Source organism: Phascolarctos cinereus, unplaced genomic scaffold (assembly GCF_003287225.1).
Source record: "Phascolarctos cinereus isolate Bilbo 61053 unplaced genomic scaffold, phaCin_HiC Scaffold_4;HRSCAF=312, whole genome shotgun sequence".
NCBI lineage: Eukaryota > Metazoa > Chordata > Mammalia > Diprotodontia > Phascolarctidae > Phascolarctos > Phascolarctos cinereus.
Window position 1 is genome coordinate 603,116,972 of NW_027555847.1, and position 144,179 is coordinate 603,261,150.

Sequence of the window (144,179 nt, forward strand, 5' to 3'; positions counted from 1 at the left end):
TCATTAAATCTACTACTTCACAAGGACAAAGAGTTTTGATAAACATTCATTTCCCTATTTCATGCCTTGTCTTGTTATTTCTGGGACAGCTAGGTGATGAAGTGGATAGAACACCAAGCCTGGAATCAGGAACACCCGAGTCCAAATCTGGCCTTAGACATTTACTAACTGTGTGACTCTGGGCAAGTCACTTAGCCCTGTTTGCCTCAGTTTCCTCTGTAAAATGAGGAGGAGGAAATGGTAAACCTCTCCAGCATCTTTGCCAAGAAAACCCCAAAAGGGGGTCACAAAGAGTCAGACATGGCTGAAAACAACTGAACAGCAACAATGTTATTTCTATTATTATATATTTTAATGAATCTCAAATGATTTTGATGTGTGAATGAAAGTCACTTTATTGGAAGAAGTACTTTAAGGTTATGTTTTGCTCTACTAAATCAAATGCTTTTTCATAATCAATAAACAATAAGCACAGAAGCATTTTGTTTTCTTTATAAATTTCAGTCAGCTGCACAATAGTGTTGAATATTGCTTGTGAAAGTCTGCCAGCTTCTTCCTTCAGTGAAGATGCTTTTAATTTGTGTGTAGATAAGTCATAAAAATTTTGTATAGTGTCAATATGTATATAGGTTGACAGGAGTTAATGTTCTCTTGTTTCCTTTTTTATTTTTTAAGAATGAATAAGCTCTGGGAAATAAAAAAAAAAGATCTGGGAGTTTTTCATTCCTTTGCTATCTTCCCCTTCTACGGAAACTTTGTGAATCAACCCTTCACTGAATGAATGGATCAATGAATGAAGAAAAAAAGTTAAGATTTTACTACATTCCAGGGACTATGCTGAGCACTGGGGCTACAAATAGTTTTTTTTTTTTAAAAAAGGCAGTTCCTGCCCCAGGGAGCTTACATTCTAATAGGGTAGTCAGGGAAGGAAGTTTTCTTCTAGGGAGTCACAAAGATAACAGGTGGATGTATAAGGTAGCCAGCTGGCATGGCCATTTCCAGAAGTAATGGTACTATTGATTTAATTACTGTGAGGCAGAGCAAGAAGTATAAGGGGGAAGTGAGAAATGGGATGTAGCGCTGCAAAAAAGGTTATGGGCTCCAGCAGAAAGATGAGGAGATGGCCTGAATGGACAGTGTTATAGTTAGAGGGAATGTAAAGGTAAAGGGTGGCCTGGAGTCTAGCATCTAGGGCCATTAATACACATAATGTGCAAAGATACCTCCAAAGATGAGTATATCAATTTCCTCTGGAGTTAGGAGCATGAATTCTGGAGGTTCAGGGTGTGAAGGTCAAAGCACAGTCCAGGTCTAGTGAGGAATGTGCTGACCAACATGGAGAGGCAGGCAGAGAATAAAATGACCTGAGTGGGTGGTTGTATAATTAGACAGGATCTAAAGGCAAAACATGCTATCATGTCAGAAATAGATATAGCAGACAAAATGGGTTAGTATGCACTCACTTAGTCACCAATAAGTGCCTTGCAATTATGTCACATCTAGTGCAGATATCCAATATGTAAATTTGGCCCAATCCATCTGCTTTTCCTGTTTTTAGTACCATGTCTACTTCCATATACAGTCTAAGTGTAGTGGTTCTTTATTGGCACTTTATTGGAAGAAGTACTTTGAGGTTATATTTTGCTCTACTAAATCAAATGCTTTTTCGTAATCAACAAACGATAAGCACAGAAGGATCTTGTTTTCTTTATAAATTTCAGTCAGTTGTAGGATGGTGTTGAATATTGCTTGTGAAAGCCTACTAGCTTCTTCCCTTAGTGAAGATGACCATGATTTTACAAGCCACATAAAAATCACTGTAAATCTTTTCTATTTTTCTTTTGTCTATTGTTCCTCCATTTTTTAAAAATGTCCTCTGGATTGACTTTGCCTAGTTCAATCTCTGGCCAAGCTTTTTAAAACTTGTTTTACCTTCTACTACTTCTCTTTGCTTTATGAGATGATACTATTCATCTCCATAAAATTTTTAACACAAATTTATATTCTATTTATCAACCAGTCATTAGCAGAAGCTATTGTCTCCATTTACTAAGGAAACTATCACGTTACCAACAAATAGGGTTAGTTTTGTCTCCCTTTTGCCTCTCAGTACCTCTAATTTTTTTTTCTTTCACCATTGATATTGCTACTGTATAGCTATGGTTCCAATCGCCCCACCCCATAGAGCTCCACATGTGGAAATACATCTTGATTGTTTTTACTATGTGTGAATAAGGCAAGGATACCTTCCTGGGTATCTGTTCCAATTGAGTAGAAGACTTGATAACACTTTGTGGGAACTCTATAAAATCAGGAAGCTAGTTTATAATCCAAAAGAGATTCAAATGCTTGGTAGTGAGGAGGCAAGAGTATCCTTTCCTCCTGAGTATCCTCCTGAGAAGGAATTCATTTGGGAGGAGGAAGGGGGAAAAGGAGAGGGTACAACAGATCCTGGTTGGGCAGCTAGGTGGCACAGTGGTTAGAGCACTAGCCCTGGAGTCAGGAGGACCTGAGTTCAAATCCGACCTCAGACACATGACACTTACTAGCTGTGTGACACTGGGCAAGTCGCTTAACCCTAATGTCTAGCAAAAAACAAACAAACAAACAAAAACAACCAGATCCTGGTCCTCAGTTTCAATCTCCCCACTTCCTGTCTTGGCCAGAGGTGCCTTATGAACTTCAAAGTGTCTACAGAGCATTTGGACTTTTTTCTCAATGTCCTAGCAGTGCGCCCAGAATGGCTGATGGTTGCATCTGCATTAGGAACCAAGGATGAAATGGTTGCAGTGAGGAAAGCATATTCAAGTTTTTACAAAGGTTAGAGTAAAAAAGATACACTACACATGAAAACATCTTGTGGATTCTAGCAACAGTACTTAGTTCTTCGCCACACACGTTCTCTAAGCTTGAGCTCACTTTCTATTGGACTTTGCATATACTGGTGAGATTTCTGGGGCAACTAGGAACTATTCAGCTTTAATAATTATTCCTTTCTAAAAACGAATTAAGTCTGGATGACTAAATTATATAAATAAGAATTGTGGTGGCAAGCAAAACTGGGCCTCATGAGCTAGATACAGCATTATAAATAGATGCCCCTATTGTTTCCTTGGGGCTAAGTATGTGTACATACATACATATATAGATAGATAGATAGATAGATAGATAGATAGATAATAGATAGATAGATAGATATAGATATAGACATAGATAGAGATATAGATACATACACACACACATATATATACATACATACTCGCATGTATATATTCACACATATCTGTGTATACACATGCATACATACACACACATACACACACATATATATATATTTATTCCTTTCTATTTATATTCAGTAATTCCCAGAGACCTATCACATCCAACTAAAATTCTATTTAGGTTATAATTAAAGATTTTTGTTCATACTCCAGTTTGATGGCCCTATACACAGAGGGAGTGATGGAAAAATTTCCACCTAAGAAGTTTGATTTCTCACTTCAGGGTTGATGGGGTGACTTCCATTGGACCCTAAGTCTCTAATCCTTGTGGAAAGAGACTAATTTCCATAAGGACTAGGTTTTCCTTTTGAGATTGAAAGCTTAGTTAAGTTAGTCAATAATCAGACCATGTCTTTGGAGGGGTGGTGGTGAGTTGAAAGATCCCCTCAATAAGAAAAGAAGAGGGTAAAATACCTTAGTGCCTCTTGGATCTAGTGCCAGTTTTGTTACAGCACTTGTTATCTGACTGAGTCTTCAGTAGAGAAGCTTCTCCACCAGAGAAGTCAAGGGTGAGGACCTCAGTTTCCTAGATCCGTTGAACAAATGTTGCTTCAGAAGTACTAAGCCATATCAGCTTGGTTTCTTGCTTGAAGGGTGAGAGAGTGAATTTTAGTGAATCCCAGGTCCCTCATCCTTGGGAGGAGAGCTCAACGTGCTCAAGCAATGAGGTAAGGGACCCTGCTTACTCTCTGTGAAGGGAGGCTTGATTTCCTTTTCCTTTTCTTTTCTTTATTATTTTTCATTTGAGGAAGGCCTTTTGCAAGTCTCAAGGGAGGTATAAACTACTAGAACTTTGTAAAATGGCGACTAGAAGAATGTTCTGATTGGGTGAAGGCTTTGGTAATGTCTTGTTAGTCTTTTATAAAACCTTAAAGCTAAATCAGAATCTCAGAGTTTTCGAGGGTCTGCTGTAAAGAGAAAGGAGAGGGATCATCTTCAGCTGAGTCATAAATAATGGATAACAGAGACGCAACTGGCAAAAATAGAAAGAGAAAGTAGAGGATTGAGGGAAGTTTGAAGAACAGGTTTGCTCCTTCCCCAACTCTGTTTCCCGATACCTATTAACAGATATTTTAATATACTTTATGGCTTCTTTACCCAAATGTTTCCACTAACTTGAATTTTTCTTCAACCAAAAAGATGCTAGAGATGTAAGAGATAAATATAAATGTAAATTAAGTCACAGAGCCAAATTCTGCCTAAATTTCAGGAATTTTCCTAACTGGTGACTCAAGAATGATTGTGATAATGTGACAGGACTAATATCTACCAGTGTTTCTCTTTTCTTTGCCTCTCCCCTAATATGGCTTAGGTTAGAATTTCCCTAAAAGGTGACAAAACCAGGACTTGGTAGGCCTTAGGGGTGGGACATGGCTCAAGCTGGTGATTCTCCATGAAGTTTCTCAGTGGTCTTTGATTGTGTTGCTATGGTTTTCTGGTTATCTATGGTCATTAAAAGGTCCCACACCCTTGGGAGTGGTGCTCTTCTCACTTATTGGATATCTGAAAACCATTCGAATTGCCACACTTTTCCCTGCACAACAGGTGTGTTTCTATATGGCAATGGGAGGAGGCAGGGAAATGGTTCTATTTACCAATGCTAACTGCCACTTCATCTTTGTTATTTGTTGTTATTGAGGCAGCTAGCTAGCACAGTGGATACAGCACTGGGCCTGAAGTCAGACAGACTTCAAATCTGACCTCAGAAACTTACTAGCTATGTGACCCTGGGTAAGTCACTTGACCCCAGCCTGCATAAAACTGGGTAAGGAAATGGCAAACTACTCTAGTATCTTAGCCAAGAAAAACCAATGGAGAGTTGGTCCAGGGGCCATAAATAGTAGAATAGGACTCAACAACAACAAGCTAAAATGCCATTTTATCTTTGTTATATATCTTTACTTTGTTTTAGAGCTAAGTAAACCTCTCTTTTTGTTTTAACTATTAAAAAAAAACTATAAGTACCTCATTTCATTCCAATGTTGAACCTGAATTAACAGGATATCAAGAATAGGCCTGCCTCTAAACAGATAACATTCCTAATTTTTCTTGTAATATAAACTCCCTAAAGTAACAATATGGAACCATGAGGATCTGAGAGGATGTTATATTTCCTCTAGGATTAAAATGAGCTAATTAATGTAATAGTGTTACACACTAGAATTTCTAGAACTACATATCACACAATAACAGGGAAATTGGGCATCCTTTCTTTACTTCTGTATTTACCGGGAAAATTCCTAGCATAGTCCCATTTCATATAATGCTTGCTTTTTGTGTTTGATAGATATTTATATGAGTTTATATTCTTAACTGGTATTTACTTTGTCCATCACCTTTCTCTAATTGGCAAGTTAAGAAAAGTGTTTCATGACTGAGGAGCTCTTTGGGCTATTTTATTTTCCTTGCTCTGATGATTGATTTATTATAAAATTGTTATAATTAGTGTTGTTATTTCTGCTGTTCATTACTCATTTTACATCATCAGTTGCCTGTACCACATCAGGATTGAGTTGTTTCAATTGTATGGCACAATTATTATCATTATATTTTTTTCCTAGATTTTTACGTATTCTGACTTTTTCTCAGATAAGTCAGTGGTTGACCATAAGCAGACAGCTGATGCAAGGATGATTTTCATATTAATAGAAAGTGTTTTCTTCTCTGTTAAAATATAATCAATTTCTTTTTATGTGATGTTATTTGGTGCTCACCATGTTGTGCATCTACCAATTTTTTTCTTGATGAACTAATTCATGAAGCAAAGGTTCAAGACTTCTTTCTCCAACTGAGTCTTTGGTCTCTCTCATTTTTTGTTTCTCATTCATGATTCCAGATACATTTCTTTCCACCATTGCTGCTTTTGCATTGAAGTCAACAAGTACCCAAATCCAAACATATTTTATTTGATCTGGAGGTTTTATTGAGTTCTCCATAGAATTTATTTACTTTCATGGACATCACCTGCAACCAATGTTGTTACAATACCTGGAATTGTTTTCATGATGGTCTTTTTGCAGATATTTATTTGTACTATATTAGGAGCTAACCAAGTGACCCATGAAATAATATTTTGAGTTGCCTTTGGGAATAAGATAAAAACCTACCCCACCAATTCTCTTATTTGCCTCTCCAAAGAGAGGCAAACTATGCCAGTAAGCTCAGTCAGCTCCTGCTGCACTGGAAAAGCTTCTGCATAGCCCCTGCAATAGAATGAGTCTATTTTCCAATGACTAGCCTAGCCAAATATCCAAAGATCACTTGGAGATATATTCTTTGGCTATAGCATCACGAGAAAGTCAGTCAATAAATGTTTATGAAGTAGCTACTACAGCAGCAGCTAGGTGGCACAGTGGATAAGAGGGCCAGGCCTGGAGTCAGGAATATCTGAGTTCAAATCTCATTGTAGACACTAGCTGTGTGACCCTGGGCAAGTCACTTAATCCTCTTTGCCTGAGTTTCCTCATCTCTAAAATGAGCTGGAGAAGGAAATGGCAAACCACTATCTTTGCCAAGAAAACCCCAAATGGGGTCACGAAGAGGCAGAAAAACCATTGAACAATAATAAGTACTTGTCAGGAGCTGTGCTAAAAGCTAGGGATACAGTAAAAGGCAGAAGATAGTCCCTGCCCTCAAGAAGCTCATTCATTATCTTATGAAGGTGACAATGAGCAAACAAATGTGTACAAACAAGCCATATACAATATAAATAGGAAATATTGGGAGAAAGGTGCTGGAATTTGAAGAGGTTGGGAAAGTCTTCCTGTAGAAGATGGAATTCTAACTGAGAGTCGAAGAAAGCCAGTAATGGATGAGGAGGGAGAGCATACCAGGTACGTGGGACAACCAAAGAAAATCCCCAGAGCCCAGAGGTGGAGTGTCTTGTTCATGGAACAGCAAAGAAGCCAGGGTCACTGGATCAGCAAGTATGCAGCAGAGAGTAAGTTATAGAAAGATTGTAAAGGGAGGAGGGGACTGGGTTATGCAGAAACAAATAAAAAACAAAATAGGACACAGTCATCTCCAGTCTTCTTCTGCTTTAGTAGTGACAGTGGCAAAGAAGTGGAAAAGGATTCAGTTTGCTGGGAATCAGACACTTTGTAGATTATCTATAAACTCTAACTCAGCTGTTGGTACTACAAGTATGAGAGCCTTATCATTCAGTTAACAACAAGTAAACATATAGTGGAAGGAGCTGAATCATATTAATTTTGATATTCTTGCTAAAAACAAAACAGGAAAGAAGAAAGGTGTTGCAATTAAATGAAAGGATGGTTCACAGGAACACATGCCTAGCTATACCCTTTCTTAGAGGGCATGGGAATCTGACATCTTGGTTTCTCTTGGGAGTTAGAGAAAACTCACTTGGCAGAATCTTCTGTAAAAATAAGAATGGATGGAGTGGAGTATCTGTCCTGGCCAGAGAGCTTTCAGAACTAGAGTTAGGGTCAGAAAAGTAGATTTTTATGAGGGATGAAATCCACTAGCTTGTGGAGAAATGAGATAACATCTAGTAGGCTGACTCCAAAATAAAATTTAAGTGCAACAAAAGCATCTGTCAGATAAAAGGAGAGGGTCTAAAACCCATCTAGCTCTGATTTCATATTCAAGGCAGACAAAGAACAAGAAATTTAGTCCTTTTTTCAAGCTACATTGAGGGCAAGAAGATAAAGGACCATTACATTCTTCAAGTAAACAGGATGACAATAACATGTTAGAAAGAAGGCATATCTACTCAACTCATATTTTGTCTATTTTCTCTGCAAGATGAGGCAAATAAAATTTAGGCAGTGACATACAAAATAAAAAGAGTTAACAAGGAATTGAAAGCCATGGTAAGTGAGGAGATGGAGAATGACAGATACATTTGGGCACTCATTTCATCAGATCTGGATCTATGCTGCAAAAGGATTAGTCAATGTGATTTCTGGGTTGCTATTGGTGAATTCTGGAAAATCACAGAGTATGCTAGAGGAGCCCCAGGAGTGGAGAAATAATTTGTTTCAATTGTCAAAAAAGGAAGGTACTATAAAAGGATATTTTTGAGGATTTAGAAGGGGATGTTGTAGTCACTAACAGCCAGTTTGGCTTCATGAAGAATCAGCCACAACAAATTAATCTTATTTCCTTTTTCATGGTACAAGTCAACCAAAGGGAGGTGGAACAGGCTGCAAAATATTAAGTCTTTGATTCCTCTTGTTTCTTACTCTTGAGTCACGTTTTCAATGTCTTCACCTATACCTACCATTTATGCTGACTGAATTTGGAAGATCTTATTATTGTTTTATTGCGGTAGAATATCTGCAACTGAAATCTATGCATAAGCTATAATTATCTTGTGGCCTTTTTGCAAATGCTTATCATAAGCATTATAACTGAGACAATAGCTTTTATCATAAAATGATGTTTCTTGTTTTCTTTGGATGCACACTAAAACTCTCTCTGCAAATATTTGCCAGAACTGAATCTTTCCCCAAAAGGCAATACAATTCAATTCACTGAGAAGGTGCTTTTGGAGTTTTTAAATGTAGATAATAAATGGTCTCTGACCTCCTGAAGTACGTATATAAGTTATAATATCACAATTATATAACACTTTAAGATTTACAAACCATTTGCCTATACCCTTTGAGGTAGATATGTTATTTTAGAATTGTTGTTTTACATGTAAAGGGCTTTGATTCACGTCTATATCACCTATAGCACCTATGAAGCAGACACCAAGGATCTGTTTCTGGAAAAGTACATTCATGTGGATGTGACCTGCCTCTTTCCATTGACCAAAAAGCTGGAATTGACTGCATCTTTAAGTCGGCCCAACAGAGGCACAGTCCCTTGATTTTTTTCTTTTCTTTTCTTTTTTGAGGCAATTGGGGTTGTGACTTGCTCAGGGTCACATATCTAATAAGTGTCTGTGGTCAGATTTGAACCCAGGTCTTCCTGATTCCAGGGCTGTTGCTCTATCCACTGCATTGCCCAGATGCCTCAGTCCCTCTATTTATGATGGCATCTAGGGATGAAGGTCTTGTTCACCTGTATCATTACAGATGGAAAAACTGAGACTTAGAGAGGTTAAGTGACTACTGTGGTCAGATAGCTATTAAATATCAGAGCTGGGATTGAAACTCACATCTTCTGATTCAATACAGGCAAGTAATAAGGTCCTGTAGCGGGACAGTGATAGTGGGAATATAGTTGAGTGAATGGTAGTAAGCTATATAGCAGGAAAAATTAACAGGATCTTTTAAGTGATGGGATATCAGCTAAGGCCTTATCAAGGAGTTATTAACAATTAATGACAGAATCAAAGAATAGGTTTAGAAGGAACTTCAGGTCATTCACTTCAAACCTGCCCTTTAAAAAGAGCCTTCTTTACAATATAGCTAACATGCACAAATTCAACATAAATTAACTACACATTTGTTAAATGTAGATAAAAACATAGATAAATATAACAGAAAAATATATGATAAATATTTTAGAGAGGTGTGATCCAAATTGTTACATGCTTGAGGGGAAAGTCATTAAGGACAAGGTGAAATTATAGAGAAGGAATATTTGAGGTATCTTTTAAAGGATGGGTAGACCATCAACAGGCAACGAGAAGAAAGAAAACACATTTTAAATATGAGGAACATTGTGAACAAACTCAGATGGAAACATCATAGCCACCCAGTGAAGTAACTCCTCTTTATCTTATCTCCATTTTATGAAGTAATTGAGCTTCACAGTGGTTAGGTGATTTTTCATAATCACATATCTAGTCATTGGCATAGGATACATTTGAATTCTGTTTTTTTTTTTCTGATTTCAAATTCACTTACATCTTGGACTTTGATGCTCATGCACTCTAGCCACTTTGCCACAAATTTTAAAAAAACACAGTAAAGGTAGGGCATAGGAGAGAAAACAGGCATGAAAATAAAAAAGGGTATTTATAATGAGAGGTGGAAGTCTGTCAGTCATTCAACAAGCATTTATTAAGTGCCACGCACTGCACTAAGTGCTGAGAACACAAAAAAACGCCAAAGACAGTTCCTGATTTCAGGGAGCTCATAGTCTAATGGGGGAGATAACATGAAAACAATCATACACAAACAAGATTATATGCAACATATAATCTTGTTTATATATACATATAAAATGTATACATTTATAAATACACACATATAGTCTTGTTTTAATTTAACAATGATTAACAATTTAATAACTGTTGATGGGAAATAAGAAAACTGAGTATGAGAGAGATTTAATGACATGTACAGGGTCACACCATATATAGCTATATCTTCATATCTATCTATCTAGCTAGCTAGCTAGCTGTCATAAATTACGATAATCAGTAACGGAAGGTACAGGTCCAAAACGAACACAATCTCCTGAGCTTGGGCCATTGCTTTCAAATACCTGTCGTTCTGGCGTTCCTCAAGGCCCTTCGCTTGGCCCCGCCCCCTGCGTGACTCCGCCTCCCCTTATTCCGAACAGCTGCCGGGCAAGTCCACGTGCACCACTATCCACCGCCCGCCTCCTTCCCAGGATCTCGGCCAATGGACTCGCGACGACGTCATCAACTACTGCCCTCGGCGCTGGTCACGTGATACCCGCACGCAGCACTCCTCTTCAGTTGTTCTGGGTTTTGGGAAGATGGCGAAGGTTTCTGAGCTCTACGATGTGACCTGGGAAGGTAACTGTTCCGAGGTTGGGGCTGGAAGGGTGCAGAAGGGTCAGCGCTCCAGTTGTTCCTAGAGATCTGAGTCATGTGGGTCCACCTGCGGGCCGCCATGCTAGGCCTCTAGCTGTCCGAGCTGAGGCAGGGTCTGAGGCGGACCCCCGGCCTAGGCCAGGGGCGGTGGCCCTAGGGGAGCCCCTCTGGGATGGCCCCTCTGGGTTTGCTCACCGACTAACCTGGCCCACTGACCCCAGGTTGTCTCTTCCGTCTAGGCGGGGTGCGGGGCAGGCAAGCTCCTGTCACTGCACCCATGGAGGCAGTGCCGGTGACCAGGACGGTCCCAGGCAGGCACTGCTGGGCTCTGGAGGGGACACCAGGCTGAGCGGGAAGGTTTGTGGAAAAGGCCCCGTACTGATGTCTTGCTATTTTACGTACGTCTTTCGAAGCTCCATTTTTCTCTTTTCGTTTCATATATCTTTACAAATTCATTGCCTTTCCTCATTAGAGGTCCTATCAGTGGGTGAGAAATTCTAGGCCAGCATTTACTTTGGAAGACTCTAGTTTTTGTCCCCCATGAGGGTCCAGCCCGGACACATTCGTGTACTTTATGCCAGGAAGCCCCCAAATCTCATTGAACTCATTGAAAGCAGCATAACATGGGTTCTGGTTCAGCCGGTAACTATTTATTAAGTCCTGCTATGTGCCAGACTTTGTGTACAGATGTTGGAGATACAGAAGGACGCAAAAGATAGTCCTTGTCCCCGAGGAGCTTACAACCCAATGGGGGAAAAACAATATGCAAACAGGCATACACAAAACAAACTATATACAGGATAAATAGGAAATAATTAACTGAGGGAAGGTTGGGGAAGGCTTCCAGTAAAAGATGGGATTTTAGTTGGAACTTTTAGTTGGAGCCTGGGAGGTCAGTAGGTGAAGTGGAGGAGGGAAAGCATTCCAGGGATTGGGAGGAAGCCAGAGCTGAGAGATGGAGTATCTTGTTAGTGGAAAAGCCAGAAGGCCTGTGTGACTGGATCAAAGAGTATGTGGTGCGGCATAAGGTATAAGAAGACTGGAAAGGTAGGAGGGGGCTAGGTTTTGAAGGGCTTTGAATGCCAATCAGCATTTTGTATTTGCTCTGCCTGCAGTAAAGAGCCACTAGAGTTTATTGAACAGAGAGCAGGAGGTGGACAACCTACACTTGAGGAAGATTTCTTTACTAGCTAAATGGAGAGGGATTGGAGTGGAAAGAGACTTGATAGAGAGATAGATAGATGAGTAGATAACATGTGATAAATTAGAGATCCACAGAGGGAAGGCCTTAGCATTAAGACAGTTCAGATAAGGCTTCTTGTGATAGGTGGGCTTTAAACTTGGACTTTAAAGAAGCCAGGGATGCTAACTTACAGAGGAAATGAATTGCAGGCTTGGGGGACCATGCACAGTCAAGTGTTCAAAGAATAATACAGAAGTCAGTTACTGGATCAAAGAGTATGTAGTGAGGAGTAAAGTGTAAGAAGACTAGAAAGGTAGGAGAGGGCCAAGTTATGGAAGGACTTTGAATGCCAAACAGAGGAATTTATATTTGATCCTGGAGGTTATAGGGAACCACTAGAATTAATTGAATAGGAGTGTTCTTAACCTGGCATCTGTGAATTTACATTAAAATATGTTTTGATAACTTCCAATAAATTGGTTCCTTTGTAATCCTATGTATTTTATGTATTTAAAAACATCATTCTGAGAAGAGGTTCATAGACTTTACCATATTATTGAAGGGGAACATGGCAAAGTTTGAGCCCCTGACCTAGATCATTTAGCAATGCATATATGACAATGGTGGATGCAGGTTGTCCATTGGTCATTGCTCTCTTTCACCACCTGAACAAAAAAAGGTTTTAAGAACCTCTGCCATATCAGGTAGTCTGAGCATTGAAAGACTTGGGGTCTCCTCTCCATCTTCACTGTATCCAAGGGTGGCACAAATTCTCTGAGCCTAGGTTTCCTCTTTGTACATTGATGCTCATAATATCTTTATCTTATATCCTTTATCTCTTGATGATCATAGTATCCTTTTTCTCCTAATCTTACAGGTTTGTGGATACCTGTCTAAATATGTGGATATTAAAACACGTTGCAAACCTTACATCTCTGCATGAGTATCTCCTTGTTCTTATTCATGTGTATAAGAGATAATTAATATTTTTGGTTACCTGCATCTGCTTCAATTCAAGTAATTTGATGGAAGACTGCCTAGAAAGTGATAGATAGTTGTACTCTGAATTAGATTTTCAGAGTTAGCTACTTAAAAACTGGAATGGAAGACCACTGGTCAGAATTCTTTCCTTGATGGTATAAACAATGCCTTGGCAAGTTGGGGACTGAGTTTTTATTGCAGCACCCTGTTTGGCTTACTGCTTGACTTTGAAAAAAAAATCTGCATTATATTACTTTATCTGAGAGAAAAACAAAAGCAAACTAATTTTTTTAGTATTTGGAAGAATAATAAACATAAGCAAGATTTTAGTGTATATCAGTAATTTCTTCAAAAAACAATTGAATGGGAAAAACACTGGACTGAAATTTGGAAGTGGATTAGGAGTCTAGCTAGGTGAATAACTATCTGTGTGGACTTGAGAAATTGTTTCTTGGTTGGTAAAATGGCTGTATGAGAATAACCAGGCTGTTAGGAGACCTGAGTGGTGGTCCTATTTCTGCCATGAAGCACCTCTGTGCCTTTGGCTCATTGCTTAACACTGTCCCCCTCATTTTTTTGTCTGTGAGATGAGAGGTTTTGATTAGAACAGGCAGGGACACTTAGGGTGTTTGAATTCCTTTTTTTTTTTTAATATTTTAGTAACTATTTAGATATAACTGATTTCCTTTAAATCATGTGTAATTTATTTTATGTATTTAAAAATATTATTCTGAGAAAGGAGCCATAAACTTTGCCAGGCTGGCAAAGAGATCTGTGGCACAAAAAAAGTTAAGAGGCCTTGGATTACCTATAATAGGTATTTCCACTTATATTTTCTCACTGTCTTGTAAACTAGCACTATCAAACTTGGACTTCAGAGTACAGGGGGAACCAGATTAAAATGTATTTGGAAAGTAGTTAACAAAATAAATGAAAATATGACAAAACACAGATCATATCACATTTTCAAAGCTAGTCATTACGTAGCCTACAGGGATGTCTACGTGTGGATTAGTGCCCTCTGTTTGTATTTGAGTTTGATACCAGTGTTCTAAACCTTCTGCATTAGGGCTTCTTACCTTCAACTGAAACTGTTCCCTCCAAAATTTAACTCACTTTAAAATGTTTGTACTTAAAGCAACTTCAGAATTATTTCTGTCTGTTGACATAGTAAAGAGAGAGAGCCAGTCTTGAAGTCATTTCTCCATCTCCTTTGCTCTCACTATCTTAAAACTCTCTACAGTCTGCTTTTGGCTTCATCATTCATCTGTAATTGCTCTCTTTAAAGTTACTAATCTCTTATTGGCCACGTCTAAAGACCTTTTTACAATCCTTCCTCTTGACCTCTCTTTGGCTTTTGACTGTCTTAATCACCCTCTTCGTGATACTCTTTTTTTCTTGATTTTTGTGACAGTTCCCTCCTGCTTCTCCTACCTATTCTTCACTCAGTATCTTGCTGATCTTCCAGGTCACAACCACTAATATTGGGTGTTTCCAATCCTCCTGTCCCTCAGGCTGTATCCTGGGGTCTCTTCTCCATCTTCACTGTGTCCTTCTGCGAACTCATAAGCTCCCTTAAATTCATTTGCCAAATATCTGAGTTGTTTTTGTCCTGCCCTAGCCTCTTTTCTGACTTTGTCTCCTATCACTATCTTTTGTCCAGTAGACATCTCAAACTCAGTTTGTCTAATACAGAACTCATTTTTCTTCCTCAACCCTCCTCTCTTCTACTTTATTACTATTAAGGGCACCACCATTCTCCCAGTTGCCCAAGCTCACAACCTTGACTCCTCATTCATACTCATTTCTCATATCCTGTATGTTGCCAAGTTGATTCTGACTTCATAACGTCTTGCTTCAAATTTCTCTGGACTCTAATCCTTCCTCCTCTCAATTGTGAAAGTGATTTTCTTAAAACACAGGGTCTGACTATGTCATTCCATTACTCGATAAACTCCAGGAGCTCCTTATCACTTGCAAAATCAAATATAAAAGCCTCTGTTTGGCTTTTATAACCTTTCGCTTTTTAATCTTCCTACACATCATTCCCCTCTACAGTTCAGCAACAGTGGCCTTCTTACTCTTCATTGAATTGGGTGCTCATCTCCCAGCTCAGTACCCAGTCACTGACTGTCTCTTATGCTTCGAGTACTGCCTTTTAGTTTTCATCATTGGCTCAGCTCGAATCCTACTTCCTGCAAGTCTTTCTAGTCCCCAGCAATGCTAGCAATTTCCCTGTGACACTACCTCCAATTTACCCTGTATATAGCTTGTATATACATACATAGTCATTTGCCAGTTGTCTCCCCCGTTAGAAAGTGAGCTCCTTTAGGGTAGGGACTATGTTTTTGCCTTTTTGTGTATGTCCCCAGATCTTAGCACAGTGCCTAGCACATAGGAAGCATTTAATAAATACGTGTTGATTTGTCTTAAAACCTAGATGGGAAGACAAGATATACATGAAACAAATAGTAACCAGCAGAAGGTGTAGAATATTATAATTAATTCACATTTATTTTACACTCTAAGATTTAGTTAGCTATAAACCCCTGAGGTAAGTTGTATGAGTATTAGTATCTGTATTTTATAGTTGACAAAACATGCAGAGGGAGACTGAAGTGATTTGCCCAGTCATGTACTGTGTGCATGGCAGCTAGGTTGTACAGTGCGTAAAGCCATGAATTCGGAGTTAGAAAAACTTGAGTTCAAATTCTGCCTCAGACACTTTCTAACTATGACTTTAGATAAGACAACTTTTTTTTAAAGCCTCAATTTCCTCATCTGTAAAATGGGTATAATTTATGAAGACCAAATGACATTTCTTTAAAGTGCTATATAAATGATAGCTATTATTATTAATGTCAGTCTGGATTGAAAACAAGGTTTCCAGATTCCTACTTCAGTTCTTTACATAGTATCATGCTACTGCAATCAAGTGCTAGATTTTATGGTAAAATATAATGAAACTTTTCCCACTAATTCCTGACTTCAAGGGCTTCTGAACCCAAATTTTTATGTATGTGGAATATGTTTATTTTGGCTTATTCTCAGAAAACCTGGATTCAGGTTCTGGTCTGATACTTGCTAGCTTGTGAATAAGTCACTTCATTATTTTTGAGCTTCAGTTTTCTCATCTGTAAGGTGAAGATAATACTTGTATTACCTACCTCAGGATTGTTTTGAAGAAAGTGGTTTAAAACACTATATAAATGCTTTCATTTATTATTGCTATCATTTATTACTGGGATTTGAAAATTTTTTTAAGCAATGATAGTTGAGAGACTTAAAATAATTTCATCTCTTCCATCCTCTCCTTTCTCTAGACAAACTTAGGTTGAACAAGTTCAGGAAAAATGCTCACCTAAAAACAGTTTGTACGATTTTATACTTTGAAAATTCATATTTGGGTAAAGTATAAGTTCCTTACTAATCCATTCTTCTTGTGTTAGGGAAGTACGAATAGGGAAAACAATTTTCTGTTAGCTTTTGGAGGTCAAAATGATGTCTAGAATTATGTATTATAAGAGCCCTTATTATAGTTGAACCTTGAATGACAAAAAAATTCATGAACTCTACACACATACTGAGGTACTGTGACTGTCCATTGATTTAGAAAGTATGACAAACTAAAATTATTTAGTAATACTTTTTAACGAATTCATTTTATTAATAACACCTACATAACTTGAAAAATAGCAATATAAAGCCTGTTCAGTCTATAGAAAATATGTTTACTTTTTTATGGATTCAGAGACCTCTTATATCTCCGGGACCTATAGTCTAGCATTATATTTTGAAATAGATGGTAATATTGGAAGTGGCTAGATACTGAGCAGCTGTATCTGTAACCTGAGAGAAGCTTGAAAGAATGACAGATCAAATTGTGCTATCACTTACTGTACCACTTGTTATATCAGAATTTTGGATTCAGAGGAGTCTTTAAAAGTCATCTAGCCAAATTGTTAACCTGATGCATGATATGATGGCCTTCTACCAACTACTCCATACTTAGGGATGTTAAAAAATTAAATATTGTACTTGTGGTTTGATTAAATAAAACTGGATGAAGAAATTAGTTTATTACTGAAAGCTTATTTCTGTAACAGTGAATTTGAAGCTTAAAGGTTTTGATTTGGAGCAGTCTGTTGTATTAGGCTAGGGATAGTGAAGGAGGAGATAGTGGGGGAAGAGATCCAAGTGATGTCAGATGTGGGGAAGAAGAAGAGAAGAGGGAGCTCTAGGTGAATGGCCTCAGGTTTTCAGTGAAGTATAAGGCAAGTTCGTACCTGAGAGGTTTGGGAAGAGGGTGCTGTGGGAGACTAGGAGGGAAGGAAAAGGTTTAAAAAGCTGTTCTTGTGAGTGTGCTGGTGAATTAATTAGGGAGGTGTAAAAGGTTTAATTTGATGTTAATCAGTTGAAATTCAGATTTGTAGTGGGCCTGTTCAGCATAGTTTTGTGATTTTTCTCCATTTCAGTTCAGCTACATGAAAATAGATGGGAAGACAGTGGATGGTGGGAGTGATTTAATATTGAGAATTGACAAGGCATGGTCAGTCTAAGAAAAAGGACTGTAGTTAGAGATGAATTTGTTGGTTCACCAAAGCATTTGAAAAGATAGGAAAGGGTGAAAAGTATAGGTATTGCAGGGCGGAACTCTTGGTTACCTCCAATGAGATAAGAATGACAAATAGAGTTGGAAGCCAGGTGTCTTAAACCAGAGGGGAAAATGGAATGATAAAATATTAGGATCATTTAAAGGATTTTGTAAGTTATGAACATAAAGCATTTGTGAGTGATGGCAAGACCAACAGTATGGCCATTTGTGTGTGTAGCTGAGGTGGAATGGAGGAATATGTTATGGAATTGATAAGACTGAAAAACTAGTAAGTTAGGGTGTTTGAGGGAGGAGCAGTATGTATGTTGAAGTCTCCTAATATAAGGGTAAAGGTTGGAGAGGAGAGAAGAGAGACTGAACCAGGCACTGAATTTATAAAGAAGGAAGGAAGATGTCTTAGGGGCAGTTGCAGTGAGAATCTTTATTGGGTGATAAATTAGGATTGACTGAACATCAAATGAGGAGAGATTACTGAATGATGGTGATGGAGGGAGAGTTTGGAAGTGGCATTGGGGAGCATCGGTATTCTGTGTCCTTCTCCCCCCTCCCCAACATCCCACTCACACACCAGGGGTTTGTGAGTCCAGGGGTAAGAGTGAAAGGGTATCCAGTTCTTAGAAGTTGCCTAAGGATGCTGAGTCATTAGGAGGGAACCAGGTCCCAGTGAGAACTGGTAGATGATAGGAAATGGGAAGAGAAGAGTTTAAGATGAAAACATGTTTGTTGATACGGAACAGGCATTCTAGAGAGAATATTGGAAGGTGGGGCTGAGGGGGATGGAGTAAGGAAGAATGCAGCAGGAGGTCTGCAATGAAGGTTTGTATAATCACTGGACTGAGTACTTCAGGGTGGGAGTCTGCTAATCATTGAGGAATGAGTTCAGCAGGTTGGAACAAGTCTGTTCAGAGAGGTATTTTGATTTCCATCCCTCTTCATGTTAGTTCTCTCTTCTCCAAAATTATTTTGTATGTGTATTTTGCATTAACTTCTTTGATGGCAGAAACTGTTTTTGCCTTGCTTTGTATTCCTAGTGCCTGGCACATAATAAATGCTTAATAAGTGTTTGTTGAATCAAGTGAGTTGCACCTAGTCAAGAAAGGATTTGAATAATGAATTTTAAAAAATTATTGAGTATTTATATATGTGAGGCCCAATACCAATCAGTGGGGATACAAAAAAGGCACCATCTCCTGTTCTCTGGGACCTTACATTCTAATGGGGGAAACAAACATAAAGGAGGTTTCATTTGCAGGTTGGATGGAAAGTTCCCGTAATCCTTAGGATGCAGAGGCAAAGGGGTAAAGCATCTTTTAAAGTCATTTCCACTGACAAAAGCATATCTGTTGCTGATGTTCTTAGGTTTGGTGTTTGACAGTGCTAAAGACTTTGGTGGTGAGAACTTAATGTTTTTTGGCAGCCATAGCTACTGAGGAGGCAGAGGCTATGGCACCTGCTGGGTAACAAGAGTTGCTTCCTTAAATGACAACTGTGGGAGCTTGGATGGAAATAGGACCCTGGTGGACTGGTAGCAGGGGAGAGGGTGCTAGTTGGCAGTTGGTCAGTGGCTAGTGTTGATGGTGGAAGGGATGGTGGGCTGCTTCTTCACGGGGGTTGCTTTCCTAGGTGATGGAGAGGGGCATAGGTTGGCAGCAGGGGCCAAGTGATGCTTTTTCCTCTTGGGTAGAAGAGGGGGGTGGTGATGCTTGAGGTGGATGGTGATTTTACTCACTTGGCAAATGCCACTTCCTCCTTTGCCAGGGTGCTAGGGTTGTCTGCCCTATAGATGGCAATTGGTTAGTGTTTGATTTGAATCCATGTCTGTCTTCCAAATTTGCAAACCCAGCACACTATCCACTACAACAGTGAGGTCAAACTCAAATAGACCTGGTGGCCACTAAGCTATACAGCTGGCTATGTATTGACTTAGAAAACCACGTATTCACATTGTGTTCTGTTGTATTTTTATTTATTTTGCGAAATATTTTTCAATTATATTTTAATCTGGTTTGGCCCTGTGTGCCTACTGGATGTTTGACCCTACTGTGCTGTACCACACTGCTTCTAATATGTTGCAGTTGCTTTTTTGGGGGGGGAGGAAAAGATGTGTCTGGTAGTGATATTTAGGATCTGGCAGCAGTATGGAAGATAGATTGTTAAGAGAGAGTATCGTGGATGAAATACAAACTCCCCTATTTGGCATATAAAATTTTTCATAAACTTTCCCACCTTAACTGTCTCTATAATTTGTTTCCTGCCACCATTGCATCCCCTCCTTCCCTCTTGTAACTCGCACAGCCTACAATATACAACTAGCTTGCCTGCTGTTCTTTGAACACAATACATCCTCTTCATCCTTCATACTTCTTCCTCCTGATTTTTGTGGCTTTCTTCAGACTTAAAAGATGCCTGTACTTTCTGCAGGAGGCCTTTCCTAGTATCTGCAGGTGTTAGTGCCTTTTCTTCAGAGATTTTTTTCCAAAAACTTGGTACATACCTTATTTGGCCTAGCTATTTATATATTGTCTCCTCCATTAGCTTGTCAGCTACCCGAGGGCAAGTACTATTTTTTTCTTTGTATCTCCAATACTTAGCATAATACCCAGTATGTTGTAAATGCTAGTTGATTGTGTAGCAATCCAGGTTTGTGGTGATAAGAGCTGATGATAATGGTAGTGGATAGCGTATATTAAATGGATCCATGATGGAGAGGAATTCTAGAAATATTAAGTATTGCTAGATGTTGTAATTGATTGGATATAAGGAAGGAGCTGAAGAAGTCACTCCAAGGTTTCAAGCCTACAGGGTAGTATATGCAGTTTATAGAAATATAATCATGACATCATCTTCTTGATGTCATGGTCCTCTTTCAGAACAAAGGACAAACAACAGCCTCTGTGAGTAGAAATAGGAGGTGCCCCACTGGGGACCCAATTGGAAGTGGCCAGTTGGGCAACATGGTCTCTGTCCTCTCCTGTTTTTTCCCTCTTCCATCTCCTGTATGTGGTTTTTTTCCCCCCTCCGCTCGTGTCCCCTCCCCTCATTGATTGGCCAACAATTGGTCCCAGGCCAACCCCTGCATGCTCATTGTTTGGGTCCTGATTGGCTCAGAGTGATTGTAAATGGCAGTTGTTTCTGATTTGACCAGAAACCCTGAGGATCTTCACCTCCCAGATTGATTTTTTTTTTTCAGGAGTAGTTAAAGAGACCATTCTCTGCCTCATTTCTTACCTAGCCTTAATCACTAAATGGGCATTGCCTCAGTCAAACTGAGACCTGTTAAAGACCTTAACTTAAAAAGGCCAAGGTCTCTCACTGCATCTAGGGCCATCATCCTGATCTATATCTTGCCGCTGGACCTAGATGGCTCCAGAGGACAAAGTGAGGCTGGTGATTTTGCACAGCCCTCCCTCACTTAAATCTAGTTCACTTGCATGTTATGGCATCACCTCCCTGATGTCATGGTTCTCTTGGAGAATGAAAGGCAAACAACAATAACAACAACAACAACAGACTTTAATTAGTTTAACCAGATTTCTGAAAAGATTATTTTTTACAGGTGTATAGAGTTTGAGTTTAAGGAATGTTGAGTGACAAAATTTTCTTTTAGAAGCTATTATTACTATATATTTTAATTTTGTATGACCTTTGATTAGTCAAGTCAATAAGCATTTATTAAGAGCCTACTATGTGTCAGGCACTATATGAAATGCTGGGGAGACAGAATGAAGCAAAAGACAGTCCCAGTACTTGAGGAGCTCACAATCTAATGGGGGAGACAACAGGCAAAGGGAAATTCCTCCTGGAAGTGAGGCAATGGGAAAGACTTCCTGTAATAGATGGGATATTAGTGGGGACTTAAAGGAAGCCAGGGGAGCCAAGTGGCAGGTAGGGGGGAAGAGAGCATGGCAGGAATGGGAGACAGCGAGCCAGAGAGAATGCTTCAGCTGAGAGGAGTATCTTGTTTGTGAAACACCAGAGAGGCCAGTCAGGGTCACTGTATCGAAGAGTATGCCGTGGGGAATAAGATATAAGAAGAGTGGAAAGGTAGGAGGGGGCTTGTGGTCTTTGAATGCCAAACAAAGCATTTTGTGTTTTCTCCTGGAAGCTATGAAGAGCCACTGGAGTTTATTAGTAAGGGGGGTGGGAAATAACCTGGTCAGACCTATGCTTTAGGAAAGTCACTTTGGTGGCTGAATGGAGGATGAATTGGAATGTGGAGAGACTTGAGGCAGGCAGACCCACCAGCAGGCTATTATTACAGTAGTCCAGGTGTGAGGTAATGAGAGCCTGTACCAGGGTGGTGGCAGTATCAGAAGAGAGAAGAGGGCATATCGAGATATTGCAAAGGTGAAATGAACAGGTCTTGGCAATAGACTGACTATAGGAGGTGAGAGATAGGAGTTGACTCTTAGGTGAACCTGAGGGACTTGGAGATTGGTGATACTTTCTATAGTAAAAGGAAGGTGGGAGCTGGTGGACAGTTTTGGGGGGGAAGATATTTAATTCTGTTTTGGATGTGTTTAGTTTAAAATGTGGACATCCAGTTTGAGATGTCTGAAAGGCAGTTGGAGATGGGAGCTTGGAGGTGAGAAGAGAGGTTAGGGCAGGATTAAGTAGATTGCATATTTATTAGCATAAAAATGGTAATAAATCCTTGGGAGCTGATGAGATCATCAAGTGAAATAGTATAGAGGAAAAAGAAAAGAGGGCTCAGGACAGACCCTTTAGAGACATCTAATGACATGACTTGGATAAGAATTCTGCAAAGGAGACTTGATAGGTAGGAGAACCAGGAGAGAGTAGTGTCTCAAAAGCCTAGGGAGAAGAGAATATAGAGATGAGGGTGATAAACAGTGTGCAGGGCTGCAGAAAGGTTGAGAAGAATAAGGATGGGGAAAAATTTGGAAGTTAAGAGAGCATTGTTAATTTCTGGACGGAGCAGTTTTGGTGGAATGATAAGGTTGGAAGCTGGATTGTAAGAGATTTAGAGAATGAGAACAAAAAAATGTGGAAGCATCTATTATCACAGCCTTCTCAAGGAGTTTAGCTACAAAGGGCATACAATATAGAGGATAATAGTTGTGGGTGTGATAGGATGGAGTGAGGGCTTTTTGAGGATGGAGATGATATGGGCAATAGGGAGAGATTGAAGTGTGGAGTGACGATGACATAGGGGCAATCTGGAAGAGATGGATGGGTGGAGTTAAAGGGTTGCCTTGGTGCTTTGAGGGCCCAGTTGAATGAAAAACATGTATTTTATACAACTTCTTATTTGCAAGTCATTATTGGTAGTATATTCATCTTTTCCCATTGCTTTTTGTATTGATGGCAGTTTTGGTTCTTTGCAGATGGTGGAGTGTGATGAACTACAGTCATATACTATGAAAATAATACTGTTTAAAAATATAGACCTTGGGCAGCTAATGCAGCGCATTTTCCAAATTGGTCAGTCAGTCAGTAGACATTTATTAAGTGCCTATTATGAGCAGGCACTGTGCTTAGCACTAGGCATACAAAAAGAGGCATTAATTAAATTTAACTTCTTTTCTGGACCCAGCCCATTGTACATCTGTATTGCCTGCCCAAGATAGGAATTAATGGATTGTTAATCTAACTAACTGCATGTCATACCTTGGGCTATATGCATCTTTTTCTACTTTTTTTTTTTGGTGGATTATTAGGCTTTGTCTTTTGAGTGGCCATTAAAAGAACTCTATAATCTGTAGTTTTATGAAGTCAACACAATATCATCTGAAAATTAGCACCTTGAGAATTAAGGAAATCTCTTTCCTTTGGATCCTGCATAAGACATTTTCTATGATAGTGGCAGATTCTTTTTAAGAAGTATACATCTTGGGGCAGCTAGGTGGCAGAGTGGATAGAGCACCAGCCCTGGAGTGAGGAGGACCTGAGTTCAAATCTAGCCTCAGACACTTGACACTTACTAGCTGTGTGATGCTGGGGAAGTCACTTAACCCCATTGCCTAGCCAAAAAACAAAACAAAACAAAAAGAAGTATACATCTCTCTGTTTTTATGTTTTTCTGGTACTGACAAAGGCTTGTTAAACTAACATAATCATGGCAGTTCCATTGCTGGAGGAGCCTTCTCGACTATAATTTACTCTATCAAGTCAAGTGGTTCCCCCCCCCATTATAATTGTTTTATTGATTTTCTTTTCTTTTTTACCTCGCTGTCATTTTCCAATTACTGCCACCTATTTCCCAGTAGAATTTGGAACAAGTGAGTACAGTCAAACAAAATAAATCAACATATTAGCAATGAATAAAATTATATGCCTTGTTCTGCACCTGTCATCTACTACTTCGCTAAGAGTTGGGAAATATGCATCATCAGCAGTCTTCTGTGAAGTCATGCTTAGCCATTGCATTGTTCCGATATCTTTCAGAATTGTTTTCCTTCATATTATTTTGGTCACTATGTTGTTCTCCTGGTCCTACATATTTTGCTTTCTGTCTTTGTCATAAAAATATTCCCAAATTTCTCTGAATTCTAAGAGGTTACATATGAATGTAATGGAATAGTTATTCTGTAATGTTCTTACATAAAAGTTTATTCAGCCATCCCTCAGTAAAGCAATACTCATTTTCAATCTAGTTCTTTAATACTTAAATTGCTGTTATAAATAATTATGTGTATATGGGATCTTTCCTTCTTTCTTTAACTTCCTTAGATTATACACCTAATAGTGACAGCCCAGCACCCGGAGCTTTAAAGCCCTGGAAATAGCAGTGCCCCAGAAACCACTTGATGTGCTTCCAGCACAGCCTCTGTGCCCATTATTGAGGAAAGAAATTATTGGGGAGAGGAGACCCACATTCCTCATCACCAGTAGCAACAACTGCTGACCAACTTTCATGAACAAGCAGATGGGTACAGGAGCCCTGGGAGTGACAGCAATTTCTAGACCATCAGTCCTTCCAGCCCAGCTTTCATCTAAGGAGGCAACTCCTATGGAGAAGGGTCTCGCCTTCTCCACTAGTTGTCAACCAACTGCCATACAAAGGGCAGGCATGCCCCCTTGCTGCAGAAGCAGGACACTTGAGGGAGAGGCAGATGGCTTCATGTGCCAGCCAGGACACAAACCACCACCACCAGTTTGGCCACCATCTTCCTTCAGACTCTCAGACCAAGAGCCTTGGGAGGAGGAGGAAAAGAGTTGCTTCCAATCCAGGGCCCTCAGCTATCAATCTGGGAAGCAGCTTCTGTGGAGATGTGGCTTGGCAGCTGCTCCTGAAGGTGCAATAGACACAGCTACTAAAGACCCAGAAAGGAAAGTTCTTGCCACCAAAATCCTGTTAAATAATTCACTGTTAGAAACTGATATCCTTTTTATCAATGGGAATGACGTTAAAGAAGGAGCATTAACATCTGCTTTGCCACTTCACCTTCCTGACCCTGAGACTTTTCTATTTGACTTGCAGTTGAAACCTTCCATATGTATTGAATCCTCCATTAGAATGTGAGCTCTTTGAGAGCAGAAATTATCTTTTCCAGTGTTTGACACTTAGTAAGTATTTAATAAATGCTTCATTCATTTATTCATTCAGAGTCACAAAGTCAGCTTGTACCTAAGATGGGACTTGAATTCATGTCTTCTGGCTTCAAATCAAGCTGTCTATTGCACATTGTCTTTTTATGCCATTAACAAGTTTTTAAAAAATATCCTAAATATTTAAAATATTCATATTTATTTTATCCTTTTACAGTTTGTATTTTTGTGCATATTTTATAATGTATACATATAGTAGTGTAGTAAGTGTATATAATTTTGTGTATTCACAACCATCTATTCAAGGTACATGATCTGAAATTTTTCACTGATAGGGGAGTATGACCAAAAAGTTGACCTTGTTTAGTTGCTTTTGGCACTGAAAGGTTGAGTGATTTGCCCGTGGTCACACCTGGTATCCATGAGAAGTAGGAATTGAATCTAGGATCTTACTGACTTACTTACTGACTCCAAAGGCCTCCCCTGGTATGCTTCCTCTTACCCTTTAATTTTGAATTGATTTTACATTTTTGAAATTGTTATTGACCAAAGAAGTCAACATTTTTGTTTTTCAGAAATGCGAGATAAAATGAGAAAATGGAGGGAAGAAAACTACAGAAATAGTGAACAGATAGTAGAAGTTGGAGAGGAGTTAATTAATGAATATGCTTCTAAGCTTGGAGATGATGGTAAGTTTTTAGTTTTTTAATTATATTAATTTATATGTTTTTCTATAATAAGCTCAATTGCTGGATGGATCTTATAGATGACTTTGTTGATGAGAAAAAAATGACCTACCCAAGAACAGAGAATCCTACAGATGTCAACCTGCTGTCCACATACTACCTGTTTCCATTGTTGACTCCAGGTCATGAATTCCCTTATATGATCCTTTAGCAGCTGAATTTTGTTCTGAGTATACCATTTGCACCCTGTGTAAAAGGTTAGTGATTCTTTTCAGTGTGGTTACATCCTCCACTGATGCAGAAAAGCAACCTAACTTTAATTTAGCAGATAGTCTTCGAGAATTACTGTGAGTAAAAATTCACCCCCCTGCAATTAACCTGGGTTAACACTTTCCAAATTTTGGTGGTCTTTGGGCAGCAGATATAGTAAGTACATTAGCAGACCAGTACTAACATTTCCAGCTTGGTAGAATTGGCAAGAACTTGTTAATATTGACTTTGATTTTGAAGAACCTAGAGTCACTTCCAAACCATAGTGAGATACTGAAGGAGGATCTTAGTAGTGGTATACTTTTGTGTACCATACTACAGCATTAAAGAAATTCTGTTGACTTAGTGATTGTAGTTAAAAAAAAAAAGGTCATGATTTTGGAGTTAAGGGAGCAGGATTTAAAATTAAAGTCTTCTGCTACTCTCTAGCTGTTTGACCTTGGGTAAATTAATTCACTTTGCTGGGCCTCAGTTTTTTTCATCTGTAAATTTAGAGTTGGACTAGGTGATCTTTAAGTTCTCTTCCAGATCTGCCTTGTGAGTGCTCTCACTACATAGTTGAAATTCCTTCCCACCATTAATATATCTTAATTTCAGCAAGGCAGTTGATCAACTCATCTTTTATACCCGTATTAGTAAATTTTGGTCTATTTGTGGCAGATTGAATAGCTATGGTCAGATTAATGGATTGATGTCAATTTGCTGGGAGAGCAGTGAGTTCTGTCCTCGGTGCTCTCCTGTTTGTCATTTTTATCTGTGTTTTGCTTGGGGACTTAGGAGCTCTGCTTGTGTCATTTCCTTATGGGATAGAGATAGCTAATCCATGTGATCCTGTTATAACATCACTAACTCATATTGATCCTAACCTTTTGGTCTTATTTTATAGTTGTTGAACCATACCTCTTCCACCTTTACTTGTGATGTTGATTTTATTAACGATAACTACAACTAGCGTTTACATAATTGTTTAAAGTTTGCAGAAAATTTTTACATATTTTATTTCATTTGCTCCTTACAACAACCCTGTGAGATAGATGCTGTTATTATCTCCATTTTATAGTTGCAGAAACTGAGACAGAGGTTCAATGACTTAACCCAGGATTACACAGTTAGTAAATATCTGAAGCCGGATTTGAACTCAGATCTTCCTGACTCCAGACCCAGTATTCTATCCTTTGTACCATCTAGCTGCCCAGGTAGCCTACTAGATAGGTTATCCTGTCACCAAAAGATTGGACCAAGCTGCTTGTACCTTGTTCCTTGAATCTATTGTGTGTGGATCTATATCTATATCTATATCTATATCTATATCTATATCTATATCTATATCTATATCTATCTGTCTGTCCATCTATCTATGCATTTTATCTTTCTTGGCTAGATTGTAAACTTCTTGAGGGTAGGAATGAATTTATTTTGTCTTTGTATTCTTAGTACCTACCATAATATGCCTAGAACATAGGCACTTAATAACTTAACACTTAATAACTTAATAACACTTGTTGATTGATTGATATCACTATAGTTCACAAGCCATTCTTTTGATTGTTAATTTCCTTCCCTTTTCAGCATTTCATAAAGTTCTTTCTAAATTTCTTTGTGTTACTTATGTTTATATGCTAACAACATTTTGGTATTTCATTATGTTAATATGCCACGATTTATTTCATGGTTCTTCTTTGGAGAACTTTAAGGATTCTTTCAGTTGTTTTTTTAGTTATATAATACTGCTATGAAAATCTTTGGAAAGATTGCTTTTCAGTTTTTTGTAATACTATCAGGGTATATTTCCAGGAATGAAGTCAGGGAGTAGGATTTTTTTCTATAATTTTTATTATATACTGCTACATTTTTCCGCCCCAAAGAGATTTACCTAATTTGTACTTATGTCAACAATGAAGAAATGTGCCTTTCCCCCCAACAATTCTGTCAGTGTTGTGTCTTTGCTTTTCAGTGTTTTTGCCAACATTATGAATGAGTTGATACTTCAAATTATTTTGACTTGATTCTCTTGGATTATTAGTGAGGTTGAACATTTTTTCTAAGTGATGATTAATAGCTTGTGTTTCCTCTTTTGACAGCTGTTTACATCCTTATAGAGTTTTAACCATTGTGAACTGGGAAGCACCCATGTGACTGTATGTAGAGAGCTTTTTATCTGCCATATTTGCTGTAAATATTTTTTAATGTTATTTTTCTTTTGTATTTTTGTTGTGCAGTTTTTTTTTAATATAGTCAAGCCCATCTACTTGTCTTTTTCCACTTGTTGAAGAAAAAAAAATTCCTTCCATTTGCTGAAGAAAAATAATTGTTTCCTTTCACTATGAACTCTGGAAATAATGGTAGAAAAAAGGCCTTATCATCTTCACACTTTCTTCACCATCTAAGTGAAGAAATTAACTCAATTCTCCTTGATGAAACTCTTCCCTTTGCTTCTGTAATACTGAACTCTTTTGGTACCCCTACTTCACTAATCATTCCTTCTCCCCCCCCCCTTTTTTTTTTTTTGGTTGCCTGCTTTTTCTTTGGACCTTTGATTATGTGTTCCATAAAATTCTGGAATATTTTCTCTTAATAGTCTCTTCAGTGGTGATCTCCATCAGTTCCGTAGTCTCAGACATCTCGTAACAAATGATAGCACAGTCTCTTTCTATTTCTGTTTTCTATTTCCAGACACAAAGGGTCATTTGTCTGTCTCACATTATCTACCTGAATTTTTTATACTTCAAATTCTATATATCTGAAATTGGACTGCCAAACCAACTCATGTTGCCTGCTATTTTTTAATAGTGTTGTCATTCACACACATCTCAAAAGTTGCATGATCTTAGAGCAGGGGTGGGGAGGCCCCCCACATGTGGCCTTCTAGGTCCTTGGATGCAGCCTTTGTGAAATTTGGATTTAAAGGATTGAACTTGAGGACCTTGAGGGCCAACGTGGCCTCGAGGCCACAGATTCCCTACCCCTGTCTTAGACTTCACCTTCCTTTTATCCCTTATATTGAGTCATTTATTGAGTTCCAGGGATTTTATCCCTGTAATAGCTTTTGAATTTGTCCTCTTTTGCTTCCACGCTGACTACTGTAGTTCAGGCTTTTATTATCTCTCATCAGTGCTGTTATAATACCCTCTGAAGTAGTTGCTGTTTCTAGTCTTCCCCTTTTCCTAACCAAACTCCTTGTTAGATTCTGTCTTATACACAAGCTTAATCTTTTTAATGAATAGCTTTGAGCATAGTACTTATGCTCAAAATCCCTTCAATGGCACCTCGTAGCTTATTGAATAAAATATAAGTTCTGTGCTTTTCATCAATTTGGTATGCTAGCTAATTTCTGAGCTGGTTTTGTGTACTTTTCTTCTTCCACCATTGAAATATTGCCTACCCTTCAAGTTCTTGTCCCAGAGTAATTTCAGTCTACTCTGGCATTCCCCTTTCCTTCTCCTTCAGAACAGATGTCTTATCTCCCTTTGAACACCTTGCACTTGTTCATTTCTGTCCATTAAGTTTCCTGTTTCCTTTTCTCTTATTTGTAATTTACACTCTTAGGCCTCCTTAGGACAGGAGACTGTCTTATTTACCTTTGTATCCACTTTATATAAACATTTATTCAGTGCCTACTATGTGCCAGGAACTGTTCTAAACAGTGAGAATACAAAAAGAGGCAAAAGACAATCCTTGCCCTCCAGGAGCTTACAGTCTAATAGGGATACAACAAATATATACAAAGCAAGCTATATATAGGATAAATAGGCAGTAATTTACAGAGAGAAGGAATTAGAATTAAGAGGGATTGGGAGAGGTTTCCTGTAGAAGGTGGGGTTTTAGGTGGGACTGAAAGGAAGGTGGGGGAGAATTAGTATGTACAGTTGAGGAGGGAGAGCAATCCAGGCATGGGGAACAGCTAGAGAGGAATGCCCTGAGTCATATCCTCCATGGCAGCAGTTCTGCAGAGGAGGTGCTCCATAAGTACTTGTCTAATGAATAAAAGTGTTGGTCAGATCACACAAATTTGAACTATTTTTTTTTCTATTCTTGGTAATATAATTTAAAAGCATTGACAAGCCAGCTGTCACTTACATGAGGTCAACCATGACAGGAGACATGAAAGAAACATATTGTGACGTGATGACAGTTAAAAGATGTGGTAATATTTGGCTTGAAGAGACTTTAGAGGGAGAAGAATATTACTCTTCAATGGCTATTGTGTGGCAGATGATATAGACTTAATTCTTGTTAATTCAGAAGGTAGGACCAGAACCAGGAGAATCTCAGCAATTCTAAATTTAACAAATATTAAGAACCTAACAATATGCAAAGAAATCTGGGAATACAAAGATAAGTAAGTTTCTGCCCTTAAAGAGTTTATAAAGGGGATACAACATGTACAGCAGATAAGTAAACACAAGGTCATAAGTAGTGAGGAAAGAAGAACCAGAGGGACCAGGGAAATCTATGTGAAGAAATAGCTGATGAGCTGAACTTTGAAGTAAGTCATATGATTCTGAAGGCCTGTGACTGAGAAAGGGAGGGCATTGCCAGCGTGATGGAGAGTTTGTGCAGATATGTGGAGTCAGAATAATGGAATTTAAAATCTGGGGAACAGTGAGTAGTCAGTTTGACTAGAATGTAGATCTTATGAAATGAAAGGTAGGTAGGAGCTGGATTATGGAGGGTTTTTAATGTCAAGTTGAGGACTGTGTTTTATCCCAGAATGATTGGGGAAGGGAGATAGAGGAGGAGACACTGAGGGTTTTGAGTAAGGCAGTGACATAGTCAAACTAGTTTCTTAGGGGACGTATTTTGGTAGATATAATGAGTTTATTTTGGAGAGGGGAGAACAATTAAGAGGCTATTATAATGGACATTGAAATATGTTTAGTTTATAGGAATTGGAGTAGATGGGAGAGATTGAAGATTAGAGAAAGAAAAAGATTAATTGGCCAAACTCCTGTAAGAGGATAGTAGGAGACAGAGGGCACAAATAGAAGGGTCACTGCTTTTTCACGACCTTTCCTGATACCCCTTCCCCAGTTATTGGTGTTCTCTCCTTCCTTAAATTTTTGAGTGCAATAATTTACACTTATCTATGCTTATCTGTGTACATATTGTATGCTCCAGTAGCATGTAGGTTTTTTGAGGGCAGAGACAGTTTTTCATTTTGCCTTTGTAACGCCACCACTTAGCAATTCAGTCCTTACTGGATTGAATGGGAGAAAGGAGGAGAGAATAAATGAAAATATAGAAGGGTTTTGAGCAATGGAGTAGGGAAGGTGAGGTAGCTAGTAATAAATGATTTTGATTTTCTTAGTAAGGTAGGAGTTGTTGACATCTGTTGGGAAATAAAGGGGGTATTTTAAGGTGTTTTAAGTATTTTTATTTTAAAATTATCCCTTGTTTGTCTTTTTGTCTATCCAGTTTGGATAATATATGAACAGGTGATGATTGCTGCTCTGGACTACGGTCGGGACGATTTAGCTTTGGTAGGTATTTCAACTATGTGTTATTTGCCTTACATATTCTATGTAGTTACATTTTAGCATGGGAAAGTATAACTTAGATTTTTAAAATGCTTTGGGGGCAGCTAGGTGCTGCAGTAGATAGAGCGGTGGCCCTGGAGTCAGGAAGACCTCAGTTCAAATGCAGCTTCAGACACATAACACGTATAGCTATGTGACTCTGGGCAAATCACTTAACCCCAATTGCCTCAACAAAAAAGTGCTTTGGAAGCAATCTAATTTTTTAAAAAGACTGCTTTGAGTTCATAAACCATTTATCTTAGATACCAGGAGTATAAAAGTCAGTCTTAAATTGTTTCAAATAAAATTTAATTGTATGTTGTGTGTTTCTTAAGGCATTTTGTTTTAAACTACACATTTATATGGCCATTAGCTTCAAAGTAGTTTTCTTGACAGTCTATATATTTATTCAGATGATGCTGCATTTGTTCAAAATACTGTCAGCTCCCTCATCATATTACTTTAATCATTTCCAATGGTGGCTTTTTACCTTTGGATGAATTTTATTTTGGGGAATCATTCAGGTTCATATTTGGTGATTAGATGAGTGTTAAAACTTAGCAGTATTATTTTTGCTCAAAAAAAGTTTATAAAAGCATTGAGCCACGTTATTCATCCTGAATCATATAAAAATCTCAGACACGTCAGAATTTTACATAATAACACTAGTTGACTCTTTGGCCTTGTGGGATGTTTTACATTGACAGTGATATCACCATCAAAAAACATTATCAGTGTGTTTTTAACATATATGCTTACTTAGATCTTGACAATGTTGGAATTTCTAATTAATACTAGTCATAATAAATCTACCGCTTTTTATTACTGGTTACTTATGTTCTTAAAAATAGATTATTTATTCACATCCTGTTGGCAGATCAGAATAGATAGTTAGATCACAGTATTTGGGGTCGGAAAAACCTGATTTTGAATTCTGCCTCAGACCCAGGCTCCTCACTAGATTTATAATCCTGAGCCAGTCACTTAATCTCTCTGTGCCTCATCTACAAAATGGAAATGATAACAGTAGCTACCTCTCAGGATCGTTGTGATGATTACGTAAGATAACATAGGTAAAGCATTTTGAAAACAGATCTTGAAAGTGCTATGTGAAGGATATTAGAATTATTATTATGCTTATTGTTGTCATTTCTGTTTTGCATTTAAAATGCATGGTACCTTGTTCCCAGAAATTCTTTGTCTTCAAATCTTTGAAAATGAATGTTTCTTTTTTCAAATTAATATCTCAGCCAATGTACTTAAAATTCTCATAAAGATATTTATATATATCTTTATATATATATATCAGTATTTTTTATTTATTCTATAGGCTTATCATAACAAACATCTTCCCTACCTAATTAAAAATTTTTTTTTGATATCTTTTGTTTTTATATCACCACATTTTCCCCTGCATCCCTCCTTCTAACCCTTCTTAGGGAGTTATCCTTTGTAACAAAGATTTTTTTTTTCTTAAGAAGAGGAGGAGAAAAGGAATTAGCAAAATCAACACATTCAATCAGTGCATCAAAAATAATATCATGTTATATGCAGTTTCTCACATATTCACCTCCATCCTGTGTCCAGCACTTCCTCAGTACCTGAAGTATAGGTGATTATAAATGCTCATTGACAGACTGATTCCTGCCCCCATAAAGGAGAAGATGGGGAGGTATCTTCTTATCTCTTCTTTGGGGCTATGCTTATTTGTAGTTTTGCAACATTCATTTTCATTTGTGTTTGTAGGACAATTTATATCATTGTAATCATTGTACATACTGTTTTCTAGGCTCTGCTTACTTCACTTTGGGTTAGTTGATGTGATTCTTTCCATGTTCTTCTATATTCATCAAATTTGTCATTTTTTATACATAGTAATATTCCATTACATTCCTGTGCCACAGTTTGCTTAGTCATTCCCCAGTTGATGGGCATCTACATTGTTTCCAATTCTTTGATAGTACAAAAGGTGCTACTGTATATGTTTTCCTTTGTATGGGTGTGTGTGTGTGTGTGTGTGTGTGTGTGTGTGTGTGTGTGTGTGTGTGTGTGTGTGTGTGTGTGTCTTCCTTATAGCTTATACTTTGTAGTGAAATCTCTGGGTCAAAGGGTATGGATGTTATAGTTACTTTATTTGCATAATTCCAAATTGTTTTCCAAAATGTGACTATCTTTTTTTTCTTTAAATTTTTACAACCTTTGCAACATTGGCTACCCATATTTTGTCATCTTTTCCAGTTTTCAGGGTGTGAGGTAAAACTTCAGCATTATTTTAGTGTGCATTTCTCTTACTAATTAGTGACTTGGAACATTCTTTCATATGGTTGTTAATAGTTTGCAGTTTTTTGAGAACTATTTTTTCATGTCATTTGACCACTTACCTGTTGGGAAAAAGTGGATTTGGGTTTCATGTATTTCTGTTGGTTGTCCATTTTGGATACTAAACCTTTGAGAAATTCCTAATTTCTTACAGTCTTTTTCCTGCTAGCCAGAAGCAGACCCTTCTTGACCTTCTTGGTATTACTTCCTACCCCTGAGCTTCTTTTAAACTACAAATATTATTCACATGTACATATGTTTAATTGAATATTACATTATGTCCTATTTTTATATCGATAGGAAACAACATATATTCTTTTTAACTGCTGTTTGCACAAGATGGGGCAACCTTACTAATATTGATGATTCAGTCCTAAATAAGTTGCAACATAGTACTATGATGGGACACTAGACTAGGAGTCAGACTTTGAAGACCTAATCTAATCCTTTCTTTTTAAATATGAGGTAATTCCTAAGTAGGCATCTTAAATGACTTTCCCAGGGTCTCCCAGCCAGTTGACAATCAGAGCCAAGATTAGAAATCAGAGTTCACTTCAGATCTAAATTCTGTGATGTGATTGACACATGAGTTTTGTTGTATGATGTACTCTTACAGTCAGATACACAGGGAGGGAACACTTTATAGTACTTTATCAGTAATTAATTGACTGTCTATGTAAGTTGAATGTTCATGTAAATCCCACGACAAAATGTTTTCACTCACAATATTAAAGTAGATAATTATGCTTTGTCACCTAAAGTGTGGTGGGAATGGATCAGTTACTTACAGTTAGCTTTTCTTTTATATGCTGTCTGATGTTTCTGTCAGACTCCTAGAATGTATACTTTACCACGCTTAGTCCTTATCTCCTTGTGTGGTGTTGAGTACACACAGACTTAAAATTTCAAATTTGGAAGGGACCTCGGGGCCTAAAATGTAACTGAATAAGAAAAGACCTCAAGAAACAGGGAATGCATTAGTTCCTCAAGGCAGCCATTCCATTTTTAGATTGCTCTAGTAACTAGAAAGGATTTTTTTCTTTTAAGAATTTTCTTTTTTTAATTGAGAATTTTACAAACATGAGCAAACTTGAACATTTCAGCATACAAAAAAAACAAGACTGCATATGAAAACTGGATTATTATGTACAGTTTTTTAAATACATATTAAACATGATAGGAACTAAATTGCTCATCTGAATTCCCTTCTGCTCCCTTCTTTTTACTTTTAAAATGTTTCATTGACATACTTTTTTCCTTACTTCTGATTAAATTGCTAGCCAAGGAAAGGTACTAAGATTAAGGAGGACTGGGAAAGTGTTTTTGCAGAAGGTGAAACGTTAGCTGACATGCAAAGGACGCCAGGGAAACCAGGAAATTGAGATGAAAAGGGACAGTACTCCAGGCAAAAGTTACAGCCAGTAAACATGTTTGGAGTTCAGTGGTATGTTCAGTGTAGTAGAACAGTAAGGAAGCCAGTGTCACTGGCTGGATCACAGAGTATGAGGAGGGCCATAAAGTGTAAGAAAGACTGGAAAGGATGGAATTGGAAGGTTATGAAGGTCTCTAAAAGGGAAACAGGATGTTTTTGATCCTGGAAGTGATAGGGAGCCACTAGAGTTGTTTGATTGGAGGAGAGGTGGTGATATGGTCAGATCTGACACTTAAAGAGGATTAGTTTTACAACTGACTGGAAGATGGAATAGAGTCAGAAGACATTTGAGGGAAGAAGACCAGCCAGAAAGTTAGAATAGTCTAGTAGTGAGGTGTTGAGGGCCTTATACCATGATGGTTTTAGTGTCAGAGAGACAAGTGAGCATATATGAGAAATGTACAAGTGTCAGGATTGGGCAATTGATTTGCCATAGGAGGGTATGAGAGTGAGAAGTAGAGGATGATGTTTAGGATGTGTGATAGGGATGGTGGTGGTGCTCTTGACAGTAATAGGCAAGTTAGGAAGAGGGGAGGTTTTTTATGGGAAAGATAAATAAGTTCAGTTTTGGACATTAAGATGTCTATACGATATCCAGTTTGAGACATCTAATAGTCATAAAAATGTTTAATAGTTGGAGATGAGAGACTAGAAGTTGAGGGAAAGATTAAAGCTGGACAGGTAGCTCTGAGAATCATCTGCATAGAAATGGTCATTGAAACCACAGCAGCTGATGAGATTACCAAGCAAAATAATATAGATGATTAAGAGAAGAGGGCCCAGGACAGAGCCTTGGGGAATTCTCACAATTAGAGGACATGACCTTGATGAAGATCTAGAAAAGGAGAAAGAAAAGGTAAGAGGATAATCATGAGAGAGAAGAGTCATGAAAATCTAGAGAGAAGAAAGTTATTAAGGAGAAAAAAGTATGATTGATCATTTCAAGGGATGCAGAAAGGTTTGTGCCTGTTTTTTGACAGCACTCCAGTATTTCTTTGAATAACATCTATGTCAGTATAGGTATTGCTATATAGATAAATAACTACTTTTTATATAATTAGTTTCCTTGGTTTTATGTATTTAAAGACATTCTGAGAAGGGTCCTTAAGCTGCCAGAGGGGTTCATGACCACTTAAAAAAAAAGATTAAGAGCCCTTGACTTAGATTTACTATTGTCTAGACCACATTGCTCCATCTTGTCCATAAAAATATCTTGACAGACTTTACCAAATGCTTTGCTAGCTGAAATCTAGATTAGTTACATGTAGAACATTTCCCTAATTTATCAGGTAGTAATTCTGTCAGAAAAGAAAATGAGATTACTGTTGTTTGACCTATTATTAATTAAGCCATTTTTGTTCTTTGAGATCAGTTTCCTTTTTCAATTCCTTCACCATTTCTTTTAATATTACATCATAGCATTGTGCCAGGTGTTGAAGTCAAGCTTGACTGGCTGTTTTAGTTTTTTGTAATAAAAAAAAATGAGGACTGTGTTTGCCATTCAGTTCTGTGGTACTGTTCTCATGCTACATATTCTTTGATCTCTGACATTTGGCTCAGCAACAGCATCGCTGCATTCTTTCAGTACCTTAGAATATAGTTCACATGGGCAGTGTGACATTTACTTGTCAAAGGCAGCTATGTGCTTTTTTTCCCCTTAGTTATCTTGGACATCAACTCACTATTTGCTATTGTCATCCTTTTCAATCCAAAGATCCTTTTCTTTGGCAGAGAAAATAGACGCAAAATAACACCTGAGTAGCTGTTTCTTCTCTCCATATTAATATTATCATTGCCCTGTCCCCATGTACAGCAGTTTTGTCCTTCCTGGATCCTCTTTTCTCCTAACATAACTTACAAAACACCTTTTTGGGGGTTGCCCTCACTTTTTCTTGCCAGTTTCATCTCAATTTAAGATGTAGAACTCATGATGTTTACTCTTAGATGACTGTGCTATGTGTTAAACTTGTCCTTACAACGTGTCCTTGCATCCATCTTTACTGTATGTATCCTTGGTCTAAGTTTGTAAATTCTCTGTGCACCCACATCTCTAAGTAACAGGTTAGTTGCTGATCTTCATTGATAAAGGTTGGTTCAGGAGTTCTTTGCACTGAAGATATCATAGGTGTCAGCATTTCTTTTTTAAAAGATAAGAAAAACAGGCTTTTGTTTCAGGGAGAAGTTTTGGTTCATTAGAAGAACTCTGCAGTTTCCTAGAGCCAACTTGTTCTGCTTTTCTTTTCCTTTTCATTTGTGGGCACAGCCCATTTTCTGTATGCAGTGTCTGTTCAAGATGTGTGTACTGATAAATGGGTGAGCTTTATGGATTTGGTCCATCTGACTATGAATTGTAGCCTGGAAAAGGAGGCATGCTTTTCTCTACTTCAGACTTTTGAGTAGTTGTGGTTCTCACTTAGGAGTTTCTGCAACATTCATAGAACAAAGTTTTGTTCTTTCAAGGAATATTGTGTGATTTTGAAATATCAAAGGAAGCACATTGGAGGAATTCCTTTAAGGCAGTGTTTTGCTTTACCATATTATACATGCTGTTTGTAGTCTCTAAACAGTGTAATCTTGTATTAATGAAAAATAGTATGAGATTGTTTCACAGATGATACTAATAAAGCTGCATGAAAAAATGACCTTTGAGAATTGAGTTCTCCATTTTTATACGGCCTAGAACATATAGCATATTTATCATATTTTAGTCCTTGTTTTCCCAATTTACTATTTTTTTTCTTCCAGTTTTGTCTTCAGGAGCTAAGAAGACAGTTCCCTGGAAGTCACAGAGTCAAACGACTAACTGGCATGAGATTTGAAGCCATGGAAAGGTAGTAGAATCTTTTCAGTCATTTCAGTTCAGAAAATATGTTAATATAATTTGTTAAAAATTTCCTTAAGGGGATAACTGAATTCCTGATCTTGCTATGTGGAGACTTTCTAAATTTATCTAGTCATTATAGGGCTGCTTACTACTAGCCATGAAAGAATGGCACAAAGCTTTGAACTGTGTCTACCTGTTCTCCAGGTTTCTTTGGTAGAAGATAGTTTGTGTGCACTCTGGTGTGTATGGGGTGGGCATGGGGATAACAAGCAGCTGTTTGCATTCATGAGGTTGCCCACTGCAGGCTGCAGCTGGGATTAATCTTTTTTTTTTTTGAAGTCTAGTCTGTGTTCTGAAGGAACAGGACAAAAATAGCCTAGTGAGGTTCTAACTTGGTTAAGCAGAGAATCCACTGGGAAATAGCCTCTCTTATTCTCTCTCACCCTTTCTCTCCCACAGAAAAAAAAAAAAGAAAAAAAAGAAAAGAATGAAAAAAACAATCCAAACCAGAAACAAAAACAACCCTAAAAAGATCATTGCAGCTCAGGAACAATGCAGCCACAACCAGAGCTTCTCCTTATTCTCCCTTAATTGACAAATGAAGGTCAATGTGCCTGGTTCCCACACACATTTGAATAGAATATTGTTAGTTTAGACCTACTCTTCTGGTGAAAATTTAAATTTAATCCAGGATTTTTCATGTTGTAATGACCATTCTGGCTTAAATATGAGTGGTTCAGCTATATCCACACCTGAAATGACAGATGATAAAAAATAGCCTTTCTTAGAGAAATGTAGAGAATTCCATTTATTTGCCACTTACTGAGATTTCCTTGAAAATAAGTGTTTTTTATTATTTTGGGGATTTCCTTAAAATTATTCTGTAATTTAGAATATCTTACTACCCAGTTAGTCCAGTTTGTAAGACTTTATTACTTTTTATTTAAAGAAACAGTATTGTATAGACAAGGACCAAATTGAGCATTTGTTGTACAGGATTATTACGTATTAAAAAGTTAAGAGTGAGTGCTTGGTTTTTTCTAAACTCTCACAACACTATGTATATAATTTTTATATAATTATGTACTACCTTTAAAACATTTAATTTTTATGTTATCACCTCAAACAGATTAACCTTTCTAGAGGCAGGGACCATATCATGTAATTTGTACATTTCACAGCATTTAGAGTACTTAACAGATGACCAAGAAATGCTTATTTAATTTAATTAAGCCATATTGACCTTCAATATAAAAGACATTGGAATGAATTTGATAGAGCTTTTTTATGTAGTGAATTTAGGTATCTACTGATTGGTATTAGATAGTCATATGTGTATTAATGTAATAAAATAATGTAATATAAGTATTAAGGCTTTATATATTTTATGATTTTGGGGGAGTTCTAACCTTTATGGCCAGTGTATAAATCAGATTGTTACTAAGAATTTTTCCTGCAACTTTTAATGAGATCATATTTGAGGAACTTACTTTACCTTTTTTGGAATTAATGTTGTAGTGATTTTATCACCAAAATGAACAAATACATATCATGAGTGTTTTCAGACTTTACTAGTTAAACTTTGTCCGAGATTCATCATCTATCTGTATTCAAGTTTTTTTCCCCTGAAATTGTTTGTTTCTTTTTGAATAAATAGGTATGAGGATGCTATACAGCTATACGATCGAATTTTACAGGAGGATCCAACAAACACAGTAAGTTAGTTGATTATTTGGAAGTAATATGAAGTTCAAGAAAACACTGATTCATTGAAAATCAGGTATCTAAAATATTATATAAGGAAAAATGTTTCTTGGAACCTAAAGTTAAAAAATAATAATTTTGTAATACTTTATTACAAAAATTTTCTCCTTTGAGAGCACTACCACTGTTTTACTTATGTAGAAAATATTAACAAAAGCATTGACATCATTCAGATTTTGAGATTACACTAAGAGCCTGTTTCTTGTGAACTTGATCTGCAATCTGAACCCCAATGATACTATTCTAGATTTCTGAACTTGCAAAGGTTATGTTATATATGCATATACACACAAATATGTATATATAATATATATAAAAAAATCTCTATGTCCGTTATATTTAGGTAGCACACACTATAGGACATATATAGATAATATATATGGTATACTCTAGTAGACATATACATCGTCCATATCTATAGTATATATAGTATACTATAGTAGACATATGCATAATATATAGTAACCTAGTATATAGGTTATATACTATATATGTATACTGTAACCATATATACACACACCATATATATAATATATACGTTATATTATATATGTATATTTTATATTATTATATATGCATATTTTAAATGTATTGTTTGTTTTTAGTATGGTTTTTTTTTTAATTTTGAGTTCCAAATTCCCTCCTTCCCACAGCATCCCCCACCCAATGAGAAGGCAAGGCATATGATATCAATCATACATGTGATATCATGCAAAACATTTCCATAGCAGCTATATTTTTTTAAAAAGCAAGAAAAATAAAGTGAGAAAATTATGTTGCAGTTTGCACTCAGAGTTTATCAGCCCTCTCTCTGGAGGTGGTGGATAGCATTTTTTCATCATGAGTCCTTTAGAATTGTCTTGGATCATTGATTGGTCATAGTGGCCAAGTCTTTCACAGTTAATCATCACTGCAACATTGTTGTTACTGTGCACAACGATCTCCCAGTTCTTCTCACTTCACTTTCTGTCAGTTCATATGGTTCTTGCCATGTTTTTCTGAAACCACCCCCTTCATATTACTTCTAACACAGTAGTACTTCATCACAATCATGTGCCACAACTTATTCAGCCATTCCCCAATTGATGAGCATCCCCTAGATTTCCAGTTCTTTGCCACCACAAAAAGAAGTGCTATAAATATTTTTGTAAATATAGGTACTTTTTGTTGTTCTTTTATCTCTTTGGGATACAGACCTAGTAGTGATATTGTTGGGTCAAAGAGTATGCACAGTTTTATATTCCTTTGGTGTAGTTCCAAATTACTGTCCAGAATGGCCAGACTAGTTCACTATTCACCAACTGTTCATTAGTGTACCTATTTCCAACTCATCCCTCCACCATTTGTCATTTCTGATAGGTGTGAGGTGTGGTACCTCAGAGCTGTTTTAGAGATTTAGAATATTTTTTTCCATATGACTATAGATACCTTTGATTTCTTCTTTGAAAACTGCCTCTTTATATATTTGACTATCAGTTGGGGAATGGCTCTTATTTTTATAAATTTGACTCAGTTGTATACTCAGTTTGTATTTGAGAAGTGAGGCCTTTGTCACTTCATTGTCTAGGGTACCTTTTAGCAAAATGTAATTTTCCTGCTTATCCCTTTTATTTAGGTTGTTTTTGCTTTTGCTTTGTCTGTGATAATTGATTGCTACCCCTACTTCTTTTTTTTTAGTTCAGCTGAAGCATATTAGATTCTGCTCCAGTCTTTTATTTTAACTCTGTGTTGTGTCTTTCTGTTTCAAGTGTGTCTCTTGTAAACAACATATTGTTGGATTCTGGTTTCTAATCCATTCTGCTATCTGCTTCCATTTTATGGGTAAGCTCATCCCATACACATACACAGTATATTTCCCTCCATCCCATTTTTTTTGTTTCTTCCTTTTTTTCTCTCTCTCTTTTTATCCTGTCTCTCCTCAGAAGTCTGTTTTGCTTCTGACCACTGCCTCCCTTAATTCGCCCTTCCTTTTATCATCTCTCCCCAATATCTCTTATCCCTTTTCCCTCCTATTTCCCTATTGGGTAAATTGCGTTTCTCTACCCAACTGAGTGTGTGTGTGTGTGTGTGTGTGTGTGTGTGTGTGTGTGTATGTGTGTATATATATATATATATATATATATATATATATATTCTTCCCTCCACGCCACCCATTTCCTCCTCCATTGTAAGAGCTCTTCCATGCATGCACCTTTTGTGAGAGAAAATTTTCATTGTTCTTTCTTTTCCACCTTCTCCCAGTGCATCTCTCTTTCTTTTCCCTTTGTTCTTTTTTTGGAGATCATTCCAACACGATCAACTCATGCCTGTGCCCCTTGTATATGTAGACATCTTTTAACTGCCCTAATAATGATAAAATTCTTAGGAGTTACATGTATCATTTTCCTGTATTGAAATATTAACAGTTTAATTTTATTAAGTCCCTTTTTTGTGCTGCTATTTTCAGAGCTAGATCTGGGGTGTGCAAATTTTTGGTGCTTCTAAGCTGGTATGGTGTTGGGAGAAGTATGGTCACTGCACTCCTCTCTGGTTTTTACCCTGGAAGGGCCTGTGGTCCCCTGCAGCTGTAAGCAGTAGCGCTTCCTTTGCCTTGCAACTGTGACCAGGGCCCTGCTCCCTTGTGACCGAACCTCAGCCCTCTTTTTCATCCTGAAATTGTGACCCAGAACTTCCTGTGGGCAAGAGAATTACCAATTAGTGCCAGCTGTACCCAGTGCCCTGTAAAAGGTCCCCTGTAATCTTTTTCTGACCAGTTATCTGACTCCCTTACTGTCTCTGGGCAGAGAGCTCCTGAAGCTGCTGGTGTAGCTGCTGTTTCCACTGCTACATGTATTGGCTCTAGATAATCGTCAGCCCTGGTGTCACAAACTTCTGCCAATTGCCTGTTTTCTTAGGCTGGAAAAATGTCTCATCCTTTTGTTGGCTCTGCTCCTCCAAAATTTGGTTTGATTTGTTATTTTAAAGTTGTTTGGAGGTAAATGTTCAGAGACTTGAGCTGGGTTTCCTCTAATGGGCCATCTTGGCCATTAGAAGAAAAATTGATAGGGTTTTTTTTTCTAACATTATTTAATTTTACCAAATTTTGAACCAAATATTTTAGAATATTTTACTTAATGGGTCTTAAATAAAATAAGGGTGCTACAACAGAATTTTTTTTAGCTTCTAGGAATAGAGATTTAGATGACTTTTTTTCAAATAAATTTACTATTTATATCCTTTGTTTTTAAGCCACCAACATTTCCTAATATAGCTTTTCTTCTCTCCCACAATGCAGTCTTTTGTAATAGAGAATAAAAATGGAGGAAAAAACAAAACAATCCAGCAAAACTAACCAACATGATGAAATAGTTTGGTATTATATAAAGCGTTTCACACCCATAGTTTCCCACTTCTACAAAACAGAGGGAGGTTCTTTCTCATATCTCTACTTTCACTATTCATGGCATTTCAGTATTCAGTTTTTGTTGCTTTGTTGTTCATCATTCTTTCCGTTTACATTGTAATCATGCATGCTGTTTTCTGGCTCTTCTTAGCATCTATTCATATAAGTCTTTCCATGCTTCTCTGTTTTCATCATGTTTATTGTATCTTAGTGGTAATATCTCATTACATTTATATACTGCAATTTGTTTAGCCATTCCCCAGTATGTGGGCACATCTACTTATTTTCCAGGTTTTTTTGCCACTACAACAAATGTTGCTATAAACATTTTGGTGCACATTTGTCTTTTATTTTTGCCATTTACCTCCTTCCAGGAATCTTTGGGTCAAAGAATATGGACATTTCTTAGCACATTTCCAAATTGCTTCCTAGGATTATTAAACCATTTCACAGCTGATGGAGAAACATTTAATATGGAACAGATTTTGGTTCAAGATAACTTAATAGCTTGTCCTAATCTCACTTTTTACTAAGTAAAAGTTTCTATTTAACTTTTGATAAGTTGTCAAGTATTTGAATTGTTTAGCCATCTACCTGTTAATTATTTCCATGCATACATGTGGCTTCCCTAAGAAAATAAACATTTCAGAGGTTTAAACAGAAATAGTTACTAAGTTTATTTTGGCATTTACCTCAGTTTATATTGTAGCAGTTTGTATGCTGACACATGGAGTTGCTCAGATATGTTAAACATTTTTTTCTGTTTGGCAAGTGCTGCATGTAAAACATAGACACTGGTTCTGTCATGTCTTATAAAAATCACATTCAATATCAGTGCATATTTTCAGAAATGAAAATGCTTGATAGTTATATAGAGCTAATTGTTGCTTAACATGAAATAAATACTTGAAATTATTAAATTCTTGCCTACATGTTTTCATGTTTGAAATGTGTTGGTCAAGATGACTAGTGTCTAAAGGCTTAAAAATACTACCTCAATACATTTTATTTCTCTCAACCCCCACATCGAATTTCTTTTTATATTCCATTTTCATATACTATAATTGAATGTATTATATATTACTAACATTAGTTTCTTAGTTAAATAATCTTTTATGGAGAATTTCTGCTTTGCAGTTTGCATTTTTCTCTTTGCAGAGGTCTCTGCTCTGAATATTGTCCTATCCTAAAGCAACTTTCTTTAGCAAGATTCTACTATTTTGTGAGGTACCTGATTGAGAAATATTCCTTGGGGAAAGTTTTAAATGTTTTGTGAAACTATGACAAAACTAAAGATATGAAAAAAAACCCAACCCTGAAGGTATGATTATAACTAAAAGAGCTTCTACTTTGTCTATTTCTCCTTCCCCCCAAAAGGTAGAACCAAAATGTAGTCATTACATTTTGAAATGTCCTCATTTCAATTACCTTATTATCTGTCTAATAAAATTGAGAGCCTCTTTTAAAAATTATCTTGTACTAGAAAAATTTATATTACTCATTTTCTTGTATGATTATTTCACTTTTAAATAGTATAGGGCTAAACTTTCAAAACTAGCTATTTATCCTTTCTAGGCTTGAACAAAACTATGATTTATTCACTGAAATTAGGTATCTAAATCGTTTAATCTAAAAGCTCAAGAGTTTAAAGGATTGTTTAGTAGTTGGAATGCTTTTAAGTATTAGAATCAAGCATCTATGCCTTAGATTGTTAGTTTCATTTATTATTTTTGGATAAGTCATCTTTGCTTTAAATTTTGTTTAACCTTATTCTTTTAGTTTAGCTGCTTACTAAAAGAAAACTTGAGTATACAACACTTTTAAATTCTAAGCATCATTAAAAAAAAGTGCTGTCTTTTCATCATTTCTATGTTATGCCTTCAAGTTTCATGACTTTTAGCAATGCTAGTAATAGCTGAAAGAAAAATGAAGCCTGCTAAGTATTCATTTAGCTTTTACTGAAATAAATGTCATCTATCATTCCCTTAACCTTCTTCTCCACTGGCTACTCTACTGCCTAAAAGTGTGATAAAGTATTTCTTAATGTTAAAACACTATCTGTCATGTAAGTGCACTCATTTTTCTTCATTACACCTTGGCACAGAGCAGGTGAGGAATTTGGGCAATATAGTGCAAAGGGCTCAGATGTTTAGAATTTGATAGAAGAAAAATGTTGTCCTTGTTCTATTTTTACTTTTACTTTTTAACAGGTAGTTTATTCATAATTGTATTCTTTATTTAGAATTTAGGTGCATTTTGGAAAAGTAAGATATTAGTCAAGGATAGTTTAAAACAAGTTTTGCTTTTTACCCTGCTGCATATCTTGGTTATTTTTGAAGTTTCATCATTTGAAATTTGGATTTTAATCCTTGGATTATGAAATTGATTTATAAAAGGTTTTAAGGGTTGGATTTGGTTTTATGCTAACTGGTAATTTACACTTTTCAGTCAAGAAGTTTAGAATAAATTCAGATTCTTTTGGAATGTTTTACTAATCAAATGAAGAAATTGATAAATGTTCAAATCATTTCACTTTTGTTCTGCTTAGTGCTAATTAAAAAGGATCATGACAAATGGAGGATCAGATCCCAGTGTTGGGGATTATTAGACTACTTAGAAAATACCATCATTTAATAATGTGACATGCTAATGCACCTTTGCTCATATGATACTGATTAAGGCATAGGTTTTTTTTTCTCTGATATATATTTTCCCATTAATGAGATTGGCTTTGCATAGTTGACCAGTAACCATCTGATTGTTTGTTTTGAATGTTTAGGATATTAGGTAGGTGAAATGCCATGTATAAAAGGACCATATAAAAAGTCATACATTAATCATGGATTAAGGTGAGGATTTTCAAAATATATTTTCCAGATATGATCAATAAGTACTTTTAAGATATGTTCTTTTCAATTTTTTCAATTTTTTAAAATAATTTTTAAAAAATAGAATGGCAGCTCATTAAATTAAGAAAAACCACTAAAGATAAATTGGCATTTGTAAAGTTAGTATTTCTATATTTTGGAAGTTTTACATCATTATTATGAATTCATAAAGTACATTTTGGTCAAATCAAAGGATTTTTAATGATTTTATTTTGGATTAAAGTGTACTTCACATTCTTCCTTTCCATGGTCTTTGAGAAGACATTCTATTGAGCATTCAGACATCCTAAATTTTGTCCCATTTCTATTGCTTATGTTTGTGACCTTAAATAAAATACTTTAATACACACACACACACACACACACACACACACACACACACACATACACTCTCACACTCTATTCTGTAAATTGGGCCTAATAAAATCTGTCCCCCTCCCTTTTTTGAATTGTTTTTGAAACTCATGATGTCATTAATCTAGGAAAATACTGAGGGAAATATCTGCACATATTTTTAAAAGTATAGTGTTACTTGCCTTGGGCACTGAGATCTTATGTGACTTATTCAGGGTCACACAGCCAACATGTGTCAGAGGATAAACTTAAATCCAGGTGTTCCTGACTCTTAGGCCAGTGTTCTACTCGCTACTATTTATGGCTGTCTTTTAGAAAGGATGTTAAGGATTAATTTCTTTAATAACTTTTAGACTTATTGAATGAAGTAAATTAAAACTTTGATTTTTTTTAAACTGAACACATAGTGAATACATGGCCAGTCAGTGAACAGCCCATTAAGGAAGCTGGCATTTCAGTTCAGCATTTGCCAGCATTTCTTTAAAATCCAGATCTTTTCATAAACTGGTGATCCTTTCATACCCTGTAGCTAACAATCAACAACCATTTATTAAGCACCTTCTGTGTACCAGGTAACTATGCTAATAGGCAAAAATGAAGAAGTCCCTGTCTGTAAGGAGCTTATATTCTATCTAGAGATGCATTCATTTTTCTTTAATCATTTGTGATTTGAAGTATTTTTTATCATATGACTGTTAATGCCTTGGTTTTGAGAACTTTTTTTGGCTGTCTTTTGGGAGTGACTCTTATTCTTACCTTATGGTAAGCACAAATCTCAAGATCACTGGTAAAAAAAAAAAGTCCAATATTCATACCAAACTATTTGTAGTAGCACCTTTGTAGTAACACTTTTGTGTTCATCAATTGAGTAATGGCTCAAAAAATTGTAGTACATGATGTGATGAATACGGAGAAGCACGGAAAGACATACATAGATGCAAAGTGAAGTAAGAAGAACTGAGAAAGCAGTATACATAAATGATGACAGCAATCTAAATAGAAAGAACCAGCGCCACAAACACAGTTGAAAATTGAACAATTGAAAAAGAACAGATATGGGCCAAAAGAAGAGATATGAGTAGAAACTTCTCCCCACTCCTTTGCAAAGGTGGAGAAGAGAAGGATCCATGAGTGTGAAACATTTCATGTAGTGTCAGATTTTTTCCATTTCTATATTGGTTTGCTAATTCCCTGCCCCCCCTTTAAAAAAATGCCCAAAACTTTATCATAGGGAATTGCTTTCTGGGAGAGAGGGAGTTAGAGGGAAGAGTACAAAGGGAAATTTAGGCAATGATGATCTAGAACTGATAGCAGAAAGAGTGGTGAGGACTGTATTTAAATCTTGGGAGCCATCTGTATAGAGATAATTGAACTTAATGGAGATTATAAGATAAGAGAAAATGTGGAAAGAGATCAAAGACCAGGAAAAGAATACCAGGGTGTGTACACACACACACACACACACACACACACACACAATATGATTGGAGCACTGCATGGATATAATTGTCTAGCAAAGGAGACTGAGGATGTCAGACAAGTTAGAGAAAAAACTGTTGCAGAGCTGAAAGAAGGGTGACCAACAGAGCCAAAAGCTGCAGAGAAGTCAGGAAGGATGAATAATTTTAAAAGGCCATTGGATTTAGCAATTAAGAATTCACTGATTAGATGAATGATTAAAAGATCTGAACAAACAATTTTGATGACCTTTTCTTAGTTTTCATTCTTTTTGACTTGAATTAAGTAAAAGTGCAGCATTTGATATTGTTCACCATCTCCTGCTGATACTCGCTAGGTTTTTCAGACATTGCTGTTTCCTGGTTCTTTCACTCGTCTTCAATTCCTCTTGTTCCCACCTCTTCACTTCAGCCAGTGATTCTGGCTCCATGTTGTTCTGAGGATGAAATATGACCTCCGCTGTTGACATTAAAGTATTTCACAGTTTGCTTCCTCCCTCCCGTTTCAGTCTTTCATTTCCCTACTTGCGTTTTAAGGTCTCGCCAAAATGGCTCACTTCGTGATCTGTTTGTATAGTGCTTCTTGATCTCTTGTCTCCTTGCTTTTGTACTGGCTGTCCCTCATTCTAATAATTTATTACTTCCTTTCCTCCACTACTCGAAATTTCTGATTTTCTTTATGACTCAGCTCAAGTACCACTTTCTTCAAGGAGACTTTCCTGGTTCCCTCAGCTATTTGCTGGTGTACTCCCTCTCAAAACTGCTTTGCCATTAATTTTTTACATATTTTGTATATGTTTTTATGTATACAAGTTATTTCCCCACAACTAACACCAAGAAAACACAGGTTTTCCACCAGCCAGCATCATTACCATCCATACATGGAGCCATTAGTTACAGCAAATGGAGAAATTTTGAATGCTGAGGATAAGTTTACTTAAGTTGGCAGCATACTTGCTGGGGATGTACACACGATGTTGAAGTTGATGTACACGTTGCCAGAGCCAGCTCAGTGTTGGGGAGGCTCTGAAGGAAAGTATGGGAGAGAAGAGGGTGATAGACTGCCTACCAGATTAAAGGTCTACAGAGCTGTTGTGCTGACCTCATTGTTGTATGCCTGTGAAACCTGGATGGTAAACTAGCATCATGCCGGGAAACTGAATTGCTTCCATTTGAATTGTCTTGGGAAAATTCTGAAGATCATCTGGCAAGATAAGGTACCAGATACTGAGATCCTGTATTGAGCTAAACTGCCAAGCACTCAAACTCAACTACAGAGAGCACAGCTCTGATGGATTGGCCACATTTTTCAAATGCTAAATGTATGTTTTCCTGAAGGGCTATTTTATGGAGAACTTATACAAGATAAGCACTCACGTGGAGGTCAGAAGTGATACAAAAATACAAGATCTCAAAGTCTCTCTTAAGAACTTTGGAATGGATTGAGTGGCATAGGAAACAGTGGCAAAGGACCAGCCAGCATGGTGTGCCCACATCAAAGAAGGTGCTGTGTTCTATGAATGAAGCAGAATTGCAGTAGCTTAAAAGAAATGTGAAAAGTACAAATTTAGAGACATCTCCATCTCAGATGTTCATGATTATTTGTGTCCAGCCTGTGGTAGAGACTTCCCAGCTTTTATGGGTCTCATCAGCCACAGTCAGACACGCTGTACCTTGATCCCGACATAGTGGTGTCATTTTTGGTTCTTTTCGAGATTGATAGATGACAGCCATCTTCTTAGGCATCATTTTCTTAACTAATTATTCACTTCTTATATTTACCTTTCTTTTCTCAAACATGTTTGTTCAGTTGGCAGCAGTGATTTAAAAAAACAAAAACAAAATCAAACCCCAACATTGCTGAAGATTCTAAAGTATTTTGTTTGACTAGGACTTTGTAATCTATAACAATGCTTGGTTATGATAGTCTAACAGTACTTCTTCTACCCTCTATCCCCTCACTTAATGAATCACCAGAAATAGGTGGTGATTTTCAGGTTAGGGGTTCTAGCACTTCTCAGGCATGTACTCTGTAATGCCTCCATATTCATCAGAAGTTGACATTTGGCTGCCTCAGTAAAGAATTGTCACCTTTTAATTCTTCCTGACTGATACTGTATTGACTCATCCTTTATTCAAGGAGGACATAGTGGTTCTCGTTATTATTCTTTGGAATCAGTCAATAAACATTTACTGTCTACTTACTATGTATTAGATTCTAGGAAAAGAGGAAGGCAAAAGACAGCCCCTGCTCTCAAGGAGTTCTTAGACTCATGGGAGAAACAACATGCAAACAGATACAAAAAAAGATGTATACAGGATGAATTAGAACCAGAAGAGAGAAGACTGCAGAATTAAGGGGGATCAAGGAAGGCTTAGTGGAGAAGATGGAATTTTAGCTGGAAGTTGAGGGGAGCCAAGAGACAAAGATGAGAAAGAAGAACATTCTGGGAATGGAGGACAGCCAGTGAAAATGCAAGAAAAATGGGAGATTGAATGTCTTGTGCAAGAAATAGCAAGGGTGCCAATGATAGTGGATTGCACAGTAATTAGAGGGTGGAGGAGAAGGTGATATCCTGGAAAGATAAAGGGAAGGAGGTTTTGAAGGGCTTTAATAGCCAAACAGAAAATTTTAAATTTGATCTTGGAGGTGTTAGGGAGCCACTGGAGTTTATTGAGAAGGAGATAAACAACATGGTCAGATCTGCACTTTAGGGAGAACATTTTAGCAGCTGAGTAGAGGATGGATTGGAATGGGAAGAGATTTTTTGGCAAGGAGACCAACCAACAGAATATTGCAACAGTCCAGAGGGTGAAGAAAGCCTGCTGCCACAGTGGTGGTAATGTCAGAGGAGAGAAGGGATGCATATAGGAAAGATGTTATGAAGGTAAAATCTCTTGTATAAGCCCTCTTTTCTCTTCCAATACTGCCACCCTGGGTCTCGAAGTGTCTCATTCTACCTTCTATTAGAAGAGCCCATCATAAAGTTCCAAGGATTTCCTTGACACTTTCTCTGTCTACTTTTGTCTCACATTCTTCTGCAGTTCAACCTTCTGGACAAAGTTAAGATTCCTATCTGCTTCTGTAAATTCCTTGTCATCTGGATTAAAACTGGTAGAAACCACAAACGCACTGCCTTCAAAGTTACTAGAAATTTACTTCAAGTTACATATTTGGTGAAATTGAGATCTCAGTTTCTTCTCTTTGGCTAACACATTGCTAGATGCTTCAGCAATTTGCCCACTTGCTTAACCAAAGACTGAAATCTGTAAGCAAATCTTAGGTAGATTTCCAACTATTTCTCTTTTCCTCTCTCCCTCTTAATTATTTAGTTCTTTCTTAGCCGTATTTATTCTAAACTTGCCAATCTGAAGATCATTTTCCCTGCTAAAGAAGATGTATAGCCAGAATGTGAGTTGAACAGTTCTACTTTCTTTCATCTGTTATCTTTATACTATGTATCCCTACCAGTGCATCTTATTGCTAACTTATTATTCTAATTCCAGAGAACTTTTTTAAAAAATGCCCTTAGTATGTATGTGTGTCTGTATATGTATGTATGTGTCCTTGGCTCATTTGAGAATTTAATTTCTCTGAAACTATTTTTACGTACATTCTTCTAAGTGGGTGCTTGATTTTGTGCTTCCTTTTCTACTTTTCACATATATATTCTTTTACATATGTATTGAAAAATTCCACATGTAGATGATAGCTTCTTTAGTTACCACTCTTCTTCCTCTTCATAAGCACTCATTATTATAGTGTTAGAATTTCATTACTGAGTATCTCTCATGCCTCTTGATATAGGTTCATTCAAAAAAATCATACCTAAATTTCTGTGAACCTTTTTCTGCTTTCTTGAAATCTAAGGTATATGTTTGACTATGGTTGTTCAGTTGTTTTCAGTCGTGTCCAACTCTTTGTGACCACATTTGGGGTTTTCTTGGCAGAGATACTGGAGTGGTCTGCTGTTTCATTCTCTAGCTCATTTTATAGATGGAGTCAAACAGGGTTAAGTGACTTGCCCAGGGCCATACAGTAAGTATCTGAGACTGAATTTGAATTCAGGTCTTCCTGACTCTGCCCTGGGACTCTGTCCACTGAACCACTGCCTGCTCTTGATCATACCTAGCATTTTTTTATTTGGTTCTATGAACATGGATGGTAACATTACTTTCTCCCAACATTACTATCACTTTTTCACAAATAGTTTGGCAGAATTAAGTCTGTTATTGGTTCTGTCTTCTGAGAGACTAAATTATTTTTGTAAATGCCCTGTTATTTTGTAACAGTTTGATTTAGTTGGTTCAGCAAGTGTGCTCTGGTTATCCTTTTTCTTATATTTCAAATATTCTTTTGCCTCTAGTGCTTCTGCATATGTCCTCATTAGTCTAATTAAACCTTTGCATTTTAAAATGTTTGCTTCCATAATGTGCTAGAAAAAGGGTTAAGTAACTAAAGAGTGTTTTTTTGTTATCTTGTAGCATATTGAGGGAGAGAATTTCATAGAGTTGGATCACCTCTCAGGCCAAAGTACCAGTGTTTTTTTCCTAAGGGGTCGTTTTTTTTTTTTTCAGTTCTTAAGTCCTTGTGTCCCAAATAGGAAAAAAAAAATTCTAGCTACTCTTACTTATAATTTATAACATACCGAGTTTTATTATATTCGATTGGATCATTGTCATTTCCCATTAAATATGTGGGCATAATAGGTTTCTTTCAGTTTAATGTAATAATGACTTTACAAGGTACTCTATTAAACACATGTGCATAGCACTGTACTAAGCATTTTGAGGGATTTAAAGAAATTTGATATAGTCCCTTCTGTCTAGGAGGTTATAATCTCAGTGAAGCCAGATTTTTTACTGTGGGAGAATATGTGTGTGTGTTTATTTATTGATAAAGACATTTTTGAAAAAAAAAGGCCCAATTCACTTTTTTTCGGGGCGGTGGAGCTAGGCAGTGGGGTTAAGTGACTTGCACAGGTCACATAGCTAGTAAGTGTCAGGTGTCTGGGCCGCATTTGAAGTCAGGTCCTCCTGACTCCAGGGCCTGTGCTCTGTCTGCTGCGCCACCTAGCTGCCCCCCCCCTTCATTTTTAAAACAACTTTGTCTAAGGATGCATATATTCTGTAAGATAAGCTATATCTCCTTAATGTGTGGTCAGTGTGTTGGTTTGCTGAAATGCTTTTTTCTTTCATTTTAAATCTTTGTTACAAGGGATCGTTCTTTGGGTAGAGGAGGAAGAGGGTATATTTGAAATGAACATGATGTAAAAATAAAAGGCATAAAAAAAGATATCTGGCTAAAAATAGCCTTGATGTTTCATATGTAGATTACTGAGGGATTAACAGGCCACTAAGTATTGAATGTTTCTGTGTATCTTTTTTTTTTTTCCATTGAGTTCTTATCATCTAGTTAAGAACTTTGGCTTTCCCTGAAATAACTAAGGTGTACGTTCATTGCTGTTTTTATTCGTTTTATGGACAGTTATAGTAAAATCTCACACTTGAAAAAGCGTAACTATTATAAGTATACTGTGGCATGATGACCTTTCTCAAATCAGTAGCATTATTTAAAATAAAACAACTGTATGATATTGAAGATAAAACAGCACATAAAATGATTTATGATTATTCTTCTTCATTGTTATTTTACATAATGGCTTATCTTCTGCTGCCCAGTTGGCCCATAAGATGATTATATTAGAAGATTTCAGTAGCAGTAATTAGACTATGATAGACTGGTATGGTAGTTAACTATAGTATATACAATAGTTATTTTGGGTTGTTCCATGTAGTATTTTATAGAGCATTTTTATGGAATTGAAGTAATAGCAGCTAATTCTTATGTTAAAATAGTGAAGAAAAGTTGCCAAAAGCTCATTTATAAATGGCAATCAAGTAGCCACAGTTGGATTTTCTAATCTTTGCTAACAAACTATCCCTAAGATACAGATCTTATGAATGACAGGGTGGGGGACTTTGGGCTGAATAAAGATTAGGATCCCCTGCTGCCTTGTAATTATCTGGATCTGGACTGTCATTTATTTGGAAGAAACGATGCGTGCACTGTGTGCATCAAAAGTAAGCATACATAATGTGATTGTAAAAGGGGTATTTGAATCCTCCCAGTGGGATGTCATAGGGTATGTTTATAAACTCCAACTAAGCAGTTGCTCTGCAATGGAATTCCACTGGCATTGAGATAATAATTTGCACAGTCAAATTGCCTTCTTTACAAAAACCCAGGGAATCATGAGAGCCTAATCCTTTATTAATGTCAACTCATAGGCTGCAAGAAAGCGTAAGATTGCCATTCGAAAAGCTCAAGGGAAAAATGTGGAGGCCATCCGAGAGCTGAATGAGTATCTGGAACAGTGAGTGTTTTGCAAGAGGATTGTGTTTTGCTATTATGATAAATCTTTTTTTAATTAAAATGGAATTTACATTTGATTTACCCTTTTGCTTCCATGCTGTTCATTTACAGAATCACTGCACACAACTTTTTTTTCCCCTTCTTCCCACCAGATTTGTCGGAGACCAAGAGGCTTGGCATGAACTTGCAGAACTTTACATCAATGAACATGAGTAAGTTGCTAATTCCACATAAAACCTGCTAGCAGTGAAATTTTGTCTCCTATAAATTAAAATGCTTGCTCTGTATCTAAGGTTTGGTGGGAAAGTTTTACCATATTTTAAATCTTTAATAAGATTAATTAAACACCTCTAAACTTAGAAACCATTTAAAAAATTTTGTGCTAAAACAGATGGAATGATTTTGCACCACTCATTTATTTGATTGTGTTGTTAAACTCTTTTTGATTTGGGAAATAAGAAATGGTAGATTTTTCTTTGAAATTCATTTTTCATTCATTGTAATGAGAAATATTATGCCTTCATTTAAAAAGGTTATTTAAAAAGTTTTCTATTTTTAGGGTTTAAATTGTGCATATACACAGAGTGCTTTATCCTGCTTGCATGACTTCAAGAAGTATTTCTTTTTAAATGGGCATCATAAGATTCTGTTGACTGTAAGCATTTATTAGCATCAATGCTAAGGGAGTCTTTCTGAAAGGGCAGGCGTTCTGTTGCCTGGGTGCAAAACTGAGCACAATCAAGAATGTTGAACTCGCTTATTGGATATTTAATGGTTTTTGTGAGTGGTTTTTTTTTTTTATTGCCCTTATGACAGGAGGAAATCCCAGTGTGGGAGGATTAATCCAAAGCTTTAGTGCAAGTTTTTTAATATCACCGCATTAATTCTAACCTCCAGCTTCAGGCATATTTTTTCTTTCCTTAGTTCTTTTGCCGAAGCGGAATTATGTCACATTATTTGCTTCCTTCCTTGTAGAAAAATCGTGAAAGAGTCAGACTTTGAGGGAGTGATGTACTATATTCTTATTGTCCATGAGCAGCTAAGCCTAGCTCTCACAGAAATTAAAATATTCGATGGAGGAAACAAAATATATGAAGATTCTGTTCTCTTGTCTTTGCCCAGATTAAACCTGCAAATTGAATTGGAGAATCAAGGCAATTAATCCTGTATTAATTCAAGTAAAAAATCTGCTTTGATGAATGATTTGGATAGTTAAGGATAATGTCTCAGTTCTCTCAATCTTGATGCTATTACAGTGACTTACCCCCAGTTTTTGGCTCACTTATTTGTTACAGATGTCTTCAGATTGTCTGTAGGATGCATGCATGTATATATTCATATGTAAGCATAATATCTGTAAGATATGTGGATGAGTATATACGCAGTGTTTTAGTTTTAAACAGACTTTCAATTTTTTTTATAATCTCTGTATTTAAAATTTTGACTGGTATGCACTGTGCAGCATGATTCAGTGGAAAGAGCCCTCAATTTGGAGTTAGAGGATCTAGGTTCGCTTGTTGCTCTGCCACTCAGTACCTGTCCTCACTTGTACTTGTCCTTATAGGACTGAATGACCTGTAAAATTACTCCTCACTTTAATTCTATGATCCTGTTATTTATAGTACTTAGATTTAAATGAATGTAACTGGATTTAATATACAGTAAAATAATAAGAATATCTTCCCCTTACATTTTGTATTTCTGAATGTGTGTTAATCATAGTGAAGTTTACTTTCTATAGATTTATGATTGACTAAAGGATCTTGTCAGTTTTTCCATAAGATATTATTTTTTTATTCAACTCTTTTGACAGCTGCTTTAAGAAAGAAAATTATACGTATTTATCTTCAAAGAGGCTATGGAGAAATGAGACAGCGTAGAAAGTACTCTTAAACAGGATAATCCAAAGCCTTTTAGCTATAAAGTAGTACAAATTATTGTCAGAGAAGCAGCTGAAAGTAATTTTTTCCCCAAGGAAATGATAATTGTACTCAGCCCACCCTTTTCAATAGTGTTACAAAAATTATTTTGACTTTGAAGCCAGTTAAAGTTACAAAATGACCATTCATCTGTTTTTTCCGCAAACTGAAAACTTGGAGGTATTCTGTGATTAAGTCCAAGTTAAAATATAGTGAAGTGTGACAAATGTATTTTGAGACTGAGAATTAGAACCATTGCATTGACTTGAGTATAGGCAGTGGTATATATATGGCATGTGGCTTTTTTTTTAATAAAAAATAGTGGATTGAAATATAGGGTATTTGTTTAGTCAATAAGCATTTATTACACTTTTGCTATGTGCCAGCAAGTACTGTACAAAGTGCTACAGATACAAAGAAAGGCAAAAACAGTCCCTTCAAGGAGCTCACATTCTTGTAGGGGAGACACAAATGTAACATTTGGCTGTTTGAAGATGGTTAGATTCATTTTTTTTAAAGAGTTGTTATCTTCTGTTACTGTTGCAATAATCTCTTTTGAAGCACTTTAAAATATTGATATGGATTTATACTGAAAAGGAGCCATAGTCATGACTATGATTAAGCCAATTTAGCCCTGAAATCTTGTGTACTCTTCTCAAACTCTTGGCCCTCTTAGGAAAGGGTATAGATCTGAAGTATCTTCCAATAGCTTTTCTTTTTTTTAATAGGTAATATGTTATAATCTAAATAGTTTGCATTAAAAGGTGAAGGGCAGAATATTTCAAATCTGTTTCTTCATCCATGAAATGAGAAAGCATTCACTCTTGCTCTTGGTGTTAATATTTCTGTAGATATCTTTACCACAAATACCAATTGCTTTTTCATTGGTGAGTTGGTTTGCAGATATGGAATCTGTATATTTATATTTGAAATTTGAATAGATCAAACAGTGGAGAAAAGTAATGAGTAATTTATCTTTTTCATTCATAGGCATCAGAATGTTTGAAGTGGCATATTCTAATTTCATTTCATTTTTATTTATATTGGCAGAATATAAAAAAGTAGTCTCTTCCTTATGTCGTAAAGGAGTTATTTTCTCTTTTCCAAGGTGTCAGATATTGTAGCACTCATATTCATTAGGATTTCCTCTGAATAGTAACTTCATATGTGAAGTTGCGGAGAAACTATATACATTGAGTTACACTGTAGTTGCTTAAGTAGGATGGTTAGAATACTCTTTCTTTAGAAACACTTTTAGAAGCACAATTCTATCTATCACTTGTTGGAATTTTTGTTTCTTCAGAATTAGGTGTAATGCTTTTAATACATGTTTAAAAACTAGTTTCCTTTTTGCTAACTAGATTTTCTTTTAAGATTTAAAAAAAATTAATTAATCTTGTGAATTCTAGAATTAATCTAATCACCTTAATTGTAAGAATTTTGAGAATGAAGTGATAGCTAATGTGATGGCAAAAATTGTTCTTAATTATTTTAAGTTGCAGACAGTCTAATATTTTCAACAGTTTTTGATGAACTAATTTCTGTTCTTTATATTTTTCAGCTATGCAAAAGCAGCCTTTTGTTTGGAGGAACTTATGATGACTAATCCACACAACCATTTATACTGTCAGCAATTTGCTGAAGTAAGTGGGTTTTTTTTAATGTTTTAATAATTTAATTTACCAAAGTTTTTTTTAACTTAATTTTAACAGTGATTCTGTTATCATTACTGTTGCATAATTTGCAGGAATTAAAAATAATTCTTTTAAAATGATACTTCTTGTGATTGTTAGATAAGGATGTAATTTTTTAAAACATCTGATGAAGTTTTAGTTTTAGGCTTAAAATTTTAAATCTCTAATTATTTTTTGAAGCGATGACTTTTTTGTTAGAAGTACTTAAAAAACTTTGGTATTAATTACATATTGGGACATTTTTCAAAATAAATTTGTAACATTTCTTTTTCTAAGTCCATGAAGATTCTAAAAAGATTACAGAGATTTTTTTCTATCAAGTCTGTATTTCTAACAAATATATAGAGGCAAGAAGATGGATTTTATTTGCATCCTGCTTTACAGATGATACTTGTTTTGAGTATGACTAACAGTTTCTGAGGTGATGTTCTAATTCTATCTCTACAATTAGAAAATTTATAAAAGAAATGTAATTACTGAATCTTGGCTAAAGCACTTCAGTAATAAAAATAGTTGCTACGGGACAACTTCACACCTAAAGCTGTATTTTATGTGTTGTTGTAAAGTCCTGAGTAGCAGAAACTTAAATGCAGTGCTTCAGTTTAATTTTTTTCTTGCAAATATATCATTTGAAGTTATTATACCTATATATATTTTCTTACTGAAAGGGTCTTTATTTTTTAAGCATTCAATAATACAAAAAAGAGATAAAATTTCAGAGTTGTGCTTTGTCTTGTTATGCTTCAAAAAGCTTTTGAGATTTAGATTAGTCCTAACAACCTTAAGATGAGTTCCTTTAATATCTTGGACTTGGATATGAAATATCTAACTACTGCAATTAGTAATTCCTGTGGTATGATGAAACATGCTGTATTTCAAAGTAGTAAAATCAACAGATTTCAGCCATGTACAATTTTAACAGGTTAAATATACCCAAGGTGGACTTGAAAATCTCGAACTTTCAAGAAAATATTTTGCACAGGCATTGAAACTGAATAATCGAAACATGAGAGCTCTTTTTGGGCTTTACATGGTGAGTTGAGGTGCATGCTAAATGTTATTTTAAGAAAATGTGTCATTTAAAATCTATTAACTATTCTTTCCAATCACTTCCCATACCTTTTACTCATTTATTTACTTATTGTATGGTTTTGATCTTTAATATAGTTTAAATATGTGTAGTAATTTGAAATTAATAATTTTAAATAGATAGTTTTGATTGTTAATAATTTTTCAGAGTTCCGAGATTAGTTTTAGCTAAACTTTAAAACTAAAATTAGTTATATAATTTAGAATGGATATTATACATAGATACATACACACATACATATGTATACACAAATGTCCCAGAAGTCTTAGTGCAGTTTTAGTTATGTATATATGCATACATGTAATGTAATACACACATAGAAAAGTAAATTGAGCAGCTTGATACTTTGTCATAAAAAAATAAAATTTGCCATATTAAAAGTCAGAGTTGTTCTCTTCAAGTGAAATAGCAGCAGACATAAGCAGCGTGTTGAACTAGTTTTATTTTTATTTCGTGGGGGTTGATGATGCCGTTTTTGCCATGCCTAACCCTATTATGTGCGTTCTTTAAACTTAAATTAGTGTGTACTTTAAACTTCCCTTAAGATAGCTTAAACTATGTTAGTAAAAAGATGTCAAAATACATATACTAAGTAGATTTTCCAAGGCATATTGGATTCCAGTTTTCCTAATAGGATAGGATTGATTTTATGTTGGGAAACAAATAAGAACTGTTTCTGTTTGATTATATATGGGCAAAAGATGAGCTTAGGGAAGAATCAATGAGTCACACATATTTATTGGGTGCAACGATCTGTTAGGTATTGTCAAGGTTACAAGTAGATATAAAATGTGGACCCTGCCCTCAAGGAGCTTATGTAATTAGGAAACAAATGGAACACATAGAGCTCCTCCTTAGTAGTCATGATGCCAATCCCCTAGTTTTACAAATGAGGAAAAGAAGACCCAGAGATTTTAAGTGACTTGTGCATGGTCACACAGCTTGTAAGAGTCTGATTTCGGATTCGAAACTCTTAATTTTGTGGATATAACAATGCAAATGTTGGCTTTGTTGGAGGAGAGATAGGACTTAAAAAAAAAACTTAACCTCTCAACTTCTTGGTTCCTTCTGAATTTGGTTTATTATGAACTTTTGATAGAATTTTAAAGTTCATTTTGCTGGACCAATTTAAAAGTATTTTTTAAGCAAGGTATGGTGGTTGGTGTATGCCTTTAATTTTAGTTATTGACGAGGTGGAAGTGGTCAATTCTCTTGGTTAAATCTTAGAAGGTGATATGGTCTGTCACTTTATGGTGGAAAGAATAAAACTTAAAATCATATTTTGCTATCATTATTGGAAGACTAGCTAATAGTAGCAAGTGATACAAAGAGCATCTGCAGTATATTGCCAAAATTGACTTGACTAGAAATCACATAACAGATATGCACGATAAAGTAAAGGAGATTGACTAGTCTTATGGTGATGGTGAAAAAGAAGAAATGGGCAGCCCAATAACTGCACTGCCATTCACTAAATGTTAAAAGGACAAGAGAAAGGTCTCTAGTGCATGGAACATATCTTTCACAGAAGATTTGTGTAAAAAATATGAACAAAGATCATATAAGCTTAGATATGTAAAAGTTGATATGTGTATTGGTCGATAGAATAATGTAGGAAGATTAGGAAGATAATTGGCAAATTCTATTAAAATCGTATTCTTTTGATTCATCTTAATACAGAGGTTACCCTAATTGTCTTGACAGGTCCTACTCAGTTAGCAAGTCTTTGAGATGGGACTAGTGACATACCATTCAAATGAGATACTGCCATCCACAGTCCAGCCTAAGCTAAGTTCAGTGAATTTCCTCTCTGATATGTTGGCTCCTAGCTGATGATGTTTTGGGGGGTTTTGTTTATTTTAACTACAGCAAGTCATCTGCTAAAGCACATGAATCTGTCACTAAATCATGATGGAGTTGTTATCTTCATTATAAGATCATTGCTAGTGACAATAGCATTAGCCACAGATTTTTAAAAAAAATCTTCCTTCCCATTCATCACTGTAGAATACAAGTTAACTAAATGGAAGGTTTAAGTAATTCACTCTCTTCATTTAAGTTTGATTAGTATTTTGTGAGTGCATTTATTTGAGATAGGAGTTTTTAACCTGGGATCCATAGATTCCTGCCCTCCCCCCCATGGGTCTATGAATGGAGTTTATGGAGAGGACTAATCTTTGGTTTTCTTAGTAATCCTATTTATCTTATTTTTTATGTTTAAAAATTCTATTCTTAGGAGGATTCCCTAGGGTTCGTTATAACTTCACAGGGGTCCATGATACAAAAAGGTTAAGAAACTATGATCTAATATGAAGTGAGGATAAATTTCTCTCTGATGTTAAAGTAGTCTGGAAATAGAGGCAGTCCAAAGAGATTCTGTTTCAAGGTACCTCTTGAAAATCTGAGATCTGTGAACTGTTAACATTATGGTAACTGACATTGCTAATAGCTATTGGTAGCCTTATTCAATTCAGTTAATCCGACAGTTGTTAGTCACTTACTACATGCAAGGCACTATGCTAGGCCCTACAGAGATCAAAAACAAAAATGTAAAAAGCCCTTACCTTGAAGGAGCTTACATTCTGTTGTGGGGGAAAACCAAGTATTATAAATAGGTAAATACAAAGTAATTTAAGAAGGAAAAAAAAGGCCTTCTTTTGGGAAATAGAACAAGTCATAGAAATATTGTGTAGGTTGTTGTTGAGGTAAAGTGTGGGATTGGTCAGTAATAAAGGTAACAGTCTCAGTTGTAAAAGCATTGGAAAAATGACCTATGCTTGATTTGCCCTTCTTAACCCAGGGTCCCTGGTTCTCACATCTGATGTGGTAAAACTTCCAGGCTGTTTTTTGATAAAATTCAGCTCTTTTTGAAAGACCAAGATTCAGTATACCACTAAATTTAGTTAGCATTTATTGTCCGGGGTGTGCAAGGCATTGTATTAAGTGCTGTATATATACAGAGGCAAAAAAAAAAAGTTGGGGAGAGAAATTCCCTGCCCTCAATGAGCTTATATTCTATTAGGATCATAAAGCACATACACAGATAAATAAGGAGGGAAGAACATTATAGGCATGGAGCCTGTATAAAGCCGTGGAGACAGGACATGAAATGGGAAATTCAGGGAACAGCAAGAAGGATAATTTAACTAGGATACAAATTATGTAAAGCAGAATGATATGGGGGCAGCTAGGTGGCATAGTGGTTTGAGCTCTGGCCTTGGAGTCAGGAGGACCTAAGTTCAAATCTGGCCTCAGATACATGACACTTACTAGCTGTGTGACCCTGGGAAAATCACTTAACCCTGATTGCCTCCCTGGAAAAAAAAAAAGCAAAAATAGTGACAGGAATACTCATTTTACTTAGCAGTGGTCAGAATGAGCTGAAACTGATAAGGAAAACTAAAGGCAGCAAAAATTGATTAAAAAAATATATATTGAAGATCTTCAAGAACAGGTCATGCCTGGCTAACGTTCTTTTCTTTTATTTCTTTTTTTTGATAGTTTCTAATCCAGGATTTTAGGTGAATGATTTAGATGTAATTTGCCTAAGTTTTTAGTAAAGCATTTCCTTAAATAACTTGAATTATTCTTGTGGAGAAGATGGAGAACTATGGACATATAATGGGATGGAGTCATAGTTTGTTTAATGATTGAATTCAAAGAGTAGTTGTTAATGTTTTAACGTTATTATGACAGAAAGTCTCCTGGGGAGTGCCCCAGGGATTTGTGATTTGGCTGTATGCTATTTAACATTTATTTCATGATTTGGATAAAAATAAGGGTGACATGCTCATCAAATTTTCACATGGAACAAAACTGGAAGGGATAGCCAACACATAGTAGATCATCGGACTGAATCTAATACTATGAAATTCAGTAGGGTTAAATGTAATGTTTTAAACTTTGGTTTGAAAAAAAATCAAGTACGAGATTGGAGTAGACAGCACTTAATCTGGAAACCATGGGGGTTTTAGTGGACTACAGGTTAATGAATATGTGGAGTCAGTGCAATAAGGCAGTCAGAAAAATTAAGGTGATGTTGGACTTCAGTAGTGGAGATATAGCATCCAGGAACAAGGAGATAATAGTCTTGCTATACACTACCTTGGTCAGAACATATCTGTATACAATATTGTATTTAATTCTAGATTACAGTTTCAGAATTACATTGATAAGCCTGATAAGATTCAGTGGACTACAGGTAGTGTGGTGAAGGATCTCGAATCTGTGCCATATGAATGTTGGTTGAAGGAACTGGGGAATATTTATGCTGGAGGAGATAATATTCAGGAGAAAAATAATAGAAAGCTATCTTCAGATATTTCAAGGGCTGTCTAGAGGACACAGTCAGAAGTAATTGATAAAATGTTTTGGAGAGTTAGTCAGGAAAATTGTCCGAAAGTGTAATGGAGGTAGTGGTTTCTCCCTTACTAGAAATTTTAAAGCAGAGGATCGATGAGCACTTTTCTGATATGTTATAGTGACATTTTAAAAAATTATTATTTTTTTTTTTTTTGCTTTTTGGTGAGACAATGGGGTTAAGTGACTTGCCCAAGGTCACACAGCTAGTGTCAAGTGTCTGAGGTCAGATTTGAACTCAGGTCCTCCTGACTCCAAGACTGGCGCTCTATCCACTGCACCACCTAGCTGCCCCCTGACATTTTTTTAATGGGTTAACTAGATCACCACTGAGCTCCCTTCCACATTTGAAATTTGGTGATTATAAATTTGCATTTTATCTGATAGGCAATAGAGAGCCTCTGACGATTCTTTTAACAGTTGAGTGAAATAATTAGACCTGTGCTTTAGGAATATTAGTATTTGTATGGAGAATTAATTGTAAAGGGCAGAGAATAGTGGGAAAGAGAATAATTAGGCTGTTTCATTAGTTTAGGTGAGAGATGATAAAGGCCTGAACTAGCCTGGTGGCCCTATGAATAGAAGAGTACAGATGTAAGAGGTATTGTGAAGTTAGGGTTAACAAAACTTGGACACTCATTGGTAGTAGTGAGTGAGGAAGAGGGGTAAGTTTTGAAGGAGAGAGATAATTTTTAAGTTGCATTAAACAACTATTAAACACCTAATATCTCCAAGATACTGTACTATGTATGGATTGGGGAAAATACAGAGTAGGAGAGGACAGAGAAGAGAATATAGCTTATATATCAACAAAGAAGTAAATATACAATAATTCCATCTATAGCATACAATGGAACATGTTAAAAGAGTTGCAGAAGTGAAATAGGAGGATTGAGGAAGGTAAGATATATTTACCCAAGGAGACTAGGCAAAGCCCTTATCAGGGAGAGTTGTGTTGAAGTTGGGTCCTGGAGAATATTTGGGATTTCAAAAGGCAAAGATGGCATAGGCGTTGGGGAAGGCTATTCCAAAGGTAAGAAATTTTGTGCTTAAACACATAGTTAAGGAAAAGCACTAGAGAATAAAGAATCAGTTGAACTCCCAGAGACTAGATAATCTCCGAGGTCTCTCCCAACTTTAATATTCTGAAACTAATGTATAGGACTAAACATAAACTTGGAAAAAAGATGGTAATGTACCCTAGCAGAGAAAGAGAAATTATTTTAGTAATGATATAGTAAAAGCAATTGATTTCTCTCTAGATGGAGTAGAAAGAAATCATATAGCCCAATAAGAATTGGCATAAGATTTTTATACTAATTTTGAATTTTTTGAAATTGATAATGAAGATTTTAGGATGTCCTCAAAGGCTTTAAGGAAATGTCAGAATTGCAGGTGATAGAGATCAATGGTCATAAGAATAACAGGTACTTTAGAAATAATTGTTATTTCTGATCTGAAGGAACAAATTAGAGGCTTATTCAAGGTGTAAAAAGTAACTAGTGGTTTTTAATAAAGGGTTATAGGAAATCTATATTTAAGAGTAGATTTCTAATCTCATATGTGTGAATACAAGTCCCAGTTACTCCATGTTTTCTTACAGAATTCTTGTCAGTACCTTTCCATAAATCCTTTATGTAGGATTCACTCAGTTTGCTGGGGGTCTTTTAGTTATTTATGTGTTACTATGTAATAATTTTGAATAGCTACATTCCTCCTTCCTCTTTTCTTTTATCTCTGTACTGTATTTAAAATTACATTTTTTATACCTATTAGAGTTTATATAAAGTTTATAACATTGTAAATTATAGACTGTCTGCTGTCTAATATAATGTATTATATGGACATAATGGTTTTTTAGTTATATTGATATAGTTCATATTATAATCATGACTTCATGTTTTTATTATTTTCTTGGCTATAAAAAAGAATGTAAGTTTGACTTATTTTCTTTTCTGTTTATAGTCTGCAAGTCATATTGCTTCAAATCCAAAAGCAAGTGCAAAAATGAAAAAGGACAATATGAAATATGCTGGTTGGGCAGCTAGTCAAATCAACAGAGCATATCAGGTTAGAATATAAAGTGTAATTTTACATTATCAACCACTTCCATTAAAATATATATATGTTCAATCTATGTAAGCCATGCAACGAGTAGGTTTGTGCTTTTCAAAATCACTTGTTTGTAGAAGAGGCCGCTTCTAGGAGTAAAGTCACTTTTAATGTGTACAAAAATTTGCGATGTGTGAATTTCCTATACCTATTATGAGTTCTCTACTTTAATTAAAACAAGCAGGAATATCCAAATGTATACATTTGGGGATGATTATTTGATGAACTATTAACAGATTAACATGTTAGCCATCTCCAATTAGAAGTTTAATCAGAAATTGAGAGAGAGACTTTGCCTGAAACTATAATTTGTATTACTGAGAAAAAACATGATTTGATTTATAAATAACTTTTCAGTACTGTATTTCAGTGTATGTTTACAGAATTTAGCATATCAACAGCAGAAAGCCACCACAAAATTAAAAACTGAAAAAGTAGATTCTAGGCTCTCTATTTTTAAGAGTTTGATCTTCATAATGACTTTCAAGATAAGTCATTAAGCTTATAGTATTCTATATTGGTGTTATCAAACTGAAATAGAAACAGATCCCTGGCAACTACTTATTGACTTAGAAAAGTAGTATTATCTGTGTTGTATTGTATTTTTTATATATTTTGTTGAATATTTCCCAGGTATATTTTAATCTGGTTTGAGTTGCTGGGAGTTTGGCATCTCTAACCTTTAACACCTAAAATTATATCTGTGGCAATGTACATTAAAAATGCAGGGAAGTACTGACCAGGGAAAGAGTATGATTTTTAGAAAAATGAATAAAAATGGGTAGTTAACATGCACTTTTCTTAAATTTAAAAGCAAAATGTGCAGATACTTTTCCATTTGTACATTTGCCATTCCATCTCTCTTCCTCCTTGTGGTCCCTCTCCACTGACCAACTTTATCATCAAGATGATTTTTAGCCATTTTTAAATGTCAGTTTTTGTTTTTATATATTGTATGTTATCAGATTATGTCAACACCAAACATACCATACTGCACCCTCAAAAAAAGCATTAATTTTGCCTCTGAAGTTTAATCAGAATGAAATCTTGTTTTAATTTTATGTGTTTTTTGTTTTGTTTTAATTTTATTTTTTCATTCTGTACTTCAAACCCCAGAAATGCAAATTTCTATTCATACAACCTAATCTCAAAAGATACTATGTGAAATTATGAATCTCTATTTCATATAGCTTGCTTTTTAAAGAAAGTATAATATATAATAGATTACACATGTTACTTTCAAAACTGCTTCTTGGTGCTTCCTTCTGAATCTCCTTTTCTCTTTTGTACATTTGAAAATATTTCAGTTGTCCTCATCTAGAAGGGGAAAAGTTAAAGTGGTGTTTAGTTAAAGTGATATTTTTGCTTTAATAGTGGAGAGGGTACTGTATTTGGAGTTAAGATTTGGGTTAAAATCCTAGCTCACTCTTCCCTCTTCTGCGCCATACCTGCCCCAGGGAACTATGTAGTTACTCCCAATTTGTTAGTGCTGTTCTAGAATGCCCTTCCACCCTTCTATTGTTTGAAAAAACTTGGGGGTTGAACTGCATCTTAGGTTTAAAAATTAGAAAGATCATTAGAGATCTTCTAGTTGTAACCTCTTCATTTTATAGACAGGGAAACTGAGGCCCAGAGCATTATAGTGATTTGCTCAGGATCACACAGGTGCCATGGTTTCTCATTATCTAATGGTAATTGTTACTGGGAAAAGTTACATAAAATGTCAATTAACTTAAAATGGGGACTTATATTTTTTACAATAAGTAAAGTGAAAAAAATTTTGGTTAGGATTTTATCTTGAAAGGAAACTAAAAAATCATGAAAATAAGTTTACTTTGCCTTTACCAAGATTAGCTTATAAATGTAATTATATGTTAAATCTTAAAATGGACCAAAAAAAGAAACAACTGTTGAGATTTTTTTCCCTGACAAAATTATGCAGTGACAAAATGACATTTCTCGGGTTAGGTTTGATTTTTCACAACATAATTATACAGAGAATCATTGTTTGAAAAATATTCAAGAGCATTGTGAGTTATTCCAAGGGCTTTTCTTATTCCTTTTATATTCATATTCTTTTTAGAAACAACTGCAGACATTTATAGACTAACAAGCAATTATGTTGACAGAGTGAGCCAGAATACGAGCTTAGTATTAAGCTCAGAGGCTTTTTGAATTTACTAATTTTATAAGAGATCAGTTCATTGTTGAATATTTTACGTTAAGCTTCTCTTTCACTATACAACCTCATAAAAAAGAACTATGATATAGTGGATAGAGAGCCACCTGGCAGTATGATATAGTGGGTAGAATGTAAACTCAGGAGTCAGAAAACCTGAATTCAGATCTTCTTTTGTAGCTTATTGTTCTGTGTCACTTTTGGCAAACCATTTAACTTCCCTGGTGCTCAGTTTCCTCATCTATAAAATGAGAGGCTTGGACTAAATGGTCTCTAAGGTCTCTTGTAGCTCTAGATATATGGTCATATGAATCAAGAAGATCTGTATTCAGCCACCACTTAACAGATATTGGTTGTGTGAATTCCTCAACTAAGACTATAAATTGCAGAATAGTTGCTAGTCTGTATTGGTAGCAGGAGTTTCCCATACCAGTATTATCATAGGTCCAGACCAAATTTGAGAGATTGATTTGGTAGTTATCTAATGATCATTGAAACCATGAGAAATCTTGTTCTTCAGAGTTCCTCGTTGGTTATGTTATTCAGCTAATTCATGTCCATCATGTACCTTTCCATTTCTTGCTGTATGACAATCATGTTTTTGTTTTTGTTTTTTAATATTCATTTTGAACTTAAATACAAAAAAGACAAAAAAGAACTTTTCCAAGTACAAAGCACAACATAGAAAGATGATTCAATATAAAATCACGAATTTCTATTTCACAGTTTACTTTTTTTTGAAAAATTATGTAATAAATACTAGACATTGTTTTCAGAGCTCCACTGCTTTTCTGCCCTTCCTTCTAAGTTTTCTTTTGTTCTTAGCTGTACCCTTTTATTTTTTCTCCCTCTCCACCCTGCCCTAGAGAAGGTTACCATTACACACACACACACAAAACATATTATACATCTGTTTATCAGTTCTATCTCTGGAAGTAAATAGCATCTTCCTTCATAGGTCTTTTTTAGCTGTTGTTCTGAGTTGTTCTTATAACAATATTGCTGTTACTGTGTAAAATGTTTTCTTGGTTCTCATTTCATCCTTCATTATTTCATGTAAGTCTTTCCATGTTTTTCTAAAATCAACCAGCTCATCATCTCTTATGGCACAGTGGTATTCTTTAGACAGCGCTATATTCAGTGTCTTATTGCCAGATAGCAATTCTGATAAAATATTGGTATTAGAAAAATACAACTTTGCTTTTATAAAGACACTTGGGCTCATTAAAGGAGTTTTACAGTTTCGTAAAAGTAAATCTTAAAGTAACATATAAATGTGAGATTATGTTATTGTTAACTTGCAGTGTGTTTATTTGTACATTTGTACATATTTATTTTCATCCCTCCCCATCTTTTTTAGTAGCTTGTAAACTCTATCCCCAAGACCTAAATATTGGATTGAATTAAATTGTATATTAAACAGGTAGAGCTTTTCTAATAATCACTTCTCTGTACTTTGTGGATTGAAGAGATTAGATGTTTAAAGTGGGGCCAAGTTATGGAGGGTCTTGAATTCAATAATTTAGACTAGATCCAGTAGGCATTGGAAAGATATTATAGATTCTTAAGTAGAGAAATGACATGTTGAAAGATGTACTTTAGGAATATTAATCTGTCCCTGGAGTATAGGACATTTGTCCAAGTAGGTACTTAGTATGTTTGTTGCTTTTCATTTGATTCAAATGAGGAAGTCTGAAGGTAAGATATTTACAATAATAAAGTCTTGTTGGACTCAGGCCTTGAAAGAAAATTATAATATTGGGAATGAACAAATTTATACTTTGAAGGAACGACTGATAGAATCTGATGATTAACTATATTTAAGAGATTAAAAGAATGGAATCTAAGATGACTCTGATTTTGAACTTGAGGAAAATGCATCACTGACAGAAAAGAGGAAGCTTCAAAGGAGTGCCCCATCTGTAGGAGGAGAATTGTTGAACATAAAGAAAAGACAGAGGTGACCACAAAGACTTAGCTTGTGTGAACAAAATTTAGTGTTGTAGACAAATAAAGTTTACAATAAAGTCATTCTAGTATGTATTTAGATTACCTACTTCGTGGAGGAGTTGTGATGGAAGCACTTTCTCAATTGTAAAGCACTTTTCAGCATGAGATTATTGTTTGTATGCTGTGTGGTAATTCAGCAAAAATGGTACACAGTTATGGAAAGCGGTATTATTAATACTATTTTTTACACAAACAAATCAAGAATTTATAAGCTTAGCTGGTGGATATTAAAAAGTTACTGGATGGAGACAGGAAGATGTTATGAGAATTTTGGTATCCATAACACAGGGCTTTCTCTAGTCCAACATGGGGAATTCATGTCCTGGATGTTCCAGGAGTTCCTGGATAATGTGTTGGAGTACTGGGGCCTATTTTCCTGTTGGCATAAAGCCGAAAAAAAATTCTTTCAGTTCCATTCACACTGCATTTATTCAGTGCTTTTTCCTAAGCACTGGGGATATAAAGTCAAAAATGAAAATGGTCTATACCTACAAGTAGCTTACATTTTAGTGGGGATAAATAAGAAATAATCAGATAATTCAGTACAAAGTAAGTATAAAATTATTAATTTCCTTAGGAGTGTGGGGGAGTATCAGCTGGGGAAGATTGGAGGGGTAGGTAAGACCTTGTGTAAAAAGTGATATTTGAGCTAATCTTTCTGTGCAGTTAGGGATTTCAAGAGGAGATGAAGAGGTAGAGCATTCCAGGACTGGGGGAGCGGTCAGGAGCAGCCTGTGCAGAGTCATAGAGGTTGACATTATGACAAAGGAAAATTTACTTGTGAAGAAATGATGTCTGTTTGCATTTGTGGTATGTTAAACTGTTTTCAGTTAAGTTGAATTTAACTAAACAAATCAGTCAGCAAGCATTTATTAAACATTTTCTATGTGCCTATCATTCCTAGGTACTGAGGATACAAAGACAAAAGCAAAACAACCCCTGGCCTCAGGGAACTTACATTCAATAGGAAAATAAAATATGGACAATGGATACATATATTAAGTATATAAAAAATAAGTACAATGCAATTTGGGGGTGTGTTTTTTTTTTTTTTTTGAGGAAGGTGCTACCTTTTTGGGGAGGAGAGAGTAGGAAAGCAATCAGTTCTCAAGACAAAAGACACATAGGCCCTGTTAATGTGGAGAAGGCTGAGTGAAGTATTGTGTTCTGTAGAGTATTGAATATTTGGAAGTAGTGCTTGGATAATAAGAAGGGTTTCCTTCAGGTCAGTTGAATTTAATAAGTATTTAAATACTTGCTATGTTTTAGATATTGTGCTAGGCACTGGAGGTACAAAAAAAGAAAAAAGTCTCTTAGAGGAGTTCCTGTGGGGTCAAGCAATACAAAGTATATATAATGTTATACAAAATAAGTTCAGGAGAGATGAAGCACTTATACCTGGGGAGATCAGGAAGGACCTTGTATGGTAGATAACTGTGCATTTATTTATTTGCTTGCTTGCTTCCTCATTTATTTATTCATTCATTCATTCATTCATTCATTTATTTATTTGTTCATTCATTCATTTATTTATTTTCTAAGAGGCAAAGGTGAGAGTACATTATCAAATACAGGGAACCTAGTAGGAACAGCAGGCTCATTTGACTAGAATGGAGAGTACATTATTGTGGGGCAGAGTGTAAAATTAAGTTAGCCGGGAAGGGTAGGTGGTTGTGGCAAACTTTAAATGAAGAACACTATATCTGTTAACAAGTTAGGGATTCTAGATTTGATTCCAACTTATACATATATTGATCACTCTTAAGTATTTCAAAGCATAATATAAACTAATTGCTTTCACTGTTACTGTGGGATCATATGCAGCTACAAATATAATAGTAGAAACTCATAATTGAGAATAAATGGGAACAAGACAGCAGAAATTAGTGAAAAATCATTGTATGTATTTAATTTTTCACTTGGTGGTGGGGTATGAAGGAGGGACATTTTTTATACTCAAGGACTTCATTTTCAAGTAGAGTCAGAAGACTTGTATTTGAAATCTGATCTGATACTGTGCGGTTCTGTGCACATTAATAATTATTAAACTTTAGTTACTGTAAAATGAGAGTTTATAATACAGTGTCTTCTGACAGGCTTGTGAAGAAATCATTCTGTTATAAACCCTGAAGGCTATATAAATACAAAATACTGTTACTGTGCCTACCTTAATGCAATTCATAGATAAGAAGTTCTATATAAAAAATTTTTGAGACCATGTGAGAGCTGCTGCAGTGTTTGAAAAATATTTGTTCCCTTAAGTGGACTGTGTCCTGTTGCTCATATTTATACCATCAGTCTATTAAAGGTTTTTTATTGTAGTGAAAAGAGAAATTTTATCCCAATGTAGGTCCCAAATTATCATAAATTCTGAATCATTATAAAAGGAATAATGTTTTACTGTATTTGTATTCCAATAAAATAATAGGTTAAATCTATATATACAGAGTATTCCAAAAGTCTGCATGCATACATATGTACACGTTTGGATACATACAGATGTTTTCAGATAAACATTATATACACAGATATGTATATATGTGTGTGTTTATATGATTTTTTAATCTGAAATTTTTTCTTAGGTCAGCAAAGGAAAAATTTTACGATAAAACAACAACTCAGTTCTCATGATAATAACATCTAGTGTTTATATAACTCTTTAATGTTTGAAAGTTTTAATTGCACTTAAATTTTATGATCAATACTCAATTAGGTATTAGACCCATCTTACAGATGAGTTATAATGAGAACTTTAAAGTTATATCATTTATGCTATTTATGATTACCATAGAAAATAATCTTTAATCATCAGTATAATAGTTAATAACTATATTCTTAAATAGACTGAGAATTTCATGACTTATGTCAGCACGGGTATAAAGTAAACTATTTTTTAATATGTTTCTGAGTACTTGTAAATTAGAAAGTGAATTGTTAAGCACTGCTTCCTTTCCTTTTCACTTAATAATGAAAGAGAATATGGCTACTTCTTGTTCAATTAGTTCTTGTTCTTGTTCTTCATAATTGGTTTAGCATGTTCAAGTGGCTGAAGCATTTTCAGCACTGGCAGGCAAGTTTGATTAATACTCACAAAAAACTTTTAATGTGATCCTAGTTGCAGTAATTTTCCAGATAAATGCTTCTTTGGTACACTGTTAAATTCTTCAGTGTTGGCAATCCATATGTTAGTTATGATTGCAGAGGTGATTCTGTTACAAACCATTTGGGAAATAGAAAATTAAATCATGATTTTGGGGAAAATAGTATTCCGGCTTAATCAGTTAAATTGCCGTCTAATTTTGGAATAGACAAAATAATTGCTTGTCAAGCAAAATGTAAAGTGATAGATTTTAGAGTTTGAAATTTCCTTTTATTTGTTTTGACACAAAGAGGTTTGTTTCTTCTAAATTGTGTTGGATGTCAGTAATGTTGACACTTTCAGTCTTGATTGTATTTTTGTTGAATTACAAAGAAATAGTCACAACTTAATATAACTAATATTTTGATTCAGGACCTCAAAATAAAATATTTTTTTTTAGCATTAATATAGCCTTACTAATACATAATATTGCATTCTAACATCAGTTCTTGCAAAAGGTTTTTGTTTTTGTTGAGAAATTATTTGGAGTAAATATTTCTACATAGTATCCTATTTTTGCCCCTTCATCAAACCTTTTCCCAGGGAATTAGACTTGAAAGTATCTGATTAGAACATTCTTGTTTACTTGGAGAGGTAGAATAAAAGGCTTTCTGTTCTTCCTAAATCCCCGTAAGAGTTAATTAGCAGAGTAATGGAAACAGTAAGTAGTTTCTTATACACTTTAAAACTTTTTATTTTGACATTGTTGTGAAAACACAAATTTAAATGTAGTTATCTCCTTTGTATAATAAAACATTCTTTAAATTATACTTGACACCCAGAGTCCTGTTTTTCATAAGATTTTTTTCCATCCTTTGGTGTTATTTCCAAGGCTTCTTCCCATCCTCTTTTTCCCCCCCTGTATCAAATGATATTTAACTATAGAAAGCTAATGGTTTAGGAAGTAAGGAGATCCTAAAGTTAAGTGTAGCTTGAGCGGTCATAGACAGGTTACCAGCTTGTACAGCTGTTGCATCTGAGACGTTAGATGCTTTCTCAACAGGTTATGAGAAGTTTGCTAAATTATGTTAATTACAAGAGAGAAGGAACACATTGTAAATCAAGAACTAAGTATTTAAGACAATATTGGTATTTGAAGAAAAAGTATTCATTTGAAAATTTATTTAGTGTGTAGATGGTAACAGTTAGTTATACAATAGATTGTGTTTCTAATGGCAAATTTCAGTCAGTACTTTCAACAGAAGGGAGAAGTTTAGTGCAGGTATATTAAAACTCAGTTGCTTTTTCCTGAAAGAAAACACCAACCTAACCGATAAATCTGTGCTAAATCAGGCTGATGAATGATGAGAATTGTCAGTCCAGTTAGAAAACTCATTTTGAAATCAGCGTGGGGTAGTCAGCAGCACATTCCCACCCCACATTAGTTACAGGAATTGTATTGAATTTATGTTTATAAATATACAAAGATATTATTTGATGGTATGTATTTCTTTAATTTCAGTAAATTATAATTAAACAAGCTGGGGACATATTGTTTACATGGTCATAATACACAAAAGTATATGTTGCGTTGTATATTCTCATTGGAAAACTCCTGACCTACTCTTTTGCAGAAATACAATATTTTATTTTTTATGGTACAACCACCACAAGGCAACAAATATTAAAAAAAACTATTTAAGAATTAATTACATGTCACTTAATTGTTATGGTAATAATTACTTGAATATATTAGGGTGCCTTACTTTTCCCAAGCATTTTCATAGAGTTAAAAAAAAAACTACTTTAGATGAATATGGTAGGAGGTAATTGCTGTTAATACTAAAATACAAATTCAAATTCATCTTCAAAAATTTTCAGGTCTAAAGTGAATAATTTTTAAAAGCAAGCACAATAGGTTAAGAAGCTAGCCAAAGTTGCAATGAAATCTTATTTTAACTGATTATTAACCCTTATTGAAATGATCTTTACAATCCCACATATGTTCTATATTGGAAGTCAGATGAAAAGCATTTTTATAATCCTGTTGCTAAAATAGTTTCTGCTGTTGTGAATCAGTCAGCAATCATTTATTAAATTCCTACTATGTGCAAGATGCTAGGGAAATACATAGATGAAAGTGAAATTGCCTGTCCCAAAGGAGTTGGAATATATTAGGGGTCAAACATGGACATATAAAGCAATATACTAAGTAGAAAAAAAAATTTAAAGGGAAATCCCTTATCAGGTGGAGAGATCAGGAGGATCTTTATGCCGAAGATGATGTTTGAGCAAAACTTAAAGGAAACTAAGCATTCTTTAGCAGTAGAAGTGAGGAGGGAGTGCATTCTTGGCCAAGAGAATAGCCACTGCAAAGGCATGGAGGGGGAGATGGCATGTTATATGTGACAATCAGTAAAAAGGCTGGCCAGTATAGTTAGAACGACTGGCTAGTCTGACTTGAGGTAGCTAGGTGGAACTAGGACTAGAAGTCAGAGAGACCTGAGTTCAAACCCGGCCTTAAACACTTACGAGCTTTGTGAGCCTGGGTAACTCATACCTCTCTTTGCTTCAGTTTCCTCAGCTATAAAATGAGGATAATAATAGCATTTAATTCCTAGGGTTGTTGTGAGGATCAAATGTGTTAATATTTGTAAAACACTTAGCGCAGTATCTTGCATATAGTAAGCTCTATATAAATGTTCCCTTTTCCCCTCCTCCTAGAAGGAGAATCATGTGCAATTAGGCTGAGGAGGTAAGCTGGGCCAAAATTTTTAAGATATCAAAAAGAATTTGTATTTGATCCCAGAGGTAATAAAGAGCCACTGGAATTCGAGTTAGGGGAGTGACATGGTCAGAGCTGTGGTTTAGGAAAATCACTTTGGCTGCTGAGTGGGAAGATGGATTGGAGTAGGGAGAGACCTGAGGCAGAAAGACCAATTAGGAGGCTGTTGCAATAGTTCAAGTGAGAGATAATGAGGTTTTGAACAAGGGTGATGGCTGTGAGTGGAAAGAAGGGAATATATGGGAAAGAGGTAAAGAGAAAAACAAAATTTGACAACTGATTGAATATATGGAAGAGAAGAATCAAGAATGACAGTGAAGCCTGGGTAGCTGGGTAGATGATAGGAGCCTCACCAATAATTGAGAAATTTGGAAGAGGAGTGAGTTTTGAGAGGAAAGGTAAGTAATGTTTTGTACATCTTCAGTTTAAGATGTGAACAGTATGTCTAGTTTGAAATCTTCAATAGACTTAATTGATATAGGACTGGAGCTTGGGGGTGGGGGAAAGCTAGTACAAAACATAATGACCTGTTAGTCATCTTTACAGAGGTGATAATGAACTCAGTGGAACTGATAAAATATTACCTCTTTCCTTTGAAAAAAATGACATTTATGTTATTTACGGTCTTTAACAAGATTATATTAGAATATATTGTATGCCATCAGGTAAATATTAAACATGAATTTAATTGCCTTTTCTTTTTAGTTTGCAGGACGAAGTAAGAAGGAAACCAAATACTCTCTTAAGGCAGTGGAAGATATGTTGGAAACTCTGCAGATCACTCAGTCTTAAGGTTTTAAAAACTCACATTAATTACACAATTCCACAATCAACCTTATTGGTCTTTGAGTTATATACTATATGCCCAGTGCTATTTATACCAAGTTCCCATTAATGAGACATTTGTACAAATCTAAAAATGCCTTTTGCTGCTAAGCAGGACGATAGAGAAAGCTAACTGAAGTTTCTAAGGAAGAGGAATCCAAGAAGACTCCATTAATTATATATCACTTGTCAGATCATCTCTGTATAATAACTGCTTTTAAGCCATATCTGATGTAGAAAATAAACATTTAAGTGAAACCAAGATGATTTCAAACTTGTATATAAAAACTGAATTCTTTCTCATATATATGTTTATCAGGTAAAATTGCCTCAAATAAAGGCAAGATATAAATTTAAATAGAGATTAACATTTCTAATTATGAGCTGGTGACAGGGATTTACCAGTATGATTGTTGAATACAAATGTATTTCTTAAGTGCCTTTGGTATATAAAGAATTGTGCTAGGACCTACCTTAAAAAAATTTAAAAATTGTGGGATATTACTTATGCAGAAATAACTATAGTGTATAATGAAATCATTATTAACACGTTGCAGCCAGAATCTGTATTATGGATGGCTTTCTGGAAAATGTCCCAGGATGAAATAGCAGTGGCAGGTCATAGGGGAAAGCTACAAAAGCGACCTTTGTGAATGTTATTGTGAATGTTAGCTAGCAGTGAGCTGAAGTTAGTGAGGAAATGTGAGGATAACAAAAATATTATTTTTGTTGTTTCGTCTTTGAAACCATATTTAGAGAAAAGAGAAAAGAAAAGCTAAGAAAGGACATTGAAGGTAACAGATACTGGTGTGAAGATAGAACTATGTGATATTCTTATTTTGCCTTTGGCAGAAAAGCCAAGGAGAATGCTCTCTGAACTGGGAAGTGTGGCATAGAAATGCCTAAGAAGGAGTTAATATCCAATATCCAGTAATAAGATAGAGAGCATCAAGCCTTTGCTCCACTCTTGAGGGAAGAGGCAGGTCTTCTTGCTAAATCTTCTACTGCAAGTCTTAAATCCGTCTTTAAGAACTTTCCTCCTCAAACATTCCCTCACTTTCATCTTCATTATTACCTTTTCCACTGGCTCTTCCTTGTTACCTATGCTCAGCCTTCTCCTTCCTTAAAAAGTTTCAGAGCTTAATAAGAATCATCTTCATAGAAAAATCCTGTAGTTCAGTTAGTGTTATTTTTATTTTTGTAAATGACACATAGAGGTGAAATGTGTTGTCATGGTAATATAAATAATAAATGTCAGAGACATTTGTTCATTATGGTAGCAAGACCATAAAGTTAAATGAATGACCTATTTCCTTCTAAACTAAAACAGGTCATAATGTAGGGATATGATGAAAAACTGGAATTTAATCCTATATTCCATATTAGATTTGTTTAAAAAATGTTTTTTGATACTTTTTGTCTTTACATTGTAATATTTCTGTGAAGAAAAATCCTCTACTCACCTTCCTTTCCCCTCCCTCCAACTCTTTTCCTTGTGACCAAGGACTCAAAGGGTGATCAAATAAAAGGTAATCAAATCTTAGAGATAACATTGTGTTCTAGTAGATCCCTACCTTTCTGTAAGGAAGGAGGCATTTTTGTTCAATTACCTATTATCTAGGATCAGCATTAGATTCCCAATTACTTAAGAATTCACCTTCTTTGTAGTGACCTTATCAATAACATTATTTTAGTTATGGATATTTTCTTTTGGTTCTGCTTATTTCATTCTGTAGCAGTTCATAAAGATGTTCCCCATGTTTCTCTGAATTCTTTATGTTAATTTTTTTCTACTGTCAGTCAATAAACATTAAGTGCCTACTGTGTGCCAGGTTACTGTGCAGATGTTGATGCCAAGAAAGACAAAAGATTATTCTTATCCTCAAAGAGTTCACAGTCTAATTACTGCCCAATAATACTCCATTACTTTAATTATATCATAGCTTTTTAATACCATTTCCCAGTTGGTGGATGCTTTATTTCCAATTTTTTGCTAGTACACATATGGACCTTTGTCTTTAACTTCTTTGTATATGCCAATTAGTAAGAGAGCTGGATCATAGGGTATGAAAAGTTCAAATAGCTTTACATGCATAAATCCACATTTTTATCTAGAAAAACAATTTTGAGAGTTGGAAGGTACCTCATCAGCCATCTAGTCCAATCCGTACAAAAAAGGAATTTCCACATTTGCCAGTAGCATAGCCTCTGCTTGAAGTCCTCCAAGAAAGGGGAACCAAGGAAGAGATGTTCAGAAATAGAACATCTCTTTTTGTCAAGATAAACATGCATAATTCAGCAATCCTAGGATATGTCATGTACTTAAGCACCTTCATTATTCTGGTAGCCCTCATCTAGACATCTTCCAGCTTCTCAAAATCTATCTTAAACTGTAATGCCTAGAACTGAACACCTTTTTCCATGTGAAATCTGACAAGGACAGAGAACAGTGGGTCAGTGAATTCTCTGATCTCGGAAGCTATATCCTTTTAATACAATCTGAGTTAAATTGTCTTTGGCTGCTACATCATACTATTGACTCATTAGCTTGGAGTTTGATTAAACCCCATATCCTTTTCAGAACATTCCTTCCCTTATATCTGTGAAGCTGAATTCTGTCTGTCTGTCTGTCTGTCTCTCTCTCTCTCTCTCTCTCTCTCTCTCTCTCTCTCTCTCTCTCTCTCTCTCTCTCTCTCTCTCTCTCTCTCTCTCTCTCCCCCCCCTCCCCTTTTCTAGGTTTGTTTTTGTCATTGAAAATTTGTTGAACATACTATCTATGTATCCTTTGTTAGAAATGTTAAGTACCATAGAACTAAGTATAGATCCCTGGAATTCTCTACTGCAAACTACTGCCACAATAACATCGAACCAGTAACAACTATTCTTTCAATCCAGCCATCTGACCATTTCTGAATACATATGAAAGCTTTTTCATGTAATCTGCATCTCTCCATCTATTCCACAAGAATAGTATGAGATAACTTTTCTTTCCTTGCCAAAGTCTAGATAAACTTTATATACAATATTCCCTTAATCTATAAATTTAGTCATCCTCTAAAAAAAAAGAGGAAATTAAGTTAATCTGACCTAACTTTTCTTGGTGAAACTTTGTTGTGTCTTTGTAATAGCTGCTTTCCTTTCTACATGTTTGCTAAGATGCTTTTCATCTTTCTGAGGAATTGAAATCAAGCTTACTGGGTTATAGTTTGCAGATTTCTACTGTCTTCCCTTTTTTTGAAAATTGGGACATCATTGACCCTTCACCAATCTTATGGTACCCTTTCTGTTTTTCATGCTCTTTCTGATCACTGATAGCAACCATATCATTCCATTTTTTTCAGGACCAGAGGATGTATTATCGTGTGGACCAGGGGCTTTAAATTCATTAAAGTCAGCTAGGTGTTCTCTCAGTATCTCTTTACTTATTGAGTAAGGTAGTAACTCCCTATTAGTCATTTTTGTTCTATCATTTCCAGTGTGAAAGTCATTGTCTTTTGTGGAGAAAACAAAATCAGAATTGAGCTGTTCTACCTTCTCCCTGGTTTCAGTTATAGACCCATTCACCCCCAAGCAAAGGTCCTAACTCTTCCTTGATCTTTTCTCCCCAGTATAGCTTAAAATATACACACACACACACAAAACTTTTCTAGTCCTGTGCTAGTCTTTGATACCTGTAAAATTCCTGTGCACAAGTAATAAGCCAACATTTATCTCTACCTTGAAATGCATGGACTTAAGCATCCCAGGAATTATTTGTGCCTCTTGGCATAGTAAATAGAGCCATTACCTCCATTTCCATTCCTCTCACTCTCGTCTTAACTCTTTCCACTGTGACTTCCAACATCATCATTCAACTGAAACTACTCTCAAGAGTTACTAGTAACCTCTTAATTACCAAATCTAACGACCATTTCTCCAAATTCATCCTTCTTGTCATCTCTGCTACCTTTGATGCTATGGCTCACTCTCATCTCCTTTATACTTTCTTTTTAGTTTTTTCAGTGACACCATTCTCTCCTGGTTCTCCTATGTATCTGGCTACTTCTCTCTCCTTAGCCAAATCTTTATTGAGGTCATGCCTGATAATTGATTGTCCATAAGGGTCTGTCCTAAGCCTTCTTTTCTCCTGTGTTATTTTGCTTGATGATCTCATCAGCTCCAGTGAGTTTAATTACTGATGATTTTCAGATCTATTCATCCAATTCTGACCTCTCTCCTGATTTCTAGTCTTGTATGTATATTCAACTGCCTATGAGACACCTTGAACTGGATGTGCTGTAGCATCTTAAACTCAACATATCTAAAAATAAACTCATATTATTCCCCAAATTCTTCCTTTTTCCTTATTTCCTTTTTACTTTTAAGTCCACCACCAAGTCCTAGTCACCTAGACTCCCAATCATCCTGGACTCCTCACTTGCTTATTCACTCTAGTCAAGCAATTGTCAAGTTCTGTTGATTCTACCTTCTACCTTTGATTCTACTTTATACCTATATAATATCTGTATTTGTTCCTTTATCTTCTCTGACATTGCCACTATCCTGTTGTAGGCTTTCCTCATCTCATTCCTAGACTTGCAATAGCTTTCTGGTTGGTCTCCCTGCCTCAAAGTCTCCCTCTCCATAATGCTAGTGCCTTCGCTCTAAGATTATCCCTAATTTATCCAGCATACATCTTATTTGTACATAGTTTGCTTATTATTTACCCATTAGAATCTTTTTTGCTTTTCTTTGTATCCTCAGGGCTTAGCATAGTGCCTGGCATATAGCAGAAGCTTAATAAGTCCTTTTTGACTTTAATTCCTACCTTTAGTACATACTGTCTTTGTGAACCGAGGCAAGTTGCTACCTGTGAGTATTCTGGGCAATTCAGATCATTTCTAAAAAGGTGCTGGCACAAACTGGTAAATGGCATTTCCTGTACCTGTGAAATCATAGGTCCAGTTCATGTTCCTGTTGTTTTTCATTACTGCCCTTCTCCCCAAACCCCCACAAACACATGGTCAATAGTTATCCCTCTGTACTCCAACTGTAGCCATACTACATCTCATGCCCCTATCTCCTCACTTAGACTATTATAAATATTCTTTTGATTTGTCTAACATAGACACATGCTATCAGTACTCCTGAGTGTAGCCTGAACCAGATTAAAATGTAATTGCGAAATATTTAACAAAAAAATAATAGAACATAGATAATGTTAATATATGGTTTTCTAAGTCAGTAGGCATCCTGCATGGATCCTTATGTAAGGTTCAGTGGCCCTCTTTCTATTTACCACTGCTGTGCAATACTGCCTCAGTGATCCTTCTAATTCCCCACTATCCTTGCAGCACTCTTATATGCCAGCAACCATTGCTTACATAAAGTATAAATTTCTGACCGGACATTAAGAGACTTAGCTGATTTTAGCTTAGAGAGGAAGTATAGTGTAGTGAGACCTTAGGCAAAACACTTCATGTCTCTGAACCTCAGTTCCTGTCAAAGATCCTTCCAAGTCTAAAAAATCCTAAATCCTTCTCACCTTCATGTTTCATTGAAAGTGGATTATTCTCCTCTATTTCCATTTGTTCCCTTCCTGCCTTTGCCTTTGTTTGTACTTATTTGTATGTCTTTGATGTTCCTTCCTCCAAAATCCATTTTAGACGCACTTCACTTATTCACCAAGTAAAACTGTTTTCTCCAGCCTTTAATTCCATATACCACCTTGATCTCTCCTTTGTACTTTCACTCTCCCTTGTATCATAGTTACTTGTCCCCCCCCACACACACACCCTACCCATTGTATTAGATGCTCCTTGACAGCTAGCATTTATAAGCACTTGAAGGTTTGCAGAACTTTACATGTTATTTAATTTCATTTTCACAACATTATGAGGGAGGTGATGAAACTACAGCTGAGTGAGATTGAGTAACTTGTCTGAGGTCAAATAATAAGTTTCTGAGATAGTTTTTTATTCAGATCTTGCTGATTCCAAGTCCAGCACTCAGTATCCTACATCAGAGGTTTCAAACATTATTGTGAAGTATTTAACAAAATAAAAGTACAATAGAACATAGATACTGTTAACATGTTGTTTTCTAGGTCAATTTGTTGGGATCCTTATGTATGGCTTAATGGCCTCATTTCTATTGAGTTTGACGCTACTTCTGACTGTATTACTGAGCTGCCTCTTAGAGTTCTGTACTAAGTACCTTGGACAGCACCACGAAACAGCAAACACATAATGAATATTTGTTGAATTTCATTGATTTCAGCCTCCTCAGCCCCTTGCCGTAACACTAAGTCTAGTTATATTTGTATAAGTGCACTAGGATGTGTTTCCAGTAGAAATTGGCTTGAGGGCAGTGGCTATTTTTCATTTTTCTTTTTGTCCCCAGAGCCTAGCAAGGAGCCTTGCATAGACACTCTCACTAATACTTGTTGAATTTGATTTGTTCTTGAGACTCTTCAGGATTTTCTTGTGACAGAATGAATGAAATGTAGCATTTATTTTATTTCTTTCTATTATATTTCACACTAAATGGAATCTTGATGAAATATGAGAAATAAGTTGCAATCTGAACATTGACAAGATATCCCAAGTCCATTGAATTTCATTTCTCATTGCTATTATGAGCTAGCTGCAATATAATATTAAAGTGTATGCTTTTCTATTTTCTACTGGAGTTTCATAATTTTTTTAATTTAAAAAACCAAGTGCAACATTTTACATAAAGAAAAATAATTATATTTACTAGTTTGTAACTTTGATGGAGTTTTTTTTTTTTGAGGGGATAAAAATGAATGGGAATGTTAGTACTTTTCATGATGGGGGAAAAACCAGGCATTTTAGTACAGCATAGTGCTATAGCAGATATGATGTTGGTATTTCAACGCAGAGGTGGGGCTTCTATATCCATTACTCTAACAATACACACTGTATAGAGACAGAGCCCTAGAGGAGTTGGATGCACAAATACATTTCACTTAATAGGAAAATAGGAGGGAAGCTGAGGACGGGGGAAGGGGAAATTAGAGAATTAGTAGATTAAGGGAGGGATTAGTCCTGAGCAAAATAAACTCTAAGGATGTACAAAAATATTTATCTCTTTTTGAGGCGGCAAAGCAAGAGAATCTGAAAGGATGTCCATAAATTGAAGAATAGATGAACAAGTTATTACATAATGTATGCTATCATACTGTTAGTGCTATAAAAAATGATGAATGAAAGGTTTTAGAGAAGTCCAGAAGACATAAACTGATGCAGTGTGACGTGAACAGAATCAGGAGAACAATTTGTACAATAACAACAACATGGTAAAGGCAACCAACTTTGAAAGAATTTAAGAACTCTTAGTGTGCTGACCAACCAGGATTCTAAAGACTAATGATGAAACATGTTACCCATTTCCTAATAGAAAGGTGTATATTTTTTTAAATGGCCAGCATAGAAATTTGATTGTTTATATATGTTTGTAACAGGTTTTGTTTTTCTTTAGTTCTTAATTGGGGGTGGGGGGAGCTATGATGGGAGAGTGAGAAGATAGATTTTTGTTGATTGAAAAAAGTATTTTAAAAAACAGTGGTATAGTACATCTCTCAACTCTTAAGTTGTCTGCAGGTGAATATCATCTTTGAGAGTGTAATTGTTTCATTCTCAGGTTTTTGTTAAAATGATTGAAACAAGTATAGACCATGTGGATATTTTATAGCTCTGAGAAAACACCCTTGTGGATGAAAGTCCTCCATGTTTTCCCAGTCACTGGTTAAGTGCCAACAGATCCACTTTTAAGAATAAGATTGAAGAGTTTATGGATCTATATTTCAGTATTTACAAAAAAATTACCAACATGCCTAAAGGAGTCTGAGTTCCCCTATAGCTAGCTATATTGGGTAATGTCAAACTAAGTAGTTACTTATAGTAATTTCAACTCCTTGGCAGTGATATTGGGAGACTCTGTACCCACATCATGTGTCATATATTATCATGAAATCCAAAAAAAGTTGAAGTTTACTGGAATGTTCTTTGGTAGTTCAATATAGTAGATAAAGAGCTGACCTATATTCAAATCCTGCTTCTGACTTGCCATATTGACTTTGTGGCAAGTCATTTAACTTCTCAGAGCCCAATTCAGCTCTGCTACAGAAGAGTTGGTGTCCTTTGACAGAAGACATTCCTTACTATGGTCTCCTTTATATCTCTTAATTGCAGGTCCAATCCCTTACCTCTCCACTTCTTTCCTCAAATATTCTTTGGTAAACTAGCAAACAGCATGGCATCAATTTCAGATCAGATACAGAGTATCCAAAACAGTCACAACAAATATTTTCACCATATTGAAGAGTTGGACTTGTCAAAGCTCATATAGCTAGTTTGAGAGCAGTTTTGTCCACATAATCTTGATGTTGCTGTGGCCAAAAAGGATCTGAAACAACATAGTCCCTTAATATTTTACTCTGCTAGTATACTAGCTATACTGATTGAAACCAAACTTATAGTCTGGGTGTGAATAGGTAACAGAAGAATGCTCAGAAATATATACTAACCACATCATTAGATGATTTTGGGAGATCCTTGCTGAAGGAGGGCTGTGCAAAATCACTAGCCTCACTTTCTCCTCCAGAGCCATCTGGGTCCAGTGGCCGGATATCAATCAGAATGACTGGAGATGGCCCAGGATGCAATGGGAGATCTTGGCCCTTTTAAGCTAAGGTCTTTTCAGGTTCTCACTTAGAGTGAGGTGACACCCATTTAGTGAAGAGGCCTCTTTAAGAAGTGAGTCAAGAGATGGCCCCTTTAAAAATAAATAAATGAATAAATAAATAAATGAATGAATGAATGAATGATCAGACTGGAAGAGGAAGACCCTCAGGGTTGCTGACCAAAAGGGAAACAGTTACTATTTACATTTACTCTGAGCCAAGAGGCCCAAAAATTAACCATTAAATGGTGCTTGGGCATGAACGTATTGTCCTATCCATAAGACACAGAGAGAATTGGGTTTAAGGCTTGGTCTTTGAGAAGGAACTCTAGCCAGTAAACCGTTAAGTTAACTGATAGCTTTTGGCCATCAAAATTTCAGGTAAGGGAAGAGGATAGGAGAGGACAAGCTGAGTTGCCCAAGTAGAACTGTCCAGCTGGTCCCCATTCAGGCATCTTGGACTACTCACAGTTTGTGGTTTGTCCTTCATTCTTGAAGAGGACCGTGACATCAAGGAGATGATGACTTATTACATGAACTATTTGATTTCTCTTCCAGTTCAATTTGTAATTGTTTACAAATCTGTACTTATTTTTACAAGCACTTTCTAGAGCACTTACTAGTAAGGACATTGACAAAATAATAAAAATCTAACTTTCAGAAATTTTATCTTTAAAATATCTGTAGCCTTATAGAAGTACGCCACCTAGAGTTTTAAAAGTTAGGAACTGTACCAACTGCTAGATCCTTTGATTCTTAAAGCATGGGTTTTAAACCAGTAGGCATGCCTTGATTCAAATAACTTAAATTATAATTATTTTACTATGATGTTTTACATGCATGAAACATATTTTTGGTTTAGGAGCATGTTTTACTAAGTCATCATATTAAGAGACAATATTTAAATTTCATAGTCCAAAATCATCAAACTGATCTATTATGTGTAGTTATGACAACAAGAATTATATTTAGAAACAATTGGTAGTCCAATTTAATAGCCTTAATATACAATACTATTCAATGGTAAAATGTATTGATCTATATCTGAAGCATTTAAAATATGTTACTCTATGCATATATATGTGTATACCCACAAAATATTGGGCAAAATGCAGTGACTTGTATTTGTCAATTTAACTTTTTATGTAACTTTTAAGAATTTTATTGTTTAATTTTGCCATGCAGAATATTTAAGATGGGGTAGGAGACATTAGACTTTTTGTTCAATTATAGCCTGTCAGTGAAAATGCCCTTTAATAGGTCCAAGTAGTCCTTGCAGACAAGATGTGAAGTCAGCTTGATCTTGGAAAAACTACTCCAAGAAAAAACTGTTTTTGGAATCTATCAAAAGACTCAAGTGTCATCATTGAATCAAGACATCATCTAAGGACCTTGTATGTAAGGCCTGCAATGTCTCTTCTACTGGGACATGTTAAAAAGGTATTTGAGTTTCATAGGAATTGTGATTGGAAAGAATTTATAAAAATCAATGCAAAACTTCTAGAAGAAGGTCAGTACTCTAGTACTGACTAATGCTCCTATTTTGAAATTTTGATGAGGTGGTTTATTCAAAAGCAAAAGCTATTTGTAAGGGTCACTGGGAACCTGAGCCTTTTGTGTTTGCAAACAGACTGTTTTGGGGTTTTTTTAAGCACATGATGATTATGTCTCTATTGAAATACTATGTCTTGGATTTTAGCTTCAGTTCAGAAATGAGATCAGCTCAAGTACAGGACAAATGATGCTGCTGCTGCTGTTGCTGCATATGTGACCAAGTGGTACCTCCAAAAGAATTTGATGATTCAGCTTATCTACCTACTACTTTGTGTTGTTCTCTTGCTCATTCCCTTATGTGTCTCTTTCACCTCCTGCCTTTAGAATTCATGCTCCATGAGGTGTAAAGACTCTCCCCTCATCACTTTAAAAAAAATGTAAAATTCATCATCATTGACAAAAGCAAATAATCAAGTACATATAATAATAGAAAATTAAGTAATAATAAAACTGTAAACATCCATTTTAAACAAAGTAGAACCAAGCATATGAACAGATACTCAAAAAATATCCCTTCACTCTGTTCAAAATCCCATTACTTTTGACTTTTTTCTCTTTTACAGTTGTAGTTAATGCATATGTTGTTCTGCACCTGATGACCACACTTTACGTAATTTTATATTCCTTTCCATGTTTCTTGATATTTCTTAAGTTTATTATTTTTACAATGTAATAAAGATTCAGTACATTAAACAGAGGCATTATGTTACAGGGAAGAAAGGGCTGACTTTTGCATCAGGAAGATCTGGTTTCAAGTGCCATCTCTGATATTGTCTGTGTTTGGAAAATTGCTAAATCTCTCAGTGATATAGGCATGTAAATTAATTTACAGAGCAGTTGCTAATCTGCATTGAACATTTTGTGCACATATATCCTTTTTTCTTTTCATAGTACATAGGATTTAAAATTTAATAATATAATACTAGTTCAAAGCATTTTTGTTTGTCTTTGAGAGTCTAGACCTGATTTCAGTCTGATGAATTTATGTGTATATTTCTTTGCAAATTTAGTTTCAGAGAATTGCCTGGGAAATGCATAGTTAAGTGACTTGTCTAGGGTCTCACTGCCAGTTAGTAACAGTTGAACCTAGATCTAACTGACTACAAGTCTGGACCTGTAGCCATTCTGCCAGACTCCTTCCCTAAATAAATCATCAGATTTGGACATGTGTTGCCATAATGCTTTCGAAAAAGTTTTCACCAGTCTATAGTCCTAATAATGTAACATACTGCCTGTTGTCCCAGAGCCCCACCAGAGCTTGTATCATTTTTTTTTGTGCCTTTTGAAGGTCTAATTGAATTTATACTCTTGCCTCTTTTTCATTGTACCCAGCACACAATGGATTCACAATAAGTATGTAATAAATATTTGTGAACATCACTTTTTTGCTGCCCTAAACTATAGAGGTGTGTGGAGAGAGTATGGTATAGTGAGAAAAGCCCTGGATTTTGAGTTAAAGGATCAAATTCTACCTCTCTTACTATTTGTGTGACCTTGGGCAAGTCATTTGATCGCTCTGGGCCTCAGTATCCTCATCTGTAAAATGAGAAGGTTGAACTAGATACTCTGAGGTTAGTTCAAGATCAGAATCCCATGGCTGCTTGACTTGGAAAATCCCAAGAGTACTAGAGTACTGACCTTTGCAACCAGTTTTTTTTGTCTTTATACTGGGTGCCTGTAATTTTCAACAGTAGAAGGTGAGAAGTATTTGAAGGGTGGGGCTTTTTTTTTGTTTTCAATAGGGTATGTAAATTTCATGAAAAACAGTAGAATCTCATTGATAGCAGTCATGTTGCAGAAATAGGGAATGGTAGATTCATAAAATGTCTTGTCCACAGATGCAAGATGTCAGTGGTAAAACAAACAAATAAACAAAAACTTGTTTTTCAGATATGAAGCATGCATGAATTTTGTTTAGAATATGGCCACAAGTGTTAAGTACACTGCCCAGAATATCTTCTAGTTGCTATGGGGAGTTCTGTTACTCGTCAATGTAGGGTTTCCTACTTGGCAACATAATATATTTATGATGGCATCTGTGTTTGCTGGTTGCTGCATTTACAGTGGAACTTGTACTTCAGCCAATTGAGAAGGGAGGGGAAAAGAAAGCAAATTAAACTTGACTTTTTGGCAAAGAGGCATGAGCTTCTTGTTACTTGCACCCATATATTCCAAGAATACCAAATGCAATAGTAGTTGTTTGCCATGGTGACTCTTCAGCAGAGAGCTGGAATTTTTACAATAAAAAAAAATTATGAAAATCCAAAAGCAAAGTACTATAGTCAAGATAGTATGTATTAGCGGTTGAACAGAATACCTTTTGAGGCAGCAGATATAGGACTATTACAAAAGGAGAAACTATTTTTGAAAAATTATTGGGTTCTCAAAATTTTTAAAAAATCACCTTTTAACAGTATACTCTCAATACAGTAACATCATGAAAACATTTTCACGTGCATTATCTCTGAGGGACCTGGTTTTATACATGCTATTTGAGGAACACCCAAGTAGAAATGTACAGCAATCTGGGATCTCAGAAGACTGGTTAAGACTGGAGATGTAGATTTATATTTTTAATATGGAGGAGTAATAGTTGATGCTATGAAACCAAATGAAATCTCTAAGAAAGAGAAACAAAACAAATATATACCTATATATACATCAATGTGCATATATATATATATATATATATATATATATACATATATATGTGCACATACATACATATTTACATACACATACATATGGAAAAGCAGGAACCAAGGTTGACCCTGTATTTGGGGGTCAAAAGGAAGAAGAGGAACAAAGGAGATAAATGGAGTGAGCAGCACTGATGGAAAAAAATGAGTAAAGCTAATATGAAAATGAAACTACTAATTTTTAAGCAAGGTGGTCAGCTGTGTCAATTGCTGCTAATAGGGAATGATGAAGTGGAACCGAAGGCATTAGAATTAGCAAAATCATATGTACCTTTTGAGAATAGTGTTTCACAATAATAGAGGGGTCAGAAACCAGATTCTAAGGAGTTTAAGGACAAAGTGGGTGATAAGGAATTTATGTAACAGGAAATTGGCAGTCAAGGAAGAAAAGATGGAACAGATGCAAGGATGGATAGTATCTAAAATACAGCCATCAAGGTGAATAAAGATCTCGTTCAAGGGAGACATATGAATGTTTGAAAGAAGAGAGGAACTCAGCAGAGGAAAAAAAAATGAAGATGCAAGAAGATAATGGAAAAAGGAGAATCCTAAAATCAAATGCACTTACAAATGGAAGGGTTAATATTAAAAAGAGAAAATAGAAGATCTCATAAGCTTGAGAAAGGAAGCAGATCAAAGGGTTCAATTCAGTCAGTGAACTTTTTAAAATTAAGCACTTACTATATATTAGGTCCTGGACATAAAAAGCAAAATACTGCTCTTAAGGAGCTGATATACCATCAGAGAGAAGTAAAGTGTATTCAGATAATGGAATGTGGTAATTCAAAGAGGGAAGTATTACAGTGGGGAGGGGGATTCAAGGAAGGTTTCATTAAGGAAGGAGGAGATGGATGGCCTCTGAGCTGAAGGAGGATGAGGAAAAAATATATTCTAGACATGGAGGCCTGTTCCTTCAGATGCATGAAGGGAGGAGATGTAATGTGGAATCTGGAGAATAACTCATGAATGATAGAGTGTAGAGTGCATGAATGGGAGTAATTTGTTTACAGTTTATCTTAAAAATGATAGAGCTACTGAAGATCTGTGAATAGAAGAATATCACACAACCTTAGGGAGATTACTTTGACAGCTATGTGGGGGATAGATTAGAAAGGAGAGATACAGGAAGAAGGGGGTCCAATTAAGAGGTCATTGCAATAATCTAAGGAAGAAGAGGTGCCCTGAAGTAGGATGGTTGCAGAGTTAATAGAAAGGAAGTTGATCTCAAATGTGGAGATACAATCAATAGAACATGGCTTTGTCCACTTAGTAGGCTTGTAATTCAAATTGGAAGGGATTAAGTGAGTAATTGGTGAAGAAGTGGAGGGAGGAAACATAGATGACTTAAGAGTTTGGTTGTGGTGTTGGGGGTCAAGATGGTGGATTAGTATCAGCCACCCAGCTGAACTCTTCCAACATTATCCTTCAAACAACTTTTAAAATAATACCTAAAATCAAATCTTGGAGCAACAGAGCAAACAAAAGGTCAGGGTGACACATTTTTTCTGGTCAAGAAAACTTGGGAGGTTGGCAGGAGAAGTCTGTGACACCAGAGTAGAGGACTGTCCAGAGTCCACATGTGTGGCAGCAGCAACAGAGGCTACAGAAATAGCACCAGCAGCAGTTTCCAGAGCTTTCAGCCCTGAGACAGTAAGGGGGTTGGACATTTGTCAGAAAGGGATTATAGGGGACCCTTTGTTGGCACTGGATATAGCTGGTGCTGTTTGGCAACTCTGTTGCCCATGCAGAGTTCTAGGTTGCAGTTTCAGGGTGGAAAGGAGTGTTGAAGATTAGTCACAAGGGAGCAGTGGCCCTGGTCACAGTTCCAAAGGAAAGAGGAGCACTAGTGCTTGCAGTTGCAGGGGACCAGAGGCCCTTCCTGGTTAAAGACCAGAGTGCAGTCCAGGAAAGCAGTAACCATACCTTTCCCAGGATCACACCACCTTGGAAGCACCAAAAACCTGCAGGGCCCCAGGACTATTTCTGGAAATAGCAATACGAGCAAGAAAAAAAATTTTTTTGGACCATATGAAGCTACTGCAGTAAGAGGGAAGCTCAAAAAGAAGATCAGAAGACAATGTGAAAACAGCTATCCCCCCAAAAAAAAAAGCTTCAAGAAAATAATGCTAATTGAACCCAAATGCAACAAGAATTCCTGAAAGAGTTAAAGAGATAAGAATGATAGAGGAAAAATTAGGAAATGAAAGTGATACCAAAAAAAATATGAAAAGAGAATTAATAGTTTGGTAAAAGAGGTACAAAAAAAATACTGAAGAACATAATACCTTAAAAAACAGAACTGGCCAAATGGCAAAAGAGGCATAAAAATCCACTGAAGAGAAGAATTCCTTAAAAAGCAGAACTGGCCAATGGAAAAGGACATACAAAAACTTACTAAAGAAAATAATTCCTTAAAAATTAGAATTGAGCAAATGGAAGCTAATGACTCCATGTGACATCAAGAAGCAGTAAAACAAAGGAGAATGAAAAATAGGAGAAAGAGTGGAACATTGGAAAAGAGACATTGAGAAGAAACAATTTAAGAATTATTGGACTACCTGAAAGCCATGACCAAAGAAAGAGCCTAGACATCATATTTCAAGAAATTGTCAAGGAACACTGCCCCAATATCTTAGATCCAGAGGGTAAAATAGAAATTGAAAGAATCCCCCATCATGTCTTTTAAGATATCCCCAAACGAAAATTATAATTAATATTATAGGCAAATTCTAGAGCTCCCAGGTTGAAGACAAAATACTTCAAGCAATCAGAAAGAAACAATTCAAATATCATGGATTCACAGTCAGAATTGTATAAGAATTAGTGGCTTATATTAAAGGAGTGGAGGGCTTAGAATATGGTATTCCAGAAGGCTCAGGAGCTAAAGTAACAACCAAGAATAACCTACTCAAAAAACTGAGTGTAATCTTTCAGTGGAGAAATGGTTATTTAATGAAATAGAGAATTTTCAAGCATTCCTGATGAAAAGACCAGAGCTGAATAGAAAATCTGACATTCATACATAAAACAAAAGAGAAAAATAAAAAGGTAAACATGAATGAGTAATAATAAGAGACTCAATAAAGTTAAGTAAACTATTCACATTCCTGTATGGGAAGATGATACATATAATTCCTAAGAACTTTCTCATTATTGGGGCAGTTAGAAGGAGTCTACATAGACAGAGAGCACAGGTATGAGTTGATCATATTGGAATGATTTGCAAACAAAAATGAAGGGGTGAGACAGAGGGATGCATTGGGAGAAGGGGGAAAGGAGAAGTAGAATGGAGAAAATATCCTCATATAAAAGTGGCATGCAAGGAAGAGCTTTTACAATGGATGGGGAAATGGGGTGTGGCAGGCAGTGCTTGAACCTCACTCTCATCAGAATTTGTTCAAAAAGGGAAGAATAGATATCCATATTCAATTTTGTATAGAAATGTAACTCACCTAATGGAGAAATAGGAGCAGAAGGGGCTAAAAACAAAGGATAGTGGAAAGATAAAGGGAAAACTTGTTTAAGAGAGGCAGTGGTCAGAAGTGGAAAAAGACTTTTGAGGAGGAACAGGATGAAAAAAGAGAAAGGGAAACAGAAGAAAATGGGATGAGGGGAAGTATTCAATAATCATAACTATGAATGTGAATGGGATGAGCTCACCCATAAAATGGAAGATAGCAGAATGGATTAGAAACCAAAATCCAACAATATGTTGTTCCCAAGAGACACTTGAAACAGAAAGACACACAGTTAAAATAAAGAACTGGAGCAGAATCTAATATGCTTCAACCGAAGTTAAAAAGGCAGAAATAGGGGCAGTTAGGTGGCACAGTGGATAGAGCACCGGCCCTGGAGTGAGGAGGACCTCAGTTCAAATCCAGCCTCAGACACTTGACACTTACTAGCTGTATGACCCAGGACAAGTCACTTAACCCCAATTGTCTTGCAAAAAAAAAAAGGCAGAGAGAGCAATCATGATCTTAGACAAAGCAAAATTTTGTTGTTTTTGTTCAGTCATTTCAGTTGTGTCTGACTCTTTATGACTTCCATTTGGGGTTTCCTTGGTAAAGGTACTAGAGTGGTTTATCATTTCCTTCCGCAGCTCATTTTATGGATGAAGAACTGTGGCAAACAGGGTTAAGTGACTTGTCCAGGGTCATACAGCTAGAAAGTGTCCAAGGCCAGATTTGAACTGAGGAAGATATGTCTTCCTGACTTCAGACCCAGCACTCTTCATTGTGCCACCTAGTTGCCTAAAAGTAAAAATAGACCTAATTAAAAGAGATAATCAGGGAAACTGTATTATGCTAAAAGGTGCTATAGATAATGAAGTAATATAAAAAATATTTACAGAAAGTTTTTCTGATAAAGACCTCATGTCTCAAATATATACTGAGTCAGATTTATAAAAAAAAAATAGCCATTCCCCTATTGATAAATGGTCAAAAATATAAGCAGGCAGTTTTCAGAAGAAGAAATCAAAACTATCATGAAATGAAAAAATATTCAAAATCATCATTGATTAGGGAAATGCAGATTAAAATATCTCTGAGGTACCACCTCACACCTATCAGAAATAAAAGCTGGAGGGAATGAGGGAAAAATGGGTACACTTGTGAACAATTGGTGGAATAATGAACTGTGTCCTCAGCTCTTAGCAGCACGTCTGGCATGTAGTAGGCATTTCACTAATAATGCTTGTTGCCTGACTGGCTTATTGACTGGTCTGAGTACTCTCAGAGACTTTAATTTCAGTAAAGTAAGTAAGAAAATGATAGTAAAGCAGGAAGAGTGTAATGGGTGCTTGAGGACAGGTGAGAAGGTCTGGGATCGTTGAAAATATGGAATTAACTAAAGACATTTAAAGAATGGCTGAATATCAATCCTATCAAAATGGAGTCAAGAGATTGGGTATATGTGAGCTTCTTGAGGCATTGTAGAGAAGTCGGTCAGATAAGAAATTCCAAAGTATATGACCAGGTAACAAATTAGATGTCTGAATTGAATTCTCTCCTTAAATGGAGGTTTGGAGATATTTGAAGAACTGAGATATAATGAGAAGAGTTCTTTTTTTTAAGAATTTATCTTATGGTTGAGAGAGACAACATGGCACAGTGGATTGGCCAGAGTTAGGAAAATAGTGGTTTGTTCTTTTCTGTCACATACCAGCTATAAGACCATGGGCAAATCACTTAACCTCTTAGTGCCTCCAGGCAATTCTATAAAACTGTTGAGTTATAGGTAGTTATTTATCTGCATAGTAAAGGGAGTTTCCACACCATGAGTACCCCACTCCTCTTACCCCCATTTATCCCTCTAAAAATGTTATGCTATTAACTTAGGAGTGGCCAGGAATTATTTTATTTTCCCCTTAATGAAGGACATAAATGAATTGTAAATCCTAGATCTCTAATGAAGTCACAGTATCTCCACCTTATATCAATAGAATACAGTTAAAATATTCAGGACAATGACAATTCCATTTTTAAAATTCTATTTTCATTTTATGTGTAATAAGAGTCTGGAGCACACACAGTGTTCCTCTGTAGCGTCTCTTTATGTGGAAGATTCTGGGGAGCCTGTTTTAGGAGAGTCATGATGACGTGGAATGGAATTGCCTTGGAGAGACTGTAGTGTGCAATGGATATTTTCTAACTACATGTTGAAGAGGAGGGTCTTTGACCAGCTGAAAAGACATTCAGATGGCTTGTCAGCCTCAGTGACTGGGTCTGTTACTACCCTTCTGATGGAGCTGTTGGAATGTACTGTAAAAGAGACTTCGGGGTAGGGACCTCTTCCCTTTTGAGGCTATGTGGCCTTGTGAAATGAGCCTCATTCCTTTGTTCTGCATATGTTCTTTTTGCTTCTAATTGAAAGGAATAGAACTTATGACTTTAACTTTGAAAGATCCAGAGGGCACCTTAGCATTCCAGGGTGCAGAGTCTGGGTTTGCAACTGGCACAATGGAAAAACCCTGAGGAGAATGAAGTGACCTTTGGCAATGATCTTTGGGACCCCAGCCCAGTGGTAGCTAAGACAAGGAATAATCCAGCATGATGCTGGATGTGAACTTTGTGGGACCAATCTACAGAGGAACTGAGCTAAGTTTTGATTTTGAGCCTACTCCTCTAGAGACTGAGGTAGTATAGAGAAGAGTTTTTTGGGGGAAATACTGGTCCTTTGTTAGTGGTTAAATGGAATTTGGGCCTAATAAATGGCCCCCAATGGTGGGGGAACATAGCCAGTGGAGTTTGGACCTGATGGTAGTTGAAAAGAAGTACTTCAACCTCTCAGTATACCTTAGCATCCTGAGGGGAAAATGAAGCTGGCCTATCTGAGGGAGAGTAAGCCAGATATAGTATATAAGCTACAGGCAGATCAAAAATATTACCTACATTTCCATTTTTAGTAGCTTCACTGCCTATAGAAATGTTTGTAACCCAAGCCTCAAAGGCCATTTGTATGGGATTCTCCTCATTGGTGTAATTACCTGATTCATTGCACCTGTATGAGGGGTGGAGTGGTGGGTGATAGCTGGAAAGAAGAGAAATCTTGGTCTTCTGGTTTCCAGCTGACATGAAATTTCAAACTCTTTTCACATCTTTCAAGGGAGAAAGACAGGGAAAAAGCCAACATATAGAGGAACCAACACATGGATCAAGTCCCCATTCACAGCTTATTACACTGGAGACTGGGTGAGATTTGGAATATTCTCTCATGGTTGAGCTGAGTTATCTTGTTGCTAACTGGGAGGAGATTTTCATTCCTCTTTGTACATTATATATCCTGGTATATATTCTTATATGTATATTTTCTCTGATTTCTGTTTGCCTTCTACTTGGACAAATGGATTTATTTGCTATTTACTGTGTGTTCATTGTGGAAGTGGTATCTGGTGGGAGGGGAATCAAGTCTTGTAAATATAGTTTTGAGGCATTCTTTCCCCATTAAGGTATAGTGAACAGGAGTTTAGTTTGAAGAGTATTTCTCCTAGCCTAACAATATTTAAGGGAACAGATAAATATAATTCTAGTTTGGTGCCCCCTGTCTTTGAGGGGAAGTCAGTGTCTGGTCCCAACCTCCTACTTTGCATCCTGGCAGAAATCTATCTCCCTTGGAAAAGCATGAAGGGAAGGAGACTATAGGTATCTATTCTTGCCTCCCTATGAGCCACATCCATGTGGATATATATAATCTACAGAGGTAAAACATAACACAGCCACATACACACACCCCTACATGTTCATTTAGAAAGGTATTTAAAACCTGTTTTGCAACCCCTGTTCCCTGATAACATTTTAGATTTCTTCAACAGCTCTGAAACTGCATATACTTTAGGTACATTATTTATAATTTTAAAATAGACTACATCTTTGGCAAAAAGTTTCATGATTTTTTTTCTGACATTGGTCAGAAATTATATAGTAAAGTAATTGAAATTTTAGAGCACAGTGATTCATGAAGATTCATTCAAATGATTCAAATTTGATTTGATTTAAAATTATATTAAATGATTGAAACTAGCCTGTGGTAGAAGACAGAGGCTAACAGTAAGTGATAGGGAAGTACTGAAGGAGGTATCGTATAAATTATAAACCTCACCAATAGCTAGAGCTGGGCTTAAATTCTTACCAAATGCTGATGTCCTCTCTTCTAAGCATAATGTGTGTCACATAGTAGGTGTATAATAATTCCTAGAGACAGACTACCATGATTTGACTACCTTGTATATATTAGCCTGGAGTCAGTTTATATTTATGCTGTATATTTATATATGTGGCCCAATTCCCCAACATTCACTGGTGTGTCAATATTGATTGAATTTAATTATAGCATGATAGGAGATAGGAAATAGGAGATAGGGGAGTGAAGGAGAAATTTCCCAGCCACAGGAGTCTTGGATCCTGTTTGCCCTTCTTCCACTAGTCTGTTTGTGGTACCAGTACAGCCCTCCTCCTCCTCCACCCCACAAAGGTGGCAATTGCAATCTATTTTGGAGATGAGGTGGGCCAGATTCCAGATCAGATATTTACTGCACAAAAAATATCTGTAGTTTACAAGTAGGATTTTGAGGGTTTAGGAAAAGTACCACTTTTCCTGATCTGCATCCCTTCTTTGGACCTCACATGTCACTTTGCTTTGTACCTCTTGAATGTATGTATCCTACATTATTGCATGTTAAGAGCTGCTTTGCATGAGTCTTGTACCTTTCCAATACTTCCATATAGAGTATGTATTACCTAAACTTTGTATCTTTCCCCAGGCACAATCCTCAGCATACAGTAGATGCTTGATATATGTTGGTTGAATTGAATTGAAATTGTTGAATAATAAACCTTATATCATCTAATAGGATACACCTTCAGTTTGTTGACCATTTGAGCACTTGCACTATCCAAGGCCTAGTGCCTTCAGTTCCATTCAATTCAATCAACATTTAAATACTCCCCTTTCACCTGAGACCACAGTGGGGGAAATGTTATTCCTCATACATAAAATGTAAGGGAACATAAATTTTTACTTTTAGTTCTTCAAGTGTGTATCTATTAGGTCACTTGTGGCTTTTAACTGTAAGTTCAGATGGTCCATTCAATCAAGTCATTATGTCCGTGCAATAGAACTTAATTTGTGTTATATTCTAGAGCTAGATTAGTCATATGAAATGATCAATTATCTGGATAATGTAGTCCCAAGCAACACTTTTGCCTTAAAGAGCCCTGGATTTGGAGTCAGAAGACTTAGATTTGAATCTCAATTCATTAGCTGGCTCTTAATTAATGTTTTTTGAATTGCATTGAAAATTCAGACCAAAATCTTTCAAGGCCCAGACTATTCAGGTTAATTGTCGTGGTGATAGAGAATACTGGCTTCTCAAAATATGAAGCCTATTCCTGCAGATAAATTCAAGAAAGGTATGCTTTTCTCTCCCAAACAGCCCAAAGTAAACTGATATAAATTATTTTTTTAAAAAGAGCAAACTATAAAAATTATTTCTCTATGTAAAAAAAAAGTAAATAAAATGTTCTCCAACAGACCAAAGATAAAGTATCATAGAGAATGCTATGCTGGTTAGAGTGGTGGCTTATGAAAACCATTCCTAGGAAAGGCAGCAATATTTTTCTGACAGTGATGATGCCTGAATTTAAAAGGCATCCTTTTCTACTTAAGGGGCAATAGGATGCAATTGAATGAGCATCAGTTTTGCAATTATAGGATCTGGGTTCCAATCCTGGCTCTTCTACTTACTACCACAGTCAAGTTATTTCCCATATGGACTCTGTTTCTTCATCTGTAAAGTGAAAGAGCTGGATTAGATGATGTCTAAGTTTCCTTTCAGCTTTGAAACTTATAAATGTATGCTTCTTGAGTGCAGTACCTGGTTTTCTTTTGGACTAGGTAGACCCAGTGGCTAGCACAATTGGCATTTAATAAATATTTGTTGAGTTGAATTAAATATGAATTTGAATGGAGGAGAAGAACCCTAATGCTGGCAAAATCCTTATAATCTGAGATGAGAGTTGACACACTACATTACTAACATACTATATTAGATCTCTTTCCAAATCATCAGATGTATTGTAGGTAAGTGAGTTTTGCTTCTTTCTAGACCACTGAGAACTAGGGTCAAAGGCATTCATCTCTCAGTGCCAATGTGCTGTTGACTACATTTTATAAAGCCTTATTTGAGACCCTTCAAAAAGTTGAGTTAAAGAAAGAATATCTCTTAGAAACTCTGTTTCTCCTTTGACAATCATTTCTTATTTATTTCATCCCGATGGTTCTATTCTGCCATGAGCTTCCTGGGCAGCTCTTAGTTGAGTTTAATTTAGTGCAAGGGATGTGTATAACATTGCCTCTCATTTAAATTACATGAAATAGGATAGTCAGCTCATTGAAGTCAACCCAAGCCACACATATTTAAGACTCCAAAGCTGAACCTGTCTAGTGCATCTTTCTCTTTTGGAGGTCGCCAAACAGGAGCACTTTCATGGAGTTTGTCTGTGTGCAACTGACTGGGTGTGGTCTAGCATGGCCTGAGCCTTCACTCTAAATTTCCTGGCTTTTCTTCCTCCCTTGGATCATGCTGAAATGTTAAAGTGATTTTCCTCAGGATCTGAGCATCTGGCTGTCTCTTCTGGTTTCTCTTTCTTATGGTTAATGAAGAGAGGAAAATGAATTCAGGGCAGATGCAAACCCCAGCTTTATACAAAGGGTGTGCCCCAGCTAAGTCACAATGGTAGTGAGATACCTGCATATGATAGACTTCTGTTTTTAATAATATATATCCCCAGAGGAGCAACAGAGATTTTGGAAGGCAGAAAGAATAAAAGTACCTAAAATAATGAACAAAGCATCTGCCATCTGTTAAACAGAGACTATGCTCTACTTTCAGCTACATCTCTTCATTTATATTAATTTCCTTAAATTCAATATTTTGTGTAATTCCAACATTTTCTCAAGTACAGAATAAAAGAAACACAATGTGCCAAAGCAGCCTTTTTTCTAAGTGTTGTCAGTGAGCTATTAACAAAAAAGGCCCTTTGTTGTGGAGGCATTTGATCAATGTTGTTTGCTTATAATTCTATTGATCAGACTCATGAATTATTTTAAGAGCCAGTCTTTTGTTTATGTTTCCACTTTATCCTTATATACTGAGATGGATGAGACTGACTTATGAATAATAATTTGTTGTTAATGGGATTTTTAATTTGGAGATGCAAATAACCTTTTTGTGTGTGTGTGATCATTAAGATTGCTATTGTCCTCAACTTTCTGGATTCCAGTTTCCTGAGATGACATCTTCGAGATGACAACTGCACCCCAGAAATCATTCACAGAAAAAGATTGTGGACTGTCTTTCCTCGTCACTCAACAACTCGTCTTCTCTGTGACCTGCTTTGTGTATTTCTGGTTTCTTTGTGGTTTTGGCTCTTGGTTTCCCAATTCCAGTTTTCTCCATTTGTCTGTCTTTTTCAGTTTGGTTTGCTCCTCTCAGTACCCCACCCCAGTCAATTCATCTTGTGTTTGGAGTCTGCTTAACTTCTCCATTAAAACTAACCTTTATAGTTTTTTTTTTCTCTCTGGCTCTTTGCTTGTCCTGCCTGATCTCCTGATGATATTGATGAAGTGGTACTTTGAATCTTAGGATCTCAGTGTTGGAAGGAACCTTAGAAAACATCTAGCTGAACCCATACCAGAATAAGAATCCCCTCTACAACAGCTCCAAAAAGTATTGAGAGAGGAAGGGAAGAGGGGAAGAAATTTAGTAAGCTCTATACCTGTAACGTTTACTATTTCTTATCACACCTATGGTACCACAAACCTTCAGGTCAGTACTCTGCAGACCACGTAGACATTGGCCACTAGAACACCTTTGAGCTGATTTCTCCATTAAAGATAAAATTTTGTTTAAAAGATAAATATTAATGATAATTAAAAGGCTTGGATTCCAGGGAAAATTCTTAGCTCAATAATGAACATACAAATCTATGCAACAAATGTTACTATAAATATAACATTTATTATATATAATATAATATGATAAACTCAAGTTAATATAAATATAAATTAAAACCAATCAAGCAAATAGATAATCAGGGGAAATTCCTGGGTTCACACATACAAATATATCAAAAATAACCTGCACTATAAATATATTTCTTGATAATAATCCTAAGAATATAAAGCATGCAACTGTTCATAAAAGAAAGATGGCAGCGGACTACCTTTTCTGGGTATGATTAGTCTTCCTTTAACACAAAGTCAAATGGACTTCCTAACTTACATCAAGGAGAGAAAAGAGAAGAAGAAATTACTATTATTCCTCTGCCTTCCAGAGAAGTAACCTTGTAACCAACATTGCCCACCCAAGAGTTGAGGATCCAATATGTTCTGTACTGCTTTATCCTTCGAAAGAGAAGAGACTAGGGGAGTAAGAGTAGAGTCAAAAAGCATGTGTAGTTCATCTCAGTTGCCAGTGCCAAGGTCAGCTTGCAGCTATAATACCAACACCTTCTGTCTCTTATAGCTGAAAGTTTCTTATAGCACAATAGTATTCCATTACATTCATATACCACAACTTGTTTGGCCATTCCCCAACTGATGACATCCCCTCAATTTCCAATTTTTGGCCACCACAAAAAAAAAAGCTGCTATAAATATGTTTGTACATGTGGGTCCTTTTCCCATTTTTATGAGCTCTTTGGGATACAGACCTGGAAGTGGTACTGCTTGGTCAAAGGGTATGCACATTTTTATAGCCCTTTGGGCATAGTTTCAAATTGCTCTCCAGAATGGTTGGATCAGTTCACAACCCCACTAAAAATACACTAGTGTTCCAATTTTCCCATATCTTCTCCAACATTTATCATTTTCCTTTTTTGTCATGTTAGCCAATCTGATAAGTATGATGTGGTACCTCAGAGTTGTTTTGATTTGAATTTCTCTAATCAAGTGATTTACAGCTTTTTTTCATATGACCATAGATAGCTTTAATTTCTTCTTCTGAAAACTGCCTATTCATATCCTTTGACCATTTGTCAAATGGGGAATATCTTGTATTCTTATAAATTTGATTCAGTTATCTATATATTTTAGAAATAAGGTCTTTATCAGAGACACTGGTTGTAAAAATTCTTTCCCAGTTTTCTGCTTCCCTCCTAATCTTGGTTGCATTGGCTTTGTTTGTGCAAAAACTTTTTAATTTAATGTAATCAAAATTATCCATTTTGCATTTCATAATATTCTCTATATTTTGTTTGGTCATAAATTCTTCTGTTCCCCATAAATCTGACAGGTAAACTATTCCTTGCTGTCCCAGTTTGCTTATAGTATCAGCCTTTATATTTAAATTGTGTAAGCATTTTGACTTTATGTTGGTATATGGTGTAAGATGTTGGTCTATGCCTCATATCCAGTTTTCCCAGCAGTTTTTGTCAAATAGTGAGTTCTTATCCCAGAATCTGGAGTCTTTGGGTTTATCAAATAGTAGATTACTATAGTCATTGACTGCTGTGTCTTGTGTACCTAACCTATTCCACTGATTTACCAGTCTGTTTATTAGCCAGTATCAAGTAGTTTTGATGATTACTGATGAAAAAGTTTGAAATATTGTGGGAATTACCAAAATGTGACACAGAGACATGACATAAGAATATGTTGTTGAAAAAATTGTGCTAATAAGACTTGCTCAATGCAGGGTTGCCACAAACCTTCAATGTGTAAAACACACAGTTATCTGTGAAATGCAATAAAGTGAAGCACAATAAAATGAGGTATGCCTGTAAAGGCATTTTCTCCCTGTCTCCTATCCAGCATCCTTGGATATTACCCACCTCCTTAAAGTTTTCCAGTGGCTTTTCATTATAGGATTAGTCAGGAGAAAAATCCTCACCCTTCCTAAATAAATGAAAAAAAGCTTTTATTAAGTATTTAATATGTGCAAAGCATTGTCATAAACACTGGGGATACAAATATAAAAGTGAGACAGTACTCTCAAAGAAGTTATATTCTAATGGGGGAGCCAATACTTAAAGGGAAAGGGATGGATGTTTTAGTTTAGAAAAAAAAAACAATGAGGTATAAACCCTTTTCAGTAGCAGTATCTGTTTGATTATGGTTCCATATCTGGAAAACAGAAAGTCTGGGCGGGGTTGGGGAGAGTGACAGCTGGACTGACAAAGAAAAGATGTTTGGGGAGTAAATAAAGCATGGCTGGAGCTGGCCTATCTACAGTGGGCTGAGTGAGGCATTTATTCTCTACTTTCCTTAGTTTTACAGTGCCCACAATAACCCTTTCCCCTCTTCTTGACCAATAAAAATCCTGTGTATTCTCTTGGCACAGATCAAGTGCTGCCTTCTTTATGAAGACTCTAGGCCATATTGATCTTTCCCTTCCTTGAATTGTTATTATAGCAGTTTTAGTCTGAACCGCACTAGTTAGCTTTTAATTATTTATGGTCATGCCTGGTTTTCTATTTGTGTTAGTCTTAAAGCTCTGTATAAATGTGAGCTATTATTAATATAATTCTTAATGAAATTACAAGTTCCATGAAGTCTGAGACCATATACTTTATTCCTCTCTTGCATCCTCCATTTGGTTGACACATAAAAAGTGTTTGGTAGATGCTTATTGCTTTCCACTTGAAGCAGTGTGGAGTAGGGGAAAGAATGATGAAACTGGAATTAAAATCCTGCCCCTGCTACTTAGTGGATGTTTGACCATGGACAAGTCAATTAACTTCTTTGGGTTTTGGCCTTCTCATCTATAAAAGAAGGGCAGAGGACCTAGGTGATGTTGAAGGTTCCTTCCAGCTATAAATCTATGATCTTATACCATCCTACTTAGATTCTGCCAAAAGTATTTTAAATATTTTTATTTTAAGCTGTTTGGGGGATTTTTTTTAAAGCAGATTGGTCCAGTATTGCCAGAGGAATTCTCAAAGCAGAAGAACAATTTACAAGGAGAAATTATGTGCCAAATCAGTACAGCAGTCTATATACATTTATTTAGTACCTACTACCAGATATTCTGCTAAGGGATAACTAGACAGTACGAAGACAGTCCCTGCTTTCAAAGAGCTCACTGAGTAATAAGAGAGACAACATGAAAAGAACTACGTACAAACAGCTATGTGCAGGATAAATCAGAAATAATACTGCTAACTGAACAGGCAGAGAGGCATTTGAGGAGGATTGTTTTGAATTTTTACTTCCCTGTTATATGGACAAATCATTTGAATCCATTGGGTTAAGAGTGTTTCTATTGGTTTATACTTTTTGGAAAGAACAAATATCTAATTATCATCATTATATGAATATACTTAGGGAGAAAACGATGCAACATCTCTGTCTTTCACAGGCATAATTGAATGCTGTATTTAAAATTAAAATTAAATTGGAAAAATATTAAGAAATTATTTTTAATTACAAAAAATAACACATCACCTTAAATTTGAAATAATGATTCTCAACCTGTTTTTATCTTGATATACATTTTTGTCACTTTGATTCCTCATTCAGCAAAATATGCATAATGTCTCAATCATATCCTTACTATCCAATCAGACTTCCAGAAGACTAAAAGTGGGATGCAAGGCACTCTTCTGCAATGGACAAGTTTTTTAGATGATAGTTGAAATGTGGAAAGAATTATAGACCCTAAAGTATAGTACAAATGTTTCTGTAGAATTATATTTTGTCACCTTTCACCAAGGCAACATTTAGTACATTATTTCTGGTTAAGTCATCATCTTTTTTAGAATAATAATAGCCGCATCAACTGCATAGAGAGAGAGGTTGGCCACAGTGGAGAGCAGTGGTAGATGAACTGGTCACATAGAAAGAAAGGGATAACTAGATAGCCATTGGAAAACATTATCTTCACAGTGTAAAGAGAATCTGAGAAAAGTTCTCATCATGTTGTAAGAATCCCCTATTTACAAGAAAATATGGACAAGAATCTCAGCTAAGTGATGCAGTGGAAAGAGTGTCAGACCTGGAGTCAGGAAATCCCAAGTTCGTGAATGGTCTCAGACACTTACTAGCTATATGATCATGGACAAGTCATTTAACATCTATCTGCTTCAGTTTTCCTACCTGTATTGGGAGATACTAGCACCTACCCTCCATTCTTGTTGTAAAGAAAATGAGATAATATTTGTAAAGTACTTCATAAACTTTAAAGCGCTATACAAATACTAACTAATAATAATGATATAGGATAGAAGCAGCAAATTGGGAAAGAATTTTTACAACAAGAGTCTCTGATAAAGGCCTCATATCTAAAATATATAGAGAACTGAGTCAAATTTAAAAGAATACAAGTTATTCCCCAATTGACAAATGGTCAAAGGATATGAATAAGCACTTTACAGATGAAGAAATTAAAGTTATCTATAGTCATATGAAAAAAATGCTCTAAATTACTATTGATTAGAGAAATGCAAATCAAAACAACTCTGAAGTACCACATCACACCTATCAGATTGGCTAACATGACAAAACAGGAAAATGATAAATGCTGGAGAAGATGTGGGAAAATTGGAACACTAATGCATTGTTGGTGGAGTTGTGAACTGATTCAACCATTCTGGATGGCAATTTGAAACTATGCCCGAAGTGCATACCGTTTGACCCAGCAATACCACTTTTAAGTCTGTATCCCAAAGAGATCATAAAAATGGGGAAAAGACCCACATGTACAAAAATATTTATAGCAGCTTTTTTTGTGGTGGCCAAGAATTGGAAATTGAGGGGATGCCCATCAGTTGGGGAATGGCCAAACAAGTTGCGGTATATGAATCTAATGGAATAATATTGTACTAGAAGAAATGATGAGCAGGCAGACTTCAGAAAAACCTGGAGGAACTTATGAACTGATGCTGAGTGAAGTGAGCAGAACCAGATCATTGTACACAGTAACAGCCATATTGTGTGATGACTGACTTTAATAGATGTAGCTCTTCTCAGCAATACAAGGATCTAAGACAACTCCAAAAGATTCATGATGGAAAATGCTATCCATATCCAGAGAAAGAACTGTGGAGTCTGAATGCAGATTGAAGCATACAATTTGCTTTCTCTCTCTCTCTTTCTCTCTCTTTGTTTTGTTTCTTCTTTCTCATGGTTTCTCCCATTGGTTCTAATTCTTCCTTACAGCATGACTAATGTGAAAATATGTTTAATAAGAATGTATATGTAGAGCCTATATCAGATTGCATGCTGTCTTGGGGAAGGAGGAGGGGAGGGATAAATTTAAAACTCAGAAGCTTATGGAAGTGAATGTTGAAAACTAAAAATAAATTAATTAATTTAAAAATTAAAAAATAATAATGATAATAATAATTTATATAGCAACTACTGCACACCAGGCACTATGCTTAGCACTTTACAAATATTCTCTCACTTAATCCTCACAACAACTCTGAGAGGTAGATGCTGTTATTATCCCCATTTTATAGTTGAGGAAATAAAGGCCAATAGTGGTTAAGTGACTTGCCCAGGATCATACAGCTAGTGAATGTCTGGGGCTGAATTTAAACACAGGTCTTCCTGACTCTAGACCCAGCACTCTATCCACTGAGCCACCTAGCTGCCCCATGCACAAACATAGGTGTATACATATTAAAAAAAGATAGGAGAGAAAAAGATAAGAGAATTGGGTGGGATAGGGCACTTGCAACTAAGGGATTGGAAAGGTGGCTTCATGTAGAATGTGGCACTTAAGTTGAATCTTGAAGGATGCTAATGATTCTCAGAAATAGAAGCAAGAATGGAGTACATTCTAGGCATGGGAGACAGCCAGTACCAAGGCACAGAGGTGGGAAATGGAGTGTCTCCCATGAGAAACAAAATATGAAAGTCAATTTGACTTGCATGAAAGGGAGTTACAGGTTAGAGAGTCTTCTTTTTTTAAAGAAGAAAAGTTTAAGATTTTTTATTTTTTTCTATATTAGGTTAAAATTGGGAATTAAAAGTTACAAATGGAATGATTGGGAATTGTATTGTAGTTCAGTAGCTAAAGTAATTTCACACATATGGGTGAATCTCATGTCCTTTCTTTCCCTCCCCAGTGCAACTGGACATGTCAGGACAGAATCATAGAAATTATGCATTAAAAATCCTCAGACATCCAGGCTGCTGGGACTACTTCCCAATTACTTCACTTTTCTCTGGGTCCACATTTCTTCAAAACCTCCCTCCAGAACATTTTGCCCAGGGAGGGGAGGTCCAAAAGTGTTTGTAGAGTATTTTATAGTCTGGTACTAAAAGCTTTAACAACCAAGGAATAAGAAAATGGACAATCTTAAAGGAACCTGGAAAGACTTCTAAAAAGTAATACAGCTGGAGTAAGAAGAACTAGAGCAATTTATATACAATGACAACAATATCATAAAGAAACACAACTTTGAAAGACTTTAGAATTCTGATCAATTCAATGACAAAACGTGCTAAGAAAGGACTAAAGATGAATCATGCTACTTACTTCATGCTGGAGAGGTGATGGATTCCTACCCCGATCAGCATTCTTTTACTTCTCTTCATTTTGTAAGTCATCGTCATCATTATCAACATCATCATCATTTATTTATTTGGTCTGGATTACATCCAAAGAAAGAACTATGGAGTTTGAATGCAGAGAGAAGATTACTATTTGCTATTTTTTTCTTGTTTTGTTTTGTTTTCTCTTTCTTGTGGTTCTTCCTATTGGTTCTAATTCTTCCTTACAACATCACTAATGTGAAAATATGCTTAATAGGAACGTATATATAGATAACCTACATCAGATTGTGTGCCACCTTGGGGAGGAAGGCAGAGAAAGAAGGCGAGAAAAATTTAGAACTCAAATGCTTATGGAAGTGATTGTTGATAAATTAAAATAAATTAATATTTGGTCCAGATTGTGATTTCGTGAGTATAGAGAATTCCAAATGAGGAAACTCCCCCTACCAATGTTGATCACTACCTGGCTAGGCAAATCATCTCTTAGAGAGTTGCTTGTGGCATTGAGAGGTTGTGACTTGCCTAGGATCACACAGCTAGTAGATGTGAGAGATGGCATTTGAACTCAGGTTTTCATGATTCTGAATCTGGTTCTTCATCCACCATATCACATTGTATTTCTTTAAAAATGATGTAGGGGCAGCTAAGTGGTACACAGGGCATCTAGGTTGTACAGTGGATAGAGTTTCCGGCCTGCAGTCAGGAAGGACAAGTCTTCCTGAGTTCAAATCTGGCCTCAGACATTTACTAGCTGTGTAACCCTGGCAAGTCCCTTAACCCTATTTGCCTCAGTTCCTTGGGGAGTTAGATGGTGCAGTGAATAGAGCTCTGGCCTTGGAGTCAGGAGGACCTGAGTTCAAATCCAGCCCCAGACCCTTAACACTTATTAGCTGTGTGACCCTGGGCAAGTCACTTAAACTTCATTGCCTCACCAAAAAAAGCAAAAAAAAAAAAAAAGAATCATGTAGCAACTTTTTGTTCCCAGGCAAATATCTTTCTAGCACTGAACTACGTCCTTCTTACTCTCCCTGTCTATCTCTTAAGTACAGAGTATAAACTAATGGAGTATAAACTAATCTTTACACCAACTAAGCTAAGCATAATTAATATGGTAAATGCAACATGTGACTATGAAATCCTACTTATTTACTACCTGTGTGACTTTGGGTGAGTCATGTCATCTCTGGGGCTTAAGCCATTTCACCCCTTGGACCTCAGTTTCCTCATCTGTAAAATGAAGTGGTTGACTTAGATGGGAGAAGAAATTTTTAAATTTTTTATTGGCTAAGGATTGCCTGTGCCACTGCTCCTATCAGTTTTATCGATAACCAAGGTTTGACTGCACTTCACTTCTGTTCCTTTTAGTTTATCTGCACTTTACATCTGTTCCTTTTAACTGAATGAACATAGGAATTCTGGGCTTGAAGCTTCAGTCCAGAGCCAGAGGAATAGGAATGACATCCTCCAAATCAGTTCCCTTAACCTGAGTTGTGCTGAATCAGCAGGAAGATGGGCACTCTTGGTGGAGCCACGTGTCTTTACAACAATGCCAGCCCTTCAGAAAAGCTGGGTAATTTTCTCATATCAGATCCAAACCAAATTAGAAATCTTTTCCTTCTTGGCTCTGCCTGGTTTAAAAGGATTGCTCTCTTCCCACTGTTCCAATTCCTGGAAGACCTACTGCTGCAGTCATTCTTTCACATGGCACCAGCTGTTGGGTCATCTGCCTGCCAAGTCAAAGCAGCACTCAGTTTCATGGCATCTTTAATTTCAAAACTGAAATCCCATGGTATTCATTTTCTGAATATGTCAAGAAGTATCTCAAATACATTTAGTGTCTTCGAGCATTCCTTTTGCATTATGATAAAGATTTGGGATAAGGAAAAAAAATGATTATTTGTGGTCCTCATAAAGACATTTTTTTTTGTTATGGCATTCATCAAACTGAAGAAATATCATAATATATGTATATGTAAATAGAAAGTGGGGCCTCCTGGTAGACTAAGTAGAGATCTGGCTCTGGAGTTAGGAAAACCTGATCTCTAACACAGACTGGGAGAGGGAGTTTTCTCATTTAGAATTCCCTACACCAATGAAATCACAGGCCTAATTTCTCTACTTACAATGAGAAAATGAGAGGAACTTGTATATAGAGAACCATATTCAGATTCAGGAAGACATGGGTTTAAAGGTGTCTCTGTCTCATAATGGTTATGTGATCCAAGGCAAGTCAGTTAATTTCTCAGCTCCCCATATTACTCAGAGGGTATAAATTGCAGAATACAGTATTGCTTTACACTGGTAGAAATAATTTTCTCACCTAGAATTCACTATGCCAATGCAATCACAGGTCTGGGTCAAAACCAAAAACAAAATAGATAAGTGTCGTAACTTATAAGTAGTTCTTTCTGGTTATCTGAACCTCTTAACACAAGGTAAGAAGCCTCTTCCCAGTCCTGCCTGCTGTCTTTACTCTCAGAAGTTACCAATTAGTTTTGTCTATTGCATTAAATTACTTTCAGAACTGAAAAGACTTTTCCTAGTGTGTTAAGCCAATTATCCCAAAGGGACCTGCTTTCCACCTCACTAGAGGGAAAGCCTTTGCCAAGGTCAGTAACATTTTAAATTGAGGTCCACCAAAATTGTGTTCATCTGGGAGTGTTTTCAATGTTTTATCTCATTCAATCCCTTCCTTCTAGAACTAGGCCTATGGATGAAGAGATTTACCAGGATCTGCCTTTATCAAGTTTTCTTAGAATTGTCTGACTGCCATATACTCCATGAAGACACACAAAGAAAGAGAGGAAAACTTCTGCTTAGGTACTGTGGAACTAGGAGAAGGCAGGCAGGAAGTGATAATGAATTTGGCTTATTTTCCCCCAGGAACATTGTTATATTTGGTAATAAGGTTCCCAGCCCTGAATAGGGGACCCAATCAGTTTTTATCTCATGAGTATATTACTGCAATACATATATATATATATATATATATATATATATATATATATATATATATATATATATATGTATTGCAGTAATATACTCATATACATATATATATATGTATGTATATATGTATATGTGTATATATATATATATTTATATACACACACACACACATAATATATAATACATAATAAAACAAAAACTCTTCCTTCCCCTTTTCAACCTCTTTTCCCTCCTCCCTTTGTCTCTCTTTTTTAAAAAAAGTCACCAATTCCATATCCCTACCATCTTCCACTTGAGAAATTTCTTTTTCTGTCACTTTCTGATCTTTCTTTTTCCAGTTACCTGAAGAAGCATCTTTGAAACACCCTAGAAGATTCTCTGCAAAATACACTTCATCTCCTCCTGGGTCCAGTGCCTTAATGCCCCAGAATCTTTTCACATCCCTTGAAGGAAGTGATCATTTTAAAAATTTTCTTTTCTTCCTGTCAGTGTATTACCAGTATTCTAGCATGATGCCTGACACCTACACTGGTAGGTGTTTACCATTTTTTTGAATTTAATTTAGTTGAAAGTCATTTCATTTTTCCTGACCTCCATGATATTTTTTAAAACTTTTTTTGTGTGTGTATGTATGTTTGTGTGGCAAATATATAGTATTTCAGCTATGAATTAAATCTGCAACCTTACTACCAAATATAACAGTGTTCCTATAGGAAAATAATCCTGAAGTCCAAATTCATCATCACTTCCTTCCTACCATATCCTACCTCCATCCTCTATAAAAATGGTGATTATCTAAGTTTCTGAGATAGATGCATACAAAGCATATTATATACAATCAAAGCACTAGAATAATAATAACTAACATTCACTTGGCTTTTAAAAGTTTGCAAAGGCCTTTATTTAAGGAAATACTCATTAGCTCCTCTCCTGTAAGCCTCACAATGACCCTATAAGGTTATTTACTTTATGAATGAGATAATAGAGACTGAAGAGAAGTTGAGTGATTTTACCTGTGTTCATGAAGCAAGTACAAAAGGCAGGATTTAATCATGGACCTTTCTGACTCCAACTGCAGAACATTCTTTACTGCAACATGGTGGTACTGTATAAATGTTAGTTGCTATTAGAGAGGATCCCAGAGTAAGAACTGAAATGGACCTTAGAGGTCAGACAACACAAACTCTTCATTTTATAGATCAGAATCAGCTAGAGGGGGTGACTGCCCAGTGTTACAGAGAAGGCAGGATAAGGATTTGAAGCTCATTCACCTGACTCCAAACTCAATGCTCTTTCCTCTCCATTATGCTCAAAAGAAAATATCCCTTCTTACCCTCTCTTCTACTTAAATAAAAATGAGATAAGTTACTAGTCAATAAGCTGTCAAGGCTTTATTTAAAAACAAACAGCTTACTCCTTAAAAAAGTCCTCCAGAGTATGTCATAGTTAGCTTAACAGTCTTCATTTTCTAGAGCTACAGAGATGAAAAGAGATAACTGATGCTCATAATGCAACCAAGCACTGGAGAAAGTGGCTCCCAAAGCCTCCATCTGTGTAGCTAGTACCACATAAAATACTATGGGAGAATATGAGATATATGACATAGTTCTTGCACTCAAGATTTCAGTCCAGTTTTAGGTATGTGTGACAACTAGTTGGCTCAGTGGATAGAGTACTAGGCCTGTAATCAGGAAGACACGAGTTCAAATTTGGCCTAGATACTTACTAGTTGTGTGACCCTGGGCAACTCACTCAACTTCTGTCTGCTCACTATAAACCAGTGATAATAAAACCCATAATGGTGATAATAATAGCATTTATTTCCCAGGGTTATCATGAGAATCAAATTTATAAAGCACTTAGATACTTACTAAATGTTTGTTTCCTTCCTTCTTTCCTTTTTTATCACTCAGTTGTTTCAGTCACGTCTGACTCTTTGTGACCCCATTTAGGGTTTCCTTGGTGAAGATACTGGAGTGTTTGCCATTTCTTTCTCCTGCTCATTTTATGTATGGGAAACTGAGGCGAACAGGGTTAAGTGACTTGCTGGTTCATACAACTAGTATGTGTCTGAGGCCAGATTTGAACTCAAGAAGATGCGTCTTCCTGACTCCCAACCTGGTATTCTATCTACTGTGTCCTCTAACTGCCCTTCCTTTTCTTAAAGACACATTAAAAAAAATGTAGAATAATAAGGTACCAAACTGTCTTGTATGCTATATAGAAGAGTCAAAAAGAATTTAGAGTAGGGAGATCACTGTGGACTGGAGTATTCAAGGAAGGCTTTGTGGAGTATAAAGGACTTTAACTGGGCCTATAAAGAAAAGTAGAATTTGGGTTGAGAGAGAGAGGACAGGTGTAAGTACCAACATAAACAAAAACACAAGATGCGGAAATAACATATAAAAGTTATAATTCAATATCTTTTATTCTAATTCTTAGAAAATTGATATGGGAAGACAGCAGGGTTTTACATTGGCCAAAATATAGTTAAGTATTGTTTTGCATTTGCATAATAAAGGCAGGAATCTGGGCCATTTGGATGAAGAATAATGACATTGCTTTTGTTGTTTCCTTGTTGTTCTGAATCAAATTAATTTTTTCTTCCAAGCCAGAAAGGATCTAGAGAATTTCTAACCCTGTCAGACCACTACCTTGGACAAATGACTGTGATCTCAATCTTAAACACTGTTAACAGTGCTTAAAAGGAAAGACCTACTTAAACTGAGGACTTTCTACCTGGTTTTTATTATCTGGTTATGGTAAATGATAGCCTCTGGCTGTGACTAAAGAGTGACTGTGAAGAGGCTTCTTAGTCACCACACCCTGGAAGACTAAAATGAAAATGATTCTCTGGCAGCTGCAAAGGATTAAAGCCTGAAACATAGCAAGGAGCCAGTGCTTCCCAGCAGTGAGTATGAGATTAATAGAGTATTAGATTAGTCTAAGCTAGTGGAGAACTGAAAAGCCAAAGAGATTAACAGATATTATGATTCTTAGTGGAGTGCAACAGAGATATACGTCAATACCCAGATACAGAATTAGCACAGATCAAGCAGGGAACAGCTTCAGAGAGTAATATTTTGGGATAATATTTGGGATCAAATCCAGTCTTCATAATCCCACAGCGTAGAGTGCTGAGCCACAATTTACACTGATAATAGATGTATTACATATTTTTAAATTCTCTATAACCAGAATATTCAATTATTCACATCATTTCTTTCCCAAACAAAAATCAAATTTTCCTGTTGAACCATGGAATTTTAGAGCTAGAAAAGACATCAGGGATTATCATGTCTAGCTATCATTTTAGAGTTAAGGAAATTGAGATTCACAGAAATTAATGACTTGTCTAAAGTAATTTTTCTGACTAAGTATAGAAGTTGGAAGAACCTTGATCTTCTGGCCCAGAGTGTAGCTATCTTTCCCCATACCACACTTAATGAAGGCAAAAAACAAACAAACAAACAAAAAAATACACTACACTTTGTATTCCCAGGAAATCAAGTCAACAAGCTTTTATCAATCTACCATGTGGTAGGCACTGTGCTAAGTGCAAGGGTTGCAAAGATGGGCAAAAAAAGTTCTTACTCTCAAAAAAAAGTTCTTGTTCTCAAGGAGCTCACAATATAATCAGAGAGACAACATGTCAACAGTTATGTATAAACAAGATATAGAAAGGACAAATTAGAGATTATCTCAGTGAAAAGGCACTAAGATTAAAGAGAACTTGGAAAAGCTTCTTGTAGAAAATGGGACTTTAGCTGAAACTTGAAAGAAACTAGGAAAGTGAGGAGAGAATTTAAAGCATAGGGCAAGATAGGGGATGGGAGAGGGGGAAACAAGGGTAAGGAAGATTGCAAGGTTTAAAAAGAAAGGTAAGAAGGCAACATGTTATAAAGGACTTTAAAAGCCAAACATACAATTTTATATTTGATCCTGGAGGCAATAGGAAGCCATTGGAGTTGATTGAATAGTGGGCTGACCAGATTTTGTGCTTTAAGAAGATCAATTTGATAACTGAGTGGAGGGTGGACTGAAGTGAGGATAGACTTGCAGCAGGGAAGCCAACCATTATAGACTGGGCATGAGTCAAGGAGGGCCTATACCAGGTCAGTAATAGTGTTAGCAAAGAGAAGGGGACATATACAAGAGATGTTATAAAAGTAGAAACAACAGAACTTGGCAATTGATTGGATATAGATAAACATTTGCCAGGACCAACCCTATATACCTTTTGAGAACAGATGAGACTGGGCTTAGAAAGAAAGGAAAGCACAGATTAAGTTTCTCTTTGGGCCTTCTGCCTTATTCTCATTAGGCCTACAATATGTTGGCCAATGCTTCCATTCTGGGTTATTTGCAAGCTCCTGTATTAAAGGAACTGCTCCTATTTGTGCGGGAACTTACTCTCTAAAACTATAATGGGCAAGAAAGGAAGTTATAGTTCTGGACCTGGGAATAAGAAAGCAAAAAATAATAATCATAAATAATAATAATAATTTCATGAAGAAATCAAGCAGAGTGGAATTTTACGGACAAAAAAAGAGAGAGAAAGAAAACTCAAACCAAAGTTATTTCTTATATTTATGGGAAATATGGCTTAAGAACACAGTTGATCGTGCTTAGGCATTCTGTAATCCTTTCTTCTTTCTGAGAAATGAGAAATAGGTGCTTTGGGAAAGCAATGGGCCAGAGGAAAGTGTGATAGGAAGGCTTTAAATATTAATGAATCATAGAATCTTGAGACTGGATGGAATTTTCAGAGACAGAAAATAGGATCATAGAGCTTGAAGGGATGTCAGGGGCTATCTAGTTCAATCCTTTTATTTTACAACTAAGGACATTAAGGTCCAGGGAGAGCAAATGATTCACACTTGATTAATGCTTGTTGACTTGGCTTGATTTCCTCAGAATACCAGATGTAGTACAGTTTTCATTTTTCACCCTGGAGAAGTGTGGTAGTAGTGGCAAAGCTGGGATTCAAAACCACTGCCTCCATTTGACTCTAGAGCCCATGTACATATTCCTTACATCTTTTTCTTGGGAAGTCTTTAAAAATGGGATATATCTTCATTTTCTTAGTTTGATTTGAACATATTCTTGCCTGGAAAGGATTTGTGGGGAGAAGGAATAGGTTATTTCTTGAGATCTGTCCCAGCCCTGAAATATAATTTAATCTAATTCAATAAACATATATTAAACACCCAAATCATTTCAGGGAAATAGACTTTAAATATTTAGAAGGTGGAAGCTTAACTTTCCTCTGTAATGGTATGAGAGAAACAATAATTCACATTAATAATTTCATTTTCAGGTTTGCAGATCACTTTGTACACAAAAATGGTATGATATGAGTAGGGCAAAAAATTATTTGTTTTGCAAATGAAAACCTAGGCAGAAAGCAGTGAAGTGACTTACTCAGGATTAGACATCTAAATATCAGTGATAGAATCAAAACACAGTTTTCCTGACTTCAGGAAATGTCAAACTACCCTTTGAAGAATAGTGTCATAGATGTTACAATAATTTTAGGTCCTCCTAGCAAATGTTTCAGAAATGGTCCCTATCCTCTTTTAGTTGTAAAGCAAGAAGTTCTCTATACACCTTATGGTACAGGAACACATTCTGGCAATATTTACCCCTTGTAGAAATAAAAATGAAGTAGCTATCTAGGGCTTTCTTTCTTATTTTGCCTAGCTGGAGTTTTGCAAAAATTGTTTTTAAAGACAAGAGGTACATGAGTAAGTGATCTTCAGTAGGTAGGTATCTCCTGCAAGATCAGAGGATTTCTCTAAATGGTATTGCCCCCTACCTGCAGCAATTTAGTGGGACCTTAGACAGATCTATTGAACCTCTATAAATTTTCTTTGTTGAATCAAAAAGAAAAAAAAAACTTAGAAATACTAGTAGGTTGCCACCCCAAGCTCTGCTGCTGTGACTTCCAGATAAGTCTCTTGAGACCCCTTTAAATCTGTGAACCCCTAAGGCTGTTGTGACTGCCTCAGCAGTAACCACATTTCTGGCCATGTGTCTACTTAGGTAGTCAAAGAATATTACTTAACAAAGGTAAAGTTGCCTCATATAAGGCTGGATTGTCACCAACATTCAAGTAATTCTTCTATCCTGTCAAAATAATTCATTGAGAGTCAAGAATCCATTTTAAAAAATCACCAGTACTTCCAGATTAATCAGGTATTCCAATTTATTCATAATGTGCTAGAATACAGTGTATTTTAATATATCTGCAGCAGTCATGCTAGTAAGGGAAGGTTGAAACAAGAAACCAATTTCAGATTTCGTTTCTTATTTCTAAAATGTTTTTTTTTTCTCCACCATAACTCTGGAAAGCCAGCACCATGACTTTTTTAAATTATCATTAGGCAACTCTGGCATAATTTATGTTAAGAGGTTTGGGCCTGTTTATGTGGCCTGGAATTTGCCAAAATTAGTAATGCGATATTCCATATTTAGCAAACCTATAGAGCAATAAATAATGACACATGACTATAGGCAAACACTGTTTGTTTAAATTCTTTTTTTTTCCTGGCATCTGTGAAATGCAGGGGGCTTCCAACTCCAGTTCTGCAGTATTAGGCAGCAAGTTGTACTCTGAACCAAACCAGATGGCGATCAGCTCTGTTCCTATTATCAGCTCAATACAAAGATGGTTACCAGACCTTATTTGCAACGTTCACATTTGGAACAAATTAACAGCAGTTAGGCTGAAATGAGAAACCTCCACTTGCCTAAAAGGTTCAGAACATATCAGGCTGTAAAATCAGAAAGGGCATAGTAAGGAAAATTATGGAGGTGGGGCACAAGGGGGGGAAGGGAGAGAGTTCCTCGTCTACTTCGTTTTCTCCCTTTAGAAAGCGTTATTTCCCTTCCAGGAGTGCCTTTTCAAAGGAATTTTAATGTGGGGTATTGTGAGGATTAAAGCCTCTTTGCCTAACAGGCTCAAGGATTCCGTATGCCATTCTAGAACCTGTTACTGAAATTATCTCATTTTTACTGTCATTAAGTGGCAGCATAATGGAGCAGATCCATAATTTAGCAAGAGGAAGATCTGGGTTCAAATCCTACCTCTGATGCAGCACTATGTTCTAGTGAGTCATTTAAAATTGCTTAGGTTCAGTTTCCTTACTGTAAAATGGGGATAATGCCTGTAGAACCAACTTCATAGGATTGTTGTTAAGCTAAAGTAAGTTCATGTATGGAAAGAGTTTTACAAAATTTAGGTCCTTTGTAAACATCAGTTATTATTACTCTTGCCTGAATTAGCTTAGGCTTTTGGCAATACTTAGAAGTCAATTTCATTCATTTTAGTTTCAATAGCAAAGAAGGATTGGGTACTGATTTGTAAGAAGTTCAGAGAGCTTCTCCTCTTTCCACAATGTATAATGGGAAAGCTCCATTACACCACAAAGTAGCTTACCCCTTGCATAGGAAGTTGGCAAGTATCCTGTCTTCTCCAGAAGATTGCCCCTTCTGTCATTCCCATTCTCTCTCTAATCTTCAATTTCTCCCTGTCTACTCTCTCCTTCCCTATAAGCCTACAAACATGTTTTCCCCATCCTATAAACAAAACAATAAAAATTTAAAAAAAAACAGCAACAACAAACACTTTTCAACGAATCTGTTCATCCTTAGAAGAAATTGTTCCATATCTCTTCTGTCCTTGATAAACTTCCTGGGAAACCTATCTACACTTGGTGTCTCCACTTTCTTTCCTCTCACTCTTTTCTAAACCCTCTGCAATACGACTTCTACTTCATTATTCCAATGAAAGTGCTTTCTCTAAAATTACCAATGATTTCTTAATTGAGAAATCTAACGGCCTTTTCTCAATCCTTCTTCTAGACCTCCCTGCAACCTTTGACATTATTGATCACCCTCTTCTCCTAGATATTCTCTCCTCTGTTTTTTGTTTTGTTTTGTTTTTTACACTACTCTCTGTTGTTTCTCCTCTTGTCAGTCTATTCTTTCTCAGAATCCTTTCCTTGGTCTTATCTACTAATCAGAGTCTCTCTCAAGCCTCTGTCCTAGGCACTCTTTTCTTTTCTCTCCTGCTCCAATTATCGTTTCTATGCAGATGATTTCCAGATCTACACATCTAGCCCTGCCCTCTCTGTTGAGCTCCAGTCTCACGTCTCAGACTGGGCGCCCCAACGACATCTAAATTAAAAATGTCTCAACCAGAACTCATTATCTCTCTCCCTTCCCCCAACAACCCTCACTGCTTCCCAACTTCCCCATTACTCTAGAGAGCATCATCACCATACACCTAATCACCCAGGCTCATAACCTTGCTCTCATCCTTGATTCTTCTCTCACACTCATTCCACTTCTCCAATATATTACTAAGTCCCGATGTTTCTATCTTTATATCATCTCTCATTTTTTCCCATGTATCTATGCTCACACAGCTGCCACCTAGGTGCAGGCCCTCATTACCTTATGCCTGGACTCTAACAATACCCTTCTGAATGATCTTCCAGCCTTGTCTCCCTTTACTCCAGTTCATCCTTTACTGAGATGCCCAAATGATCTTCCTAAAGTCCAAGTACAATCATGTAACTCTTTTACTCAATAAAATTCAGTGGTTCCCTAATACTTCTAGGTTCAAATGTGAAATCTTGAATTTGATTTTTAAAGACCTTCACAACCTGGCTCCTTCCTTATTTTCTATTTTTCTCACTCTTTAGTCATCTCCATGTACTCTGTGATTCAATGTCACTGCCCTTCTTGCTATTCTTCACACATGTCACTCCATCTTCTAACTCTATGCCTTTTTCAATGCTTACCCTCTCCATCGCTACCTATTTTTTTCACCGGCTTTACTCAATTAAAATTCTACTTTCTCTAAGAGGGCTTCTTTGTCCCTTTCTCACTGCTAGTCTCTCGTCTGGGTCTGCTTCCCATTTCCACTCTATATGTCATGTTTGTACATAATTGTTTGCATATTATCTTCTTAGAATGTGAGCTTCTCAAGTTCAGGGACTATATTTTTTACTTTCTTTATATCCCCAGTGCTTAGCATAGTGTCTAGCACATAGCATGCATTTAATAAGTGCTAATTTATTAATTGATTGAAATATATGGGCAAGTGTTTACCTGGCTTTACTTGGAAACGTATTTTGTACCAACACCATTATATTGGGGTGATTGATGCTTGGGGAGGTTAGTGCAGGGTTGGGGTGACTTATTATTAGTGACATTTTTATACAAGTGAAATCAGGTTAAAAATAGAATAGGCATTCGAGACATCCAGGGCCTTTGCACTTGTTGTTGTTGCTATGCAGTCATTTTCTTAGTTGTGATTGACTCTTCATGTCCCCCTTTTAGGTTTTCTCGGCAAAGGTAATAGAGAGTTTGTCATTTCCTTTTCCAGCTCATTTTACAAATGAGGAAACTGAGGCAGACGGGATTAGGTGACTTGCCCAGGGTCACATAGCTAGTGTCTGAGGCCAGATTTGAACTTAGGAAAATGTCTTCCTGACTCCAGATCCAACACTCTATCTACTCTGCCATCTAACTGCCCTTTACATATGTAGCCACACAAGTCCTTGATCTTCTTTAAACTAAGTAATGCAATGATTTTATTTTAGCCTAATAATAACAATGATAGCTGACATTTATGCTGTCAGTTAGGCTTTAGAAAGTACTTTACATATATTATCTCATTTATACAACAGCCCTGTGAGAGAAATATTATACCCCCACATCATATATGAGGAAATGGAGGTACAGAAAAGTTGACATTTGCCTATAGTCATATAGCTAGAGGGAAGGTTTAAAAATCAGTTCTCTACAGTGCTCCAGTAGAAAATGCTATAATTGACAGATAGGAGAAGGAAAAAAAGTCTGAGTATTTCCAATGTATCATTCTCATCTTCTGGAATATCATAGAAGATGATAAGTAGCAAGCGTATTTTCTTCTAAGGAACTTTTCAACCTGTGAGGGAGTTGTTCTTACTTACACTTTATGCCTGGAATGTCTTCCGTCTGAACTGTCAGAAACTCTCCCCTGCCCCAGATCTATTTTTTTTTTAAAAAACCAATCCTTATCTTTTTTAAAAATTCCTCTTTACCTCTTCCAGATCAGGTCTTTTTAATTTTTATTTTATTCTAATCTCTACTACTTAGTCTATGCTCCAGTCAAACAGGAATACTAGAATCTAAGCTTTATGTATATAGAAAGACACACAGACTCTTAGCGCAGGTAACTCATTTAACTGACATTTTTACTTTTTCGAATTGTGAAAAAGTTTTTTGAGGGAGAGGTATGATAGCTATATTTAGGTAAATAAAGGGAGGTCATGTGAAATAGGGGCTAGCTAAACTTGCTCTGCTTGCCCCCCAGAGGGGAGAACTTGAGGCAATAGGAGGAAGATGTGTATGCTTTTGTGTGTGTATTTGTGTGTGTATGTATATGTGTATATGTGTATGTGTGTGTGTGTGTAGGGGGTGGGGATTTGACCTTGACATTAGGAATAACTTCTTGACAGAGCTTTCTAAAACTGGAAAAAGAAAGGGAAGTAGTAACCTCTCTTGTTAGAGATCTCCAGAAGTGCCTTTAAAAAAAAAAAAACCTAACTAACATGATACTATACGGGTTAAAGCCTGCTTAGCTAATGGGATCATGGAATCCACTTATACTTTAAATCCTGTTGGGGAATTTATTTAATTGCTTTACTTATCAAGTGGCATATTATAGAAGGCATTATTAGTAAGTTATGGGTAGAACTCTGGAATCAGAGGATTCAGGCTCAAATTTTACCTTCTTGCTTGTGTGACCCTGGAAAAATCCCTTAACCTAGTTGCAGAATAGGTATATGAGATCTGAGGGGTTGGTTATTATAAAAATAAAAAGTTCTTTCTTTTGAAAATATAACTTAATGGACATATCCACCCTTCCAAAAAGTGTGTTGTGAAAAGAGCCCATTATCTTTTGCTTCATGTCTATTCCAAATGAGAAAAATATACGACTCAGAAATTTGAGCATCATTAACTCTCCATTTTCTAATGGCACCTCTACTTGATTTTAACTCCATGGAATATCATGTCCCCAGGGTCAAGATGGCTGAGAAAAAACAGGGACTAACTAGAACTCTCCCAAATTCCCCTCCAAACAACTTTAAATAATGTCTCAGAATGAATTCTGAAGTGACAGAACCCACAAAAGGGCTGGGTAAAACAATTTCCTGCCCAAGACAACCTAGAGAGTTGGCAGAAAAGGTCTGTTGCATCAGGGTGAGAGTGGAGTACAATTCAGTGAATATACCAGTGTAGGCCATGCCTTAGCAAACCAGCAGCAAGCCTTGGAGATGACTGAATCAGAAGTCACAGCAGAGGCTTCCAAACCTCTCAGTCCACACACAGTAAGGGGATAGGGCACCTAGTCAGAAGGAGATTGATTACATGGGTCCCTTTTCTGGCTCTGGGTGTAGGACTCTTTTGCATTGCCCATACGTGGAAATGGATTGCAGTCCTGGGTTGCAATCTCAGGGTGAGAAGGAGTACTAGCGCAACAGAGCTTGTAGCCACAGGGGAAAGAGAATTATGGTCATAGTTGCAGGGTGGAGAAGAATGTTTCTGGTCACTCACAGACCAGAGCCTATTCCAGGAGTGTAGTAAACACGCCTCTCCTTAGCTCATAACACTTTGGAAGAATTAAAAACTTATGGACCCCCAGCATTAGCTTTAAAAATAGCTGCATAAGAAACCTGAAGCTTAGGATAGTGCCCCCTCCACCCAGCAAGCAGAGCCCAATTTTAACATAAAGATAAAAGTCATGAAATAGTCTGAAAAAATGAGCAAACAAAACAAAACCAAAAAAACCCCCAAAAAACAAAAACAAAAAACCAAACCCTGACCATAGAAAGTTACTGTGGTGACAGAGAAGATCAGAATACAAACTGCCACATTCAAAGCTTCAAAGAAAATGTGAATTGGTCTCAGGCTCCCCCCAAAAAATTCCTAGAAGAGCTCAAGAAGAATTTTAACAATCAAATAACAGAAATAAGGGGAAAATTGGGAAAAAATGAGTGATGCAAGAAAATCATGAAAAAACAAGTGTCAACAGCTTGATAAAGCAGTCATAAAAAATGCTGAAGAAAATAACATCTTAGAAAGCAGAATAAACAAAATGGTAAAAGAGGCACAAAAATCCAATGAAGAGAAGAACTCTTTGAAAAGTAGAATTGGCTAACTGGAAAAGGAGCACAAAAGCTCACCAGAGAAAATCATTCTTTAAAAATTAGAATTGGGCAAGTAGAAGTTTGACTCCATGAGACATCAAGAAACAATAAAACAAAATTTTTAAAAAATATGAAAATTAGCATAAAATGTCAACTACTTCATTGGAAAAACAATTGACTTGGAAAATGTATCAAGGAGAGATAATTTAAGAATTATTGGACTACCTGAAAGCCATGATAAAAAAAAAAGAGCATAGACATGATCTTTCAAGAAATTATAAAAAAAAATGCTCTGATATTCTAGAACCAGAGGGTAATATAGAAATGGAAAGAATTCATTGGTCACCTTCTGAAAGAGATCCCATAATGAAAACTCCCAGGAATATTACAGCTAAATTCCAGAGCTTCCAGGTCAAGGAGAAAATAATGCAAGCCACCAGAAAGGAACAATTCAAAAATCATGGAGCCATACTCAGGTTAGCATAAGATCTAGCAGCTTCTACATTAAAGGATTGGCAGGCTTGGAATATGATATTCTGGAAGGTAAAGGACCTAGGATTGCAACAAAGAATCACCTACCCAGCAAAACTGAGTATAATCCTTTGGAAGGAGGAATGGACATTCAATAAAATAACATTTTATTAATAAATAAGTAATGAATAAAATTCAATAATGAGAGGAATTACAAGCGTTTCTGATGAAAAGACCCAAGCTGAATAGAAAATTTGACTTTTAAATACAATATTCAAAAGAAGCATAAAAAGGTAAACAGGAAAGAAAAAGCATAAAAGATTCAATAAAGTTAAACTGTTTACATTCCTACATGAAAAGATGATATTTATAATTCCTAAGAACTTTCTCATTATTAGGTCAGTTAGAAGGAGCATACATAGACAGAAGGCAAAGGTGTGAGTTGAATATGATGGGATGATTATATAAAAAAATAAAATGAAGGAGTGAAAAAGAGAAATGTATTGGGATAAGGGGAAAGGGTGAGGTAAAATGGGGTAAATTATTTTGCATAAACAAGGCACAAAGAACCTTTACAATGGAGTTGAAGATGGAGAAGTTGGAGAGGAGCACTTGAACCTTACTTTCATTGACATTGCTCAGAGGGAATAAAATATATAGATAGTTGAGTATAGAAATCTATCTTACCCTACAGGAAAGTAGAAGGGAAATGGGATAAGAGAAGGGTGGGGGAACCAATAGAAGGGAGGACAGATTGAGGGAAGTGATTATCAGAAGCAAAATACTTTTGAGGGCAGATAGGGTGAAAAGAGAAAGAAAGTAGGATAAATGGGGAAAATATGGTGTAGGGGAATACATGATTACTATAACTGTGAAAAAAATTCTCAGCAAGTTTATCTGATAAAGGCCTCATTTCTCAAATATACAGAGAATGGAGACAAATTTATAAAAAATAAGAGCCATTCCCCAAATTGTTAAAGGATATAAATAGACAGTTTTCATATGGAATAATCATAGCTACCTATAGTTTTGTGAAAAATGTTCTATATCATCATCATCATCATCATCATCATCATCATCATCATCATTATTATTTTTATTTTTGGTGAGGTAATTGAGGTTAAGTGACTTGCCCAGAGTCACACAGCTAGTTAGTGTTATGTGTCTGAGGCCAGATTTGAACTCAGGTCCTCCTGACTTCAGGGTCAGTGCTCTATCCACTGCACCACTTAGCTGCCCTTCTAAATCATTATTGATTAGAAAAATCCAAATTAAAAGAACTCTGAGGTACTACCCCATACCTATCAAATTGGCTAATATGACAGAAATGGAAAATGACAAATGTTGGAGAAGGTGTGGGAAAATTGTGAACTGATTCAACCATTCTGGAGAGCAATTTGGACCTATGCCCAAAGGACTTTGACCCAGCAATACCACTATTAGGTCTACATCCCAAAGAGATAAAAAACAAAAAGGGAAAGGACTCATATGTAGAAAATTATTTATGTCAGTTCTTTTAGAGCACTGGAATTGGAAATTGAGGGGCTGTCCATCAATTCAGGAATGGCTGAAGAAGTTGTGGCATATGATGTGATGGAATACTATTGTACTGTAAGAAATGATGAGCAGGATGGTTTCAGAAAAATCTGGAAAGACTTACATGAACTGATGCAAAGTGAAATGAGAAGAACCAGAAGAAAATTGTACACAGCAAAGCAATATTGTACAGTGATTACTGTGCATAGCTGAGCTATTCTCAGCAATACAATGATCCAAGACAATACTGAAGGACTTATGATGAAAAGTGCTACCTGTCTCCAGAAAAGAACTAATGGAGTCTGAATGCATACTGAAGCATACTTTTTTAAACTTGTTATTATTTTTGTGTTTTTTTGTCTGTGTTTTCTTTCACAACATGACTAATATGGAAATATGTTTTGCATGACTGCATGTATATAACTTATATCAAAGTTCTTCCCTTCTCAATGAGGGGGGAGGGGAAAGGAGAGAGAGAATTTGGAACTCGATTAAAAAAATTAATGTTAAAATTGTTTTTACACATAATTTGGGAAAAATAGAATATTAGATAATTATATTTTAAAAATAAAAAATTTAAAATGTAGCAACCTGAACTAAAAAAAAAGCCATCATGGCCTGCCTCCAAATATCCCCTTGTAACCTCTCTGTTCCCTACCATACTTTTCAGCTTCTTGTGTGTCATCTTCCCCCATTAAATTGTAAGCTCCATGAGTGCAGGGGTTGTCTTTTTTTTCTTATTTGTATCCTCAGTGCCTAGCACATAGCACATTTGACACATAGTCCCTTAATAAATATTTATTGAGGGGCAGCTAGGTGGCACAATGGATAGAGCACTGTCTCTAGAGTCAGGAGGACGTGAGTTCAAATCTGACCTCAGAAACTTTACACTTAGTAGCTGTGTGACTCTGGGCAGATCACTTAACCCCAAATGCCTCACAAAAATAAATAAATAAATGTTTGTTGAGTTGAATTGTTAATGTGAGGTTGAGGACCTGGTAACTAGGCTTCCTCTACAATTTTGTCCAGATATGTAGTTAAGGCAGTAGTTCAAAGCTTGTGGTTAATTGTTGTGTTAACTAAGTAGCAACCTCATGGGACTGTACTGGACAAATCACATCTGGGGTACTTGGTTTTATATCTGGACTTCACATTTTAAAAGGGACTTGGAGAAACTAGAGCACAACCAGGAAAAGATGACCTGGATGGCAAGGATACTCCAAACACAGTCGTGTGAGGAATGGTTGAAGGGACTGGGCATGAGAAGAAAAGATTGAATTGGAGCAGGATAGCTGTCTTCCAATGCCTTAAATTCTGCCCCGTAGAATAATCATGATACCACAGAATTTGAAAATTGGAAGAGACCTCAGTGGCCATCTAGTATATCCATTCAAGAAAGGAATCTCCACTGGAGAAAATTGATATTTCCGTGTTCAAAAATGGAGAAAAAGGACCATTTCACAGTAAGTTAGGAACATTTTGGCTCAGTATAAGGAAAAACTTCCTAGCAATTAATGTACAAACAGTAGGACAAGCTTCCTCAAGAAGCAGCAAGCTCTTTATCATGGAAGTATTCAAACAGAAGCTATATGACTACCTGTTGGGAAGATTTTGGAGAGAATACCTGCATTAGGTGAAAAGTTGGGCCAAATGACTTCTGTTCCCTTCCAGCTTTGTCATTCTCAGTGCCATTTATGGTGATCTTCTTCTCAAAGGAAAATGAAAACTCCTTTGTTTTGCCTGTGTTTGGGGCCCATCTCACTTTTAAACAGCATATGCTTGGTTTGAGTAATAGTACACATTCAGAAACTGTAATATAGTTAATAGAATACTGTACTTAAGATCAAGAAGATGGTTGTAAATTCTGCCATCAACATTTACCACCCATGTGACCCTGGGCAAGTCACTTTATTTTTGTGTTCCTCATTGTCTTATTTTGCAAAATGTGGTTACTCATACCTATAGTGCTGTAGGACTATGGCAAAGCTCAAATGAGATAATATATAGGGAATGATTGCAAATTTTGAAGCACTCAAAGCAACATGTGCTATGATTATGATTATGGTCCCATGTAATGTGAGGTGTTATTGCTTTCAGTGATCTCATATGCTTTAACCTGTATGGAGGCTCCAGGGGCATGATAGAGACAGCTCATCCTAGCTCTTGAATCAATTGTTAGTTTTTCAGTGTAAACATTTACATATCAAAAAGTGGAATGCACCACAAATCAGGGCTTAAATTACTGTTTTATTGATTGGTTAGACTTAAGAAAGTGATGGAGACAATGTTGATGCACATTAAACTAAAAATTATTGTTATATATGCTGGAGAGCCAGTTTTATGAGCACATTCCTAGAAGCTCCCCAAATCTTTTTTTTTTGTAACATCGCTAATACTGGAGAATTGAGAGAAACAGCCTCAAATTCTTCTGCCATATTCTCTCTCATATTCATAATATAACACATCTTGACTTTGGTAGTTTAGAGAGAGTTTGGTTTCACAGGGAGGTTCACCAATCCTCAGGATAGGAAATATAACAGCTGTTAAGGGAAAGGAAATCACAAGATAGGGGTCAGTGGGAAACTGTCACTCAACTTGCCTTCTTGATAATTCTGCCTTAAAGAATACTAGAACTAAGAGTTAAAATCTGAAAACTTTAAAAAAAAGTCAGGGTCATAAATGTTGAATAAAATGGGTTTATGCTATTTCAAAATGAAAGAAAAAATAATTTGACCTTTTTTTCTCTTAAGGTTTAAGAAAGTAATATTCTAAGAATCCAGGAATAGAGTTTGAAGGAAACTCAAAATGACATCTAATCAAGCCATTCCCCAAACTGTGAATCCTATTTATAACACCCCCACTAAGACCTCATCCAATCACTACTTAAAGATCTTTAGTGACAGGAAACTCATTACTTCTTAGGGCCAGTCCTTCTACCTTTGAACATCTCTACTTGTCATGAAGTTTTTCCTCATGTTGAGATAAAATCTGCTTCCCTGTAACTCCTACCTATTGGTCTTAATTCTGACTTCTGATGCAAAGCAGAAGTCTAATCCTTTTTCCACATGACAATCATTCAAACATACGAAGTTTTCTATCATGCCCTCCTTAAATACTGTCTTCTTCAGATAAACATGGTCAGTTGTTTCTATTCCTCCTTCTATGGTGTGGCTTCAACTCCCCTACCAACCTGGACAATTTCCTTCAGATATACTCTTTGGTGTATGTACTAATGTCTCCCAGATCTATGCTCTTTACTTGAATTGTAATCTAATTTTTTGATTAGTCCAAGAAAACCGGGTTTTCTTGGAAAAGATATTGGAGTGGTTTGCTATTTTCTTCTCCAGTTTTATACACGCAGGGATCAAGTGACTTGCCCAGGGTCATACAGCTAGTATATGGTGAGGGTCAGAATTGAACCCTGATCTTTCTGACTCTGGCAGCTAGGGTACAGTGATAGAATGTAGGGTCTGGAGTCAGGAAAACTCAACCTCATGAGTTCAAATCCAACTACAGACACTCCTAGCTGTGTGAACCCAGGCAAATCACTTAACCCCATTTACCTCAGTTCCTCATCTATAAAGTGAGCTGGAGAAGGAAATGGCAAACCACTTTAGTATCTCTGCCAGCAAAATCCCAAATGGTGTCCTGAAGAGTTGGACATGACTAAAAAATGACTCAACAACAACTTTCTGACTCTAGGCCCAGTGCTCTATCCATTGCACCACCTAGCTGCCCCTATGATCTGACTAGGGCAGAGTAAAATTGGACTGTCATAGCTTTCTTTCTTTCTCTCTCTTCTTTCTCCCCCCCCCCAGAATTATACTTCTATTAATTCATGCTGTTTAAAAAAAAAAAAAGACTGCCCTAATGTCTTCAAATATTGGAAGGAGCTATCATATGGAAGAGGGAATTATACTTATTCTTCTTGGCCTCTCATATTAGAATGAGGAATAACAGCTGGAGATTGCAAAGAACCAAACTTTAGTCTTCATATAAGAAAAAATTTCCTAAAAGCTAGGTCATGGGTTCTCTCTTGGTAACTATTCAAGCACAGGCTAGATGACCATTTGTTGGGTATGATGTAGAAGGGGTGGTTGCTATGAGTTGGCTTAGTTAGCTTCTGAAGTTCCTTCCAGTTCACACATTCTGGGATATCACATCTCCAAGGAAGATCACATTTGGATGCAGCAGAGTATTTCCCCTTAGGTCCTTCAAATGACACAACATAGGTTATTGGCTACTTTGTCTGAATCTATCCCTAACCATTAAGTATATGATAGCCTTGAAATGATAGACAGATGGGATTTTGCTCTTTGGAAATGTCTCCCTCTTCCCTCCATTATGACATATTTAGAAGGTGTTTTAAGAACCTGTTGCCTTGCTTTCTTTTTCTTGTCTTTTTTTTCTCAGCTCCCACTCTGTAGTAGTTTCCTTCTGTCCTCTAAAGCCCCACAAAATCTTTCTACAATAGAAGTTTAAGCATTATTTAATTTCTTCTCAGATCTTACCATCTTTTCTTGTGGTAAATTACTAATATCTATGTTTATAGATAATCCTTTTTTATAGAATGATTTTGAGAAGAGAAGTCTTCTCAATTCAATTATCCCCCAATAAAATGTCCAATTTGCTTCTCTACATTTTGAGGCTGTGTAATTGCCAGAATGAAAACTGGCAGAAAGAATAGGCAAATGCTTGACTCTAATAAATCATTAAAATTGTAGCAGAAGATTAATTAAATAGCATTGGTCTCAGCAGGGAAACCAGTTGTTTTATTTAATATTATTAATTGAACTCTCTTATTTAAACCCTCCAGTTAGTCTTCTATTTTGGGGGTGGAGGTGAGGCAATTGGGGTTAAGTGACTTGCCCAGGGTCACACAACTAGTGAGTGTCAAGTTCCTGGTCTGAGACTGAATTTGAACTCAGGTCCTCCTGACACCAAGGCCCGGTGCTCTATCCACTGCACCACCTAGCTGCCCCCTAATTAGTCTTCTATTGTCCAGTTTCATTTTCTTATTTACTTGATAAATGCTGTTATGGGACCCTGTACCAATTATTTAATATCCTTGAACTCAATTTTTCATCTAAAAAATGGGTTGGGAGGCAGAGTAGTGTAGCAGAGAGCTGTCCTTAGGATCAGTAAGACCTGGGCTTCATTCAGCTCACACCTCTGCCACATTCTGGCTATGTGACACCGAGGAAGTCCCTTAACTTCTTAGTGCTCTAAAGGTATCTACAGACTTTAGTAGAGGGAATTTTCTTACGTAGGAATGTCCTTTATTAATTAAATCAGAATTTCAGTCCCTAGCCCCTAAAGTGGGATTAATTACACATACACTATTTATCACATAGATTTGTTATGAGGAAAGCCTGTTATATACCTTAAACACAGTAGAAATACAGGTTATTATAGTTAACTTTTACATAGGTGCTACAGGGCTAATAAGTGCTGCAGCTGGAAACTGAGTATGGGTTTTCTAACTGCCCATTGGGATAATAGGATCCTAACTGGCATTCATTTAGCCCTTCATAAGCAAAGTGATTCATGTACCTTCTCACTTGATCCACAAAGAAACACTGCAAGGTAAGGCAGATGGCACTGTCTCTATTTTATAGAAGAAGAAACAGGATTCAAAAGTTTATGAAATTTGGGGCAGCCAGGTGGCACATGTAATTAAGAAAAAATACTATATGAAATTTAAAAAGAAATTATTGGGCTAGAGTTTTCACTGCTTTTAGTTCCTAACTTAGCTGAAGTCTTCAGCTAGGTTAGCATGAAAATAAGAATTTAAAGCCTGTTTTTCAGAAATCAATGCTTTCTCTAGTTCTCTTGAAAAAAGACAGAAAACACTTTTTTTTGGTTTTGCCTTGACTATTCTATTTCTCCAAAACCTATTGAAGCTGCCCTTTTCCCTAGAATGTTTTCAGCTCCAGTGCCTAGGTCTTTAGAATAAAGAATAGGGTTATTTCATCTATGTAATGGCTTTTGGTTCAGTCTTTCCTTTGGATAGCTTTTTTTTTTAAATTAAGTTAACATGTTTAAAATTAACATGTATACTAACTTTAATGGTCATAAGAATAATGTAATTTGCTTGTGTGTTGTCTCTCAATAGCTTTTTCTTCTGTGTCTATTATCTGATTTTGTTGCTCTTATCATTATTTTTCATCATACTTTTTCTCTCTATGAAAATTTTGATGTCCAAACAACCCCATCATGGCAGATGAGAACAGACATTGTGTGTGGCATGAAAGGAGAGAAGGTTAGTATTCACCTTACTCAGGATGGAAAAGGTCCTACTCATCTTTATAACACATATGATTAAGACTTTGTCCTGTGGCTTTTAACCATAATTGATTTAGTTGCAAAACATGGAGGCAGCATGGTACAAGGGAAAGAGGAATATATTTTGAATCAAAGGACCTTGACTCAAATATTAGCTCTACTACTCATGAGCTTGGGTAAGTCACAACCTCTCTATATTTCAAATGATAGGGTTAGTCTAGAAGGCTTCTAAGTTTCCTTCTTTGAATGATTCCCCCTGGTAAAACTTGAGGTCTTTGGTCAGTGACTTCACCCTAGCTTTAAGGTGTTTATTCAGTACGCTTCCTGAAGTTTTATGTGTGAGATCTGGGATATAACCAGGAAATACTTATTTGTCTAATAAATATCAAATTGTTCTTGAGGTCCAGAGATCCTTAGAGTTTTAAACCCTTCTTTGCCCATTTAGATGAGCCAGCAGAGGGAAGGTATAGAGGCAAGCTACACTAAAGTTGTGGGCAAAATTGTTACCTCTCCTTCCTGGTCCCTTCACAGACAGAAATAGCTAATCCCTTCTGGAGAAGCGCTTTCCCATCATCCTTACAAAAGTGGTGAGGGACAAAGGAGAGATCTAAAGGTCCCTAGGAAGTATTTTTGCTGTTCTCACATTTGTAAAATGAAGGAGTTGGCTTCTGGTTTCCATGATCCCTTCTAGGTCTTGACAAAGATCATACAGTCATAGATTTTAAAATAAAAGAGATCATAGAAGCCAGAGTCTAACTCTCATTTTATATATGTGGAAACTGAGTCCCAGAGAGGTTAAGTGACCTGTACAGTATCACACATCTAGAAAATGTTTAAGCCAGGATCTAAACCATGAGTTTCTCTACTCTTAAGTCCAGTGGCCCTGCCATAAAACCAAACATAAGGAGGTTAGGATATGGTGAAATACATGTTAAGAAAAAGAATCACAAAAGTGCAACAGTATAAATGCTTTGGTGAGCATCAGACAAAATTATTTCCCAAATTTTAAAATGTGAATTATATATGAGTATGAGAAACACCTCCAGTTAGTGGGGTTAACTTTTTTCATTTTCTTTAGTTCTCTAATGGTTTCATGATTCTGGAAAAATCTTGAAATACATTTTTTTAACATATAAAAATGTTTGAATTTCATAGTGGTAATTTCAATTTGAAAGATGCTTTTTACGTTTCTCAGTTTTCTAGACACCTGCCATTATAAGCATTTTTTTTCTGATTGTTCTGTAGAATATTGTATAAATGCTGCAGAAAAAGACTCTTTGAATGGTGAAATTAAGAAACTAACTTTCTAATTAAGTTGTAGTTATCTTACTGCTAATTTTTAATAGACAATAAGGAAGGGTCACATATCACCTTCCAGTCCTCCCCCATCTGTCAAATCATTCCTTGTAAACTAAGCCCTCCTCACCAGCTGTTACCTAGTCCAATGTGGTCCTTACTGGAATTTTTCCAACAGTGCCTGCTTATAATTTGCAAGTCCCAGCAGCCCTGTGCAGCTAAGAGATAAAAATGGACCCTAACTATAATCTTTCATATTACTCATAGTTCAATTTAATTATCTGAAATACTACCTGATAAATAGTGCAATCAGAGAATTTCAGCTTAACAGTAACTACTTCCACATCACTTTTCTTCCCTCATCTAATTTAAAACAGGTTTTAGATTACTACTTCTAAATTATGTAAACTCCCAATCAATGATTAATTTAACAATCTCCAAGCCAGTGCTTTAAAAATAGGGGGAAAAAAAACTAAGTGTCATAGTTTCAGGGTTTGACAAATTGTATTTGGCCTTCTCTGGCACTGCAGACCTTTCTTTTCTATATATTAATATAATGGTGATGATGATGATAAGCATTTATACAGTTTTTTTTAAGATTTACAAAGCACTTTACACATATCTCAGTTTTTACTTGCAACAACCCTGGAAGGTAGGTATCATTATCATCCCCATTTTACAGATAGGGCAACTATAGCTGAGAAGTGGACTAACTTGTCCAGGGTGACACAACTATTAAGTGTCTGAGGCAGCATTCAAACTCAGGTCTTTCTGATTCTAAGCTGTCCCTCTATCCCTTACGCCACCTAGCTGTCTTATAGTAGGCACCTGATAAATACTTTTTGACTTATTGAACTGACTTCTGGATTTAGGGGACAAAGTCAGATTTTTAGAGGGCCGAGTTTAGATAATGGTTCTTTGCATTCAGATAATCACCTACTTCAAATTACAAGCAGCCAAACACAGAACCAAAACCATAAAATATCAGATGCTGATTATGATAAAGTCATTAAAATGTTTAACAACATGGGGAGGGAGAAAGTATAATATATGATTGCTGTCCTCAAATATTTGAAGGACAACTATTGCAGTTTTGGACAGCTCCAAATGCTTGCCAGCCATTATTATATGCCAGGGACAGTATACATTTACTTAACCATCACCTTTATGGTAGGTATATAATCCTATTAAGTTGGACTCTGTTAGTGGATATAGTGTTGGGCATAGAGTAAATGAGACCTGGGTTCCAGTTCCCCTTCAGACACATTAGTTGAATAACTTTGGACAAGTCAGTCATCCTTCCCAAGCCTCTGTTTCTTCATTTTAAAATGAGGTTAATAACATCTCTGCACATTCCCCAGCCTCAATTTCCTCTTCTGTAATATCCAGATGATTATAATACCTACCTGTCAGAATTGTTGTGAAGATAAAATAGAATGAGATATGTAAAGTGTTTTGCAAATCTTAAAGTGCTATACAAATCCTAGATACTATTGTTATTGGGAAGTTTTTACTACCTACAATTTTGCAATAATATGGTGGAAAACAGTGTAAGGTTTTGACTATTTCTCTATGACACACTAACAATGGATGAAAGGTAGCAACCTTGAACAACCATCTCCTGGACTGAGTTTTACAATAGATGCATATTTATTGGATTCCCCACAAGACTAGTGAAGGGTCAGTAAAAGTCAACAAAGCTAAGCAATTTCTATTCTCGGCTGTAGGTATTGATATGCTGCGGTTTTCACGTGGGTTCTTGGTCAAAACCTCTTGTGTCAGTATGCAGTGCAGTCATCTTTGTGAACAAATGTTCCAGACACATCGCTCATATTTTCCTGTGGATTTCTCTGTGGGTTGTCAGGCATGTGTTTTCCTTTGGGGGAAAATAAATGTTTCCCTATATACGAACTTCGTGCCTATCATGTTGCCTAACTATTCCGGGTGCTTCATCCCCACACATGTTGAATATTCTCTGGGGCTTAGGCTTCCCTTTCAAAAGATAGTTTGTTTGAAAACCTATTCACTTTTGTTGAAGATAGAAGGGGAGGTCCACATACTTTTATACGGGGCACTGTCAAAATCAGGTCCCTAAACTTCCTGCTCTAATAAAGCCCACAGTTAAAATTCTCTCATCTTGCCAAAATTCCATTTTTCAACATTACCAGGATTATCCCTTTGCATTTTGGTATTTAATACCATCTTTCAGAAGGCAGTATTAAATGCAAAAGGCCCAGAAAGATTATTTGGTTAATGTTAAAAATGGAAAGGTCAAAAATGTTTGCAATTTTAATTTTAGATTTGAAAAGGAATGCAATGAAACAAAATCTCTACACATAGACAAACAGCCCATTTATTCCCATATCCTGCTTCTCAGACCATTGTCTAAATAGCCAAAAGAGAGTGAAGGGTTGGATAATTACCTGGTAAATCTTGATTGGACAGTAAAAGAACACTCCCCCTTCCCCACCTGTTTATTATCTAGATTAGTTGACTGCATAGACCTGAGGTTAGTCAGCAATCTATGATTTTTAAGCTACATGCCATCCAGTCCAAAATTACAAATAACTACAAAAAGAAAGCTACATTGCAGTGAGATCTACGGGGAGCCTGGAGCTTTCTATGGAACTGGGATGTGCTGGTTTTGCCCAGGCCCAAACAGCATACAAATACCAGTTAGCCTTGATCCCACCCTTTAGATGTACCTTTCTAGTCGTGGGAGATAGCCAGTGAAAAGGTATTAAGTCAAGGGATGGGCTGTCATGTGTGAAGAACAGCAAGAAGGTCAGTATTGCTGGATCAAAGAGCACATAAAGGGCAGGAGAGTATAAGAAGACAGGAAAGGTAGGTAGGAGCCAGGTTATGAAGGAGTTTAAAAGCCAGAGGATTTTATATTTAATTAAAAAGCAAAAAGGAGCCATAGAAGTATTGTTTTCAACATGTTGAGTTTGAGACACCTTTGGGACATCCATTTTGAGGTGTCCAATACACAGCTGAAGATGAAAGACCAGAGCTCAGGAGAGAGGTTAAGGATGAATAAATAGATTTGAGAATGATATGAATGGAAGTGATCATTGAATCTATGGGAGCTGATGGAATCATCAAGCAAAATGGTATTGATAGAGACAAGGGCCAAGAATTCCCTTTGGGGACACCCCATAGTTAAAAAATGGCAACAAAATGAAGATCTGGCAAAGGAAAATGAGGAGTAGTCAGACAGGGAGAAGGAGATCCAGAGCAGTGTCCCAAAAACCTAGAGAAAGGGATGGTATTCCAGAAAAGAGGATGATAAGCAGGGTCAAAGGTATAGAGGGCTGGGGATTGAGAAAAGGCCATTAATATTTGTCATTTAAGAGGTCTTTGATAACTTTGGAGAGAGCAGTTTCAACTGAATAATGAAGTTGGAAGCCAGACTGCAGAGAATTTAAAAAGGATTGTGAGGAGAGGACTGAAGACACTGGTTTTATGCAGCTTTTTCAACAGTTTTGCCACAAAAGTAAGGAAAGATATAGGAGGATAGTTAGTGAGGATGGTCAGATCAAGTGAAGGACTTGTTTGTTTTTAGAATGGTGGAGGCAAGAGTGTGATTGTAGGCAGTGGTGAAGAAGCCAGTAAATAAAGAGAGATTGAAGATTCATGGAGGTAGAGATAATAGATGGGGTAACCTGCTGGAAAAGATGGGATGGAATGAGAGTAAGGGTGTATGCAGAAGGATTTGCCTTGGCAAGAGGAAGAGGCATCACTTCTTATGTGACACAGGTGAAAGAAGAGATAATGAGGGAAGACATCTGAATGATATGAGATAAGGAGGGGGAAGAAGAGGAAAGTCTTAGGGAGCTTCCTGGTTTATTTGTTTTTTCAGTGAAGTATAAGGCAAGATTCTCAGTTGAGAGGGCAGGAGTGTCATGAGAGCCATGAGGAAAGATGAAAAGGTTGGGAATAGCTACTGTGGTGAATGTGATTATGAATCAATTTGGGGGTTGTAAAAGGATTGTCTTGTTGCAGTGAAGGCCCAGTTGAGATTATGTAGCATAAATTTGTAGTGTACCCAGTCAGCATGGTTTCGTGATTTTCTCCAGCTCTTTTCAGCAGCATGTGAATAGGAGGGAAAGCAGAGGATAGTGAGAGCAATCCAAGGTTGGGGCTTGAAAAGGCATGATGGGCAATAGGCTAAGGGGTGGGGGAAGAGCAGAGTATGGAGGATAGTGTGGAGTGGAACTGGTTTACAAAGAGGTTGAGATAAGGAAGAAAGGAGTGTGTAGCCAGTGCATGAGTGATGATCTGGGATAGAAGTGAGTAGTGGAGGGTTTATTAAGAACAGGATGAAGAGTTCCCTGGAGGATAGGGAAATATGAAATGATAAAAAAAATTATAATCACATAAAAGGATTTCAGAGTTCATGAACTTAGAAGTATAACACTCATTACTGATGACAATATCAATATGGCAATGGCCATCTCTCTGTGTTGCTTAGGTGTGGTGGAGGAGTAGATCATAGGAAATTAATTACTTGAGGAACTTGGAGGTTAGAGTGTTTAAGGAAGTATCGATATACATATTGAAATCCCCTAATATGAGGGTGTGGTAAGAAAGACTGAAAAGGGCAGTGAACTAACTGAGGATGAAAGGAAAATGTCCAGGAGGGTGGTAGAAAACAATTGCTGGAGTCTTGATTGGTTGATAAATTTGGAATGAATGAACCTCAAAGGGGAAGTGGAGACTTAGGAAAATTGGTAGTGGGACTTTCTGTAAATAGCAAGGGGGAGAAAGAAGTACTCTGATTTTACTGCCATGATTGCTATGTCAGGAATATGAGTAAAAATGAAACCAGTCCTACAAAGGCTGGTCAGGGATGCCATCATCAAGAAAGAACTAGTTATGTAGACTTGTAAATTATTGTCTTCTTTTGTTGTCTGACCCCAAACTGGTAGCAAAACCAGAAATGAAATGAATGACAGTGACAATCACGGGAGAGAAATAAGCAGAAGCCCTTCTGAATTGTAGTCATGAAATACTATTTGGGGGGGGTGTCTCATAAAAATAGGCTAATGGAGTAGAAAGAATTGATGATTTACACTGTATGGGTAATTTCATTAGTATTGGACAGAGACATATAGAAGAATAGACATATTATATCTAGATAGATAGATAGATACATTGAGAGAGATCTATAGATACATAAGCATATGTATCAATAGATATACTTTGATATATTTATATCAAAATATGTCCATATATCAACCAATTTCTCTCTACCTCACTCTCTTTCCCTCCCTTCTTTCTTCCCTTTCCCCTCCCCCTACTCTCTCTCCTACTTCCATATAATTACAGATGTAGCTATATATTTACAAGTATATCTATATCTATATGTGACATTAGTGATGGACTTGGAGTCAAGAAGGCCTGGGTTCAAATCCTGTCTCTGATATTTACTGTCTATGACCATTCTTAATTTCTCTGAGCCTCAATTTGCTCATCAGTAAAATATGGATACTTTCAAAGTTGCTACGAAAAAAGCATTTTTAAAAATTGGGAACATTATCTAAATATGAATTATTGTTATCATCACTGTTAGTATTATTGGCAATGAAGATAAAGGGGGAGAAGAGGCAGCTTCAACTAATTTACAAAGTGGATAATCCATTTGTGAAGAATTCAAAGTTGGCTAAATGCCCTATTTCCACTTTGAGATTGTTTTTTAGATGGAGATTTTAAATCTTCAGTTCCTTCCAATTATAGTCAGGCACTGCTTTTGTTTAGAAGAAAATTTAACCCTCAAAAACCTAGTATATAGTTATTTGCCCTGGAGAAGACATTTAATTTTTTGGTCTTTTCTTTAAAATACCTTTTACTAGATTGTTTGATAAATATGTCCTCTATTTTAAAATCATTTTAGTGAAAGTAGAGAAGTGATTTATGTATATATACACATACACATATTCATTGTTGTTTTTGTTCGGTCATTTCAGTTGTGTCAGACACCTGATGACCCCCTTTGGAACATTCTTGGCAAAGATATTAGATTGGTTTGCCACTTTCTTCTCCGGCTCATTTTACAGATGAAGAAATTGAGGCAAACAGGGTTAAGTGACCTTCCCAGGGTCACACAGCTAGTAAGTGTCTGAGGTCAGATTTGAACTCAGGAGGATGAGTCTTCCTGACTCCAGGCTCAGCACTTTATCCTCTGTGTACCTAGCTGCCCTGGATATTATCACTATAACCTAGTACTTCATCTTTGTGGCTTAGCATGGCCAAAACATTCATCAACCTGTGGCCAACCTGGTCATGAGTGTCTCTGAACTTAGGTAGATCTGTCCTCAAATGCCAGATGTACAGTTTGTCACCATGCCCATACTCAGAGACTGCAGTTTGGTAGAACCTACCAGAGTTTGGACTCCTCTGGCACTGCCTTCTAGAATGCAGAGCTAATTCTAAGATGAAGCAGCTGAGTAGGCACGTACAGATACAGATAGAATACTATGTATCACACATATAGATAATCTTGCTCTTGAGCCCCCAACTAATGTCTATTCTATCTATACAACCAACCACTCAGAAGGTAATACAGCGTATAATATTTCTATGTACCATTACAACAATGACACATCTAGATCTTAAATATAACCATTTACTGAACAATAAGACAAAATTAATAATATCATAGATATTTTACTTTTATTAAAGTAATGTTTAAAATGTGCAGACTTGCAGGTATTAAATTCATTTCAAATTGATACATATATACCTGATAATGGTAAAATATTAGTAAAACTAATATATTAAAGCAAATATGGATAAAGAATAAAATATATCATAATATATAATATAACCAATGCTCTCAGTAACTATGATGAAGAATAGGTGCCCACTTATAGGAACCTGGCAAGAAAACACATTAGGGAGGAAAACTCACGAGCCCAGGGTAACTCAGCTCTGGACTGCAGGATTCAATGTTATCATTCCTTTCAGAAACATTTGCACTACATAAAATTGCTTTTCTAGTTGCTTCTTGACAGTTGATCATCACAGCTCTTCAGCTGGGAAAATCTCTTCTCTTTACTTGTACACAGCCTTTACAAGCTCTTTCAGCCAAAGGGCATTTAGAAAATATTAGCTCTTAATGTGAGTAATAGTTCTCTTTAACTAGCTCCCTCTAGGCTCTAAGATGAGACAAACTAGTTATTCACTCAACTGGGTGTTGTGTTGTGCCATTAGCACAAAGTTCACAGCAATACAATTTAGGTTGACTCGTTAAGCCAGCGCTTCAGAATACCAAAGTAGCTGCTAAACCCCCTGTGCTTTTCCTTCTCAAGCCAGCAGTGGCAGCAGAAAGGCATAGGCCCTTTGGGGGCTTCACCTTGCTTCAACTCTAAAGCATATAATACCTCTTACAGCAATTCTTAGCCGATGAAATCAATTCTCTCTCCAACCCATCAGGAATCATTCAGCTAAAAGCCTTCGATCAGTCAACTACTTCTAATTGCCAGGGCAGAACAGGTGGTTTTTTGTTTTGTTTTTGTTTGTTTTTGTTCTCGTTTTGCCCCTCTGCTCTTTCTCCCATTGTTTTCACAGGCTTTCGAAGGATTTTTATGCTATCCTCTTTTTCCTCAACCATTGTGTTGAGTGGCTTAGTATCTTAACTCTCAGTGACTCATCTTTTACTTAAAAGTCACAAATTCCCAATTTTCTTTATCAAATTTTGTCATTTAAAAATTATACTCAGCATTCAAATACTACTTATGTAACATACATACACACACATATGTACACATATGCGATTTTTCATTTAAAAAATTTCATCCTCTTTAATCATAAAACTTTTTTTGCATAAAAGTGTATGCAAAGTAGCTGAGATACATATCATTATGTTTTATAGCTCTTTAATGGCTTCAACACCAACCTCCATCACTTTACTGCCTTTTAAATTATGTTTCTTTACACTCACATTTCTCTAGTTTTAATAAATAAGATATCTGTCTCTTCCTTTTTGTAATATTAAATGCTTCCCACATGTGTGGCATCACTCCACGTTTTTGACAAAGAGATCCAAGTCTTCACGTTTATACCACAGATTATTTTCTCTCCAAAACTGTCCAAATTCTATTTAAATGCTGTTTTTATGCATATATTGGCAGTGTATATTACAACTAATTTGTGGCTTTTTTTTGCTTTCATTAGGTATCAAAATCTCATCTATAATAGTGGCAATATCTCATATCATTTGACAATTAATATAAATCTCTTCCTTTTTTTCACAAAAACACTTTTTGTCTCTTTCAACACTAAACTCTTCTGTTTTAAGAGGACAGTATACCTTACTTATAGACACACACACATTTCTCTGTACACACATTTGTTTTAAGCACATTCTAATTTTTCTTAAGTAATATCCTGTGGCACAATTAACAGCAGCTTTTCAGGGAATGTGTCTCCATCTCCTGGGAAGTGATTGTGATGAAAGAAAGTAAAAAGCACCAATACATTATGTATTTAAAAATAAACTATAGAGCTTTGTAATACCATTAACACACTCCCTGTTTTTTTCCAATATTGAAATTATGTCACATATTATTTTAGACACCTTATTATTTCATTATTTTAGCACATTATTTTCTGAGTTTCTTTCTAAAGTGATTCATTAATGTAATGGAAGTAAACAGCCAGAAGAAGTACAAGCAAATGCTTATCTCACAATTTGTTGTGATGCAATGGGATTTAAAAAATGTTAAAAGTCTGCTCTTCCTTCAGCACCCATGCTCTTCACATCCCTCCCCTATCTCCTTGGGTTAATGTTATGCTGAAAGTGGGTTTGTTTCCTAGAGATTCACTGATCTTGACCATTACATGCTCAACTTTCAATTTTATCAAGTTTCATGCAGTAGTATAATGGTTAAGAAACAATGCAATTTTGTTAAGTCCAAGTTGGGAAGAAAGTAAATTCTGATCTTTCTTGCACAGACAACTCCATGGACCTCATATTCCATGGGCATCAGACCTACTCTATATAAAAATTTCTGGTTTTTGTTTTTCCTTTCCCTTCATTGGCAAATACATCCCTTTCCCTCCCCTCAGAGAGCCATCCCTTATAACAAAGAATAAAAAAAAAAACTAAATGAAAACTAACCAACTCAACTGAATCTGATAGGCATACACACATATATCCACATATACATGCATATACATACACATACGCACATACATTCCACAACCAGTGGAACAAGTGGCTACCTCTTCAAAGATGGCAGGAAGTGGTTTTTTTTTTTTACTTTCTCAGACAAGCTTGATCATTGTAATCAAACTACATTCAATTTCATTTTTGTTGATGATGTTGCTGACCTTTTCTTTCACATTTTGTGTATTGTTTTCCTGGTTCTGATTACTTTGCATCAGTTCATATACGTCTGCCCATTTTTCTTTGTACTCTTCACATCCATTATTTCTTTTTTCTTTTTTTTTCTTTTTGGTGAGGCAATCTAGGTTAAGTGATTTGCCTAGAGTCACACAGCTAGTGAATATTATGTGTCTGAAGCCAGATTTGAACTTAGGTCCTCCTGACTCCAAAGCCAGAGCTCTATCCACTGCACCACCTAGCTGCCCCTGAGGTTCATCATTTCTTAGAGTATAGTGGTATTCTGTTACATCTATATACAGATTCACTTTATTAATTTGTAGTTAATGAGATAAGAAACTACCGGTTCATACTATGGCACTGATTCAAAGACGACTGACTGGGGAACTATTTCAGTTACATAAATCCCACTTATCCCCAGTGTCTTCATTCTGGGTACTGAGTATAGGAAGAATTGGTAGGCTACAACCATCATGGTTCTTGGGAAAAACTGTTTCAAGCACAGAGATCAGGACTCACATAACATCAAGTGACTGTTACCCTCTGGATAAAATAATAGAAGTCATATAATTTTAGGGTAGTAAAGCAGAAAGGGCAAATAGAAGAGAGAAGGAGAGAAAAAAATTGATATTGGACCTAGTATATCAGTTCTTGGCATGATGTCTAGATATCAGAGTTTAAAAAAAAACAGACTATGTTTTTATATAAGTGGGGCTTTGTTGAATCTCTCAAGGCTATAAGTCCAAAGCTTCTCTATGATTTCCCTTCGTAATTCCCTAAATCTATTTCAGACCCTAGGTTCTATTCATAGAGGATTCAGCTTTGAGTTAATAGCTCAAAGAGCTTCTTTTGATGTTCCTAGGAGGTCTGTGGAGGACAAGACAAATGGAAACCAGTCAGTTCAGCCAAACTCCAGCTACCTTTAAGAAAGTCTTCTGAAGGACCCTTTTAAGAAACTGAAAAAAAAATCAACTTAAAGCCTTGTTATATGAAAATAAAACCTTAATAAGTAGTTTCCATTTTTGAACCTGAATTGGATACTTAAAACCCTGTGAACTGGCCATCTGCATAAAAATGAAATGATTTAAAAAAATAAATAAAGCCTCATAATGGTGTATAAAAAATAGCCATGAAACCTGAAAACTTTCTCTAACAGTTTATGTTTATACAAGAGAGTTCTACTGATATCTAATGTAGGTTGGAGGGAAAACCCTCTCAGAGCAAATTAGCCACTTGAACCTCTGGGCTGCTGAATGCATTTATTAAATCCTACAGTTCTGGCAGAATATAACATCATCCAAATGGAAGAGATAAACTTGAGGTGTAAAGGATATGTAATGTAGTTTGCTATCCTGAGTGTTCAGACTAGTAGATTTGTGAAGGAGATAAGATAAGCTAAAGCTTCTGAAGAAAAGGTAAACTAACTGGAGAGCTGAGAGTGATATGCCCTGGCTGAACCCAAACCAAGGATTTTTTCCCCTGCTCTAGTCTCAGCATCCAACAAGACATGGGTCTATGTAAAAAATGTCAGTTTTATTTCCTGGCCCCTCTCATGAGAGAAGTATGGTGCTGGGCTGGGAGTACTACTGAGATGACAGCTCCCGAAAGAGAGGAAAATGTATACTGGGAGCTTGGTGCTCTGGCCTCCAAGACCTGTGGCAGTGGGATCCTCCTCACTTCAGCAGACACTGGAGAGCCATTTGTCGGAGATATGGTTGTAAAGTGGATTCCTTTTAAAATATAGACTATACTAGAGCTGTTAAAATAAAGACTATAGTAAAAGATCTCTGAGGTCCAACTTCAAGATTTATTGTGATTTGTCCCACTAATTTCAAGCATCAAAGTTCTTAAAAGATATCTATTGGAAGATATTATTAATGACTAGTCATTAATAACTCATGGTTTTAGTGATGAGGGGGAAAACCCCAACATATGACTTATAAATGAATCACCTTAGGACTGTGTGAAACTAACATCATGAGAAATGCTTGTCTAATTAAAAGAGTGAGGAGTTACAAGCAGGATTCATTAAAATAAATACCCTCTCCTCCAGTCTCCCAGCACTCCTTGCACACACACACACACACACACACTCACACACATTTCATAAAAGATCATAAAGGATAGTGGAAGAACTTGGGAGGTAAAGTAATTTGAGCTCTAAGAGAAAGAAAAGTGATTTGATATTAATAAATTAGCATAAGTCCTTCCCATTCAAGGGATATATCAACAATCTTTAGGCCAAGAGACTCTGGTCCTTACTGCTACTGACTTAATACGGGACTTTGGGGAGTTATTTAAATTCTCTGAAGCTACCAACCTATAGCCCTTCTTCCTTTCACAGTTAAATTCTTAAAAACAGTTATCTATCCTCACTTCCTCCTTTTCCTCAACACCTATTCTCATCCATTGTGTCAATCTGGCTTTCAATCTCATCTACCACTAAGGTGAAACTACTCTTTCCAAAATTACCAGTGATTTCTTAACTACTAAGTCCAATGGCCTTTTCTCAGCCCTTCTTTTACTTCTGCTTTCTGCCCCTTTCAACACTG

At 36.2% G+C, this 144,179-nt stretch overlaps 1 protein-coding gene and 1 pseudogene across 3 annotated transcripts; both read left to right on the forward strand.

Annotated features, from left to right (window-relative positions):
* The first annotated feature begins 10,797 nt into the window (after positions 1-10,797).
* Positions 10,798-76,856, forward strand: EMC2 (ER membrane protein complex subunit 2). 3 transcript variants are annotated; one of them, XM_020970264.1, is made up of 11 exons: positions 10,798-10,965; positions 25,850-25,963; positions 31,646-31,710; positions 38,243-38,328; positions 39,979-40,036; positions 54,458-54,543; positions 54,695-54,754; positions 58,023-58,104; positions 59,078-59,188; positions 65,570-65,674; positions 76,475-76,856. In XM_020970264.1, exons 1-11 carry the CDS (start codon positions 10,926-10,928, stop codon positions 76,559-76,561), a joined length of 894 nt encoding a protein of 297 aa, XP_020825923.1. In that variant the 5' UTR covers positions 10,798-10,925; the 3' UTR covers positions 76,562-76,856. The 3 variants fall into 3 exon arrangements, with proteins under 3 accessions (XP_020825923.1, XP_020825929.1, XP_078009831.1); XM_020970270.1 differs by lacking the exon at positions 65,570-65,674; XM_078153705.1 differs by lacking the exon at positions 59,078-59,188.
* Positions 76,857-130,937: 54,081 nt separating this feature from the next.
* On the forward strand, positions 130,938-131,056 carry LOC144457350 (U6atac minor spliceosomal RNA; annotated as a pseudogene).
* The last annotated feature ends 13,123 nt before the right edge of the window (positions 131,057-144,179 follow it).

What these genes read in the sequence shown, in the direction of transcription:
- EMC2 (XM_020970264.1), top strand. Translation starts at nt 10,926, where the DNA reads ATGGCGAAGGTTTCTGAGCTCTACGATGTGACCTGGGAAG. An exon ending in CTGAATGAGTATCTGGAACA is followed by an intron (nt 54,544 to 54,694) that starts GTGAGTGTTTTG and finishes TCTTCCCACCAG; the next exon opens with ATTTGTCGGAGACCAAGAGG. An exon ending in AAATCAACAGAGCATATCAG is followed by an intron (nt 65,675 to 76,474) that starts GTTAGAATATAA and finishes TTTTCTTTTTAG; the next exon opens with TTTGCAGGACGAAGTAAGAA.